The 121,896-nt window shown below is 41.9% G+C and overlaps 1 protein-coding gene and 1 pseudogene across 3 annotated transcripts; one reads left to right on the plus strand and one right to left on the minus strand.

The window, feature by feature from the left end:
- Positions 1-13,142: 13,142 nt before the first annotated feature.
- LOC100386401 (centrosomal P4.1-associated protein pseudogene) lies at positions 13,143-14,767 on the minus strand (annotated as a pseudogene).
- On the plus strand, positions 13,979-118,031 carry PARP4 (poly(ADP-ribose) polymerase family member 4). 3 transcript variants are annotated; one of them, XM_035302292.3, is made up of 35 exons: positions 13,979-14,342; positions 14,437-14,542; positions 28,951-29,083; positions 30,829-31,030; positions 32,605-32,671; positions 33,684-33,759; positions 34,828-34,941; positions 38,997-39,146; positions 39,965-40,102; positions 41,104-41,277; positions 45,078-45,238; positions 48,970-49,107; positions 50,805-50,900; positions 57,768-57,951; positions 58,180-58,336; positions 60,430-60,557; positions 66,500-66,631; positions 67,724-67,810; positions 76,917-77,081; positions 77,749-77,795; positions 77,933-78,011; positions 81,577-81,714; positions 82,867-83,062; positions 84,704-84,771; positions 85,667-85,854; positions 88,396-88,495; positions 90,691-90,861; positions 91,108-91,188; positions 94,100-94,180; positions 95,145-95,240; positions 95,862-95,984; positions 103,186-104,241; positions 106,612-106,711; positions 112,843-112,975; positions 117,639-118,031. In XM_035302292.3, the coding sequence occupies exons 3-35, from the start codon at positions 28,952-28,954 to the stop codon at positions 117,832-117,834; spliced, it is 5,154 nt and encodes a 1,717-aa protein (XP_035158183.1). In that variant the 5' UTR covers positions 13,979-14,342; positions 14,437-14,542; position 28,951; the 3' UTR covers positions 117,835-118,031. The 3 variants fall into 3 exon arrangements, with proteins under 3 accessions (XP_035158183.1, XP_035158182.1, XP_054112653.1); XM_035302291.3 differs by lacking the exons at positions 13,979-14,342; positions 14,437-14,542 and adding an exon at positions 20,653-20,724; XM_054256678.2 differs by lacking the exons at positions 13,979-14,342; positions 14,437-14,542; positions 76,917-77,081; positions 77,749-77,795; positions 77,933-78,011 and adding an exon at positions 20,653-20,724.
- Positions 118,032-121,896: the final 3,865 nt, after the last annotated feature.

Below are 121,896 nucleotides of genomic sequence, written 5' to 3' on the forward strand. Positions count from 1 at the left end.
ACCTGCTGACTTAGGTCTCAGATACCCTTTCTCCAAGTTTACATGGTATCTTCCAGATGCTCTAGGCTTTGTCAGAATAAAAATACCAGTAGAAAAATGAATGCCTCTGTGTTAATTGTTCCAGCAAACTCTGGCCGTAAGTGCGGTCATAAAGTAGATTAATTATCTACTGCCACAGAAAGAGTGAGCACCAAAGCCTCAATGGTTTATATAAATAAATGTGCTCCTCATGCAGCTGGGGTCACTGGGGGTCCACTGGTGGCTTTGCTGATCTTGGATGGTCTTGCTCACAGACCTGGAGGTTGGTTGGCTACCAGTTGAGGAGACTGGGATGACTTGACTCTGTCTCACGTGTCTTTCCTTCTCAGACAGGAAAGCCCAGGCACGTTTCCATGGTGAACATGTAACTGTAATGCACTGCCAGATGTGCACTGCAAGCCAATATCCCAAGACACCAGGTTACAGCAGAAAAAGAGGTTTAATCATAGGACCATCAAACAAAAAGATCTGAGGAAACCTCAGATCCATCCCTCCAAGGGATTTGGGGTGAGAATTTTTAAGGGTGTTGGAGTAGGCTGAAATGCAGAGATCATTGATTGGTGAAACAGCGCAGGGTGAAGTCCTCGGACAGAGGGATGAAAGAAGCTATATTCATACGCTGATTTTATTCCTCCCTGGGAATCTTCGAACTGGCGGGCTTCAGCTACTCCACTGGAATTCAGGACCTGAAAAACATCTTAAGTGATTCTTAACCAAAATTTATGATTCTAATGCCAGAGCTCCTGTCTATAGGAACAATGGGGATGCAAATGAATTCTTTTTTTTTTAATTTATTTTTTATTGCATTTTAGGTTTTGGGGTACATGTGCAGAACATGCAAGATAGTTGCATAGGTACACACATGGCAGTGTGTTTTGCTGCCTCCCTCCCCTTCACCCACATTTGGCATTTCTCCCCAGGCTATCCCTCCCCAGCTCCACCCCCACCCCGCTGTCCCTCCCCTATTCCCACCAATAGAACCCAGTGTGTAGTACTCCCTTCCCTGTGTCCATGTGTTCTCATTTTTCCTCAAACGCCTATGAGTGAGAATATGCGGTATTTCATTTTCTGTTCTTGTGTCAGTTTGCTGAGAATGATGTTCTCCAGATTCATCCATGTCCCTACAAATGACACAAACTCATTATTTTTGATTGCTGCATAATATTCCATGGTGTATATGTGCCACATTTTCCCAGTCCAGTCTATCATCGATGGGCATTTGGGTTGGTTCCAGTCCCTGCTCTGTTTTAAAAGAGATGATCTGCCTACTGTGGTAAACCTCCTCTGTAATGAGTCTACAAAGCACCTGTTTATAACAATGCTTGAAAAATCTTTTTAGTTGTCATAAAATAGGTATCAGATAAAACTCACCATCTTCAGCATGTTTCGGTGCACACGTCAGGGGCGTTAAGGACATCTGCAGTATAGTGCAACCATTGCCCTCCATCCAGCTCCAGGACACTTTTCATCTCACAAGATGGCAACTGTCTACATTCACAGTCACTCCCCACTGCCCCCCAGTGTCTGGAAGCCTCCATTCTACTTTCTGACTCTATGAATTTGAATGTTCAGATACTTAACCTCCCGCTGGCCTGACACAACCCACTGGCCTCCCCACCTACCATTAGCTTGTCCTTCTTCTCCACCTCGAGGCTGCTCTCTATGGCTTCTGCTCTCTTCCAGGCTTCCAGTCGGAATCTTTCCATCACTTATTTCTTCCAAGAGGTCTGTGGTCTCTCTCAGTAACATTTCTATCTGGCTTCTGAGACTCCTGTGTGTACTTGACCATTCAGTTTCCTTTCTTTTCAGTTCTTCCTGTAAATGTTTTAAAGCCTCTCAAAAAAAAAACTTTACTACAGAATAGCCAGCCAGAAAGGGAAGGCTTAGTCAATAGACATTTTATGACCACTGCAGTTTTCAGCTGGGGGAGGAGGGAATCTGAATCTCATCACAGACCATCAGCAAAACAAATTCCAGAAGTCAAGAGAACAGGAGACAGACAGCACACGGGAGCTGACAGCAGAAACCTGCCATGAGGCAGGAAAGACCTCACCTGAGTATTAACTGAAAGAGAAAGAAAGGGATCCCCAGGGGAGATCCAGAAAAGAAGAAATGTGACAAGAACTCATGAATGAATGTAAGAGTAGAGCTAAAGGATAAAAGTTTTCTGGCCGGGCGCGGTGGCTCACGCCTATAATCCCAGCACTTTGGGAGGCCAAGGCGGTGGATCACAAGGTCAAGAGATCGAGACATCCTGGTCAACATGGTGAAATCCCGTCTCTACTAAAAATACAAAAATTAGCTGGGCATGGTGGTGCGCGCCAGTAGTCCCAGCTACTCAGGAGGCTGAGGCAGGAGAATTGCTTGAACCCAGAAGGTGGAGGTTTCGGTGAGCCGAGATTGTGCCATTGCACTCCAGCCTGGGTAACAAGAGCGAAACTCCGTCTCAAAAAAAAAAAAAGAATAAAAGATTTCCAAAGTCCAAAATTACCCGCCCTGAAAACTACCTGAAATTCGTGACAAGAAATAAGTTTTGAGAAAATGGGCTGTTTAGATTGACTAAAATACAGGAAGAAACAGCTGGAAACCCGTTGTTGCAGAAAGCAGTGCTCTCAAAATGCCAAGGGCAGCACTAAAGGGCAAGGGAGCCGTGGACTTAAAGGGTCTCCACTACTGGTCAAGTTGGGACCACTTAAATATCAACATGGAATTTTTATACTTTAAATTAGAGTAACCTGAGTTTGTGAAAAGCCGTAACTCAATAATGATGAATGTAAATTCCAGGAGGGCAGAACTGGCTAACTCATCATCAATTCCTCAATGGTTACAAGTGTCTAGTCCATAAGGGGTTTTCAATAAATTTGATGAATGAATAAATACCCAAAATAAAAGTTAATACTTTTTTAACATAACCGTAACATAGAGGAAGGTTAAGTATGCCCTCTCCTTCATTTTTTGATGATTTAATAGAGTATTGATAAACACAGGTTTGTCTCCTAGTAAGTATATTTCTGTTTTTAAAGTATATTTTTGCACAGAAGTAGAAAGAAAGGTAAATACAGAGAACAATGTATAAGCCAAATAGTGTAAGGAAGAAAAGGAACTGCATCAAAATCAGCAAGAAATAATGAATACCCTGGGTCACACATGATAACCAAGTATAAACAGGGTCCAAAACTTCAATCAACACCAGAAGTCATATAAACGAACAAAGGCGAGAGTTCAAGAATGAATTCCTGAAGAGGGAGGGCAACTCACCAGCCCAGCCTGTCCCCACCCAACAGGCCCCTGGAGGGGCACAGCCCAGAGCTGCCAGCAGTGAGGATGTGCCCAGTCCTGCACGGTGCACTGTGGCAGCCACCAGCCAGCCACACGTGGCTACTAAGTCTTGAAAATGAAGCTAATGGGAATAAGAAACTGATTTTTCCATTTTACTCTAAATAATTTAAATGTAAATAGTATAAATAGCCACACAGGGCTAAGAGCTAGCAGCCTGGACTGCACAGCCTGAAAATCAGAGGACACATCGTGTGAGGGAAAGGCAACAGGTTGCAAGAAAAGAAAACCCACGTTATTCACCTAACAAAGTACAACAACAAAAAGAAGTGCATTTGCTGTGGCTTGAATTACCTTGGAAGAACTGGTCAGGATCAGAGCTATGAGAAAGAGGAGAAGAGAGGGGAAAAAAAAACAACAATAAATCTCATAACCTTTGGTGGTCTAAGGAGGTTGTTTATTTTTTCCCTTTGGATCTGGTGAGCTTTCCATACCAGCAAGGTTATCAAAATATCTCTAATCCTAGGAGATCCAGAAACAATAAAAATGAAATGACAAACACATCATGTATTTTAGAATAGGCTATGGTTGTAAATTTGGTGAAGTTTTCTAGTAGCAGAATTTGTTATAACTACAGTGTAATGTGTTTGGCTTGTTCACCAAAAAAAGCCATACCAAATTTGTAACTATAGTTCAGATTGTTTAAAATAAATTCAATTAAGGTTCATACCAATGTTTAATTTCTTACCTATCAAGTAAAGAACAAAAAGCACTCTAAGAATTGCTAGTAGAACTAAAAATAAATTAGCCAGGCATGGTGGTGGGTGCCTGTAATCCCAGCCACTCTGGAGGCTGAGGCAGGAGACTCGCTTAAACCTGGGAGGTGGAGGTTGCAGTGAACTGAGATCGAGCCCTTGCACAGTGATGGAGTGAGACTCTGTCTAAAAAAAAAAAAAAAACTGAAATTGATATGTATCAATGTACATATCTCTTAACTTCAAAATTTCACTTGTAGGAATCTGTCTCACAGATGGATATACTCCAGGAAACAAGCTACATGGGGACAGGGATTGATTTATTTTGTTCACTACCAGATTCCTAGCACATACCTGCTACACAGCAGCTACTCAGTAGCCACATGCTGAATTAATAAGTAGAAGATGATTGTGAGAGGTCATATATGCACGAAGTTATTCAGTGCAGCCCTTCTTGTATTCTCACAAATAGAAAAAGAACAGAAATACATAAGTGCTTAGGTAAGTATATTATGGCACATATTCTATACAATAATAAAACAAAGAATAAAGATGTTCTGTTAAGATACATAACGATTTTAGTAGACTTTCACTATTTAAAAAAAACACCATGGATATATATATTTATGTACTTGCTAAGAATTTCTCTGGAAAGATATGAGATTGATAATACCAGCTGCCCCAAAAGAGGTAAATTAGAATGCAAACAAATCAACTGTAAAAAGATACCCTGAGTGATCAGAAAATCGGAATATGGACTAAGTATTAGTTGGTATTAAGGAATCACTTTTTGTTATATGTGACAAAGGTATTATTATTATTATTACTATTATTATTATTATTATTTTGGACAGAGTCTCACTCTGTCACTGGAGCTGTCATGCAGAGGCATAATCTTGGCTCACTGGTTCTTTGCCTCCCAGGTTCAAGCATTTCTCCTACCTCAGCCTCCCAAGTAGCTAAAGGCATGCACCACCACACCCGGCTAATTTTTTTGTATTTTTAGTAGAGACGGGGATTTGCCATGCTGGCCAGGCCGGACTCAAACTCCTGACCTCAAGCAATCTGCCTGCCTCAGCTTCTCAACATGCTGGGATTACAGGCATAAGCCACTGTGCCCAGCTGATAATCTTATTTTTTAAAGGTGTCTTTCACAGAGAAACATACTAGACTACAGGTGAAATGAGATGTCTGGGATTTTACTTTTTAAATTCCAGATTAAAAAGGGAAAAAAGAGTAGAGGTGCCCGAGAGATGAAATTAGAAAGACAAAATGATCACTGGTGAAATATGAGAATTCATGCTATTATTCTTGCTACTTTCATGTACTTTTGAAATGTTCTATAACAATAAATTATTTTTTTTTAAAACTGAATGGGTGGCTAGGGCAAGAGTGAGGGAGAAATTTCACTACACATCCTTCTGTACCTTTTGAATGATGATATATTTATATTAACTTTTGAAATAAAAGATTAAATATTGTCAAAGTCTAACATATTAGATTTAATAAACTAAGCATTAACCAAAACATAATGGTAAGCTTCTTCCCACAAAAATAAAGAAAGAATTAAAGACCCTGAGCACCATGCTATTCAACAACTCAAGCTGGAGGTGTGCAGGTGAGATTGCTCAAGGATGGCTACCTGAGACAGGAAGAAAGCAAAGACTGGAACTCAAAACTGCTAGTAATTAAAATACAGACTGTGGAAGGTGAGTTTGCATTTTTTGCTAGAAGCAATGGATAGCCTTTTTTTTTTTTAAAGGAGTGAAGGAGAGGAAGAAAGAGGAAGAAAAAGAGGGAGAGAAAACAGGAATGTAGCTTTATTCTAAAAATGGGTATTAATAATAGCCGATCAATATTTTGTGTATTTAAGGTGGAGAATGTATATTTTGTGTATTTAAAGTGAAGAGCTCTATAAATATTTATTAAGTTTACTTGTTCTGGATCTGAGTTCAAGTCCTGGATATCCTTATTAATTTTCTGTCTCATTGAGTCTAAATCTCTTTATGGGTCTTATGTATCTGGGTGTTAGGATCATTAGCTCTTATTGTTGCATTGATCATTTTACCACTATATCTTTGTTGCTTTGAAATCTATTTTATCAGATGCAAGAATTGCAACTCCTGCTTTTTATTTATTTATTTATTTATTTATGTTCTCCATTTGGTTGGTAAATCTTTTTCCATCCCTTTGTTTTAAGTCTTTGTGTATCTTTGGATGTGAAATGGGTCTGGATGTAGCATACCACTAGGTTTTGGCTGTATCTTTTGATTGGGGGATTTAGTCGACTTAAATTTAGGGTTACTGCCATTTGATGTTAACTTGCTATTTTATCCATTCGTTGATGTAAATTCTTCTTTATGTTGATGGTCTTTACTTTTTGGTATATTTTTAGAAAGGCTAATACTGGTTGTTCCTTTCTATGTATAATGCTTCTTTCAGAAGCTCTTGTAAAGCAGGCCTGGTGATAATAAAATCTCTGAGTACTTGCTTGTTCATAAAAGATTTTATTTTTCCTTCAGTTGTGAAGCTTAGTTTGGCAGGATATGAAATTCTGGGCTGAAAGTTCTGTTCTTTAAGGATGTTGAATATTAGCCCCCACTCTCTTCTAGCTTGTAGGGTTTCTGCTGAGAGATCTGCTGTAAGTCTAATAGGCTTCCCTTTGTGGGTAACTTTACCTTTCTCTCTGGTTGCCCTTAGTATTTTCTCCTTTGTTTCAACCCTGGTGAATCTACCAATTATGTGCCTTGGAGTTGCTCTTCTTGAGGAATATCTTTGTGGTGTTCTCTGTATTACCTGGGGTTGAATACTGTCCTGCTTTGCTAGATTGGGAAAATTTTCCTGAATAATATCCTGAAGAGTATTTTCCAGCTTGGAATCATTCTCTTCGTCGTATTCAGGTACACCTATCAAATGTAAATTAGGTCTTTTCACATAGTCCCATATTTCTTGGAGACTTTGCTCATTCCTTTTTATCCTTTTTTCTCTATTCTTGTCTTCTTGTTTTATTTCATTAAGTAGGTCTTCGACCTCTGATATACTTTCTTCTGCTTGATCAATTCGGCTATTCAAACTTGTGCAAATTTTGCTAAGTTTTTGTGTTGTGTTTTTCAACTCCGTTAATTCATTTATATTCCTCTATATATTGTCTATTCTTATTAGCATTTTGTCAAACCTTTTTTCAAAGTTCTTAGTTTCTTTACATTGGGTTAGAACAAGTTCTTTTAACTCCCAGAAGTTTCTCATCATCCACCTTCTGAAGCCTACTTCTGTTAATGGCACACAGTCCTTTTCCATCTGGGCTTCTTCCGTTGCTGATGAGGAACTATAATCCCCTGTAGAGGGAGAGGGGTTCTGATTTTGGGTATTCTCAGCCTTTTTAGGCTGGTTTCTTCCCTTTGTTATAAATTTACCCATCTGTCATCTTTACGATTACCACCTTTCTAGTTGGGTTTCTGAGTGGATGCCCAGTTTATTGATTCCCAGTGCTGGAATCTGAGCAACCCACTGCGCCAGCCAAAACAGCAGTGATAAGACTGATAGTGCTCTTCTGCCCGGGAATCTCCTCCCGTTTACTCTGCAGGAAGAGCTGCCGTGCCATCGCGCTGGCGACCCGTGGGGCCCCTCCACTGGGAATCTGCTGGTCCGTGAGTGACAAAAATTCATCTGAAAGTGTGGTGTCCTCTCATTCTCTGCACTTTCACTGGGAGTTACAATCCCGAGCTGTTAGTGATCAGCCATCTTGGATCTCCTAATTCTTTGTTGATGGATAGCCATTTTCAGTTCCTCTTTTGATAAGTTTTAACTTTGAAGAAGTCCAATATATCCATTTTTTCTTTTATAGTTAGTTGTATATTTTCTTAGAAATCTTTGCATATGCCAATGTCATAAATAATTTCACCTTTTTTTTTTAGAAGGCTTATAGTTTTAGCAAGAACTGCATGAGTTCTTTTTTAACTGCTATATCCTTCTGATCATGTCCATTTCTAACTATGAAATGAACAGGACTGATAATCTGGCCTATCAGTTTCTGAGTTTTGGAATTAAACACCTGGTTATTTACAGCTGTAAGTTATGATAAATGATCAGAACTAACAGTATTTGGTGTGTGGCAGGTCAAAAAGATTAACACAACATTATGCTGGTGAATTTCCAACTCCTGGCTTGTTCATTCATCCATGACATTAGCATGGTCTTTTCTAGGAAGTCTTTACTAGTAAGAAAAGAACTGATACATATTTTACCCTTTAAAAGTCAGACTACAAAATATATTCCTGACACACTGTCTCAGACAGATTATTTGTTGAAAGAATCAATAATGGATTGATACATAGTTTTGCTTTGACATATGAAATAACTCTAATGAGATTCTTATAATATTGTCAACTTTACTAACTTACATGACTATAACATAAAGAACTAGCATTCCTGTATTTCTTCCCATTCCTTTTTATCTGGAGAAGCTCTTGCAGCTGTAGTATACTTCTCAAAAATTTTACATTCCTTTTGAAGCTTCCTCATTTCCTCCTTCTTAAACTCTTCTATTCAAGCTAATTCTTTTGCTTTCTGTTGTTCAAAGTCTGCAATTTCTTTCCTAAAATGACCAAACTATGTTTTCACCTAAGGAGACCATCTCAGTGCAGTGATGTGCAGAACCTGTTGACAGGCTGGTAACTGCCAGTCCTAGTGAATTCATCTTCAGTCCATAGGCCTGAAATAACAGCCAATCCACTCACCAAAGCATTCATCCAACAAGCCTTCACTGGGTGCCTATGATGAATCAGGCATTCTACATGGTAGTGAGGAAACCACAGTGAAAAAAACTGGCCGGGCACAGTGGCTGACACCTGTAAGTCCAGCATTTTGGGAGCCCAAGGTGGGCAGATCACGAGGTCAGGAGTTCAAGACCAGCCTGACCAATGTGGTAAAACCCCATCTCTACTTAAAAAAAAAAAAAAAAAATTAGCCAGGCATGGTGGTGCACACCTGTAATCCCAGCTACTCAGGAGGCTGAGGCAGGAGGATCGCTTGAACCCAGGAGGTAGAGATTGCAGTGAGCAGAGATTGTGTCACCACGCTCCAGCCTGGGTGACAGATTGAGACTTCTTCCAAAAAAAAAAAAAAACCTAGCTAGCTGGGCACAGTGGCTCAAGCCTGTAACACCAACATGGGGAGGCCAAGGCAAGCTTGAGCCCAGGAGCTCAAGATATTCCTACTGGCTAAATATTCAAAATGTCTACAGGGTACACACAATTCTACAGTCAAAGCAAAAACTGGGGGAGAATACTTGTGGCACATTAAACCACCTAGTTGGTGATACATTGTTACAGCAGCCCAGAGAAACCAATACAGTAACTAACAAAGTGCCATTTAATCCATAGCTTCACACTTTTTTTCAAATTTCAATTTATGACCTCTCCACTAAGAAAATTTTCCTTTTGACATATCATTGACTACATTGGGTCATTTTATTCAGTAAAAAAAAATCTTATGTGATAAGGATTTCACCTCCTTTTCAGTTATATTTGCTGGATTAAAAATGTTTCAGATTGCTTACAGACGGTCTTAAAGATAAAACTGAATTACTGCATCTGGATTACAGCAACATCACTCCAGTCTCTGCCTCTGAATGTGAGCCACAAGGCTAGAGGAATGAGGCAAGTTATACTTCTCTGTCATATTAAAAATGCATAGGAAGCTGGGCGCAGTGGCTCACGCCTGTAATCCCAGCACTTTGGGAGGCCGAGGTGGGTGGGTGGATCATGAGGTCGAGAAATCGAGACCATCTTGGCCATCATGGTGAAACCCCGTCTCCACTAAAAATACAAAAAAATGAGCTGGGCGTGGTGGCACGCACCTGTAGTCCCAGGTACTCGGGAGGCTGAGGCAGGAGAATTGCTTGAACCCGGGAGGCTGAGGCAGGAGAATTGCTTGAACCCGGGAGGCAGAGGTTGCAGTGAGCCAAGGTCACACCACTGCACTCCAGCCTGGCGCCTGGTGACTGAGTGAGACTCTGTCTCAAAAAAAAAAAAGCAGCATAGGAAAAATGACTGGAAGGAACTTCCCAAAATGACATAGCAGTCACTTTGGGGTAGTTAAGTTGTAAATATTTTTGCTTCTATACTTTTTTAAACTTCCAAACTTTCTGCAAAAAAAAAAAATATTACTTTTAAAATCAGAATTTTTGAAAAATAACATTATAATTTCTATTTTAAAGCACCTATGATCTCCAAGGTGGTCAGAGTTTACAATATAATGGAAAGGACTCTTTCAATGCTGGTTTTAAAAATCCATTAAATCAAGTGAAATAGTACACATCCATTAAATGGAATGAGATAGATGGGTATATGCATTAGAACAATCTTCAAAATTTATCATAAGCAAGGTACAGGACAGGATGCAAAAAGCATCTTTTCATTTGTATAGAAAGGTAATTATATACCCATGCACACATATGCCTTTATATGCATGGACTCTTTAGAATACACAAATGAAATGGTAATGCTGGTACTTCTAGGAAGGGGGACTTGGAACAGGTCTCAGGGAAAAAAAGAAACTTAGAAGCTTTGATGTTATCTCGCTTTATTAAAAAGTAATTAATTTTAAAGCCTTAGAAAAGTCAAATTTAAGTTTAAGTTTGAAAAATCTGAAAGGACAATTCATCTGAATCTCTTATACTAGTGACTATTACATTATATGGATCCACAAAATAAATCAAATTTTTACAAATCACCCAGCAATTTGACTTCTATTGAGCAATAAGGAAAGTTAGGATTTTAAGCATTCTGACAGCATTGATAAATGTTAAATTTCTCACATTCTGATACATATTTTATAAGGCTCTGACTCACCAGGTGGTTGGTCTTGACTTATGTTTAACTTGGGTTCACTTCCCAAGTGTGAATCTGACTTTGGTTTTGGTTTCAAGGCTGATTGCTACATCTTGGGATTGCAGCTCCCAGTGAAAGCACAGAGAACAAGAGGATGCCACACTTTCAGACAAATTTTTGTTGCTCACAGAGCAGAAGATTCCCAGTGGAGGAGCTCCACGGGTCACCAGCGCGACTCTTGTGGCCGGTGCAGTGGTTTTGCCGGCACCTCAGCGCGGCAGCTCTTGGTGCAGAGTAAACAGGACTGGTTCCCCTTCTGACTGACTTTTAGAGCTCCAGGAAGGCAGAGTCGCCTATTGCTGACTCAAGAAGGAAGCCAGACTGGAGATTCTGGGGCAGAAAAGCACCATCAGTCTTAACGTCACTGTTTTGGCCAGTGCAGTGGGTTGTTCATATTTTGGCCCTGGGAATTAACAACTTGGACGTCCACTCAGAGACCTAATTTGAAAGTTGGTAATTACAAAGACAACAGGTGGATAAATTTACAATGATGGGAATAAACCAGTGTAAAAAGGCTGAGAATACTCAAAATCAGAATGCCTCTCCCTCTAAAGAGGATGACAGTTCCTCATCAACAAGGGAACAAGGCTTGATGGAGAAAGAGTGCATCCCATTAACAGAATCAGGCTTCAGAAGATGGATAATAAGAAACTTCTGTGAGTTAAAAGAACATGTTGTAGCCCAATGTAAAGAACTTTGAAAAAAGGTTTGATGAAATCCTAATGAGAATAGACAATTTAGAGAGGAATATAAGTGAATTAATGGAACTGAAGAATACAATATGGGAATGCCAAGAAGTATGCACAGGTTTAAACACTCGAATTGATCAAGCAGAAGAAAGGATATCAGAGGTCGAAGACCAACTTAATGAAATAGAACGAGAAGACAAGATCAGAGAAAAAAGGATAAAAAGGAATGAGCAAAGTCTCCAAGAAATATGGGACTATGTGAAAAGACCTAATTTACGTTTGATAGGTGTACCTGAATGCGACAGAGAGAATGAATCCAAGCTAGATAATATTCTTCAGGATATTATTCAGGAAAATTTTCCCAACCTAGCAAAGCAGTACAATATTCAACCCCAGGTAATACAGAGAACACCACAAAGATATTCCTCAAGAAGAGCAACTCCAAGGCACATAATCGTTAGATTCACCAGGGTTGAAACGAAGGAGAAAATACTAAGGGCAGCCAGAGAAAAAGGTCAGGTTACCCACAGGCAAGCCTATCAGACTTACAGCAGATCTCTCAGCAGAAACCCTACAAGCCAGAAGAGAGTGGGGGCCAATATTCAACATCCTTAAAGAACAGAAATTTCAGCTCTGAATTTCATATCCAGCCAAACTAAGCTTCACAACTGAAGGAAAAATAAAATCTTTTATGAACAAGCAAGTACTCAGAGATTTTATTACCACCAGGCCTGCTTTACAAGAGCTTCTGAAAGAAGCATTACACATAGAAAGAAACAACCAGTATTAGCCTTTCTAAAAAATACCAAAAAATAAAGACCATCAACATAAAGAAGAATTTACATCAACAAATGGATAAAACAGCCAGTTAACATCAAATGGCAGTAATCCTAAATTTAAATTGACTAAATCCCCCAATCAAAAGATACAGCCAAAACCCAACGGTATGCTACATCCAGACCCATTTCACATGCAAGGATACATAAAGACTCAAAACAAAGGGATGGAGAAAGATTTACCAACCAAATGGAGAGCTAAAATAAATAAATAAATAAAAAGCAGGAGTTGCAATTATTGCATCTGATAAAATAGATTTTAAAGCAACAAAGATATAGTGGTAAAAGGATCAATGCAACAATAAGAGCTAACGATCCTAACACCCAGATGCATAGAGACTTAGACTCCATGAGACAGAAAATTAGTAAGGATATCCTGGACTCGAACTCAGATCCAGAAGAAGTAAACTTAATAAATATTTATAGAGCTCTCCACTTTAAATATACAAAATATACATTCTTGTCAATACCACATCACACCTACTCATAGGTTTAAGTGAAATATTGACTGGCCATTATTAATACCCATTTTTTAGAATAAAGTAACATTTCCATTCTCCCTCTTTTTCTTCCTCTTTCTTCCTCTCCTTCACTCCTTTTTTTTCTTTCCTTCTCTCAAAAAAAAAAATAAAAGAAAGGTGCTCTGAGAATGGGGACCCAGGGAGCCCTTTGATTCTGTCCCCTACCCTTTGATTCTGTCCCCTACCCTTCAAGGAAAATAAATTAAAGAAAAATAAAAATTAAAAAAAAAAGAATTTCATCATCAGCTCTGATGTAGGAGGAGGAGTTCTGCTCCTCCTAGATTTGCTCAAGTCTTCTCCCTTCTTGACTGGTGCAATCTTCCTTCTTACTGTTTTGTCCAGGATGCCTACTTCATTATTAAGGTAGCACGTCTGCGGAGTCCCGTAACTAGATTCATTCCCAAGAATAACATCCTGATTACACAAATTCTCCTCAAGTCAGTCCAAGTTCTTTCATCATCAAAGTCCATTTTACTCATAGTTAGCGATGAGGATCTTGAGGGCTCAGACACTTGATGTTTGCTGCTTTCTATGATAGACTCATCGCTACTGTAATCTTTATCAGACAAATCCAGATCAACATCTCTCCTTTTATCTTCTTGAGTCCCGGTGTCCCTAAAAGGCCCCTTACCATCACAGACTTGTGGGCTATCCTCTTTGCTGCTGAAGCCCCTTTCTCTATCCTCAGTCGATGGTTTTATGGTAACATCAAGCTGCTCCTCAGAGGCAGTGCTACTGTCACTGTTCATAACACCTTCATTGTCACCTGCAATCCATTCAGTTTGATTTTCAGAAGTGCTCTTTTGGAAGGCTTTCCTAATGATTTTACAAGGCTGTTCCCTCGATTCATCAGCTGAGGACAATGAACGGTTTTGTTTGGGTGTGACCTCACACTCACACTGCACACTCTCACGTGCAGCGTGGTCCAAATCCTCACTGCAGTTACACTGACCAACGGAACCTGCCAGATTTGTCTTCTGCGGCACAGCTTTGACAGGGGTGGAAGACATCCGGTGACCTTTGCGGATCTGTTGATCCCTTTCTAAGATTTTCGGTACAAATGAGGAATTACTAGAAAATGATATTTCACCAGCAGCTTGTTCTAAAAACAAAAAATCATCCAACTCCAAATATTCCTTTTCCTTTTCTCGTTCCCACGTCTTTAACGTTTTCTGAAGAGAAACGTCAAGAGAAGATTCCGAGTCTTTCACGGTCTCCCTGACAAGGCTCTTAGAAGCCAGGCAGCGGGCCGGCCCTGATGAAAGAGGATGTCTGTCTTTATCTGATGTCTTATTCCACCCTGTACAGCCGGTATCACAAGGTTTTGGACACTCAGGTACATTTTCTTTATTATTAGATGTAACATTTTTTTCAAATTTGATCTGGTCTCTAAACTGCTCATCACATTTCTTCCCTGTCTGTATTTTCAGTCCTGATGGAGACAGACTTTTCCTGTTATTACACTTCAGCACTTTTGGCTTCTGATTGATGGTGACAGATCCCCTCTTGGTTCTAGCTTTGTTGTCCTTTTTAAAGGTAAGGTTCTCTGCACACGGTTCTTTATTTATAAGAGCAGTTTTCCACTGAAGTTGCTGTCTATTCTTTTTTTTTTTTTTGAGATGGAGTCTCACTCTATCATCCATGCTGGAATGCAGTTGCGCATTCTCTGCTAACTGCAACCTCCGACGCCCTTGTTCGATTGATTCTCCTGCCTCAGCCTCCCAGAGGAACTGGGATTACAGGCACACGCCACCACGCCCAGCTAATTTTTGTATGTTTAGTAGAGACAGGGTTTCACCATGTTGGCCAGGCTGGTCTCGAACTCCTGATCTTGTGATCCACCTGCCTCAGCCTCCCAAAGTGCTGGTACTACAGGCGTGAGCCACCGCGCCTGGTCTGCTGTCTATCCATTTTAAATAGAGGCTGATCCTCAAAAGTGCTCTAATCAACCTATTTAAAAGATAAAATACTTTATCTTTGCCATATTTTAAAATTCTATAACTTATCTAATTATGCAATCATAATTGATAAGTGACCAAATGGGAGATCCCAATACTTAATTTTTCCCTTCTCCAAAAATAGGATTTAACTATTTGAGAGAAGACTGATTTTATTCAGATGTTTCTCTTAAGTGAAAAGCTTTGGCAATACAATGTCAAAGCAACTTTAACTGACGTTATCTCCTCAACCTCGTTTGTTGTCGACAATACCTAATAGGTTGTATCTTTAACCTTATATTTAAAAGCATAGTCAAACAAAAACAAAAAAAGTATAGCTCTTTCAAACAAGGAAAGTGTTCAATAACAAAGGCCAGCTATTGTATTAAATAGCATATTTCTCATTCCTTTCAACATGAACAATAGCTTTCTTCAATATTAGCCACTTCTGAGGAATCGTCATCTCTCCCTAAATCTGTTCTATCATTTTCTCCCAATATGATAAAATACCTTCTCCTAAGATAAAAATTAGGAAGAATTTTTCTCAAGAAAAACAGATTCATGTCTTAAAACATGAGAATTTTACAAGTTACTATGCTAAAAATTTTATTAGTTAAAAATAATGTATGTCAACAATTTTACGACACTCAAGGAATTCTTTAATACGTAAGAGAAACTACGAAACTCCAATTAAGACACTTGAGGCCGGTTGTGGTGGATCAAACCTATAATCCCAGCACTCTGGGAGGCCTAGGGAGGAGAATTGCTTGAGGCCAAGAATTCGAGACTAGCCTGGCCAACATGTCCAAACCCCATCTCTACAAAATACAAAAATTAGCCGGGCATGTTGGTGTATGACTGTAATCCCAGCTAGTTGGGAGTCTAAAAGACAAGAATCACTTGAACCTGGGAGGCAGAGGCTGCAGTAAGCTGAGATGGTTCCACGGCATTCCAACCTAGGAGACAGAGCAAGACCCTGTCTCAAAAATAAAATAAAATTAAATTAAATAAAGACACTTGACATTTCTTCAAAAGGTTAATGTTATGAGAAAGAAAAAAAAACTTGTGGGCTTTTCTAATAAAAAGACTAAAGAGTTGTAAGAATCAAACAACTCATAACTTGACTGGATATGCATGAATTTAATTGGATCCTTTAAAAACAAAGCACCTTTAAAAGACATTTTGGGACAATTTGGGGAATTCCAAAATGAACTTGAATATTAAGGAATTATTAATTTCCTTAGGTATAATAATAGCACTGTGGATATACAGATGAATGTCCTTATTTTTACTTGATACATACCGAAATATTTGGAATGAAGTAACAAGATACCTCCATATTATTTTCAGTGAAATGGTTCAGCAAATTATATATAGAGGTAAAAATAAGGATATACATGTAGATATATACACACATACATTTGTACTGACAAAGTAAATACAGCAAAATATTGACTACTGAATCTAGGTGTTGGGTATATCAGTAATCACTGCAGTGGTCTTTCAACTTTTCTGGATGTTTAAAATTTTCCAAAATAAAAGGCTAGAGAAGCATATTGTGTAAAAAAGAAGAAAAATGTATTTGAGCTTTCTACACCAAGGAATTAACTCTAAATTAGGAACAAGGCATTGTGGCTGGGTGCAATGGCTCAAATCTGTGATCTCAGCACTTTGGGAAGCCAAGGCAGGCAGATCACTTGAGGCCAAGAGTTTGAGACCAGCCAGGCCAACATGGTGAAACCCCATCTCTACTAAAATTACACAAAATTATCTGGGCATGGTGGTGCATACCTGTAATCCCAGCTACTCAGGAGGCTAAGACACGAAAATCACTTGAACCCTGGAGGCAGAGGTTGCAGTGAGCTGAGAGCATGCCACTGCACACCAGGCTGGGCCAAAGATTGAGATTCTGTCTCCAAAAAAAAGCCACAGGGGACAAACACACACATACATACACACACACACACACACACACACACACACAGAGAGAGAGAGAAAGGTCTTATCTTAGGACAACTTAGTAGAGAAATAGTTTATGTTTCTCTCTTATCTACGAGTTAAGTAGAAAAGAGAGAAACATAAGTCGCTCACCTGTAGGATGGTTACGGTTTTCTTCTTTTGAATCATTTTTTTTCCACAGGTGCTTCTTGATACTGTGCCTCAGAAAATAAATTAGAAGAAGCACTTTTTGAAGTTAAGACAAAATCTTCAATCTACAGAAGTTGCCTTGCTCATGGGATAAAATGTTGGAGGCATATGTTTCTTCCTGTGCTGGGTCTGGGTAGGAGTATGATGCTTCTTCTAATTTATTTTCTGAGGCACAGTATCAAGAAGCACCTGTGGATGGTTCTTCAAGAATTCTATAGGTTTTTATGATACATTTTTTTTAAATGGGATGACTCTATCACTCAGACTGGAGGGCAGTAGCACAATTACAACTCACTGTAGCCTCAACCTCCAGGTCGCAAGTGGTCCTCCCACCTCAGCCTCCTAGCTAGCTGAGCATGTACTCCACACCTGCCTAATTTTTGTATTTTTTGTAGAGATCGGGTTTCGCCATGTTGCCCAGCTTGGTCTTGAACTCCTGAACTCAAGCAATCCACTTGCCTCAGCCTCCCAAAGTGCTGAGATTATAGGCATGAGTCACTGCACCTGGCCTCTCCATCATTTCTGCAGGATAGTTTTGACAGATATAGAATTCATGGTTACCAGTTTGTTTGTTTTCTTTCAGCACTTTATATCACTCCACTGCCTTCTGGCTTCCATGGTAATAGATTGGCTGTTAATCTTATGGAAGGTCCTTTGTATGTAGTGATCATTCTGTCTAGCTGCTTTTAAGCCTCTCTGTCTTTGGCTTCTAACCATTTGATTATTAATGTAATGCTATTGGGGACTCTTTGAATTTATCATACTTAAAGTTCATGGAGCTTCTTGGAAGTGTTACATTATGTCATTTATCAAATTGGAGACTTTGGAGCACTGTTTCTTCAGATACTCTTCCTGCCCCTTTTACTCTCTTATTTCTTTCTGGGACTCCCATTGTGTGTATGCTGGTACACTTGATGGTAGCCACAAATCTTTTGGACTTTGATCTTTATTCTGTTACTTTATGCTCCTCAGACTTAATAATTTCAATTGTTTTATCTTCCTTCTTTTACCTGCTTAAATCTACTGTTGAGCATCACTTGTGAATTTTTCATTTAAGTTATTGTACTTTTGTTCTTTTTCTTTTCTTTTTTTAGAGACAAGGTGTTGCTCTGTCGCCCAGGCTGGAGTACAGGAGTGCAATCATAGCTCACTGCAGCTGTGAACTCCTGGGCTCAAGAGATCCTCCTGCCTTAGCCTCCTGAGTAGCTAGGACCACAGGCATGTACCACCAGTTAATTTTGTAATTTTTCTGTAGAGATGGGGTCTCGCTATGTTGCCAGGGCAAACTCTTGGCCTCAAGCAATCCTCCCGCCTTGGCCTCCCAAGGTGCTATGTTTACAGGCATGAGCCACCATGCCTCATCCTATTGTGCTTTTTAACTACACAATTTCCCTTTGGTTCTTTTTAGTGCCAAAGTTTCTGTTTGGTTCCTTTTATAATTTCTATCTCTTTATTAATATTCTTTGTTTTTTAAATAACTTCATTTTAGATTCAGAGGGTACACTGCAGGTTTGTTATCTAAGTATAATTCATGGTGCTGAGGTTTGGGGTATGATTGAGCCCCTCACCCAGGTACTGAGCACAGTACCCAATAGTTTTTCAATCCTTAGCCCCCTCTCTCCCTCCCTCCCCATCTAGTAGTCCCCAGTGTCTGTTGTTGCAATCTTTATGTCCATGAGTACTCAGTGTTTAGCTCCCACTTACAAATGACAACACGCAGTATTTGGTTTTTCTGTTCCTTCATTAACTCACTTAGGACAATGGCCTCCATTTGCATCCATATTGCTTTAAAGGACATGATTTCATTCTTTTTATAGCTTCATAGTATCCCATGGTGCATATGTACCACATTTTCTTTATCCAATCCATTGGTTTTTTGTGTTTTGTTTTTGAGACAGAGTTTTGCTGTTGTTACCTAGACTGGAGTACAATGGCACGATCTCGGCTCATTGCAACCTCCGCCTTCTGGGTTCAAGCAATTCTCCTGCCTCAGCCTCCCAAGTAGCTGGGACTACACGCACACACCACCATGCCCAGCTAATTTTTGTATTTTTAGTAGAGACGGGGTTTCACCTTGTTGACCAGGTTGGTCTCGATCTCTTGACCTCGTGATCCACTCACCTCAGCCTCCCAAAGTGCTGGGATTATAGGTGTGAGCCACCACTCCCAGCCTATCCAATCCATTGTTGATGGGCACCTAGGTTGATTCCGTGTTTTTATTGTGAATACTGCTGTCATGAACATACTAGTGCACGTGTATTTTTGGTAGAATGAGTTCTTTTCTTTTGGATGTGTGCCCAGTAATGGGATTCCTGGGTCGAATGGCAATTCTGTTTTCAGCTCTTTGAGAAGTCTCCAAACTGCTTTCCACAGTGGTTGAACTAATTTACATTCTCACCGACAGTGTATAAGCATTTCCTTTTCAATGCAGCCTTGCCAGCATCTGTTGTTTCTTGACTGTTTAATAATAACTGTTCTGACTGGTGTAAGATGGTATCTCACTGTAGTTTTGATTTGCACTTCTCTGATAATTAGCTTTTTTCGTGTTTGTTGAACATTTGTACATCTTTTATTGCATATTCTCTATTTGTTGAGACATTGTTCTCCTGGTTCTTTCAGTTCTTTTTCTATATTTTCTTTCACTTTCTGTCCATATTTAAGACAGTTTATGTAAAGTATTTGTCTAATAATTCCTATGTCTGTGCATCCTCGGGGACAGTTTCTGTTCATTACTTTTTTTCCTTTGAATTGGCCATTTTTTTCTTTTTTCTTTTTCTTTTTTTCATGCCTCATAATTTTTTGTTGAAGATTGGACATTTTGAGCATTTTAATGTGGTAACTCTGGGAATCAGTTTCTCTCCTCCCCAGAATCTCTTGTTGTTTCTTACACAACCCTATAGAGTAGGTTGCAATGATGAAACTGGGTAAATTACCTTGTCCACAATCCCCTTGGTAATAAATTGTGGAGTCAGGATTCAACGCCATACCATTTCCACTCTACTCTCTACTCTATCCTTTCTAGTCTCATTTCATTCGGTATCCTAAAAATCTGAATCTTCCCCATTGCTTTACTCCCATTTCAGTGAATCTCAGATCTGTATCTCCAGGCCCCGCCTATCTTGAATGACAGATGAATATACTTCCAGCTACTTACAAACACTATCACGAATTTCAAACTCGGGGAGGCTTAAAGTAAATTTATTACTCTCCTGTTTCCCCGAATTTTCCCGAAATTTTCTTCTTTCCCGTCCTTAGGAACCCTTCAATTTCTCAGTTAAAGGACAAGACCATCCACCCACCTCTCCGAAAGCCGAGCTTTTGTATTTATCCTCACTGGCGAAATCCCTCCTGAAATATTAAACTGAAACAAATTTCTGAACCCTCGGGCTGATCTTAGAAGAGAAACCCCCGCCAGAGGCCGGGTGCCCCTCCCCACCTGGCGGACCCGCTTTCAGGCGCGTTCTGGCGACCGTCCCCGCTAGGGACGCTGCACTCGCCGGGTGCGGGGGGGTGGTTCCGGCCGCAGTGGCACCCGCCCAGCCTCCCGGTCAGGGAGAGCCTAGAATCCGGAAGCACCGAGAGCTAGCAGCGCCGAATCGGGGAGCGCCGGAAGCTGGCTGGATCCTCTGGCAGGTGCGTGGGCCCCGCGGGGTGGGGGGCCACCAAGGGTCCCTGTAGTTCTGGCCAGGAAGTGGCCCACGCTCCCTGCGCGGCGCCTTCTCTGCCGGTGGCTGCGCCCTTGTGCTGCGCGGCGCCTTCTCCGCCCGTGGCTGCGCCCTCGTCCTGCCCGGCATCGGCGCTGTAGGCCTGACCCGGCTGTGGGGCGCGGGGTGGGCGCGGTGGTGCAGCCCGCGCCCTCGGGGACGGATGTCGCGGTGGTTCCGCCTTGCCCCGCGGTGCACCCAGGTGACGAGAAACTGGGTGGGGTGGGGGGTGCCCACCGGAGCCGGCACTCACACCTGCGTCTGCGGACCCCTTGCAGTGCTCGAGAAAATGAGCGATTAGCAGTAGAAATCCGTGTTCCTTGTTTCCAGAATGCCAAACGGCTTTCTTTCCTAAAGAAAAAAGGTGGTTTGGTGAATAATCACGATTATCTTACCTTGTGAGTCACTGGGAACACAGTGATAGAAACAAAGTTGAAAACCTCTAACTCAGTTAAATAATTCCTGCGGGGAGGGCCGAATGTTTCACCCGGGGATCGAGTTGATAGATCTCAGCTTCTAGAAAACCAAGGCGCCGCTAAATATTCAAGCCCAAGCACTTTCGATTCTGGACTGCTGAATGACAATAATTATATGACAATATCCAGGCATAGTGTTATGGTAAAGTGGAAACTCGGTCTCAGTATATGCATCATTTGACTTGATCATTTATTAAATAAATATTTATTAGGTCCTGTCTGTGTGTGTAGAGCTGCTTAATGCCATGTAGGAGTGGAATCAAAGTAGTACCTTTGTTGTTTAGGGGTTTAATAATCCCATTAGGAAGGTGCATTACAGATGCCATTTGAGTCCAAAACGCAAATAGTGTCAGAAGGCTTTCTGTAATCCTGGGCTTTAGTTGATGCATGAAATAGTTTTTAGTAAGCAAGCTTTTATTGAATGTTCCCTGTATATCAAAAGTAGTCTGCGGTGACTCATTTCGGAAGGCGGAAGCTCTACAAGACTGCCCAGAAAGGGACTCCTCGGGGTTTTCCGAGAGGAGGAAATGCTAGTGAAACAAAGACCTCTGAAGCAGGAAGCCATCTGATTCCACCTTGTCAATGGTTTATAGATAGAGCAGCCAGGAGTTTGTATGGAGGCGTGCTGAGGGTGTCAGGAACTGGGGCTGTGCCCTGCTATCTTTGGATGGAAGACACTCCGTGAATGTTGTTTTGGGAAGAAGCTGGAGTGACCGTGCAGATTTGCCTTAGAGGATAACCAGTCCCTAGCCCGGTGTCTGCCACAGCTCATGTGTAGGTAATTGGCGCTGATGAAAATGTGAACTAACTCTGTGTTTAGATAACATTCTGAAACAAGGAAGAACTGGTGGCACATGTTGGTTACGTAGCTGTTAACCCAGACCGGGCCTGGCATTTTAGAGAGCGTAGAGACGAATCTGGAAAGAGAGAAGTCAAGGCGTGACTTGAGATTTCACAAAACCCAAAGTGTGCCTTTCCATACCTCCCACGGAGCCGCAGGTGCTAAGAACAGCCCAGAGATTTACTCTAGGCCAGGCACCGCAGCTCAGGCCTGTAACCCCAGCACTCCGGGAGGCTGAGGCGGTAGGATCGCTTGAGCCCAGGACTTTGTGACCAGCCTGGGCAACATAGTAGACTCTGTCTGTACAAAAACTTAGCTGGGCATGATGGTGCAGGCCTGTGGTCCCAGCTACTAAGGAGGCTGAGGTGAGAGGATTGCCAGGAGTGAGATCGAGGTTGCAGTGAGCTGTAACAGTGACTGCACCACTGTACTCCAGCCTGGAAGACAGAGCCACACCATGTCTCAAATAAAATAAAATGTTTATGCTTTGATTTCATAACTATCTATATGTACTTAATGCCACTGAACTGTACACTTAAAATGGTTAAGATGGTAAATTTTACCTTCTGCACATTTTACCACAATTTTTTAAAGGCAAAAAAAATGTTTATACTCCTTGATTCTGTAATTCCACTTCTGACCATCTACTTTAAGAAAACAATGACAGAGATTTGGCCAAAAAATCTATGTACAAACATTCTATTCCAAGTGTATTTCTAATAGTGAACACTTTTAAATAATGAAGTATCTGATGACTTGGGGAAGGATGAAATCAATGCAAAGCTTATGTAACCACTAAAAATACCTTCAAAGCATATTTAGTGGCATGGGAAGCACATCATTAAAAGCTAAATAAGCTGTGAAGATTTAGTTCTATTTTTTAAAAAGTTAAATAAGAGCAACTGTCTATAGCATTAAATACAGAATATTAATTATTTAGAAAATAGAATGATACAAGAAAGAATAATACCAGAAAAAATTATTAAAATATCAACAGTTGGGGCTGGGTGTGGCAGCTCATGCCTGTAATCCCAGCACTTTGGGAGGCAAAGGTGGGTGGATAACGTGAGCTCAGAAGTTGGAGACCATCCTGGCCAACATGGTGAAACCCTGTCTCTATTAAAAGTACAAAAATTAGCTGGATGTGGTGGCATGTGCCTGTAGTCCCAGCTACTCAGAGGCTGAGGCATGAGATTGCTTGAACCTGGGAGGCAGAAGGTTGCGATGAGCTAAGGTTGTGCCACTACACTCCAGCCTGGGTGACAGAGCAAGACTGGCTCAAGAAACAAACAAAAATCAACATGTTTTTTAAAAACAACTTTATTGACCATAATATGTACAACTATTATGTATCAAAAAAATGCTATTTAAAAAATATATTGGGGTACAATTTACATACCATTAAATTTAATGAGTTTAATTATACAATTCAATAATTTATATATTTTTTATTGCACTTTAGGTTTTGGGGTACATGTGAAGAACATGCAGGATTGTTGCATAGGTACATACATGGCAATGTGGTTTGCTGCCTTTCTCCCCATGTTATACCTCCCCAACTCCTCCAACCTGCCACTGACCCTCCCCTAGTTTCCCCCGCAACAGACCTCAGTGTGTGATGCTCCCCTCTCTGTGTCCATGTGTTCTCATTGTTCAACACCTGCCTATGAGGGAGAACATACGTGAGATAGGGTCTCTATTGCCCAGGCTGGAGTATAGTGGCATGATCACAGCTCACTATAGCCTGTACCTCCCAGGCTAAAGTGATCCTCCCACATATGTCTCCTGAGGAGCAGGGACCACAGGTGCCACCACACCCAACTAATTTTTGTATTTTTTGTACAGATAGGGTTTCGCCATGTTGGCCAGGCTAGTCTCAAACTCCTGGGCTCAAGTGATCCACTCTGCTTGGTCTCCCAAAGTGTTAGGGTTGTAGGCATGAGCCACATTGTCTGGCCCAATTCAAAAATTTTTAGTAATTTACCAAGTTGTGTACCATCATTGCAGTCTAGTTTTGAACATTTCCATCATTTTAGGTGCTTTTTATTTTTTCTTCATAGTGATTAACTTTTAACACAAAAAAAATTGTTCAAACTTTGATATGGTAGCTCTAGTTAAATATTATTTTCTAAGATGGTTGTAGGAGATGCAAACAAGGATTTGCAATGTAAGGATGTTTATCATAGCTTTTTATGATACCAAAAATTCGAAATGATTTAATTTTCCAACAATAAATCATGTATAGTCCCTATCTGATAGCCTCTATTAAAAATGTTTTCCAAATAATATTTAATGACAAAATGCTAAAGATAAGATGCTGACTGATACTAGCAGGATAGGTATTATGTGTGTAGTGTGATTTCAATTGTGATTAAAAAAAATTGTCTGTGGCTGAGCATGGCGGCTCATACCCGTAATCCCAGCACTTTGGGAGGCCAAGGCATGCAGATCACTTGAGGTTGGGAGTTTGAGACCACCCTGGCCAACATGGTGAAACCTCATCTCTACTAAAAATACAGAAATTAATTGGGCATGATGGTGGGCACCTGTAATCCCAGCTACTTGGGAGGCTGAAGCAGGAGAATCACTTGAACCCAGGATGCAGAGATTGCAGTAAGCCAAGATCGTGCCACTGCACTCCAGCCTGGGTGACAACAGTGAAACTTTGTCTCAAAAACAAACAAAATATACATATACATATTATATATATACACAAACATATATATATATATATAGTCTGTTGTAATACACAGACCTAGAAAAAAGCCCAGAAGAAGAACATAAAACAAGATGCTAACATAGTCCCTAGGTTTTGAGATTGTTTTTTTTGCTGCTATACAGTTCTGTATTTTTCACATTTTCAGTTGTGACCATAAATCACTTTTCCAAGAAACACTTTTTAAATAGGTCAGAGGATTGACCACATCCAGGACATCTGAAAGAAATGGTCTTGAGCAGCCACTCCATGTCAGCCAGCCTTGGCCAGCATAGCTGGGGGTGCAGTATCACACAGAGACTGTCCTGAAAAGTGTTTTGTCTTGTCTTTAATTGTCACAGATTACAACTAGCATAGATTAACCTAAATAGTGTGGTGAAATCTTTTACAGTACCCCTCATTTCACCCTCCTATCTATGCACAGATGCTAATTAGTGAGTGTAAGAGGCAGTGAACAAATGAAACTTGTACATGCTAATGTTATGAAAGGCAGAATTGCATCCAGAGACTTCAGTTTAACCCAGCCTCAAACGAAAGACTAAAAAATCTGAATCCCTAATGTGTTCATTCATTGTGTCCTGGATGGGGGACACAGCATGGGGTGAGGAAGGGCTGGGGTCCCAGGGAGAGGGGCTATAATATATAACAGCATGTGTCAAGACTTGAAGGACTAAGCTGTGAGTTTCGTCCTCCTGAAGAAAAGCCCAGCGTGGCCAGGAGGAAATGGGACAGTCACTGGCCTTGAACCATGATAAGCAATTTGTATTTTATTTGAAATGTAATTTTTTTTTTTTTTTTGAGACGGAGTTTCGCTCTTGTTACCCAGACTAGAGTGCAATGGCGCGATCTCGATCTCGGCTCACGGAAACCTCTGCCTCCTGGGTTCAGGCGATTCTCCTGCCTCAGCCTCCTGAGTAGCTGGGATTACAGGCACGTGCCACCATGCCCAGCTAATTTTTTGTTTTTAGTAGAGATGGGGTTTCACCATGTTGACCAGGATGGTCTCGATCTCTTGACCTCGTGATCCACCTGCCTCGGCCTCCCAAAATGCTGGGATTACAGGCGTGAGCCACCGTGAAATGTAATTTTTAAAAAATCAAGATTCCTCCAGGTACAGTGTGGAGAAGAGATTGAACACGGGTGCAACAGGAGTGGGAGCCAGTCAGGATGAGAGAGCATGGGCCAGGGTGGCATCAGGAGGGACAAGTTCTATGGATGGGGCTGTATCAGGGACTGTGACGGAAGAGATACAGCTGACAGAAGGGGGTGGGTGTGCAGCGAGTCAAGAATAGCACCCAGTGGTTGTCTCCAGCCGACAGGGATGAAGAGGTCTGAGGACCTGGCGCCTCTGTGGTGCCAAGGAGACCCAGAGGTGAGGTGTCAGGGAGGCAGTGGCATTGTGTCCTCCATTGGAAGCCCAGGGAATGGGTACCGCCATCCAACACACACACAGCAAAGGTACTAGGTAGGGCAGGGCCTCCAGCCTGCAGGAGTGGGAAGTCCAAGGGCAGGCAAAGCAAAGGAGAAACGCGGAGCCCAATCGCGGTGCAGAGCGGTGAGCTTTCAGCGACTCCTCTTAGTCCCCGGACACGCGGGGCCCACGGCAGAGAGCCTGACCAGCCTGCCCAAACTAACACAGGACCCGGAACACGATCTGAAAACTTGCACAGGACCCGGAACGCGATCCCAGCACTTACACAGGACCCAGAACCGTGATCCGCAAACTAAACAGATCCTGCTGTCTCCAAACTAACACAGGACTCGGAATGCGATCCCCAAACTTACACAGGACCCAGAACTGCGATCCCAAACTGACATGGACCCGGAACCGCTATCGCCAAACTTACCGCGATCCCCAGACTAACATAGGACTTAGCACCAGTGTCGCCAAATGGCAGCTTACTTTGCAGGGAGCCTGTTAGACGTGACTCCTTGCTTTTTTTTTTTTTTTTTCAGACAGGGTCTAGCTTTGTAGCCCACCCTGGAGTGCAACTGAGTTATCTTCGCTCACTGCAACGTCCGCCTCCCGCGTTCAAGCAATTGTACTTCCTCAGCCTCCTGAGTAGCTGGGACTACAGGCGCCTACCATTACACCGGCAAATTTTTGTATTTTTAGTAGAGGCGGGGTTTCACCATCTTGGCCAGGATGGTCTCGATGTCTTGACCTCGTGATCCACCCGCCTTCGCCTCCGAAAGTGGTGGGATTACAGACATGAGCCTCGGCGCCCGGCTTGTTTTGGTTTCTGAGACAGAGTCTTGCTCTATGGCCAGGCTGGAGTGCAGTGGCTCAGGCTCAGCTCACTGCAACCTCCGCCTCCTGGGTTCAAGCGATTATCCTGCCTCAGCCACCCAAGTAGCTGGGATTATAGGCTCCCGCCACTGCACTCGGGTCAGTTTTGTATTTTTAGTAGAGACGGGTTTCACCATGTTGGCCAGAATGGTCTCCATCTCCTGGCCTCATGGATCCACCCACCTCAGCCTCCCAAAGTGCTGGGATTACAGGCATGAGCTACCGCGCCCGGCCTTTCTTTTCCTTTATTTTTTTTCTTTGAGACAGGGACTCACTCTGTTGCCCAGGCTGGAGTGAGGTGTCAGATCTCCCCTCACTGCAACTTCTGCCTTCCTGGTGTTAGGTTTCCAAGGGAAGGCAAGGGTTAAAGAAAGACACACACACACACACACACACACACACACACACACACAGAGAGAGAGAGAGAGAGAGAGAGAGAGAGAGAGAGAGTGCTGGACAGCAACTGTTCAGCATAAAACCAGCAAATGATGGACAGAAAGCCTACATTTACTGTCAAGCGCTCTCATTCTCTCTCTCCCTCCCTCTCTCTCTCTCTCTCTCTCTGAGGCTGGCCTGGTGTAATCCCAGCATTTTGAGAGGCTGAGGTAGGAGGATCACTTGAGATTTGGAGTTTGAGACCAGCCTGGCCAACATGGCGAAACCCCGTCTCTACTAAAAATACAAAAATGAGCCAGGCATGGTGGTGGGCGCCTGTAATCTCAGCTACTTGGGAGGCTGAGGTAGGAGAATCGCTTGAATCCAGGAAATGGAGGTTGCAGTGAGCTGAAATCACACCAGTGCATTCCAGCCTGGGCAACAGAGCGAGACTCTGTCTCAAAAAAAAAAAAGAAAGATAATTACTGGAAATTAAACCCAGTATTTCACCATGTATTATGTGAACACCAATATGTTTATTGTTAAATACATATTTCAGAGCAAAATATGCTAATTTTTCTTAGAAGTAATTCGTTTCTGTATGTGAGAATATATGGTACAGTAAAAGAATTAAATTAACCCAAACTGGGTGCGCTGGCTCACACCTGTAATCCCAGCACTTTGGGAGGCTGAGGTAGGCCAATTACTTGACATCAGAAGTTTGAGCGCAGCCTGGCCAACATGGTGAAACCTTGTCTCTACTAAAACTACAAAAATTAGCCACATGTGGTGGTGCGTGCCTGTAGTCCCAGCTACTTGGGAGGCTGAGGCAGGAGAATTGCTTGAACCAGGGAGGCAGAGGTTATAGTGAGCCGAGACTGTGCCTCGCCACTCCAGCCTGGATGACAAAGTGAGATTCCATCTCCAAAAAAAAAAAAAAGAATTAAATTAACCTAACTGCAGAATATATATGTATATCCACACACATACATAATCCATTTAAACGCAGTTGTATATTTTTATTTCCAGTTGTTCAGTTTTTCCCCAGAATGTCTTAACAGAAACCCACAAAATGAGTCTTTTCGAATGCATAGAATTATATATATATGGTTTCACTATCACATAATGTTAATTTTTAGTTTAGAAATAAATGCTTCCATGTTCTTGAGTCACACACTTGATCTGTAACTGAAATGTCACGTTTTTATTAAGATGTATATTATGAGCCTATACAAAGGGGTTTTTGGTGTTATATCAGCCATAAAAGCTAGAAATTATTCTTAAGCAACACACATATTGCAAGCTAGGATGTTATTCAACTTCATAATGTTCAATTTATAACATGATTACAATATCGTTCTTAAAATTTTCTCATGGTTTGCATGTATAATAATTCTAAATTCACTGTCAATTATGTTTACATAAGAGAGAGTCCTTAAAACCTTTTTTTCCTACAGGATGATGATGGGAATCTTTGCAAATTGTATCTTCTGTTTGAAAGTGAAGTACTTACCTCGGCAGCAGAAGAAAAAGCTACAAGCTGACATTAAGGAAAATGGTGGAAAGTTTTCCTTTTCATTAAATCCTCAGGTATTTCCAAATCTCATAAACTACAGTATGATAAAACATTGTGCATTTAGGGAAGAGGGGTCATGGTTAGCAGAGGAAGCGGAGATTAGCAGCAGGAGGCAGAGTGAGCTACTCCAAGTTCATCAGGAGAGACTGTGACATGGTCCGTTGGGAGAATGGTCCGAGAGGCAGAGGAGGCCCAGTCCAGCGCAGGACAGTCCCACATGTCCTATGAAGCAGGGTATTAGTAGAGCACAGCCAAATATAAAAATAGAATTTCAGCCCAGACAAATCTGTTCTTGAAGGGGAAAGTCATAGCGCACAGGATTTGCAAAAAGCACTCTGTCATCACTCACCAGCATGTCAACGCTGCAGTGATACACTGGTAAGCCAGGTTCCTGGAGGCAGAAAGAAAGACATGCAGTGCAGGCTCGTCTTTGCAGTGTAGCTCATGCTGTCTGTTTTGCTCATTTAAAGGCTGCAGGAAGCTACTTTCCGTCTCTTGAACTTGTAGGGCTGGCAGTTCAGATAACAGGATTTTATACCTGGATGAAATCTTGGAAATAATTCAGTCTAATCTCTTTTTTTTAAACTACCTCGTTGTAAGAACTGAAAAATAGAAATCCAAAGACTCTAGGTGCCAGGCTGGCCTGCCCCTTCTCTGGACTTCAGCCCTGGGGCTTGGCCATAATGAGCCTCATCTGTTCTGTGCAGTGTGTTCAACTCCAGCTGAATACCGGAAATGCAATGTCCCTGTTTCCTTCCAATTCAGGTAGAATTGTATATTCTTCCCTTACACAGCTTCCCATACTGAGCTGTCTCACCATCTCTGTGGACAGATGAGTAAATTGTGCCCGCTCCCCTTCTCAGTTTGTTTTCTGTGTGGAAAACTGCCAACATGGTTTTTTCTTTTTAGAAACTCACATACTGTTGAGTGCAACCTTGTGGAAGTCAGTGATATGCGTAAACATTTGAAATGTGCATACCAGCTCCTGTAAAGGAGGCAGCTCTAGATGTAATGATGAGGAACGATCGCCAAGATAAATTCAATGGAAAAGCCAGCACAGAAGAGGCTGAGTAGCACACTGCCATGTGTCTACGCATAGTGTAGCTCTAGCAGGATATGTGAGGAGCAAGTAACAACAAATGCCTCTGGGGAGAGGAGCTGGGGACAACAGTGGGGAAGAAATTAACATGTCATTATTATTTAATTTTCTAGATATTCTATGGTGTGAATTTACTATTTATTAAAAACTAAATAAAATTATAAGCTGGGCATGGTGGCTCATGCGTGTAGACCCAGTACTTTGGGAGGCTGAGGTGGGAAAATTACTTGAGGCCAGGAGTTCAAGACTGGCCTGATCAACATAGCGAGACCCCATCTCTACGAAAAAACAAGATTTTTTAAAATTACAAAATAAATGAATAACCTTTGAACCCCCGTTTCTACTACTAAGAAAATAATTGAACAAGTGCACAAAGATGTGTACATGAGGATAATCATCACAGCATTGTTTACAATAATGAAAATTTAGAAATAACCTCTAGGGTTAATTAATTATGATACATTCATATCCATACTCTGTTGATTTTTTAAATGTTTATGTTACTAGAAACTGTGTTATTTATAGAGGTTTTTAGAAGTTTGAGAAAAATTATTGCAAACTACCTTAAAACATGACTTTTTAAGAGTGAAAATTACAGATACAGATAACTTATTTAGATGTTTTTACTGATGTGTAATGTCTTGACTCTTTTTTTCTTAGTGCACACATGTAATCTTAGACAATGCTGATGTTCTAAGTCAGTACCAACTGAATTCTATCCAAAAGAACCATGTTCGTATTGCAAACCCAGATTTTATATGGGAATCTATCAGAGAAAAGAGACTCTTGGATGTAAAGAATTATGATCCTAACAAGCCCCTGGATGTCACACCACCTCCTGATCAGAAGGCGAGCAGTCCTGGTAGGTATTTCATAGCAAGCTCTTGATGTATCATAGGTGATATAGTACACACTTGGGTTTGTCAAAGATATTATAGACAGAGAATTGTCCAGAAATACACAAAAACAATTAGACTTCTTATTACTTCAGAAAATGAACAGAAAAATAAAAGACTACTTTAGCAATAGAAATAGATTTCTTGGTATCCAGCCTAGTAGCATCAGATTCAAACTGGTGGCCACAAAACATTGATCATCTCAGAAAACCTGATTGCGCTTCTAACTAGGAGGAAGGAAAAGCCTTTGTGTTAAACAATGATTACTACACCCTAATGACTGGAAATTCGATGACCAGCGTTTTGCTAAAGAAATTCCTTCCAAACAAAAGATTGTCTCCCCAAAAGAAACATATTTTCTTTATTTTATTTTTATTTATTTATTTTGAGATGGAGTTTTGCTCTTGTTACCCAGGCTGGAGTGCAATGGCGCCATCTTGGCTCACGGCAACCTCCGCCTCCTGGGTTCAGGCAATTCTTCCGCCTCAGCCCCCCGAGTAGCTGGGATTACAGGCACGTGCCACCATGCCCAGCTAATTTTTTGTATTTTTGGTAGTGACAGGGTTTCACCATGTTGACCAGGATGGTCTCGATCTCTTGACCTCGTGATCCACCTGCCTCGGCCTCCCAAAGTGCTGGGATTACAGGCTTGAGCCACCGCGCCCGGCCATATTTTCTTTATAAACCAAGATTTTATTTTGGAATCTGTCCAAGAAGAAAGGCTTTAGACATGAGAAATTCACTCTTCCTGAGTCACATCAAAAATCAAACAGTTCTGATAAATATCAGCTTACAGTTAGCACATGGTGTGTGTTAGATACATAATGACTTGGCAGGGCGGAGCCTCCTTAGACACTCGTCCAGAAATGCTGCTGCAGTCACCAGACTTTCTCAATGTCCCAGCAAATGATAGTCACAACAGAAATAGGCAAAATAGTAGATTCCTTTCACATTGAAAACATATTGTATAACAACCAGCATAATTTATTCAGATTCCAAATTACTACAAATATCCTGATGGTCTTTGGAATCTTGACAGTAATTAAAACAGGACAGAAGTCCTTGAATTAAGAGTTATTCCAAAAAAAAAAAAAAAGAGTTATTCCTATATATCACAATACTCTAGATAGTGTTACTGTTTCCCTGAATGAAAAATATGAAGAAAAGTACATGCAGAGCCCTTGAGTTTCCCTCCTCTAAGCTAGAGTATCTCCAGCTCCTTCACTCATGATGTGCCAACTCTCAGGAAAGTGCCAATTGAAAATTGTATGGCTATCAGTGAGTTTCAAATAATAACAGAGGAGAATTCTCCTGATATGCCTATAAAAATTGAATTTGAATAGGTTCTCACTGTCTTATAATGTTGTACCTTCCTCTTACAATGTTACACCCTCCTCTTTTCCCACTGGGTTGTCCTTTGATCCCCAAAATTATAACTAATTTAAGGATATATTTATGAATCTTAACAATTCCAGCACTTAGGTTAACTAATTATAAGCCTCTGAGCAGTAAACAAGTGTGCTGTTTGCTTTACTTCTAGAAGCAAAAACAGAAGATGTATGCCTGGACAGTGCTATGGAGGAGGAAGACACCGTGGAACTCAATGAGTAATTTACTTCTTTCTGATTCCTAGGACTCAACAGAGTTTGCGAAAGCTTGTGTAAACCTCAAGCACAGTATTAAAATTCTATTTGTAGACTTTTTTGTATTTTAATTTATTTTGCATATCTAACTCTTTAGTGATTTTTTTATTCGAGACTTTTTACTTCAACTGATATAGTGATCATTAATTTTTTCTTTTTTCTTTTTTAAGACAGGGTTTCACCATGTTGGTCAGGCTGGTCTTGAACTTCCAACCTCAGGTGATCTGCCTGCCTTGGCCTCCAAAGTGCTTGGATTACAGGCATGAGCCACCACGCCCAGCCTAGTGATCATTATTTTTATCTCCTCAGTATTATGAGTGATGATGAGATTTGGGTAGCCTCTCATCCTATTACTTTACTGAGCAATCTTTAGAGTTTGTTACTTTTGCCTGATATTTTGAAAAATGAAAATAACAACAGCCTTCCTCAAATGGAGTGTGTAAGTCTAAAGTTCTATATGGCTGCTTAAAGCATACCCAAAACATCAGGTTAATTAGGCATCACATTCAGTTTTGTTATATTTGTTAATAATCATGTTTAAGGAGAAGAAAATCCAAAATGAAAACCACAGATTATGAGAAGTCTGACTCCTTTATTTTAGAGAGAATGGACTGTGGTCCAGAGAGGAGTGACATAGCTTCTAAGAGTCAGACCCAAGCGAACACAAGTAGCCCATCCCCAGAGTGTGGCCCACTTCTTTCTGCCTCTGCCTGTGCCACATGGACACCATCTTCCAGTGCAGAAGCTATGGCATTGGGCATCTGAGCTGGAGAAGTATGCAGAGGAACCATCCAGCTCATTTCAAATGATCTTTTAACAATTTCTCCCTAAGGAGGCCTTAGGTACTAACCATGTATTTTGTAAGAAATCTATCATGTATTTTATAAGGATCTACAAGAAAAAAGTTACGAAATTCTATTTAGCCTAAAATCCATTTTAATGTTAAAATTTTAATTATACACTGTACAAATTTCAGGTTTTCTACAGAGAATGTTGAAATTTCCCATCTTCCTCAAGATTTTGAAGTTGCAAAATATAACACCCTGGAGAAAGTAAGAATCTGATTTCTAGTTAGCAAAAACAAAACAAAACCTGTTTGAATGTCTTCTGAGTGTTTTTTTATTTAATCATTTTCTCGTTTTGAAAAATTGTGCATATCTTGAATATCGTATATTCCTTAAAATATGAATTGATTTTAGTATTTATTTTTGTGGAGACAAAGTCTCACTATGTTGCTGGTCTTGAATTCCTGGGCTCAAGCCATCCTCCCTCTTTAGCCTATCGAAGTGCTAGGATTACAGGCATGAGCCACTGTGCCCAGACCCAGTTCTTACTAGTCAAGAAAATGCTTATGTTTAGAACTTAATGTCTAAATTTTTAGTATTTATATTATAAAAGTAATGCATGCTCATAGCAAAAAATTTTAAACAGTACAAAATATCAATATGGCATTAAAAATAAAAGTCCTCTTCCCTGTTATTAACAGTTTCTTGTTATTTGGAAAGGGAAAGTTTGATACTAAGTATGTATACTATGTTGCATTTCTATTCCCTTTGCATTAGAAAGAAAAACAATTTTTTTTTTTTTTTACCAAGTCATGCAAATGAAAATCAGCACTAGTGTCTGGTGTGGCGTCACACTCCTATGCTCCCAGCTACTTAGGAGGTTGAAGCAGGTGGATCTCTTGAGCCCAGGAGTTTGAGGCCACCCTGGGCAACATGGCAAGGCCTCTGTCTCTAAAATATATACAGATATAAATTGACCCTAGCCTTCAAAGTGATGTTTCATTTGTATTTTTAGATATGTTAATAATACATAATTTGAAAATAACATTTCCCTCCTTGATAAAGAAAACATGAAAAGTGGTATGGTATAAACATACACAGATCTATCTATGGTAAAAATACAGGAGGGAAACATACCAAGATCTTAATAGTGATTGTATTGCTGTCATAGGATTTTAGGTGATTTTAATTTTCTTCTTGATACCTTTCTGTATTTTCTAAATTATATCTCTAAATGAACATATATTATTTTATAATTATAATCAACATTTTCAAATGGCACATGTCAGTGATGTTTCGAGAGTGCAGCTTCTGAAAGTATATCCTCTTTTCCAGGTGGGAATGGAGGGAGGCTGGGAAGCCGTGGTGGTAGAGCTGCAGTGTTCACGGGACTCCAGGGACTGTCCTTTCCTGATATCCTCACACTTCCTCCTGGCTGATGGCATGCAGGTAATGCTGTTTAGATCGATTCCTATGTGTTTACTGACCTCTGTTCGTACCTCATTTCAATGAACCAGCCATCCTGCCAACCTTTTTCTTCTTACCTGGTGTCCTAGCTCAGGCTGCCATTAATAAATGCAACAGGCTGGGGAGCTTAAACAACAGACATTTATTTCTCACAGTGCTAGAGACTGGAAGTCCAAGGTCAAAATGTGGCAGGGTTTATTTCTTCTGAGGCGAGGCCTCTCTCTTTGGCTTACAGACGGCTGCCTTCTTGCTGTGTCCTCATATGGTCTTCCACCTGTGAGCATCTGTGTCCTCGTTTCTTGGAATGAGGATAGCAGTCATGTTGGATCAGGGCCTACCCCTGTGATCTCATTAATTAATCAGTTACCTCTTTAAAGGCTCTGTCTCCAAACACAGTCCCATTTTTGAGGTCCTGGGACTTAGGACTTCAGCATGTGCATTTTGTAGGGGTACAGTTCAGCCATAACACCTGGTAAATAATTTTGCAAAGGGGAAATGTGTTCCCCTTTGGAGTGTGGGAGGGGAGGACCTCACCCCTGAGTAGATCAGCACTAGAAGGGAATGTAAACGGGTGCAGGGTATATAGCATTTCTGCTCTTGTTCCAAATCATTTACGGGATATTTTCCTGACATTTACACCTCTGAAAGCATTCCACTTCATTAAGCATCTGCTATGTATCAAGCAATCTACTAGGGCTGGCACTCAGCATTTAAAAAAAGCTTCACATCTTGACTCTCAGAAATTACTGTCTAGAAAGAGCTAACACTCATTGCAATCCACAGTGACAGTTCCAGTTCTGAATATGTATATGAGGTATTGAGGGCTCAAGGTCACAGAGCCCTGGGAACAACAAGGGAGTCTTTGCAGAGGCCATGACCTTTGCCCTAGGTCAGTATCAGGTCAAGAGCACAGCTCCAATCTGAAACAATCATGAAACAAAAATAAATTCAGAATTAATGCCTGAAGTTTAAATAAAAGGTTGCAACACCTACCAAGAGCCTTTCTCAAATAGACATTCAGAGTTACAGATCTTCCCCCGGGCCCCCGGCCGGGACAGAGTCTTCCTTTATTGCCCAGGCTGGAGTGCAGTGGCGCGATCTTGGCTCACTGCAACCTACACCTCCCGGGTTCAAGCGATTCTGCTGCCTCAGCCTTCTGAGTAGCCGAGATTACAGGCACACACCACCACGCCTGGCTAATTTTTGTGTGTTAACCACATTAGCCAGGCTGGTTTCGAACTCCTGACCTCATGATCCACCTGCCTTGGCCTCCCAAAGTGCTGAGACTACAGGCGTGAGCCACCATGCCCAGCCTACAGATCTGTCTTGGGCCAGGAAGCAGTCACTTCTCAGTGGGAGTGGCCCTCACAAAGGTCCACACAGGCTCCAGGAGCTTTTCCCTTTGTACCCACACTGGGTGTCAGCTCAGCTACAAGAGAAGGAGACTCACATCAGGTGGATATGAGATCCACTTGACTTGGAAGCCCTACCCCAAAGAAGCCCATTGCTCTTGTAACATTGTTTTGGGTTCCAGATGCTCTCAAGGGACATACCCAATTATATGAGTCACTGCTCTCAGAGAAGCCCAAAGCTTGGGTTTCCCACCATGGAACCCTCAGTCTCAATACAGTTTGTCAATGAGAGGCCACAATTACATCAGCAATTTTGCCTGCTATTAAAGCTGGCATGCCATCTTTATCAGATTTGCGTGGAAGCAGAGTAAGAAAGCTAATCCATGGTCAGATATGTCCAAGAAGGAGAAGGGTTTTTGTTAACTTTGTGCCCTGAAATGTATCTGTACTTTGTGGCGGATTTCATTGTTTGGGTAAGGAGTAAGTAAAAATGAAGTGGGAAAAACATGACAGAAAGTGTTATTGTTTTCTTCCTTGAGAAAGGAAACTGTAGCACTGTACAGGCCAGGACATCACTCAGGGTGCCTTCTTCCCTTAGCAAGCCTGAGTCTGCATAGAGCATCCCTTGGGTGAGCCTGGTTTGCTGAGCAGAGAAGCCTTGATAGCAATGAGCCTCAGCCAGCTGTTCTGCTGAAGAGGATTTTCCAGCTTGTCCTTCGGCTAAATAAAACCATTTCGATGGAAATTTCGAAAATTATGTTAAACTCTACCTTCTTAAATGGAGTGACTTCAACAGGCACTTCTTTTTTCCAAGTTTCAGAGGCATCCCGCAGCTCCCCCTATCCCAGTGGGCGGCTTATCCTGAGTAGAGTGGCTTCCCAGAGGCCACACCCCCAAGCCAGGGGCTCAGCCAACACCTACAAGAACACCAGGGCTCCGAGTTGGGGCAAATTCTCCCAGATTCTCTGGGGTTAATGTTAGGATCACTGCCCACTACAGGAGCAGGAGTTTCCCAGAAGAGCAGAAAGTGCTGCCCCCATAGATAGTTTGGGATGAGGGAGGAGCTGGGGCCTTTCTTCAACACATGGGCGACCGAATAGCTTTCCGCTGTGATTTTATTTTCGCTGTGTGCCTGTCTCTAACAATTCTTCCTTTCTGAAGTATTTTTCTCATTTCCAAAAAGCTGGAGAGCCAGATTTCAAAGCTAATTAGAATGGTTTGTAAACAGTCTGTAGGCTTGGAAGGAAGCTTTGAGTGACTCTCCAGTGAAACAAATGATCTTTCCTGTCTGCTGTGCTTTCTCAAGCTTTTTCCCCTTTACCTCCACGTTGTAGGCTTTTTTTTTTTTTTTTTTTTGAGTCGGAGTTTCGCTCTTGTTACCCAGGCTGGAGTGCAATGGCGCAATCTCGGCTCACCGCAACCTCCGCCTCCTGGGTTCAGGCAATTCTGCCTCAGCCTCCTGAGTAGCTGGGATTACAGGCACGCGCCACCATGCCCAGCTAATTTTTTTGTATTTTTAGTAGAGACGGGGTCTCACCTTATTGACCAGGATGGTCTCGATTTCTTGACCTTGTAATCTTTTATTAAGAGTTTAGGCCAAGGGCCGGGCGCGGTGGCTTATGCCTATAATCCCAGCACTTTGGGAGGCCAAGGCGGGTGGATCACGACGTCGGGAGATCGAGACCATCCTGGTCAACATGGTGAAACCCCGTCTCTACTAAATATACAAAAAAATTAGCTGGGCATGGTGGTGCGTGCCTGTAATCCCAGCCACTCAGGAGGCTGAGGCAGGAGAACTGCCTGAGCCCAGGAGGCGGAGGTTGCAGTGAGCCGAGATTGCGCCATTGCACTCTAGCCTGGGTAACAAGAGCGAAACTCCGTCTCAAAAAAAAAAAAAAAAAAAAAGAGTTTAGGCCGAGCGTGATGGCTCACGCCTGTGATCCCAGCATTTTGGGAGGCCGAGTGGATCACAAGGTCAATAGACAGAGACCATCCCGGCCAACATGGTGAAACCCTGTCTCTACTAAAAATACAAACATTAGCTGGGTGTGGTGGCGCACGTCTGTAGTCCTAGCTACTCGGGAGGCTGAGGCAGAAGAATCACTCACTTGAACCTGGGAGGCGGAGTTGCAGTGAGCTAAGATGGTGCCATTGCACTCCAGCTTGGCAACAGAGTGAGACAACATCTCAAAAAAAAAAAAAAAAAAAGAGTTTAAAATTTTAGTAATTCTGTAATTCTGGCTGAGCATTGTGGCTTATGCCTGTAATCCCAGCACTTTGGGAGGCCAAGGCAGGCGGATTGCTTGAGGTCAGGAGTTATTCAAGCCAAAATGGTTGAAACCCCGTTTCTACTAAAAAATACAAAAAAAATTAGCCAGTCGTGGTGGCACATGTCTATAGTCCCAGCTATTGAGGAGGCTGAGGCAGGAGAATCACCTGAACCTGGGAGGTGGAGGTTGCAGTGAGCCAAGATCGTGCCACTGCACTGCAGTCTGGGCAACAAAGCAAGACCCGGTCTCAAAAAAAAATAAATAAATAAAGGAAAAGAAAAAGAATTTAAAATTTAAGTAATACTTTGAAAAAAACTAATTTATAAGCTTCATGTCAAGGAACTAATGCTTTATGTTCAATAAAGCTAGATATGTAAATAATTATTGTACTTTTCCTATATACCATAATTCACAGACTAGAAGACAGTTTGCTATAAAGAAAACCTCTGAAGACGCAAGTGAATACTATGAAAATTACATTGAAGAACTGAAGAAAGAAGGATTTCTACTAAGAGAACATTTCACACCTGAAGCAACCCGATTAGCATCTGAACAATTGCAAGCAGTAAGACTGAGTTATAGTTTTTTGTTTTTATTGATTGAATATTTTTAATAGAAATGTTTTCTCTATTACAAATAAAAAACTGGGCCAGGCCTGGTGGCTCACGCCTGTATCCCAGCACTTTGAGAGGTGAAGGTGGGTGGATCACTTGAGGCCAGGAGTTCGAGACCAGTCTTGGCAACATAGTGAGGCCCATTTCTTAGTTTTTTAGTTTTTATAGAAATGGGTCTCACTATGTTGCCAATGGTGGTGTGCCTGTAGTCTTAGCTACTCATGAGGCTAAGGCAGGAGGATCACTTGAATCCAGCAGTTTGAGGTTACAGTGAGCTATGATCATGCCACTGTACCCGAACCTGGGCAATAAAGGAAGACCCTGTCTCAAATAAATAAATAAATGTCAGGAGGGAAGAGGAGGAGTTCAGGAAAGGAAATGTGAACTCATAGAAAGGCATGGAAACTGAGTGGTGAATGCATTTTAGGATAAGCCATGAGATTTACTGCTTATTTCAACAGCAGTCCCTCCCAGATTTTGAGAGATCTCTTTACAACCTAGGCCATGAGTCAAGGGTCCTTAAACCTGATTGCGTGTATTGAATGCCACAGACAGACCTAGAGCTTACAGGGTGAAGAAAATAATAGAACAGGAAGAAAAGGGGGTAGAAGTGAATCAGAGAAGAGAGAATGAAGGAAGACAGAGGACCCAGCAGTTACCTGGCTGGCGATGACTCCTGGGTTGTAATCAGTCATTTCTCCTCACATCTCTGTTTGTTGGCCTTCACACATGTTGACTTTTTGGTGTTGTTTCTGTTTTATTGTTGCAGTTGCTTTTGGAGGAAGTCATGAATTCAAGCACTCTGAGCCAAGAGGTGAGCGATTTAATAGAGCTGATTTGGGCAGAGGCCCTGGGCCACCTGGAGCACACACTTCTCAAGCCAGTGAACACAATTAGCCTCAACGATGTAAGTCTGTGTCACTGAACCGATGTGAGAAACCTGCCTCGTGGTTGATTGGCTTCAGTAAGAACACTTGTGTTTGCATGCTGGTCTGAATGCTCTGAAATTCATTCCTGAATGTTCTTTCCTTGTACCCTGAAGAAAGGGACCACCAAGAGTACTAAGGAGAAAATAAGCATCTGAGAAAACTAGACATCCCTGTCTGTAAAATGTCAGCCTCAAGATCCGATCAAAGGCAGGCCTCTGGTGCTGGCCAATTAGGAGGACTGATCTTTTGTGCCAAGAAGTTTGCAGGAAGCTGGAGAGATATGGGTGGTCTTGGTCCCTAGTTAGATTTCCAGACCCCAGCCCACTTCCTAGTGACTCCACGGTCTCGCACCCTCTGACTGTCTCAGGAAAGGCAGGCATGCCTCCAGATCACCAGAAAATGTTCTTCCCTTCTTAAGTATAATTGCAACTGAAAGAGCAGGCAAACCAAGATATCCCCAGTGGTACAATTTAAGCAACTACATTGTTGTATTGAAATAAATAAGGATAATTTTCCTTTGTGGAATTAAGCTAATTTATCTCAAGGAGAAAATGGCTTCTTGGGGTAAAGCCCATGAAGTACTTGTGTAATTAGAAAATCTTTAGGAGATTTTTAGCCCTGGTCTAATTCTGACATCTTCCTAAATTTCTCATGTGAAAAGCAAGCCTCTCACAGTTGCATTAATGTTTCTCTCTCTGCGTATATGTATGTAGATATGTCAACATATATATAGAAATATAAGACTCTGGTTCTTTCGTCTAGTAAAACTGAGCCCAGGTTTGCAATAATCCTCATGGCATCATTGTCACAACTGAGATACGTCTCCAATAAAGATGGGCATTTGCTTTGTGATAGCTGTTCTGCAGAAAATGGATAGTTTTGACATGTCCAACAATTATTTTAGATATTTTTGTGCATGCTCCTTAATTTCTGTATCAAAATTTTGTTTTAATAAGCATTTATGATCTTCTGTTGAAAGGTAAGCAAGGCAGAGGGAGTTCTCCTTCTAGTGAAGGCAGCACTGAGAAATGGAGAGACAGCAGAGCAACTGCAAAAGATGATGACAGAGTTTTACAGACTGATACCTCACAAAGGCACAATGCCCAAAGAAGTGAACCTGGGACTATTGGCTAAGAAAGCAGACCTCTGCCAGGTAAACCTCTGAAACACAGAATTCAATTGATTATAAAGTATGTTGGGGGTGGGGGTCTTTAAAAATCTGATGAATAAGGTAACACTGAATCATGAAATTGTCTCCAGAGTTGTGCTAGAAAACAAATTGTTGTACAATTTTAGAAAGTCCAGAGTCCTTATGAAAGTTACTTAAACCATATTTTCAAGTGTGAATATGTTGGCATGGTGACATAAATGCAGAAATAGGTTTAGAATTGCTATCTTCTGAAATAATTTTTCAAACCCTGGAATGAGTTACGATCCTCTCTGCAGAAGAAATGGGAAACTGCCACTGACTTAAACAATGAGAACATTTATACCTCAGACAATAAGAAATCCAGCTGTGGGCTGCCTACTGGCCCAGGTCACCCCGAGACTCAGTGTGTCAGTGTTATCATCAGGGTCCCAGCCTCCTTCCATCCCTCTGTACTTCCTGTAGAGTGACAGCTCTGCTCTCAGCCCAGCTTCCTCATGATCCACAGACAACTGCAGTAGTTCATAGCATCACATCTGTAATAGCTCTTTCCCCTGGCTGACTCACATTTCTCTGGTCAGAATCAAGCCATGTGCACAAAGCAGTCACTGTCGAGGAGATTGGAGCCACTGTGGCTACTCAGAAATGGGCCATCTCTTCTGAGCTGCCAGGAGAGGAGCGGGCTCAGTGAGTAGAGGAAGGCATCCACAGAAGCCAGCCCTGCCCTGGACGAGGCTGAAGTCACTCTTTGGGTCTGCATTGCCTCATCTGTGCATGCAGGGATTGGGCCAAGATCAGAGATCCGTATCCTAGACTTCAGAGTTTATAGATGTGAAATTTTGCATGTTTGGGAAATGATCACTTTCAACAGATTCCTAGAGGAATCAGTAATCCAAAATAAGGAAGGAACTGGTCAATGAGAAGATATAAGACCCTTCCAAATTTAAAATTCTGTGATTTACCTAACATCAAACATAAAGAATATCAGTTGGCCAGGCGTGATGGCTCATGCCTATAATCCCAACACTTTGGGAGGCCAAAGCAGGTGGATCACCTGAGGTCAGGAGTTCAAGACCAGCCTAGCCAACATGACCAAATCCATCTCTACTAAAAATACAAAAATTAGCCGGGTGTGGTGGTCAGGAGACTGAGGCAGAAGAATCACTTTAGCCTGGAAGGCGGAGGTTACAGTGAGCCGAGATCGTGCCACTGCATTCCAGCCCGGGCAATAAGAGCAAAACTCCATCTAAAAAAAAAAAAAAAAGTAATCTCAGTCATCAGTGTTGCTAAGAGGGAATGTGTAGTGCCCATTCAGATATATTTTCTTTTAAATTTATATTTTGAATAGATAATACATCTCCATGATTAAAGAGGCAAAATTATGTTAAAAAGATATACTCAGAGAAATCCCTGTTCTACCCTGCTCACTCCACCCTATTCTCCTCTCCAACTCCACAGGTAGCTAATTTTATTCATTTCTTTTTGTCTTCAGAGTTCCTTTATACAAATACATGTATAAACATAAATTCTTTTTTTTTTCTGTTGCTTGGGCTGGAGTGCACTGGCATGATCTAGGCTCACTACAACCTCCACCTCCTGGGTTCAAGTGATTCTCCTGAGTCAGTCTCCTGAGTATCTGGGATTACAGGCGCCTGCCACTATGCCCAGCTAATTTATGTATTTTTAGTAGAGATGGGGGTTTCACCATGCTGGCCAGGCGGGTCTCGAACTCCTGACCTCAAGTGATCCACCTGCCTCTGCCTCTCAAAGTGCTGGGAGTACAGTCGTGAGCCACTGTGCCCGACCTTATAAACATAAATTCTTATTCCCATTTTTGTATAAAAAGACTATCTTTGCTGTTCTGCATCTTGCTTTTCTCCATGTATCCTAGATGCAGCTGCCCCTCATTCTCACATTCCACTGTGGGATGTGCTGCATTGCGGGATGTACCTGACTGCCGGGCCTTTGGATTCTTTTCAGATTTTGCTGCAACAAACAGTGCCCCAGTGAATAACCTTGTATGTTTGTTGTTTTGCACTTGTACAGGATTGTCTCTAGGAAAGGGTCCGAGAAGGGCTGGCTTCAAGGATAGATATTAGCTGATTCTCTCCTAAGCGCTGCACTCTTTTGCCCACCTACTCTCGAACAGGAGTTTCTATTTCCCAGAGCCTTACCAAGAGCATGTTTGTCAAACTCAGATGCTTTTACTAACCTTAGGGATGAGACGTAATCCCTCAGTGCTGCGAGGAGCCGAAGTTGTCTGGAACACCTTTCCAGACAACTATGGGCCATTTGTTTCTCCTTCTGCAAACTGTCTGTTTTCTGTCCTTTGTTCTTTTGGTTTCTACTGTTTTTCTTCATGATTTTTAAGGGTTCTTCCTGTGTTAGAGGGTAAGCCTCTGTGATATGAGTTGCAGATATTTTCCTGTTTGTCTTTTTACTTTGCTTACTTGAGTTTTTTTGTTATTAGTGGTGGTGGTGGTTAACTTGTTTTATTTCTACCTACTGAAGATTTTTGCTTTTATACAGAAAAATGCATTGATCTTTTATGGCTGGTGAGTTTGAGTTATAATTAGAAAGGGCCTCCCCATACTACGATCATAAAGATGAGCGACAAGAATTGCTTGAACCCAGGAGGTGGAGGTTACAGTGAGCCGGGATTGCGCCACTGCACTCCAGCCTGGGCGACAGAGAGAGACTCCATCTCAAAAAGTCATAATAACAATAAGATGTGAAAGCAGCAAGTCCAGAGACTAAACGTAACCCACATCGCTGGGGCTGCAGTTCCCTTCTCCAAGCTCCAGGATTTGGGAATAGACAAAGGAATACTTGGGTTTCCACTCAGGGAAGGAACCCATGCCTTATTCATCTGTCTTTCTAACCTAATCCAGTGTCTGGCATAGCAAACACACCTACTGAATTGTTGAAGCAATTGGATGTGAGGTCTCAGCGTTCTGAGATCCCATTTGTTCACTGTCTGCTCCTCACTGTGGGGTCTTGAACAATTGATTAACATTGCAGAGCCTCTGTCAATGAGGATAATAAAATCGACCTCCGTGTCCTAGAGAGGAATAAATGAATAATGTATATGAAAACCCTTTATTAACAATTATGTGCTGTGCTGATGTACTCTACAACCACTATCATGTATTGTGCTATCAGTAAGGCAATTATATTGACCTTTTTTCACTTTTTGTTTTTGAGACAGTCTCGCTTTATTGCGCAGGCTGGAGTTTAGTGGTGCGTTTTCGGCTCACTGAACCACGTGCTCCTGGGTTCAAATGATTCTCATGCCTCAGCCTCCCAAGTAGCTGGGATTACAGGCATATGCCACCATGCCTGGCTAATTTTTTATATTTTCAGTAGAGATGGGGTTTCGCCATCTTGGCCAGGCTGGTCTTGAATTCCTGTCCACAACTAATCCTCCTGCCTCAGCCTCCCAAAGTGCTAGGATTACAGGTATAAGCCATTGCACCCAGCTACTTTAATGCACCACTAATAGCAAATATTGATCAAAAGCTTTTGGGAAAGCTGAGTGCAGTGGTGGCTCATACCTGTGGTCCCAGCTACTCAGGAGGCTAAGGTAGGAGGATTGCTTGAACCCAGGAGGTTGAGGCTGCAATGAGCTGTGGTCATGCCACTACACTCCAGCATGGGTGAGATCAAGACCTGTCTCAGAAATGAATAAAGTAAAACAAGCTTTGGGGGGAAATGGACTTTTCCCATCGTTTTGAGAAAGTATTAATGTAATATGAATTTTGATATGTGGTGATTCTGATATATCTATATATTATTTCCACCGACAGCTAATAAGAGACATGGTTAATGTCTGTGAAACTAATTTGTCCAAACCCAACCCACCGTCCCTTGCCAAATACCGAGCTTTGAGATGTAAAATTGAGCATGTTGAAAAGAATACTGAAGAATTTCTCAGGGTTAGACAAGAGGTTTTGCAGAATAATCACAGGTAAGCATAAAGGAAGTATCTCAGTATCCGTTATGATATAATGCTCTTTGAGACTCTGTTAAAGAGCTGATCACAGTAATTACCTAGATAATTTCATCTTCAGCAACAAGCCACAGTAGCAGTGGTATGCTGACAAATTACTTTCTTCTGTGTTCATAATAGTGCCTGGGGCAGTATTCTGTGCTTGAAAGCACCCTCTATATTCCACTCTGACTTCAAGGTTACCTAATCTTGTTGCAGATTAAATTTAACATTTTTAATTCAAAAGGTGTTTCAGTTTGTATTTTGTAGGTTATTCAGAGAAAAAGCCCCTGAAACTAAGATTTAAACATGCAGAAATGTGTGTATGGCATCTTCCAATGTGGCCTCTCTGTGGCAGGAAAAACTGCACCTGAAAACCTGGAAAACACGTTCCTAAATACCAGCTACACTTGCGCCCTCACTGTGCATACCCGGGGTCCTGTGCTGATGTGCATTCTCCAGTAACACAAACATGATGGACCAGCTGTCCAGATGAGCCCTCACTGGATGTGAGCACTCCTGAGGGTCACCGCAGCTGTCTGTGCCCAGCTTCTCAGTTCAGAAACTCCAGTGCATGTTTGTTCTCAAGCATGGGACTGACTCTTGTTGACTTGGTGGTTCATTCCATTGCAGCAGTTCCTCTTCGTCAGCGTGGCACAGCCCTTCGAACGAAGGGTGGTGAGTTGTAGCTGCACATAGCAGCTTATAAGAGCCAGTTGTCAACGTTTAAGAGATTTGGCGAACTGGTTGTTAAACCATTGGTAACTTGAAATTGGACATAGGGAGGATTTGTACCATGGAAATCAGCAAATGCTGCAAATCAGAGCTGTGCAGGGGCATTGCTGCTGTTGTTGAGCTGGTTTTCCAGAGCCCCATTAAAACCACACCCAGCCACTCTTACCTTATGGCCTGACTCAGACCCAACTAAAACTATGTTCTGCTTTCCTTGATCATCCTCAGAATCCACTCCCAAAACCACTTCACACCCACTAAGATAGCTATGATTTATGTTTAATGGAAAATTATAAGCATTGGTGAGGATGTAGAGAGACTGAAAGCCTCACACATTGCCAGTGGGAGGGAAAAATGATGCAGCCTCTGTTTGATGATTCCTCAACAAATTAAACATATGATTATGATAAGAACCACCAATTCCACTCCTAGTTCTATACTCAAAGGACTTGAAAGCAAGTACTCAAATAGGTACTTATACATGAATATTCATAGCAACACTATTCAAAACAGCCAAAAAGTGGAAATAACCCAAATGTTCATCAACAGGGGAGTGGATAAACAAAACATGATAAATATATGTAATAGAATGCTATTCAGCCATGAAAAAGGAATGCAGTACTGACATATATTACAAATGGGTGGACCTCAAAAATATTGTGCTGGGTAAAAGAAGCCACATATTATATGATTCTATTTATATGAAATATCTAGAATAGGTAAATCCACAGAGACAGCAAATTGCCTGGCACCATGAGAGGGAAGTATAGGGACTGATAGCCAAAAGGTATGGGGTTTTCTTTTGGGCAAATAAAAATTTTGGAACTAGAGGTGATGATTACATGACATTTTCAATGTTCTGTACTAAATACCACTGAATTGTATACTTAATGGTTAATTTTATCTTTTTGGAATTTCACTTTAATTTTTAAAAAATCTGAGCCAGGTATGGTGGCTGACGCTTGTAATCCCAGCACTTTGGGAGGCCAAGGTGGGCAGATCACTTTAAGTCAGGAGTTGGAGACCAGCCTGGGCAACATGGTGAAACCCCATCTCTACTAAAAATACACAAATTAGCCAGGTGTGGTGGCACACATCTGTGGTCCCAGTTACTCCGGGGACTGAGGCACAAGAATAGCTTGGACCCAGGAGGTGCGGTTACAGTGAGCCAGGATCATGCCACTGCACTCCAGCCTGGGAAACAGAGCGAGACTCTGCCTCAAAAACATTCATTTCCACAGACCTTCTCCAGATTTTGTTTTTATATGTAATCAAATTGGTTTGACTTTTTGGTTTGACCTTTGATCCTCCCTTAGTGTATATTAGTGTATACACTAATTAAGAGTCCAGTGACAAGGAAGGTAGAATCGGGAGGGGAATAAGCTTTTCCAGAAAGACAGGAAGAGCCATATCAAGCCCCCGTGTGGCAGCTGCAGTTCAGCCCTCCAGGGCTACCTGAGCAAGCCCTTGGTGAGCCACCCCACCCCCCAAATACAAAAGCAGTCACACAGCTAAAGTGTGACTAAGGAAAGATCCTGCTGCTGTGAAAAGTTAGATTTTCTTCATTTCGTTTCACTAATCATGATTTCTTTATATTATTTTTTCTAGTTATAAAACACATATTCTTTGCTAAAAGCTTAGAAAATATCTAAAAATATGAAGGAAAAAATCACTCAAAATCTCACCACCCAGAGATAACCCAGAAATAATATGACCACTGTTAACATTTGGGTGTAGACCATAACCTAGCCCGAATCATCCCAGTGCTGCTCACCCTGCGGGGCGGGTGTTGCTGGTTAGCCAGCTGTGTAGAGGAAAAGTCCTGGTGTGGAATATTTGCTGAGCTCTGGGGAGCAAATACTCCCACCATAGCTAATGTGAAGGTACTGACTTGAGGCTGCTGGACGTGGGGTTGGGAAGATGTGCCCTTCCTCCCACCACAGCGCTGCCCTCCGCCATACCCCAGTCCCCCCTGCTATTGCCCATCTTAGCTACCCACTCAGAACTAGTGTGGGGTCTCTCTGCCCCTCATCCCCACAATCCCATGTTCTGTCAATTCTGCCTTCAAAGTGTCCTTCATCCGTTATCTCACTTTCATTCACTCTGCCGCCCTCTTTAGTCCAGGTCACCTTATCCCATCTACAGTGTCCTTCCAGATGTCCTCCACTCCTGCGGCATCCAACCCATAATAACCAGTGAGGTCTTAATACACAGTTTATGGTGCCACCAATAAATGTCACCTCCCAAGAGAGGCCTTTGTTGACAACACTCTCTTCAAACCTGACTGGTTTCTAAACACTTAAAATTACGTATTTGATAACTTTTTTTTGAAATGGAGTCTCACCCTGTCACCAGGCTGGAATGCAGTGGCACGATCTCAGCTCACTGCAGCCTCTGCCCCCGGGTTCAAGTGATTCTCCTGCCTCAGCCTCCCAAGTAGCTGGGACTACAGATATGCACCACCACACCCTGTTAATTTTTGTATTTTTAGTAGAGGCGGAGTTTCACCATGTTGGCCAGGCTGGTCTCGAACTCCTGACCTCTGGTGATCCACCTGCCGTGGCCTCCCAAAGTCCTGAGATTACAGGCCTGAGCCACTGTGAGAGGCTAGAAGTTGCATTCTTTTTTATTTTTATTATTTTTAAGAGACATGGTCTTGCTCTGTCACCCAGAGCAAGAACAATATATTCTATGTATTATATATTTGACAAAATTGGGATTATACTATGTATAAAGTTTTGTAATCAACTTTTAAAGTTTATATTTTACTGTACACTTTACCACATATCCTTGTTTTTTTGAAAAATTTGATTTTTTTAATAGCTGCATAATACTTCCAAGATACGCTGTGTTGTGGCTCATTGAATCCGTTTCCCAATAATGGACATTTGGACCCTTCTGGGCTTTCTTCTGCTATAATGATTCTTTGTTTTGTTTTCAATTATGTAATCTAAAGGCTTTTCTTCTAATTCTTACAGTAAGAGCCCAGTGGATTTCTTGCAGATATTTAGAGTTGGCAGAGTGAATGAAACCACAGAGTTTTTGAGCAGACTTGGCAATGTGAGGCCCTTGTTGCATGGTTCTCCTGTGCGAAACATCGTGGGAATCTTGTGTCGGTAAGAGTCGCCATCTTTATTTCTCAAAATTTTCAACCTCACAAATGTGAGATATTTTACTTTTTTTTCCCTACTCTTTTCTTTTTTTCGAGATGGAGTTTTGCTCTTGTTACCCAGGCTTGAGTGCAATGGCGCGATCTCCGCTCACCACAACCTCCACCTCCTGGATTCAGGCAATTCTCCTAACTCAGCCTCCTGAGTAGCTGGGATTACAGGCATGAGCCACCATGCCCAGCTAATTTTTTGTATTTTTAGTAGAGACCACCATGTTGACCAGGATGATCTTGATCTCTTGACCTCATGATCCACCCGCCTCGGCCTCCCAAAGTGCTGGGATTACAGGCTTGAGCCACCGCACCCGGCCCCTACTCTTTTCTTTATTACATGAGTCTTTTCAGTTAAAATCAACTAGTTTACTGCATTCTGGAAGAAAATTACACACTTTATAATTGTGTAATAATTTGTAATTGAGTGTGTAATTTAAATTATGTATTTATGGCTGGGTATGGTGGGTCACACCTGTAATCCTAGCACTCTGGGAGGCTGAGGCAAGAGGATCACTTGAGGTCAAGGGTTCAAGACCAGCCTGGAAAACCTAGCAAGACCCCATCTCTATTTTTAAAAATTATGTATTTATTATTTTAAATATAGTACATAGGTATGAATTGCTTCTTGAAGACTGTATCATATGAAGAAAAGTGATTCTATATTCATAACTCTTCCATGTGTATCTAATCTCGGGATAGCCCAGTATTTAAAGAGAAGAGTCCAGAAGTTAGAGTGTGCACCAGACAGCGTGACTTATTTATTTGAAACATAACTCTAAGATTCTGTTTGCTTTGAATTACTACTTAATATTCAGGCTGAAACTGAAGTCACAGGAGAATTTAGATTCTATAAGTTCTTAGAAGAAACTTAAGAAACATACAAGATCCACCCGGGGAAAAAAAGGAAAAACAAAAATCCATTAAACTGCTACTGAGGGACTCAAAAGACAACTTGCATTAATCAGAGGATGCCGGTTTTTCTTGGATTAATCTATAAATTTAGTGCTTTCCTGATAAAATTACCAACAAGATTTTTTTAAAGAAATGAAAAGCTGATTCTACAACACATATATTTTTTTTTAATTTTGCAATTACTGGAATAATTCTGGAAAAGAAGCCTAATGAGGGTGATACTAAAATTAAAAACACAGAAGATTTAGGATACGATACTAGTAGATCTTATCTCTGTGGAAGAAAGACAAGTCCTTCAATACTACATATAGAGATAAATGGGTGACCACAAGGAAAGAATGTAAAGTTCGACCCTTACCTCATTTCTCATATGTGTGCTCTACATGGAACAGATATTTAAATATTTAGATCAAACCATAAAAGTATGCTAAATGAAAAGTGGGAGAATCTTTTTAAAATAGTCCTTAAGTAGGGATGAGCTTTCTAAGTAGGACAAAAACCCAAAAGCCATTTTACTAAGTTCATTCAATCTCCTAATGCAAAATTCAAAGAATAGATATTTATCTAATAAAAGGCAGAAATCCCCCTTTACCTGTGTTCCCAGAAACAACCATGGCGTCACCCCGATTGGGGAGTTCTCTGGAAGCCAGAAGTTCAGGAGGAACCTGCCAAAGTTGGGAGCGAGGGAGGATGCTGTCAACATTGGACTTACACCTTATCCTGCCCTTGTCTTTTCAGAGGGTTGCTTTTGCCCAAAGTAGTGGAGGATCGTGGTGTGCAAAGAACAGATATCGGAAACCTTGGAAGTGGGATTTATTTCAGTGATTCGCTCAGGTATGTTTGATCCTTAATCACAGAATCGTTACTGAGTTTTCTTGCTGTGTGTTTTCTTCTGTCTTTTCTTGATGAGGGAGTTTCTCACCCAAAACACAGATTTCTCTGTTATAGATGCCTGGAATACTGTTTCATCTTCAACATCCTTGATAATGTTTAAATCTGCCTTTGGGCCAGACATGGTGGCTCACACTGTAATCCCAGCTCTTTCGGAGGCCAGGGCAGGAGGATTGCTTGAGCCCAGGAATTTAAGGCCAGCCTAGGCAACATAGCGAGACCCCACCTCTATAAGAAAAGATTTAAAAATTGGCTGTGCATGGTAGCACGAATAGAACCCATAGTTCTAGCTATTAGGGAGGCTAAGACGGGAGGGTAACTCAAGTCCAGGAGTTCAAGGCTGGAGTGAGTTATGATTATGCCACTGCAGTCCAGTGTGGGCAACACAGTGAGAAGAACTCCATGTACATCATCTGCCAACCTCATAATTGGTATTGTGACATCATTTTATGCAAGGAAACAGACTCAGGGAGGTCAGGCAACTTGCCTAAGATTGCAGAGCTAATTAAAAGATGGAGACTGAGTTCAAGCCCAAGGCAAAGGATAGTGAGCCAGGATATTTAAAGAGTTCCTACAAATCAATAAGAAAGAAACAAGCAACCCTATAAGCAGATGGGCAAAATGCATGAATGGAAACCTAATAGCAAAGAAAATGAGCTGGGGCCAGGCACAGAGGCTCATGCCTATAATCCTAGCACTTTGGGAGGCTAGGCGGGTAGACTGCTTGAGGTCAGGAGTTTGAGCAGCCCGGCCAATGTGGCGAAACCCCATCTCTACTAAAAATATAAAAATTACCTGGGCATAGTGGGGGAGATGTGTAGTCCTAGCTACTTGGGAGGCTGAAGTAGGAGAATCACTTGAACTCAGGAGACGGAGATTGCAGTGAGCTGGGATCACACCGCTGCACTCCAGCCTGGGTGATAGAGCAAGACCCTGTCTCAGAAAATGAGCTGAGTGTAGTGGCAGACACATGTAGTCCCAGCTACTCAGGAGTTTGAGGCAGAAAGATTGCTCAAGTCCAGGAGTTTGAGATTAGCCTGGGCAACACAGCAAGACCCCATTTCTGAAAAAAACATTTTTTAATTAGCCAGGCATGGTGGTACACACCTGAAGTCCAAGCTGCTCAGGAGGCTGAGGCAGGAGGATTGCTTGAGTCTAGCAGCCCAAAGCCGCAGTGAGCTGTGGTTGCACCACTATATCCAACTTGGGAGACAAAGCCAGACCCCATCTCTTTAAAAAAAAAAAAAAAAGAAAAGAAAAATGAAAAAAGAGAGAGAGATCACTGTAATAACAGAACACGAAATGGTGCAGACGTCCATTGACAGTGGAATGGATCCATAAATTTTGGTGGAGTTCTACATGAAGTCCTATCCTGAAGTTTAAAGAAATGGACTGTGGCTACACATTGAATGGACGAGCCTTAGGACCTTAGTGGAGCAGAAGTTGCTATACGAGGCATAGCGTGGAGATATTGAGGGTCTGGTTCCACACTAATGCAATTAAGCAAGTATTGCAATAAAGTGAGTCACGCACATTTTGGTTTCCCAATGAGTGTAAAAGGTTTACACTCTAGTCTATTAAGTGTGCAATAGCATTGTGTGTAAAAAATGTACATACCTTAATTTAAAAATAATACTTTATTACTAAAAATGCTAGTGATCATCTGAGCCTTCAGTGAGTCATTGTCTTTTTGCTGGTGGAAGGTCTTAGTGTTGATGGCTGCTGACTGATGAGGGTGGTGTTTGCTGGAAGTTGAGGTGGCTATGGCAATTTCTTAAAATAAGACAACAGTGAAGTTTGCCTCAGCAATTGACTCTTCCTTTCATGAAAGATTTGTCTGTAGTATGTGATGCTATTTGTTAGCATTTACCTGCAGTAGAACTTCCTTGAAAATTGGAGTCAATTATCGCAAACACTGCTGCTGCTTTGTCACTAAGTTTATATAATATTCAAAATCCTTTGTTGTCATTTCAACAACATTCACAACATCTTCAGCAGGAATAGATTTCATCTCAAGAAACCACTTTCTTCACTCATTCATAAGAAGCAACTCCTCATTTATTCAAGTTGGATCATCAGATTGAAGCAATTCAGTCTCCTCTTCAGGCTCCTCTTCTAACTCTAGTTCTCTTGCTGTTTCTGCCAAATGTACAGCGACCTCCTCCACTGAAATTTGAACCTCTCAAAGTCACCCAGGATAGTTAGAGTAAACTTCTTTCAAACTCCTGTCAATACTGATATGGTGACCTTCTCCCATAACTCATCAAATGGTCTTAAGGGCAAGGAGAATGGCAAATCCTTTCCAGAAGGTTTTCAATTTACTTTGTCCAGATCCATCAGAGGAATCACTGTCTATGGCAGCTATAGCCCTACAAAATGTATATATTTTTTAGAGTTGGGGGTCTTTCTCCATCCTTGCCCAGGTGAGAGTACAGTAAGATGCAACCATAGCTCCCTGTAACCTCAAACCCCTGGAATCAAGTGATCATCCCACTTCAGACTCCTGGGATTACAGGCATGCCTGGCCAAAATGTATTTCCTTTTTTTTTTTTTGAGATGGAGTTTTACTCTTGTTGCCCAGGCTGGAGTGCAATGGCACAATCTCAGCTCACTGCAACCTCTGCCTCCTGTGTCCAAGCAATTCTTCTGTCTCACCATCCCAAGTAGCTGGGATTACAAGCATATTATAAAGTAGCCACCATGCCTGGCTAATTTTTGTATTTTTAGTAGAGACAAAGTTTCATCATATTAGTCAGGCTAGTCTCAAACTCCTGACCTCAGATGATCCACCCAACTCAGCCTCCCAAAGTGCTAGGATTACAGGCATGAGCCACTGCACCTGGCCCAAAATGTATTTCTTTTTCTTTTTTTTTTTCTCTGAGACAGAGTCGTGCACTGTTGCCCAGGCTGTAGTGCAGTGGCATGATCTCAGCTCACTGCAGTCTCTGCCTCCTGTGTCCAAGCAATTCTCCTGCCTAAGCCTCCCGAGTAGCTGGTACTACAGGCATACACTACCACGCCCAGCTAATTTTTTTTTTTTTATTTTTAGTAGATACGGTGTTTCACCATGTTGGCCAGGATGATCTTGATCTCCTGACCTCGTGATCCACCCACCTTGGCCTCCCAAAGTTCTGGGATTACAGGCATGAGCCACCATACCTGGCCGTATTTCTTAAATAATGAAACTTGAAACCTGAAATTACTCCTTGATCCCTGGCTGCAGAATAAGTTGTGTTAGCAGGCATTAAAACAGCAAACTCCTTGTACCTCTCCATCAGAGCTCTTGGATGACTGGGCACTTTGTCAATGAGCAGTCATATTTTGAAAGGAAACTTTTTTGTTGAGCAGTAAATATCTACATTGGGCTTAAAATTCAGCAAACCATTCTGTAAAGAGATGTGCTGTCATCTAGGTTTTGTTGTTCCATTTATAGAGCACAGACAGAGTAGATTTTGCACAATTCTAAGGGCCCTGGGATTTTTTTGAATGGCAAGTGAACACTGGCTTCAGCTTATAGTCACCAGCTGCTTTAGTCCCTCACAAGAGTCAGCCTGTCATCTGAAGCTTTGAAGCCAGCCATTGACTCCTCTCTAGCTATGGAAGTCCTGGATGGCATCTTCTTCCTAGAAGGCTGTTTGGTCTACATGGAAAATCTGTTGTCTAGTGAAGCCACCTGCATCAATGCTCTTGGCTAGACCTTCTGGAAAACTTGCTGCAGCTTCTACATCAGCACCTGCTAATTCCCTTTGCATTTTTATGTCATGGAGACGACTTCTTTCCTTAAACCTCAGCCAACCTCTGCTGGCGTCAAGCCTTCCTTCTATGGTTTCCTTACCTCTCTGGGCCTTCATAGAATTGAACAGAGTTGGAGCCTTGCTCTGCATTAGACTTAAAAGAATATCGTGGCTAGTTTGATCTTCTATCCAGACCATTAAAATTTTCTTCATATCAGCAATAAGGCCGTTACGCTTATCATTCCTGTGTTCCACTGGAGTAGCACTTTCAATTTCCTTCAAGAATTGTTTCTTTACGTTCACCACTTGGATAACTGTTTGGCACAAGAGGCCTAACTTTCAACTTGTCTTGGTTTTCAACATGCCTTCCTCACTAAGCTTAATCATTTCTAGCTTTTGATTTAAAGTGAGAGACATGTGACCCTCTCTTTCACATGAACACTTAGAGGCCACTGTAGGGTTATTAGCTGGCCTAATTTCAGTATCATTGTATCTCAGGGAATAGGGAGGCCAGAGAAGAAGGAGAGAGCTGGGGAAACCACTGGTCAGTGAAGTAGTCAGAACACACAAAACATTTAACAAGCTCACCACTTTATCTGGGCACAGTTCATCGCACCCCAAAACAATTGCAGTCGTGACCTCACAGATCACTGACCACACATCGCCATTATAGCTGTAATAAAAATGAAAAGGTTTGAAACATTGTGAGAATTGCCAAAATGTGACATACAGACGCAAAGGAAGCACATTCTGTTTAAAGAAGAAAAAATGGCACCAGTAGACCTGGTCTACACAGGGTTGCCACAAACCATCAATTTGTTAAAAAAAGAAAAAAGAAAAGCAATATCTGCAAAGTACAATAAAACAAGGTATGCCTGTATGTGCAAGGCTCAAAAACAAGCAAAGTATACATTACATTATTGCCAGACATATATCTGTGCGTTAATACTATGAAAGAAAATAGGCCAGGCATTGTGGCTCAAGCCAATAATCCCAACCCTTTGGGAGGCCAAGGTGGAAAAATTTCTTGAGGCCAAGAGTTCAAGACCAGCCTGGGCAACATAGTGAGACCCCATGACTACAGAAATGTTTTTAAAATTATGCCAGGTACAGTGGTACACACCTGTAGTCCCAGCCTCAGGAGACTGAGGTGGGAGGATTGCTTGAGTCCACGAGGCTAAGGCTGTGGAGAGCTCTGATTGCACCGCTGCACTCCAGCCTGGGTGAAATAGTGCAAGAGCATGTCTCAAAAAAAAAAGAAGACTGATATTTACAAAAAGGGGACACAGTAAAACCTCTCCCACCTACCAGGGTCCCCTTTGTGGCTCTTCATGGAATAAAAATAATATACACAAAAATCAAGACAGTGATCAGATTACCTCTGGGTAGGAGAGGTGAGCTGTGGGGCAGCATGAAAGTTTTAGGGATGTTCCAGTTCTTAAGCTAAGCAGTAGCTATATGGATATTTATCTTATTATTCTTTAAATATGTGTATTATAAATGCTTTTCCCTATGCACAATACATCAAAGTAAAAATTTTTAGATGTGAATTGAGCCAAATAGCAGTGGATTAAAGAGTAAATGAGGCAGAAGAGACAGTCACTGACCTCCTCTGCCAGAGCGTGATAAGCTAGGAAGGAGTAGAGAGAGCTCCAGGGAGAAGGCCAGGATGGGGCTTAATGAGAAGGAAGAAGCGTGCATGTAAGTTGCAGGGAACGAGCTCTCCAAAGGGGAGAGGGTTATAGAAGGAATGGGGTTATAGAAGGAATATTTTTTTTTCCAGTGGGTGAAACGAAGAAGGGTCATCTGGCCACACTTTTGCATTTTGAACTTGATCTTTAAAAAACAGAGATGCATCTCCAAAGTGTTGTCCCCAAAGGTGTGTCCTAGCCTGTGCTCCTAGTAGCAAGAGTTGCCTTATTGGCCAGGCGCAGGCTCAAGCCTGTAATCCCAGCACTTTGGGAGGCCAAGGTGGGTGGATCACGAGGTCAACAGATCGAGACCTTCCTGGTCAACATGGTGAAACCCCGTCTCTACTAAAAATACAAAAAATTAGCTGGGCATGGTGGCGCATGCCTGTAATCCCAGCTACTCAGGAGGCTGAGGCAGGAGAATTGCCTGAACCCAGGAGGCGGAGGTTGCTGTGAGCCGAGATCACGCCATTGCACTCCAGCCTGGGTAACAAGAGCAAAACTCCGTCTCAAAAAAAAAAAAAAAAAAAGAGTTGCCTTATTAAAGCTGCTGATTCCCGAAGAAAGATAAAACATTTCTCATGTGGATATCATTTGAAGTGTTTGTTTTTCCATTCAGGAGGCTTTGTGAGAGCTCATCTTTCCCTTTGACCAGTTCTTACTCACTTGGTACTCACAGTCCCTACTCCTTTCTGAGCTTTAGTGCTCAGAAGTAAATCTACCTTTTCCTAATTAGTAAGGTGGTGACTTTTCCTTCTCTTTCATCATGCTGGTATTTATGATAGCAAAATGTGTATATGTTAGTAGCTAATGAAGACTGAGGAGAACAGTAGAATTCATTTCCCTCTGGGAACAGTGCTTTGAGCACTGCCTAGGAAAACATAAGGGCAATATACATGTTTGTCACATAGAAATGTGAAATAGGCCAGGCATGATTGCTCATGCCTGTAATCCCAGCACTTTGGGAGGCTGAGGAGGGAAGATCACTTGAACCCAGGAGTTTGAGACCAGCCTGAGAAACATAGTCAGATCCCATCTTTGCAAAAAATTTAAAAAGTTAGCCAGGTATGGTGGTACGAACCTGCAGTCCCAGCTACTCACGAGGTTGAGATGGGAGAATCACTTGAGCCCAGGAGTTCGAGACTGCAATGACTCTAGCCTGGGTAGCAGAGCAAGATTCTGTCTAAAAAAAAGAAAAAGAAATATTAGATAAATAAGTATATAATAAAGTTCTACGTTGAGTCTTTGGAGATATTTCAATAACAGGAAAGTTTAGAACAGTTTACCAGGAAAGTCTTTCAATAATATTTCCTGTTTATGCAATAAAATGTTATTGACAGGTCACTGTAAGCTATAAATATATGTTTATTTCCTTTCACATGCAGTACAAGTATCAAGTACTCACACCCGGGAGAGACAGATGGCACCAGACTCCTGCTCATTTGTGATGTAGCCCTCGGGAAGTGTATGGACTTACACAAGAAGGACTTTTCCTTAACTGAAGCACCACCAGGCTACGACAGTGTGCATGGAGTTTCACAAACAACCTCTGTCACCACAGACTTTGAGGTATTTTCATATCAAGGAACATGCAAAGAAGGTCTTGAATGCTCAAAGAAGAGCCTCAGATTTTTGTTCCTATTTTCATTAAATATGCTTAAGTTTAAATAATTGTTATATATTTACCACATCAATTCAACATATTCTAAACTAGCAAGCATGCTTTTACGAAAACATCTGCCAATACAGGCTTTTTGTTGCTCTTGTTAATCACCTACTGATTTCTGTTTTCTCTAGGATGATGAATTTGTTGTCTATAAAACCAATCAGGTTAAAATGAAATATATTATTAAATTTTCCATGCCTGGAGATCAAATAAAGGACTTTCATCCTGGTGATCATACTGAACTAGAGGAATACAGACCGGAGTTTTCAGATTTTTCAAAGGTTGAAGGTAGGACAATTTTCTTGAATGCTGTTTTATGTTATTATATGTATAGACCTCAAATGTTATATTTTTTCAATGGAATGTATATTTGCATTTGTTATATCTATGACATGATCCATAAGTGTTTTATTTTCTTTCAATCTCAAAATTGTTTTCCACAAATTTCTCTCAATGTTAACATCAGTCAAGCCCCCTGCCTAATATCAAAATAAAGCACTAATTTTAAAATATAAATATAAATTTTTTTTGAGACAGGGTCTCACTCTGTCCCCCAGGCTGGAGTACTGTGGTGTGATCAAAACTCACTGCAGCCTCAAACTCCTGGGTTTAAATGATCCTTCTGACTCAACCTCCCAAGTAGCTAGGACTACCATATGTGACTTTTTTTTTTAGAGACAAGGTCTCACTATGTTGCCCAGGCTGGTCTCAAATTCCTGGCCTTAAGTGATCCTCCTGCCTCGGCATCCCAAAGTGCTGGGATTACAGATGTGAGTCACCATGCCCAGCCTTATTTCCTTTTTTATCTTGCTTACATAAAAATCAGGATGTTTGAGAAAGGTTAAGCGGTCTCAGAATTCCATGTGACTTCATTAACACATTGCAGGTGAGCTTATCCTCTTCAGTGAAAGTCAAGGCTAAAACCTGTGGAACCTTGCTAAGATGTCATGGTGCAGAAAATATAATGGGGTGGGCAGAATAGACAGCAGACCCGCTGTCGAGTGAGGAAGCCTGGGGTTTGAGTGTCGCCCTGCCACCCTGCAGTCTTAAAACTGCATGACATTTTGCAATCCACCTTCTCTCCAACGGGAATGAGAGCAGTACCCGCATGACAGAACTGCTGTAAGGGTTGAAGGGGAAATTGAAGGCACTGAGTAAATTGTCAGGTGTGGTGCATGTGTTAGCAGCTGTAGTACGCACATACAAGAGGGTGTCCATTTTTCAGATTATCACAAGCCCAAACAATTACAGTATTAATTAGTAGGACTGTAAAAACACATTAACACTTTTGGCCGTGCTCAAATTCTTTTTTATCAGAAATGCGTGAGTTCATGTATGCTCAGAGGTGACTCCAATTTTTTCTCTGGGAATCATTAAATGAAATATCTGGTAAGACGATATGTATTTATATTTCCTAACCTTATCTGTATGTTTGTACCACTTAGAATAGGATGTGAACATTTTTCAATATGCTGTCGTAGGAGCTGACTCAGTCTTCCGTAGGTTGCTTCATGTCATGCCAGAATGCTTATGTAGTACCATAAATGATAGTGACTGAGCCTTTCTACATTACAAACCAGGGAACGCAGACACCTGGATTCAGGCTTCAGCCACATTCGAGACAGTCTGAAGACCTCTTTGTATTTGTGTGTATGTTTAAATGTATGTCAAGTAATGCTAAATTTTCAAGAGGACACGCCATAGTCTCTACATTAAAAACGCAGAAGGGCATATGCCTGTAGTCCCAGCTACTCGGGAGGCTGAGGCAGGAGGATTACTTGAGCACAGGAGTTCAAAACCAGCCTGGGCAACATAGTGAGACCCGCATCTCTACCAAAAAAAAAAGGAGAAAAGAAAAAAAATTAAGCAGATGTGTCTTTAAAAAAAAAAGCAGGCCATGTATGGTGGCTCACGCCTATAGTCCCAGCACTTTGGGAGATCAAGGCAGGTAGATCCCTGAGTCCAGGAGTTCAAGACCAGCCTGGGCAACATGGCTAAACCTCATCTCTACAAAAAACACCAAAAAATTAGCTGGGCATGGTGGTGTGTGCACCTGTAGTCCCAGCTGCTCCAGAGGCTGTGACAGGAGGATCATCTGAGCCAGAGAAGACGAGTCTACTATGAGCAGAGATTGTCCCACTGCACTCCCACCTGGGTGACAGAGTGAGATGTTGTCTAAAAAAAAAGGCAGAGGGCAACTCCCATTTTTCTCATGTGCATTCACTTGCTTTTCAGAATTAGCTATTGAAAATCATAAAATGCTATTTGTCTATTTTCCCTAAAATATAATGCCTGAAGGCATGGAGAGGAATAAAGATAAAAATCACAAAAAATAGAGAGGGATGGTTTTGAAAGCTAATGGAAACATTTTTAATGTTTAGATTATCAGTTACCAGATGCCAAAACTTCCAGCAGCAGCACCAAGGCTGGCCTCCAGGATGCCTCTGGGAACTTGGTTCCTCTGGAGGATGTCCACATCAAGGGCAGAATCATAGACATTGTAGCCCAGGTATGTTGTTCGTGGCTTTATGATACTTAAACTACATGGATGTAAACCATAAATGAGAATCTGATTGCAGTTAGGTGAACTGAAGGAAATAGATACATTTCTAAATTCATTTATTCAAGAGGTATTCACTGTGCACTCCACGCCAGGGACAATCTAGGCTCTAGGCATCCAGCAATGCACAGTACAAGATCTCTGCCCATGTGGAGCACATACCTTGTGGAAGAACAGGCAGTAAACATGATGAATGAGTGAAACACAGCACATGTTAGATGGGGGCAGGTGCTAAAGAGAAAGATGAAAGCAGGAGGGGATAGGAGCTGTGAAAGATGGGGCTTTGAACCTGTAAATAGAATGGCCCAGGAGGCCTCCCTGAGAAGGTGATGTCTGCATACAGACCTGAAGGAAGTGGGGGCTCACCTGTGTGGACATCGGGGGATGCTTATCCCAGGCAGCAGGAGCAGCACATGCCAAGGGCCTGAGGTAGGAGGCTGGTCTGGTCCAGGCAGGCCAAGGAGGCCACTGTGGCTGCAGTACAGTGGAAAGGGGAGAGTCCATGGGGACTGAGTCAGAGACATGAGGGGCTCTCACATCAGGACACAGGTCATGCTGTCCTTGACTCTGAGTGAAATGGAAGCTTCTTGATGTTTGGCAGAGGAACGACAGGAATAGACCTTTGTTTTAACGGGCTTACTCTGCCATATTGGGAACAGGAAGAGGACCAGTTGGAAGAAATGTTAGGTCAAGTTCCCTGGAAAACAGACTCTGGATGAAATTTGTCTTCAGGAAGCTTGTGGGACTGTGCCTATGGGAGTGGCACCTGTGACGGAGTGAGGGAGGCAGGATGTGGCAGAGGAGACAACAGAGTCCTCAGATGATCTTGGGGGAAGCTCTGGGCCAGAATGGTCCTTGAGAGAAAGTCTGAATAGGCAAGGGGGTTGGGCTTTATAGCCCCACTGGGGCCAGGCCTGGGATGTGCGCTGCTCCGGGGAGGGGTCAGAACCTTGGCTAAGGCTGTTTGTCTTTGGCTGAGGATGGTTCCTGGGGAGTGGCCCCATGGGTGACACTCCTAGCAGTCTCGGACCTGAAGGGGACACTGAGGGCCTAGTGTCACATCCCATAGACGAGATGATTGACAGAATTCAGTTAAGGGAGCTGGCAACGTGGAGAAGAATGTTTGCAGTGGAGCTGTAGGAAGTGATGGAATCTGCCAAGGCCTGAGCGCAGGGCTAATCAGATCAATGGGGATGGGACACGAGAGAAAGACAGTGGCCCAGATGACAGCAAGGTGTTTGCCCTAAACAACTAGAAGGATCATGTTTGCCCTTTCTAGAATGGGCAGAGTCACGGGAGGGCAGGTTGGGGGACCATCAGGAGTTTATCTTTGGCCAAATAGGTCTTGTTGACTACCTACGACCAGGGAGGAGACCCAGGCTGCACTTATAACTGGAGAGTCAGCAGCATTCAGATAGTGTTTAAAGTCAGCCCAGATTGAATACCCAGAGAATCAGTAGAGAGAACAGAGACCAACGTGGAGAGTTATGGGCGCAGGCTGAGTCAGACATGGAGCCCAAGAGGCAGTGGCTGTGGAGACACGAGGCCAGCTGACCAGGGAGGGGAGGAAAGGCTGCTGTGGGTCTCATGAATAACAACCCAGCCCTGACCTTTGGATTTAGCAGTGAGATCGTTGGTGACCTTTGCCTTTTGATGGTGTGGTGGGGGTGAAAGGCTGATCAAAGTGAGTTCAAGAGAGAATGGAAAGAAGAATTGGGAGACAGAGGAGAGAAGATGAGACAGCACCTGAAGAGAAGTGGGATTGAGTGTTTTTCCACTCCAGGAGCAGTGGCTCAAGCCTGTAATCCCAGCACTTTGGGAGGCCGAGGCGGGTGGATCACGAGGCCAAGAGATCGAGACCATTCTGGTCAACATATTGAAACCCTGTCTCTACTCAAAATACAAAAAATTAGCTGGGCATGGTGGCGCGTGCCTGTAATCCCAGCTACTCAGGAAGCTGAGGCAGGAGAATTGCCTGAACCCAGGAGGCGGAGGTTGCGGTGAGCCGAGATCCCGCCATTGCACTCCAGCCTGGGTGACAAGAGGGAAACTCCGTCTCAAAAAAAAAAAAAAAAAAAAAAGACACAAGAAACAGCAGCATGTGTGGGAGTCAGCACAAGAGGGAAACCTGGCGATGTGGGGGAGGGGAATTGCTGGAGACCTTTCCTTCTCTGCGCTCTTTTCTATGTTTTATTGCATAAATAGGAGATATTGTTGACTTTCCTGGTAAACAGTTCTGAATTTTACTTTTAGTGAAATAGCTCCAAAGCCTCCATTTAGAACTTTTTTATTCCCTTATTTATTTAACATTTCCATGTAACAAGCATATATATTGTCCTTATGTTGTGCCAGGCGGTGCTCTAAGCACTTTCTTCTCAGAGAAAGATGAATTCTACTGTTTTCCCAAATCTTTTTTAGCTACTAAAATATACACATTTTGCTACCTTATATACCAGGGTAGTGGCTGAGTGCAGTGGCTCGTGCCTGTAATCCCAGCACTTTGGGAGGGAGGCTGAGGCAGGAGGGTCACTTGAATTCAAGAGTTCCAGACCAGCCTGGGGAACATGAAGAAATCCACCTCTACAAAAACTGGTTGAGCGCGGAGGCATACATCTGTAGTCCCATCTACTTGGGAGGCTGAGATGGGAGGATGGCTTGAGCCCAGAGGCAGAGGTTACAGTGAGCTGAGATTGCACCACTGCACTCCAATCTGGATGATAGAGTGAGATGCTGCTTCAAGAAAAAAAAAAAAAAACCAGGGTGTTGAAAGAGAAGGAACAAACCCTACCTTATTAAATTATCTACAGTAAAGCTCAGAAAGAGTATTAAATACCAAATGAGTAAAAACTGGTCAAAGCGAAAGGCAAGCATCACAGGAGGGTTATCTAATGTGGGTGCTGGGGTCACAGCCAGGTGCTTGCAGCAGGCTCGTCATCCACAGTCACAGGATGGAAGGCAGCATCAGGGGTGCCAGGTGGCCAGATGCAGTAACCAAGGTGGAGCTTGGAAAGTTTTTGGTTTGAAAACTGAAATTGAATGGGTTTGCTAAGATTTGACCTCATCATTAGCTTCTAACACTGAAGATTGCATTGAACAACCATAAAGGCCTTTTAGGAGAATAAGGACATTTAAGTACAGTGCCATAATGTTCTGATCCCTGTAGAGGGAAATTAGTTCTTTTTTGTTGTTGTTGTTGTTGTTGTAGAAAGTGATTTTATTTAAAGAGAGAGAGAAACAGGAGAAGGACAGAGAAAGAAACTGCTAACTCACACTGAGTGACAGAATCCAGAAAGATGGAATCCAGGAGAGGAAAGCAGCTTCCACACTGAGTGGAAGGGAACAGAGAGAGATGGAGTTTAGGAGGGGAAGACAGGCTTCCATGAGAGTGTGGAAGGGGACCCCAGAGGGGAAATCCAAGGGAGAGAGAGAAAGATGGCTTCCATGAAAGGAGTGTTTGTGGAAGGGGACCCAAACATGGAGTCCCAGGAAATTAGTTCTATTTCAGTGATCACCTTTAACTAGGGAGATGGGGTGTCGGGTGAGAAAAGCAGTTTGGATATAGCTGACTTCCGCCCCTGGGCCCACTCTGACCCATGCACACATCTTCTAGGCAGCTCAGGTCAACATCACAGACTTTGAAAAGACCTAGATGTGAGTTCATGGGACATGTTCTAACTCTGCTAATCCCTTTGGCATCGCTTAGGAGCTGTAAACACAGTGGTTACCACTTCCAAAAGTCAGGCCCTCAGCCGAGTTTTCCACATGCAGTGTTTAATTCTCCCAGACTCCATGAGTCAAGTGCTGTAATTATGCCCCTTGTTTGTATGAGGATGCTGAGGCCCAGGGACAAACACTGTGATAAAGCCCAAATTCGAACTCAGATCATTCTGATTCCCACGTCAATGTTCTTAACCACTACACCATAGTGCAGCTTGATGGATTGTACAAAGCAAAGGTTCTGGGGTTTGAAAGGCTGACCTTTGAATTCTTGCTTATTCTTTCTAGTGCTATGAGCTTGGGAACGTTACTTAACTTCTTTGCCTTTTCCTCGTGTGTAAAATGGAAATAATAATATCTGCCCATCAGTGTTGTTCCTATTAGATCTAATAAATGCAGAGGACTTAGAGCATTGTTTTTATTTACACAACAAATCGTGACTAGGTTACAGGGAGAGGCGTGTGTCCTCCATGCCTTACTTGGGATTAGACAACTTATACCATTTGATATTTCAAACCGAAAGAGGCCTGTTCCCTGGGAAAGTTTGCCCAAAAATAACTCTCGATTTAGCAGTGAATTTCTCACTCAGTTTATGATGAAACAGCCAGACTATAGATGGAGCTTAAGTATCCAAGCAGAGGCTGAGTTGCAGACTTTTTATATGTGCATGGCTCCTACATTTTGACCCTTCTTAGAATAGTTTAATGATGTTAAGCTTAGTTACATAATGGTTTTATCTAATGGAAGAAAATTAAGATGTCAAAATTTGCTACACTATATTAGTTTCTGCTGTAAGGCCTGGTAAAAATTCTTTTATTATTATTCCCTAAAATTATTGACCTTTGTGAGTGCCCAGCCACAGTATGATGATATACAAAGAGAGTGCAGCTGACAGGCCTGATGTCTGGGGACTCCCACGCAAAAGCAGGCCTGCTAACTAGAACAGGCAGGACAGCTGCTGAGTAAGAAGAAATGTTAGTCTAAACCAAGTACAATTGGATAGTGATCTCGTTCCTCAGACTCAGGGCAAGGATATGTGCCTTTGAGGTTTGGTAAAACTGTGGAAATCCAAGAGAGGAAGAAAAGGGGTTCCATGCACATTCAAGAGGACAGTGTGTGATGTCCTCCCAGTCCGTGTTAGGTAGGCCCCAGTCCCAGTGGCTCCGCACCAGGCGCACTCTGGCCATCGCACGCAGCATCGCCCAGATCACTGAGAAACTCCAGAATGCACCTCTGTTTCATCTTGGGCAGCTGGCCAGAACGGAATTTCAGGAATTCCACTGGCAAGGGATTCTGTCTCCAGGAGGGTGCTGACCTGCTGATTTGGGGAGACTCCAATTGCTTATATTAATAAGGACTCCTTGAAAAATTGTGCCTGGCACCCTACACACCCTCAGGGCAGCCCAGCTTGCAGCAAATCCAGGTGTGGACAATATTTTCAAAGAAGTTAGATTCTATTTTCATTTTTGTCTCTTCCCTGGATTCTTGATAACAGATTATTAAATATTTTTGGCTTATTATTTTCACATGTTTAAAATCTTACTGTTTATTATGCATCTAAGGAGTTTATTCTTTATTTTCAAATATTTAAAGCTTCCTGCTTTTCCTGAGTGAGGGAGGGTGAAAAGAGTCTATTAGAAAGATGAATTAGATAATAGAAACAACAGAGAGGAGTGGAGAAGACTTGATTCTGGAAGAACTAAGGCCGGAAGAGATGAGGAGCTGGATGAGGGCTCTGTAGAGAGGGGAAAGCCACAGAGAGGTCCCCAGGAGGAAATGCCAAGACCTGAGAGCCGATAGGACAGAAGGACTGTTCTGAAATCGTTTCCAGCCCACATGGTGCTAAGGAGGCATCAAAGCCCACAACACGAAAGGGGCGATTTTCCAGCCATCTCAGCAAAAGCCATATTGCGCCCGCTAAGTCAGGGTTGGTAAGACTTTGGGTGACTTATATTCCAGTCAGACATGTATGAACCAAACTATGGTACTGGTGCATTTTATCACATGACACGGGCTCTCCATTGTAGAAGGGAAGCCAGGGTTGGGAATTTGAGGGACGTGATACAAATGCAAGGCATTTCAAATAAATATGCAAAATCATTTTCATTCATTGTTGTTCCTGCAGATGTTGTCCATGTGGTCTCATCACATGTATGGATTGTTTTCTTCTTCAGGTCATTGTTTTTCAGACATACACAAATAACAGTCATGTGCCCATTGAAGCAAAGTATATCTTTCCTTTGGATGACAAAGCTGCTGTGTGTGGCTTCGAAGCCTTCATCAATGGGAAGCACATAGTTGGAGAGGTAAGGGGAGAAGATGCATCATGCCCGCGCTCTGCTTTCAAAGTCAGCTTCCGTTTCCCAGAATCTTCGTTTTCTGAGTACCCATGGCTATGAAGTTGAGTAGCAGCCTTATCATAAAACGAGAATATTCTTTGAAGAACCAGTTCCTGCACAGTGAACCTCCCTGAAACATCCCTCCCTGGTGAATGGTTTCTACCCCTCTCCGTCCAATCTTCATTGTCGGTGTCTTGTACATTCTTAGCCTTGGCACTGTTAAGAGTGATTTCAATATGAAAAGATTAAGAGGGCCAGGTGCAGTGGCTCATGCCTGTAATCCCAGCAGTTTGTGAGGCTGAAGCAGGCCGATCACTTGAGGTCAGGAGTTCAAGACCAGCCTGGCCAACATGGTGAAACCCCATCTCTACTAAAAATACAAAAGTTAGCCAGGCATGGTGGCATATGCCTGTTAATCCCAGCTACTCAGGAGGCTGAGGCAGGAGAATCACTTGAATCCAGGTGGCATAGGTTGCAGTGAGCCAAGATCATGCCTCTATACTCCAGCCTGGGCAACAGAGTGAGACTTTTTCTCAGAAAAAAAGAAAAAAGTTTAAGAGAGGCACACTGGAAAATTGGTGAAGCCCTTGTTATATATTTTTGTAAAACCTGATCCCCGGAATCATGTTATAAATGAAATGAAAGCTATTGTAACTTTCTAAAAAACAAACAACAACAAAAAAAACAACAGCTGATTAATTCTTTGTTTATTGTAAGGACTAGCCCACAGTTGCAATTATAAACTACAATTTACTAAATTTAAAGTAATTATTTTTTTTTGTTCAACATAAACTCCCAACCAAAAAAAATGTTTCACTATTGATTTTGAAATATATTGGTCCCAACTTAAAGAGAATTCTCTTTAGTTGGCCTTTTCTGGTTCAAATTCTCATCAAATAGGTATATTTCGATGATCACTTTAAACAAGTTTCCATTCATTTTACTTAGACTCAGTTTTCAGTTTCTGCCTGGGTTTTAATAAACATTGATGTTGTTTTCTTTATTAAAGCCTGAAGTCACTCTTCATGTAAGGAATGATTGAAAAATCATCTTTTCCAGATTAAGGAGAAGGAAGAAGCTCAGCGAGAGTACCGAGAAGCCGTGAGCCGGGGTGATGGCGCTTACCTGATGAGCCAGGATGCCCCGGTATGGCTTGGTGTGCTTGCTGCATGCATACACAAAAGGGAAAGAGTCCGAACGAGACTTGAAATATGCAATTCATGCTACAGGCTGAGATAATTTACACTGTTATAGGCCCCAGAGTTTCACTTGCTGTGAGTTAGAGAAAGCCACGCCAGTGAGACCCATTTGATTTATCCAAACAAAGGAGGAAATGGCTTCAGTAGTTCCAGACAAACAGGAAGAGAGCTAGGCCCATCATTGGGAACTGAGTCTCCCAGAAGGAATGACCGACAAAAATATAACATTTGAGGTATATAACTTTCATCTTCTGAAAAGAGTGTGATATATTGTCCAGGCACGGTGGCTCACACCTGTAATCCCAGCACTTTGGGAGGCCGTGGCAGGAGGATCGTCTGAGGTCATGAGTTCAAGAAGAGCCTGGTCAACATGGTGAAATCCCATCTCTACTAAGAATACAAAGATTAGTCAGGTGTGGTGGCGGGCACCTATGATCCCAGCTACAGGGGAGGCTGTGGCAGGAGAATCGCTTGAACCCAGGAGGCAGACGTTTCAGTGAGCCAAGATTGTGCCGTTGCATTCCATCCTGGGCAACAAGAGCAAAATTCCATCTCAAAAAAAAAAAAAGTGTGATATATTTACAGTTTTCCTGGACGTAAGCTTACCTAGCAGATGGTCCAGTCATAAAGCAGGGAGGCATTTCTGCCAGGTCCTGTGCAAGCCCAGCTCCTGTGCTTTTAGGTGATTAGCTTTAGCGGCGATGTGACGTGGACAGTGTGGAAGAAGGAACAGCTGGCAGGTCCACTAGACTACTTTCCTTAAGTATCAGATGTTTTCACGAGGCCTCTGGCAGGTGCTAGATTGTGTGTAGTCAGAGTCTAACTCTACTGCAGGTATTTTAGTTGTTTTTGCAGATGGGACCGTATGTTTGAGTGTCACCTCTGAGGGTGACACATTGCCATGGTGTTTTGAAAATTTAATGTTTGCTGGGGCTATGTGCACATTAAAGATTAGTATAGATCTAAGGGGTAAATTATTGCTTTGACATCTAAGATATCCACTTTCAGGATGGGAATAAGCAATGAAGAGGTGATTATTGAACAGTTAACAATGCTAGCTTCATGTACGGCCAAACTATGTATAGAAGCCTGGGGTTCATTTGAGAGGCTGCCGCTTGATAGTATCACATTATCCTCATATGTAAGTTGGAGAATGTTTCCTCCTCAATACCTACAGATTTTCGTAGGAATATGGTCCATAAGAAAACAGTCTTCACAAAAGATATTACCTATGGGTAAAGTCTGATCAGAACTATTGCTAACCCAAGCTTTCAGGTCTCCCAGAATGTATTGACATCTTGTGACTATAATGTTCTCATATTAAAATATATGGTTTTCATGTGTTTTTATATAAATACCGTATATGCTAGGTGCAGTGGCTCATACCTGTAATCCCAGCAGTTTGGGAGGCCAAGGCAGGAGGATCACTTGAGCCCAGGAGTTTGAGGCTGCAGTGAGCTGTGATCATACCACTACACACCAACCTGGGCAACAGAGCAAGATTCTCTCTCTAAACAAACAAATCTTAGCGTAGGAATCCCTCCATCTAAGCTTTGCCTGCCTTCCCCCAGGAAAGATCCATGGTTTCATTTTCCCATGGCAACCTGAACATATTTATCTTATAACTCTTAATATGCTATTTGTAAATATAGATGCCTAGCTTGTAATCCCCAATATTTAAGTGTGGAAGTAACAGAAAGGGATGATTAATGGTAAAATAAAGAGAAAATGGTGGTGCCAAAACCAAGGATGAAGTCAGTGCCCAGCTGGGACGATTTATGTCCTCCCAATTGCCAGTTAAATGGCAGTGTTTCCAAAACCTCAATTTATGTGACCATTTGATGATTTTCTCCTTTTCAAAACATCTAGACTTACTTATTACCGTAAGCATATACTATTTAGATAGCATACTGTCAAGTTTTGCTGCTTTATCCAATTCGATAGTTTCTGCACTTTGTATTTTTTAGATCATTTTCATTTAATACAATTACTGATCTGGTGGGATTTATATTTACCATTTTGCTAGTTGTTTTCATTTGTACCATTTGTTCTTTGTTCCTTTCCCTCTCTTTTCCTGCCTTCTCTTGTATTTGTTTTCAAATGATTCCACTGTATCTCCATTATTGGCTTATTAATTCTCTCTCTCTTTCTCTCTCTCTCTTTTTTATTTTTTCTTGAGACAGAGTCTCACTCTGTCACCCAGGCTGGAGTGCAATGGCGTGATTTTGGCTCACTGCAACCTCTGCCTCCTGAGTTCAAGTGATTCTCCTGTCTCGGCCTCCCAAGTAGCTGGGATTACAGGCACGCGCCACCACACACAGCTAATTTTTGTATTTTTAGTAGAGATGGGGTTTCATCATGTTGGCCAGGCTGATCTCAAACTCCTGACCTCAAGTGATCTTCCTGCTTCTACCTCCCAAATTGCTGAGATTACAGGCGTAAGCCACCATGCCCAGCCAATTGTATCTCTCTTAAAATGTTTTTATTGTTGGCCAGGTGTGCTAGCTCATGCCTGTAATCTCAACATTTTAGGAGGCCAAGATAGATGGATCACTTGAGCCGGGAGTTCAAGACCAGCTTAAGCAACAAGGTGAAACCCCAGATCTACAAAAAATACAAAAATTAGCCGGATGTGGTGACATGTGCCTGTAGTCCCAGGTACTTTAGGAGCTGAGATAGGAGAATCACTTGAACCTGAGAGGTTGAGGCTGCAATGAATTATAATGGCACCACTGTACTCTAGCCTGGGCAACAAAGTGAGACCCTGTCTCAAAAAATTTAAAAAAAAAATTTTTTTTGATTGTTGCTCTAAAACCACATGTTAAATATGTGTTAAATATGGTAGCCACTGATTACATGTAGATATTTACATTTAAATATAAAATAAAATGTTTCATGTGTCCAGTGGCTATCTTATTACTTAGCGCATATATAGAACGTTTTTTATCATTGTAGAAAGTTACATCGGTCAGCACTGCTTTAGGGTTTACTGCTGTATACATTTTAACTTACTACATTCAGCCTACAACATTATACTACTTCATGTATAAGAACCTTACAATCAGTATACAACTAGTCTACTTTCATTTCTTTTTTCCCATATCCTTTGTGATATTGTTGTTGTGTATTTTGTTTCTTCACATATTATAAATCCTACAACGTGTCATTATATATTCAACTATCTTTTTTTAAAATTTTAAGTTCTGGGATGCATGTGAAAGATATGCAGGTTTGTTACATAGGTAAATATGTGCTGTGGTAGTTTGCTGTACCTATCAACCCACCTAGGTATTAAGTGCCACATGCATTAGCTATTTATCCTGATGCTCTCCCTCCCCTCTTCCATGTCTTTGCTATTGTGAATAGTACTGCAATGAACATACACATGCATATATCTTTGTAATAGAATGATTTATATTCCTTTGGCTATATACCCAGTAATGGGATTGGTGGGTCAAATGGTATTTCTGGCCAGGCATGGTGGTGCACACCTATAATCCCAGCACTTTGGAGGGCCAAGGCAGGTAGATCACCTGAGGTCAGGAGTTCGACCTCCAACCAACATGGTGGAATCCCATCTCTACTCAATACAAAAATTAGCCGGGTGGTGGTGCATCCTTGTAATCCCAGCTACTTGAGAGGCTGAGGCAGGAGGATCACTTGAACCCAGGAGGCAGAGGTTGCAGTGAGCTGAGATTGTGCCATTGCACTCCAGCCTGGGCAGCGAAACTCTGTCTAAAACAAACAAAAAGGTCTTTGAGGACCACACTGTCATTCATAATGGTTGAACTAATTCACATTCCCACCAACAGTGTAAAAGCATTCCTATTTCTCCACATTCATGCCAGCATGTTTCTTGATTTTTTTAATAATCACGTTTCTGACTGGCATGAGAGGGTATCTGATTGCGGTTTTGATTTGTGTTTCCCTAATGATCAGTGATGATGAGCTTTTTTTCCATATGTTTGTTGGTCACGTATATGTCTTCTTTTGAGAAGTGTCTGTTCATGTTCTTTGTCCACTTTTTAATGGGGTTGTTTGTTTTTTTCTATTAAGTTTGTTTAAGTTCCTTGTAGATTCTGGATATTAGACCTTTGTCAAATTGTTAGATTGCAAAAATTTTCTCCCATTCTGTAGGTTGTCTGGTCACTCTGATGATAGTTGTTTTTGCTGTGTACAAGCTCTTTCATTTAATTAGATCCCATTTGTCAATTTTTGCTTTTGTTGCAATTGCTTTTGATATTTTCATCATAAAATATTTGACTGTGCCTATGTCCTGAATGGTATTGCCTACATTTTCTTCTAGGGTTTTTATACTTTTTGGTTTTATATTTAAGCCTTTCCATCTCAAGTTAATTTTTATGTAAGTTTAAAGAAGGGGTCCAGTTTCAATTTTCTGTATATGGTTAGCCAGCACCTACAGGGAATCCTTTTCCCATTGCTTTTTTTTGCCAGGTTTGTGAAGATCAGACGGTTGTAGGTGTGCAGTCTTATTTCTGAGATTGCTATTTTGTTCCATTGGTCTATGTGTCTGTTTTTACCAGTACCATGCTGTTTTGGTTACAGTAGCCTTGTAGTATAGTTTGAAGTCTGGTAATATGATGCCTCCAGCTTTGTTCTTTTTGCTTAGGATTGTCTTGGCTATACAGGCTCTATTTCGGTTCCATATAAATTTTAAACTAGTTTTTTCTAATTCTGTGAAGACTGTCAGTGGTAGTTTAATGGGAATAGCATTGAAGTTATAAATTACTTTGGGCAGTATGGCCATTTTCACAATATTGATTCTTCCTATCCACAAGCGTGGAATGTTTTTCCATTTGTTTGTGTCCTTTCTGATTTCCTTGAGCAGTGGGTTGTAGTTCTCCTTGAAGAGGTCCTTCACTTCCCTTGTTAGCTGTATTCCTAGGTATTTTATTCCCTTTGTAGCAACTGCGAATGGGAGTGGATTCATGATTTGGCTCTCTGCTTGTCTGTTGTTGGTGTATAGGAATGCTTGTGAATTTTGCACATCGATTTTTGTATCCTGAGACTTGCTGAAGTTGCTTATCAACTTAAGAAGCCTTTGGGCTGAGACAATGGGGTTTTCCAGATACAGGGTGCTGAGAGGATGGGGTTTTCTAGACAGGATCTTATCATCTGCAAACAGAAACAGTTTGGCTTCCTCTCTTTCTATTTCAATAATCTTTATTTCTTTATCTTGCCTGACTGTCCTGGCCAGAACTTCCAATACTGTGTTGAATAGGAGTTATGAGAGAAGACATCCTTGTCTTGTGCTGGTTTTCAAGGGGAATACTTCCAGCTTTTGCCCATTCAGTATGATATTGGCTGTGGAGGTTTGTCATTAATGGCTCTTATTATTTTGAGGTGTGTTCCATCAATACCTCATTTACTGCAAGTTTTTAACATAAAGGGATGTTGAAGTGTATCAAAGGCCTTTTCTATGTCTGTTGAGGTAATCATGTGGTTTTTCTCCTTTAGTTTTATGTGATGATCAACCATCTTTTAAAGCAATTAAAAATAAAGAAAATGTCTTACATTTATTCTCAATTTTATCATTTCTGGTGCCTTTCATTTCTTTGTATAGATACAAAGAAATCTTCCTTCTGCTTGAGAAGTTTGATTGATTGATTGGTTGATTTTTACTGCAAGCATGCTAGCAAGGAGTATGTTCATTTTTTATCTAATAAAGTCTTTCACCTTCATTTTTTAAAGATTTTTTTGCTAAACATGGGATTCCAGGTGACAGTTTGTTTTCCTTTCAGCAGTTTAAACATGTTACTTCATTGTCTTCTTGCTTATATGGTTTCCGACCAGACGTCAGCTCTAATTTTTGTGTTGTTCTTCTGTATGTGAAAGTATGTTTTCTCTCAAGCTACCTTCAAGATTCTCTTTATCTTTAGTTTTCAGTAGTTTGACTATGATGTGTTTATGTTATTTTAAAAAATTATTGCTTATCTTGCTTAGAGTTCTCTTGAGTTTGGATTGTCTCACATTCATTTTGGGACAGTCTTGACCCTTATATATTGAAATATTTCTTCTCCCTCATTCTCTCTGTCTCTTTTCTCCTTCTGAGACTTCAATACATATATGTTAGACCGTTTGATATTGCACCACAGCTTTTGGAGCTCTATTTTTTCACCTTTATTTCTTGTTGCATTTTATTTTGGATAATTTCTATTGACCTAACTCGAAGTTCATTCATTCTTTTCTCAACTATTCTCAGTCTGCTGATCAGCTTGTCAAATTCTTCAGCTTTGATAATATGTCTGTTTCTAGCATTTCTGACATTTAAAAAATACAATTTAATTTCTTTAATGAAAGGCTCGGTCTATTCATGTATTAACTGTAGTCCTGTCTGTTTATTGCAGTGTCATGGTCATCTCTGAATCTGCCTGTTAATTGCTTTATCTTGACATTGAGTCATTTTTTTGCTTGCTTAAAAAAAAGGGTATATTTTGGAATTTGTGATTGAATGCTGGGCATTGTTTCTAAAAGAAGAGAGACTGAAATAAATGGCCTGTATGTCCAGAAATGGCAACTCCTGTTCTTTCAGGTTTGTGTAGGGGTTGAAGAGTTGAGTTTGAGTTTTGCTGTTGTTATCATTACTCTCCGTTGTTATTATTACTCTTGGTCTCAAATTCCTCCAGTGCTGGGCCGCCACTACCTTGTGCCTGTTGGGCCTGGATACGGAATAATTCTTACTGGGGTTCGTGCTTCACTCCCACCTTTCAGCAGGCGCTACACACCATCCCACAGAGGTGGGTACAGCAACTCTTCCCCTCCCCCAGCACTAGGCTGCTGTTGCTTGATATGCTGTACTAGGCTCCTGGTGCATCAGGGGCATTCTTCTGGTTCAGCCTCAGTCTTAGGCAGGGCCTGCAGTCCTGGACCTTAGGGTGGGAACTTCTTAGTATTTCTGTTCATTCTCCTTCTTTAGTGGCAGCCAAATTCTGCCTTGTGTCTGTTAAGAGTTATCTGGGGGACAGTTTCCTGCCTTTCCCCCCCTTGTAGCAACTCCTGCTTTGGCCTAGTACAGGGTCCTGGGCCTAGGAGGATGTCATCCCCTACCCCATAGGGAGGTAGCTGTTTCTCTCAGAAGCATGAAGCTTTACCTGGGCACGGGGGTAGTAAGGAAGGCTTCTGATCCCTGGTTTGCTTCTGCCCCTTCGCCTCAGCCCTGTAAGTGAGAGTTTGCTGCCCTTCCGCCTGCAGCTGGAGGTTTTTGCATGTGGGGGAAGGACCCAGGGAAGTGGTCCCACACCCCCCACACCTGCTCCACAGAGAGGTGCTCTACTTGGTCTCCTGCCCTGCCCAGCCTTTCCAGTGGGCCCAGTGGAAGGCTGGAGAGATGTGGGAAAATGCCTGCAAGAGAATGCAAACTCCCCTTGGGTCAGGAGCTCCCAGTTATCCTAAACCAGTAAGCTCACCCACTCTCAGCCAGGAGGAGTTCACACAGCTCCTGTGTCCCACCTGTGTCCTCTTTGGAATTCACTTCGCTTGGTTGATGAGTTCAAGACTAGTTATGATTTTGTATATTACATGGTGTGTTGTAACAGAAGTGACATCATCTGCATCCACCTATTCTATCCAGAAACAGAACTGCAATCCCACACTATTAAGTGGCAGTCTCTTAAATGAACCCCAGATTTTGGGCCAGGCGCAGTGGCTCATGCCTGTAATCCCAGCACTTTGGGAGACCGAGGCGGCCAGATCACAAGGTCAAGAGATTGAGACCATCCTGGCCAACATGGTGAAACCTCATCACTACTAAAAATACAAAAATTAGCTGGGCATGGTGGTACACACATGTAGTCCCAGCTACTTGGGAGGCTGAGGCAGGAGAATTGCTTGAAACTGGGAGACAGAGGTTGCAGTGAGCTGAGATTGTGCCACTGCACTCCAGCCTTGCGCCTGGTGACGGAGCAAGACTCTGTCTCAAGAAAAAAAAAAGAACCCCAGATTTTTATACATACATTTATTTTAAGTGCTAGCACTATTAACTATTTAATAATCACCTATTATTTATTGACATCCAGCAAATGGATAGCTTTGATGTCAAAAGTAATAATTTAACCTTTAAGCCTAAATTAGTCCTAATCTAAATATACAAAATTTTCATGATAGGGCAGTCAACTAGAATGGTGAACATAGTTGAGAATGTTGAGAGGATCTCTGTGAAGTTACCAGAAAAAAATATATCTAGCCTTTTTGTTCTGCCCTAGTTAGTCCTAAGGTTGTTGCCTTGTATAGTGATTATCAATATCCTGTTAAAAGAAAGCTAAAGACTTTTTATTAGAAAATAACATGATAGGCTGGGTATGGTACCTCACTCTTATAATCCCAGCACTTTGGGAGCACAAAGTGGAAGGGTCACTTGAGGCCTGGAGTTTGAGACCAGCCTGGGCAACATAGGGATACCCCATCTGTATTTAAAAATCAGCCAGGCATGGTGGTGCATGCCTGTAGTCCCAGATACTTAGGAGGATGGCTTAGACCTGGGGTTTCAAGGATACATTAAGCTATGACTGCACCACTGCCCTCCAGCCTGGATGACAGAGCAAGATCCTATCTCTAAACATTAAATAAATAAAAATAACATGATAAATTACCATAAGGTAAAATAATTAAGCAAGGGCCAAGCTTAGAAAAAACTGCCCTGGTTCTACAGCTGCTGGCAAAAGTGGTGTTGGGTGCCATGGTGGTCAGGGAGGGTCTTCAAGAAAGGGCTTTGTGGAGGCCGCCCATGCAGCAGAGCCCACTTGAGCGGGGATGTCACACACGTGAGCCCCCTGGGGCAGAGTCCATGAGTGTGTCTTTCCAGTTGAGCTGCCAAGGGGACCCCTCTCCATCTGGCTGCCACGGATATCACCCTGTTTCCACCACTGGTGAATGGCTCCGGGAGTCTCCGTTAGTCCCACCAGTGTGTCTTTTAGGTTTTATTACTGTTTTCTGAAGATGCAGTTGGCAGATTGTCATTTAAGTTGCTTAAGAAATATGTGGAGTTAGCTGGCATGCTTTCAAGTTGCAAGCTAAGTCGTATGTTTCTGTTTCAGGACGTTTTTACTGTAAGTGTTGGAAACTTACCGCCTAAGGCTAAGGTTCTCATAAAAATTACCTACATCACAGAACTCAGCGTCCTGGGCACTGTTGGTGTCTTTTTCATGCCCGCCACTGTAGCACCCTGGCAACAGGACAAGGCTTTAAATGAAAATCTTCAGGTTTGTATGCGTAAGATTTGAAGAAGCATTTTAGCAGCAGTGGAGAGAGAGTGGTGCAGGGCTGTGGAGGAGTTTATGCATGGGGGGGAAAGCATGTAAAAGGATATTTTAGGCATCAAGTCAATTTTACTGACATTTATGCATTTAGATACGTTACGTTTGTAAAATGAAAAGAACAAAAGATACAGATATGATTAATAAGCATAGTTTTATTCTGCTTAATCACTCAAAAAAGGTTATATCTGTAGTGCATGTTCATCATGAAGAACTAGATAAGCATAGAGAATACAAATAAGCCAAAATAAGAATATTAAAACCATCCTTAATCCCATCGCCCAGAGATCGCTACTGGTTAATGCTTTGGTATATCCCTCCAAACTTCCTACTTTGCAAAGCACATGTATAAAATGTGTGTGTGTCTCTCTGTGTGTCTGTGTGTGTATACACACAGAGACATATGTAGAGTTGAAAATCTCTGTCAAAATGGTCAGTTGTATTTTAGAAGTTCCTGTCATTCCATGAGCAAACTTTCTGTGTTTCACTACTTGAAAGTGAAACCAGCTGTCTTGCTGACAGTTGTGGCCTTGCCAAGATTACAAGCAGGTTAGAGTCTCATTGTGAAACTTAAAATATGCTTACTTATACAAGTGTATTTGTCTTTTAACAGGATACAGTAGAGAAGATATGTATAAAAGAAATAGGAACAAAGCAAAGGTTAGTACCTAAAATATAAAATCTATCAATTAATCATTCAATGGATATTAAATTTCCACTTAGAATTGTTTGAAATAATTTCAGGTAGAAATTTAAGATCGTATAGACTAAGATAACTTTCTCTTCATTTTTGGTAGCTTCTCTTTGACTATGTCTATTGAGATGCCATATGTGATTGAATTCATTTTCAGTGATACACATGAACTGAAACAAAAGGTTAGTGAATCTTTTATTTAAGAGCTCTTCCTTAACACTACTTTTATTTTATCAAAGCAATGAAGGCATATGGTTTAAAAGTGAAATAATGCTAACAACAGCTTCTAACAAGAAGCAGCAATCCTGCCCCTGACTCTCCCCAGCCCAGTTTCCAGAGGCAGTGAACCACTTAGAATATTTGAGCTGTTTCTCTGGTTTTGCCTCCAGTTTTCAAATATTAAATTTTTAATGCTTTTTTTTTATTCATCTGTTTCAGAAATTATCTTTTGACTTCCTGTTATGGAAGGTGGACGTGTAGCTCTTACCCCCTTCACTCACCCCATTTCCTACTTTTCTTCTCCCTTTCAGGTCCTGAGTAGCTAGGGCTACAGGCCTATGCCACCACACCTGGCTAACTTAAAAAAAAAGTTGCAGAGACAGGGTCTTACTGTGTTGCTCAGGCTTTTTTCAAACTCCTGGGCTCAAGCGATCCCCTTTGCCTCAGCTTCCCAAAGTGCTAGAATTATAGGCATGAGCCACCACACCCAGAAAATAGACTGAAGTCTATTTTCCTTTTTAAATTTCTGCGAGAATTTCCAACCTTCTTTTTATCTCTGGTATTCTGAAATTTCATAATAAAATTATATTCATTCATTGTATGTAACTGGTGGTCTTTAGTTCTAAGAAATTTTGTTGTATTAAAAATATTGTTCCTCTCTCTTGTACCTTTCTGCAGTGCCTTTCTCTCTTTTTTTCTTTTCTTTCTTTTTTTTTTTTTTTTTGAGACAGAGTCTCACTCTATCACACAGGCTGGAGTGCAGTGGTGCTATCTCAACCCACTGCAACCTCTGCCTCCCAGGTTCAAGTGATTCTAGTGCCTCAGCCTCCTGAGTAGCTGGGACTACAGGTGCCTGCCTCCACACCTGGTTAATTTTTGTATTTTTAATAGGGACAGGGTTTCCCCATGTTGCCCAGGCTGGTCTCAAACTCCTGACCTCAGGTGATTGCCCGCCTCAGCCTCCCAAAGTGCTGAGATCACAGGTGTGAGCCACCACACCCAGACAATAATTATGAAATTTCAGAATACCAGAGATAAAGATAAGGTCTGAAATTCCTGCAGAATTTTAAAAAGGAAAATAGGCTGGATGTGGTGGCTCACACCTGTAATTCTACCACTTTGGGAAGCCGAGGCAAAGAGGGTCACTTGAGCCCAGGAGTTCAAGAAAAGTCTGGGCAACATAGTGAGACCCCTGTCTCTACAAAATTAAAAAAAAAAAATTAGCCACATGTGGTAGCACAGGCCTGTAGCCCTAGCTACTGCCTCTGCAGTGCCTTTCAGTCAGGTGTCCCTGGAGGAAGCCCCTTGTTTTCTTATGTTTTTTTCCTATTGCCCATTTTTGTTGTCTTTTTGTTCCACTCTTGGGGCATTTTTTTTTCATTTTCAATTCCAGCTGTTACACTGAAATTGTAATTTTCGTTCTCGCATGTTTCGTTTGTCAGAGCTGTTTTCCGTTCTGTGAGTATTCCTTCTTTCATAGCATCTTGTGTGTTCCCTGGATATGCTATCCTCTCTCGTCTCTCTAAGAACATTCATAATACATTTTTTCTTCTGTTCCTCATGTTGTGTCTCCTCTCTTTGAGTTCCTTTTTTTCCCCTTCTGGATTTTTGCTGTTTTTTTGCCTCCATGTTTCCTCAAATGTCTGGGTACCTCTCTCTGGATCCATCATTATGACTGAAACACAAGAAAGTCGACTGGAAGCTCTAGGGTGTTTACGGAGTGTGACTGGGTCAGGTGACTGAGGGGCCCATGTTTTGGGATGCTGATCTCGCTACCCTTAAGGAAGCAGACTGTGCTCTGGTGCCCCGCATGCCTAGCCTTCCCTGGCCTGATTCTATTTGGCTGAATTTCTCCAAATAATGAACTCCACATTCCCTTAGTGAGAGAATAGGGTGTCAGTGGTGCTAGCTGCTTGGTCACTTGGGTTGGGGAGGGGCCAGGACCTGACAGCTTCATACACATCTGTTCACTAGGACCTGGTGGCCTTACTTCCCAGGACGAGGCAGGACGGACCAGCCCACAGGTCTCCATAAGAGCCTCTGCCACTCTGGCTGAGCTCCTTCCCATGCCTCCATCCATTCCCCTCCCATTTGTTGGCATCACCTATCTGGTGTTGTCTCTGTTCCTGTTCTCAGGGTCTGTGTAGGTCCACACCCTTTTTATTGGTTGCCTTCCTTTCATTATAGGGAGGCTTGGGCATTTTGCTGGGGAGTGGAGATAAGTATATGTTTCTAATCTGCCCCCTTCAAAGAGTCCTCTACATCCGTTACCTTTTGCCATATAAGCAAACAGTCCCTAAACTTTGTGATTTAAAACAAGTGTTTATTATTCTCAGAGTTCTGTGGATCGGCTGGGTGGTTCTGGGCTGGGCTGGGCTGGGCTGGGCTGGGCTGGGCTGGGCTGGGCTGGGCCAGGACTACCTAGGACAGCCTCACCCACCGCTGGCTGCCGGCATCGTTTCAGCAGGGCAAAAGCTGCGTCTCCCCTGCAGAGCTTGGCTCAGGTGGATTCTTATAATGGGGGAGGAGTCCTCAGTAGCAACAAGAGAGTGCCAGCCCCGTTGCATGGACACTTTTCACGCCTCTACTTGTATCTCATTGGCCACAGCAAGTCCTACGGCCAACTCCAGATTCAAGGGTGGAAATATAGCTGCTGCCTTGAGGCAGGAGGAACTTCAAAAGTCACACTGCAAAGGGGCACACAGACAGGCATGGAGAGACTTTGTGGTCATGTTACACTCTAGCACATTGCCTTTGCCTTTGTTGTTGTAAAGCTTATCATTTAGATTTTCAACAGCTTTTTTATATTCGTTAAAATATATACAACTAAGGTACAATTCTAAGATTTCTGTTGTATTTTCTATTTTATTCTTCTAGGTTTTAATTATCTGATGTGTGCTGTCTGCTATACCCAGATAAGTCTAACTGAATGGACAGATCTATAATCTTTGGATCCAGGGTTTGAGACTATCTCACACTTACCTAAATTTGTGTGAATCAACCTTAGGATTGCAGAAGGGTCTAATATGCTCATGGTCTTCTAAAACCTACATTTCATTATTTAGGGATTTTGTTTTGTTTTGTTTTTTTGAGATGGAGTTCTGCTCTTGTTACCCAGGCTAGAGTGCAGTGGCACGCTCTCGGTTCTCCGCAACCTCTACCTCCTGGGTTCAATTGATTCTCCTGCCTCAGCCTCCTTAGTAGCTGGGATTACAGGCACCCACCATGATACCTGGCTAATTTTTTGTATTTTTAGTAGAGATGAGGTTTCACCATGTTGGCCAGGCTGGCCTCAAACTCCTGACCTCAGGTGATCCACCCACCTTGGCCTCCCAAAGTGCTGGGATTATAGGTGTCAGCCACTGCACCCGGTCTACATTTCATCATTTTGGAATTTATCACTACTTTGTTGATTCTTAATAGAGTTATGTAAGCTATGCAAGGGTTTGCTCCATGACAGGTAAGTGTAGACTGCTAAGACGGTGTTTCTGCGTTACTGACCTTGTTGTCGTGGTGTTTGTTTTACAGCGCACAGACTGCAAAGCTGTCATTAGCACCATGGAAGGCAGCTCCTTAGACAGCAGTGGATTTTCTCTCCACATCGGTTTGTCTGATGCCTATCTCCCAAGAATGTGGGTTGAAAAACATCCAGAAAAAGAAAGCGAGGTATACTCCTTCTTACTTATACCTACTTATACCTTACTCCTACTTACTTATCCTTATTGGAGACACTATTGGAAAAACATTTCAGAATAAGTTGGTTAAACTTGGAAATTATTAATTGTCCTGAAAAAACTAGCATTACAAAATGAGCTCTCACACCCCAAGATTCTGCAACTTAAAGTACTTATGATATCAAGCGTGCCAAATTTCTGACATTTCAACCAAAACCCTTATGTGGATGACTTGCCTGTACAGATTGGCATTTTTACCTTAAGCTCCACCACAAAGAAGGTGTGCCGTCAGACATTACATTGGATATTCTGTATGCTTTTTATACTTTTAAAATACTGATTCTGGAAAAACGTGAACAATTATTTATGGTTGGTGATAAGACCATTTTGTGTGACTGTGACAAAGAGTCTCTTCTTAAGTTAAAATAAAAATGGAAGCTTACAGCTGGGTGCAGTGACTCACACCTGTAATCCCAGCACTTTGGGAGGCCAAGGCAGGTGGACTGCTTGAGCCCAGGAGTTTGAAACCAGCCTGGGAAACATAGTGAGACCTCGTCTCTACAAAAAAATTTAGAAAAAAAATTAGGCAGGTGTGGTCACATGCACCTGTGCTCCCCACTTCTTAGGAGGCTGAAACAGGACGATCACTTGAGTCCAGGAGGTTGAGGTTAGAGTGAGCTGTGATCGTGCCACTGCACACCAGCCTGGACAACAAAGAGAGACCCTGTCTCAAAAAAAAAAAAAAAAAAAGGAAACTTATTTGATAGTAGTTATTTTAAATATTGGTTAATTAATGGAACAAAAGGTATGTGTGTATATTTTAGTAATCACAGTGGCATGTATATTCCTCTTAGAATAGTGTGTGTGAGATACATATATGTTTTCTAATGTAGATGCTATATGCTTTTTTAGATATTAATTCTTGACCTCTCAGGAGTTTGTCTTCTCCATTGGAAACTCCCAGCTCTAACATTCTGCTTTTGACTGGAACTCCTAGTAGACCATCTTGTTGTAAATTAAATCTTACTCTTTTTGTTTTTATAGCATTAGTTACCTCACTAGAAAGTTTTGGAGTTTTCTAAGTAGACCTTTTCCAGTTGAAGTGATGAGATGCTCCAGGCCAGCACCTTCTTTCTCCTTTCAGGCTTGCATGCTTGTCTTTCAACCCGATCTCAATGTCGACCTCCCTGACCTGGCAGATGAGAGTGAAGTGATTATTTGTCTGGACTGCTCCAGGTCTATGGAGGGTGTGACATTCTTGCAAGCCAAGCAGATCGCCTTGCATGCACTGTCCTTGGTGGGTGAGAAGCAAAAAGTAAACATTATCCAGTTTGGCACAGGTGAGTGAGCTTCGGCCCTGGTCCTGCAGGTGCTTCCCCCATGTGTGAATCATACTCTGTAGAATGGATGACTATGGATACCCAGCCCCGCCTGTGCAGTGTGGAGCAGCCCAGTATAAAGCTGAGGAACAAGAGCTCTGGAGCTGGACCCTGAGGTCCAGATCCCAGCTGTACCACTCACAGGCTCGGTGTGTCACCTTGAGTGTGCTGCTTGAACTTCTGGTTCCTCCGTTTCCTCCTCTGCCATCTGAGGATAATTGTCCCTAACTCACAGTATTGCTGTGAGGAGGATTGAGCTAATATATGTAAAGGATTTTTAAACTGTGCCTGTTTCACAGTAAGGTGAGATATAAATGCTACTGTTGTCATTAGCAACTGAACCAAATGCAAAACCCTTGGTCTGTTGATAGGAGGTCCCAAGTCTAAAGACAAAACATTTGCCATCAGCACAGTCACAGGAAATCTAAAAGGAATGGTCTCAGGAAGCATCTGGCCAGCACTGCTAGAAGGGAGGTAGTGCCACCCTCCAGGTGGGGTCCAAGGACATGTCAGCCACCAGAGGCAGCACCTCAGAAAAGAGGGGTGCGTAGAGTGGAGTGAGGGGACAGTCCTGTCCTACTGATTCTCATCCTCTGTGCCATCCAGCCGAAGGCCCAGCCCCTTTTCCCAGAACTAAGGTCTGCTGCTGCTGGGGCAGAGGTTGGATAAGCATGAGGAGTGCAAAGGGCTTGAGCAGAGACTGTGGCCTTCCAGGGGCTGAGCTGCCCAGGCCATCACAATGCCCTGCACCTTTCTTTGCACAAGCGATCTGCATGTACACATGGAATTCGACTCAACATTCTGCATAGTAAAGCACCACAGTGTGGATGCTCTACACTGTATTATTTAGAAGAATAGTGTGGTGAATTTTTTTTTTTTTTTTTTGGAGACAGAGTCTTGCTTTGTTGCCCAGGCTGAAGTGCGGTAGCATGATATCAGCTCACTGCAACCTCTGCCTCCCCAGTAGCTGAGATTATAGGTGCCCGCCACCATGCCTGGCTAATTTTTGTATTTCTAGCAGAGATGGGGTTTCACCATGTTAACCAGACTGGTCTCAAACTCCTGACCTCGGGTGATCCTTGTACGTCAGCCTCCCAAAGTGCTGGAATTACAGGCGTGAGCCACCATGCCCGGGCTGGGGTGAAATTTTTGTATGTTAAAATTATCAGGCCGGGTGTGGTGGCTCACGCCTGTAAGTCCAGCCCTTTGGGAGGCCAAGACAGGCGGATCACCTGAGGTCAGGATTTCAAGACCAGCTTGACCAACATGGAGAAACCCCATTTCTACTAAAAATATAAAATTTGCCAGGCATGGTGGTGCATGCCTATAATTCCAGCTACTTGGGAGACTGAGGCAAGAGAATTGCTTGAACCCGGTAGGTGGAGGTTTGCGGTGAGCTGAGATCCTACCATTGCACTCCAGCCTGGGCAACAATGTCTCAAAAAAAAAAAATTATCAAACAGTTTTCTAAAAAGGAAGGTACACACATAAATATTAACATCCTTTATGACAGCTGTAGTGGTATGAAGTAACGTTATTGTTTGTTAGTGTCAAGCAAGTAAATATGTGGAGGCAGCACCTCATGCTGATCTTATTACACAGGTTCCAAGGAGTTATTTTCATATCCTAAGCATATCACAAGCAACACTGCAGCAACAGAGTTCATCATGGTGAGTGCAAGAAGCTTCCTGTATCTCTTGGGTCTTTTCCTACCATGCTTTGGGGGGACCTCCAGGGCTTAGGCCCCTCGAGCCACTATCAGATCACCTTTCTTGCTTCATTTTTGTATGGTGGTGGGCTCTTACTTCATTAATTTAAATGATATAAACTCATTAAGGAAGACTGGAAAAGAATAGAAAGAAAAAAATCACCCGTGTCCCACCACCCTAATACAACTAGCATTAACAGCTTTGAGAAGTTCTCTTCTGTCCCTTGTTTTTTTTCTCTTCAAATGCAGCCAGCTTCATCTAAAAGGCCTAGGGCTAAGAAAGAAGGAAATGCCAGGTGCAGTAGCTCATGCCTATAATCCCAGCAGTTTGGGAGGCCAAGACGGGTAGATCACCTGAGGTCAGGAGTTTAACACCAGCCTGGCCAACATGGTGAAACCTCGTCTCTACTATAAATACAAAAAATTAGCCAGTCGTGGTGGTGGACACCTGTAATCCCAGCTACTCGGGAGGCCGAGGTAGGAGAATCACTTGAACCCAGGAGGTGGACATTGCAGTGAGCCAAGATTGCACCACTGCACTCCAGCCTGGACAACAGAGCAAGACTCCATCTCAAATTTAAAAAAAATGAAATAAAATAATAATAATAATAAAATGGAGCAAGCTGAGACTGACCAGATGAGACTGACAAAGCGTGAGGTGATAATATTACAGTTATATTACAGTTACTGTGTGACATAAAACAAACTAAAAGGACGTAAGTTTAGTTGTTTCACAAATGTATAATTAGGGAAATAAAATATTTTCCATGTCACTATATCTCTACACTACCCTTAGATGTATCAGTGGTGACTGTATCCAACAAGGAGAACATAATCTTTCACTTCATTTCCTCCAGTCTGCCACACCTACCATGGGGAACACAGACTTCTGGAAAATTCTCCGATATCTTAGCTTACTGTACCCTGCTCGAGGATCCCGGAGCATCCTCCTAGTGTCTGATGGGCACCTCCAGGACGAGAGCCTGACGTTGCAGCTTGTGAAGAGGAGCCGCCCCCACACCAGATTGTTTGCCTGCGGTATCGGGTGAGTCTCAGAGAGCTACTCACACAGTCCAGACGCAGGTGGAAAAGGCAGCCTGCGAAGAGGCCTTCCTGTTGACTTGCCCAGGACTTTTGCAAGCTTGGAAGTTGAAACTAGAATACAGAAGCCTTACAGCACAGAGAGATGGGGCCCTGGGCTCCCAGCCAGACTGCCTGAGTCTCAGAACCTGGGTTGGCCACACATTAGCTATGACCTTGGGCAAGTTCTTAACCTCTCATAAAACCAAGACTACCTACATCTTGGGATTGCTGAGGATTAAATGAGCTCATGTATAGAAAGCACACAGAACAACTGACCCAATTAGCACAAATCAATGTTAGATGTTATTATTTAGCATAAGAATCCAAATCTCCAGCTTGTCCTGAGCAGCCTGGGCTCCTCACTGGCTGTGCTGGACTCGTGCTGAGGCACGTGGCCTCCAGGCAGACTCCACCCAGCTGCTTTGCTCCTTGGCATCTCTCTTCTGGTCATTACAAGCACTTGCATTTGCAAACCCTGTGGTGTGCACAGAACCTTTCCGTGGGAGGCTAACACCCATAGATTGTTGGAATTGCCCCCTCCCCAGTAAAAATTAGCTCTTTTGGATTGCACTTAGGTATGTGGCATATGTGTAAGGAAAACAGAGGGGCCACTTGGTGTCTGCATAGGCCCCCTGGACTCCTGCATGTGGCCACCACCTGAGCAAGTGGTCACCACCTGAGCAAGTGGTCACCAGGTATCTCTATTCTGAGGCAGTGTATGGAGCAGATCCTCAGCTTCTTCATGGGACAGAATGGGGGCCCCTGTGCTGTCCTTGCCCCTGAACCTTGACCTGGACTCACCCTGAGCTCCAGGAGCCAGCACCCGCAATGCCCCTCTGTGGCCCATAGTGCCCCCTGTGCCCCCCACCACCCCTAGCTGCTGTACCCAAGCTAGCCCGGCCTGCCTCGAGGGCTTTCTTCTGTCCTCCACAGTCGCAGCTCGTGGCTCTGTTCTCTGTAATCTAAGGCCTAGCCCAGCATCACAGGCCAATGAAGAAATATATCCAGCCTGAGCAACTCCACTAGGAGTTGTTCCTGATGGGACTTCACCTGCTGAGCTCGCAGCTGCACTCAGGGCAGCCCTTGCACTGTCTCCTGGTCTCAGCAGCCCCTCCCTGCCCCCTGCTCCCAGGTCAGGGCTCAGACACCACAGAGCAGAGGCACTGGCACCTATTCATGCCTTCCTCAATGAGGGTCTATCCTGAGGCAAACATCAGGCCCCTACTCTGGGGCTGGGAGGTGGGATTTTCCCATGTGCCAGGGAGGCAATCAAGGGAGTGTGATGAGGTCAGGTGCAGTGACTCACGCCTGTGGTCCTGGCACTCTGGGAGCCCAACGCAGGAGGATTGCTTCAGCCCAAGAGGTCAAGGCTGCAGTGAGCCGTGGCTGGGCCATGGCACTCCAGCCTGACTGACTGAGCAAGACCTGTCTTTAAACATTTTTTTTTTTTAATTAAAAAAATGTAAGGCATGCAATGGGGAGTCTGGGTTTGCAGTGGAAGAGCCTGCTCCCAGAGGAGACTGTGCTGGTTAGCACCACCCATGCCTGGAGGGGCTGGGATCCATTCTGCTTCTCTGTTGAGTTTTGGGGATCTAAGTGTTTCTGCCTCGTGTCTTCCATGCATGTGTTTGAAATTACAAAGTCTAGTAAAGTGAGCTTCCCAAGGGTAGAGATCATCCAGCCACCTCCCTGGCATGAGTCCTGGTCCTCTGAGAGCCACACAGAGCACAGGAAGATTCCAGCCTGCCTCGCTAACAGACGGAAGGTTTAACTACCAATAACCCACGTTAAGGATCTTCTAGTCAGTGTTATGATCATGACCAATTAATATGGAGGATAAAGACAAGTCCAGTCTTTATCAATAGGTTGAAAAACATCTTGGAAATTACTTTCATAAGCTCTTTTTCTGAAAAGTAATTGATCTTTTCTTTAGTATTTCAGGAGGCACACCTCTAAGCAAGGAGTCGATAGTTGTAGAATTATTGTAGAGAGAAGAGTAATAGGGCACTTGTCATTTAAATGTCAGAGACACTCTTTGCTATAGTGAGAGTTGCTTCTTTATGCCTTTTGCTGTGTCGATGTGTATCAGATTTTAAGAGGTAACCTTTATTCACTCTTTGCCAGCATTAGGCCTTTGGGATCAGATTCGGGTAATGTTGTTGTTTATTAAAATTAAGTTGATATCTTTCTCAGCATTCTGATACCTTGTAGGGTTGTTTTTAGAGTCATCTACTCCCTCCTTCAGTAAACTGAAAGTCAAGAATTTCAGCCTTTTTCTATTTGAAGGATAAATCAGTGCTCTGATATATGGGAGCTTAAAATAGCCAAACTTTCAGGTATTTCCTCCCGTTACCATCTTCTCTGTTTAACCTCAGCTACACAAGAGTACGTTCTTCCATGTAATGTCTCTCCTATTGAGCTGTGAGCTTTCTCAACACTGTTAACATGTACTTCAAAAATATTTCTCAAATGTCTTGAAAATTAAAATGTGAAATGTGATCAGTTCTACAGCAAATCGTCACATCTTAAGGATCTTGTCCCAGTGTGGTGCTGGAGTATTTGAATATTTTAATGCAAAATCCAAGCATAGTTGGAGAAAACAGGTATGTTTTTTTAAACATCTGGTTTTATACTTACGTGTGGAAATCTCACATCCTTCCAAGGCTAAGCAATAGGAACATCTGTGTTTCCTTGAATGAGATGGGAGCCACGAAGAGGCAAGAGCTGCCGCAGGTGTGAGCCCTGCCTCAGAACTGCACCAGCAGGAACACGGGAGTTCTTAATCAGGCCATTCTCCCAGCTCATAGTTTGATTTCTGCCTGAAAAATCATGGACTGAATTTTTTAAAGTGAATTATTAAATATGTTTTGCTGAAATTAATTTTCTTTACTATGATAAAATTTAGCATTTTAACCATTTTTAAGTGTACAATTTAGTGGTATTAGCTACATTCACAATGCTGTGCAACCATCACCATCTTCACTATTTCATCATCCCAAACAGAAAATATGTACCCATTAAACCGTAACTCTGCATTCCTTCCTGTGCCTAGCCCCTGCTAACCACGACTCTACTTTCCATCTCTATGACTTTGCCTATGCTGAGTATCTCATATAAGTTATCAGACGTTGTCCTCTTACATCTGGCTTATTTCACTTAGCATAATGTTTTTAACATCCAGGTATGTTGTGGCATGTGTCAGAATCTCCCTTCTTTTTAAAGCTAAATAATACTCCATTGTATGGATAGACCACATTTTGCATATCCATTCATCTGTTGGTAGACATTTAGGTTGTTTCTAGCCTTTGGCTTTTGTGAATAGTGCTGCTATGAGCATTGGTAAACAAGTGTCTGTTTCAGTCTGCTTTCAATTCTGGATATACACACAGCACGGGATTGCTGGATCATATGGTCGTTCTACGTTTAGTTTTTTGGGGACTCGCCATGCAGTCTTCCATAGCAGCTGTATCATTTTATATTCCCACCACCAGTGCACCAGGATTCCAGTTTTTCCACATCCTCATCAACACTCATCATTCCTTTTTTTTCCATATTGACTGAAATCAGTCAGCTTTTCTTTGGTTTGGTTTTGTTTTTGAGACTCGGTGTTGAGCAGTCACATAGGCAGGAGTGCAGTAGTGCAATCATAGCTCACCACAACCTCAACTTCCTGAACTCAAGTGATCCTCCCACCTCAGCCTCCAGAGTAGTTGGGACTACAGGCCTATGCCACCACTTTTTTTCTTGTTGTTTTTCGTTTATTTGTTGGTTGTTGGTTCTTGGTTTTTTTTTTTAAGACAGGGTATCACTTTGTCACCCACGCATACTTGGCTCACTGCAGCCCTGACATTCTGGTCTCAAGCCATCCTCCTGCCTCAGCCCCCCAAGTAGGTAGGACTGCAGGCCCACACCACCACACCAGGCTAATTTTTTTATTTTTTGTAGAGACAGGGTTTCGCCATGTTGCCCCGGCTGGTTTTAAATCCCAAGCTCAAGCAATCCACCTGCCTTGGCCTCCCAAAGTGCTGGGATTACAGGCATAAGCCACTCTGCCCAGCCACCACCTGTCTTTTAATAACAGCCATCCCAATGGATGTGAAATGGGATCATTATGGTTCTGATTTGCACTTCCCTATTGACTAGTGACATCAAGCATCTTTTCACGCACACTTTTCATGGCTTTTGTGTATCTTCTTTGGAGAAATATCTATTCAAGTACTGGAATCTACTCCTGCCAAAGTTGCATATTAGTAATTAGCAAATGGAATAATTTCAGGAAGCTTTGTAAATGTAAAGGATGTGATCATACTATGATTTAGAGTTCTAGCTGGGCGTGGTGGCTCACACCTGTAACCCCAGCACTTTGGGAAACTGAGGCAGGTGGATCACCTAAGGTCAGGAGTTCGAAACCAGCCTGGGCAACACAGTGAAACCCCATCTCTACTAAAAATACAAAAATTAGCCTGATGTGGTGGCACATGCCTGTAGTCCCAGCTACTTGGGAGGCTGAGGCAGGAAAATCAGTTGAACCTGGGAGGTGGAAGTTGGAGCCAAGACTGCACCACTGCACTTCAGCCTAGGCAACAGAGCAAGACTTCATCTCAAAATAAGATAAATAAATAAATAAATAAATTCTGTTTAAAATCTTTTCAGAAAAGTACCCTGTAACAGGAAGAAGAAAAAATACCAAAGAATTATAAAATTCCCAAAGGATAGAATGTATACTTTAGTTTAAATGTGAAGTAACTATTTTCTGGATGGAGCATTGAAAGAGAAATAATTCCTCTTTTATAAATAGATAGAAGACCAAATGACCAGGCTATGCTCTCCTAGTTGCCACTCTGTCTCAATCAAATGGCAGCAACTCAATCCAGATGCACCCGAGGCCCTGCAGGCCCCAGCCCAGGTGCCATCCTTGTTTTGCAATGATCGACTCCTTGTCTATGGATTCATTCCTCACTGCACACAGGTAAGAAGGTGCAGAGTTTGTTATTTTACGGGAAGACCAATACATTTTGCTGATTTTTTTTCTCTTTTCTTCGCCTTCTCTCCAGCAGATTTTCTTCTTCTGGGAACATAGCTGGTAGTTAGCCAGGGCTTTGGGGGGTGCTTCTAATCTTTATTGAAAGGGGAGAGAAAATCACCAAAAGAATTTCTGTTAAACCAAGGAACTGCAGAGTGGAAAGACTAGTGAAGAAATTTTTTCCCATTTCAGGCAACTCTGTGTGCATTAATTCAAGAGAAAGAATTTAGTACAATGGTGTCAACTACTGAGCTTCAGAAGACAACTGGAACTGTAAGATTCAAAACCTAAACTGCTGCCCCATTGTTTGAAAGATATTATTTTATATTTCCATATATAATGCTCTATTTCAGGCTTTTCCAACCCATGGCCCAGGGCAGCTTTGAATGCAGCCCAACACAAATTCGTAAACTTTCTTAAAACGTTATTAGATTTTTCTGCAATTTTTTTTTAGCTCATCAGCTATTGTGTTAGTGTATTTTTTTGTCACCTGAGACAATTCTTCTTTCATTGTGGCCCAGGGAAGCCAAAAGACTGGACACCCTTGCTGTCTGTACCTTGTTGTTTTCCTGTGCTGAAATTTCATTACACGATATAGAGATGGTGTATCTGTATAAATGAGTATACTTTCCTGCAGTTTCTAACTCAGCACTTCTTCTTCTGGGGTCATTGTGTCTAGGCATGTCGATATGAGCATCAGTAGGTGGCAATAACTGCAATTAAATGTGATATTTATGCATGGGGATTTTTCTAGAGAGGTTCTCAAAGATGTTCATAACTCAACAAAAGTTAAATGCCACTGGTCTATCGACACTATTTAGAAGTATTGGTTATAATAGTACTGAACTAAGAGTAGATCATATCATATATTGAGGGTATGGGTTTTTCCATTTTTTTATTAAAAGCAAATGAATTGTGAAAGAAAAAAACTCCTGTTTTTCCATAATCACACCATTTCTGGTTCTTAGATAAGTGTTTTTCCCAGCCAATTCTCTGCCATCAGTTGCATGTCCTACAATTTAATTCGATTCTGACACTAGCTGCCTGGGGTTGGCACAGACCTCACAGGGTAGGGGCTCAGTCCCACAAGACTGGTCCCAACTCTGGATATCAGTAGCAAGTAGTGGTTCCCCAGGTTATCTACACTTCTGATCAGCTCCAAGTCAGCGTTCCCACAACCCTTTTTCAGGTTCAGTAATTTGCTGTAACAGCTCACGAAACTCAGGAAACGTTTACTTAGTATTACTGACTTATTCCAAAGATTATAAAGGATATGAATGAACAGCCAGAAGAAGAGGTATATAGGGTGAGGTCCAGAATAGTCCCAAGCACAGGAGCTTCTGTCCAACATAGAGTTGGGGTACACCACCTTCCTGGCACATGAATGCCAACCCAGAAACCCCCAGACCCCTATAGGTGGGGTTTTTAATGCAGGTTTCATTACAAAGTCCGGGTTGATTAAATCATTGGCCGTTGGTGATTGACTCTGCCCTCTCTGGAGGCTGGGGAGTGGGGCTAAAAGTTCCATCCCTCTAACCATGCCCAGCAACTAGTTCTCATCCTAGGGACTTTCTAAAAGTTACCTCATTAACATAAACTCAGGTGCGGTTGAAGGATCTTGTTAGGAATAACAAATATACATATTTCTTATGTCCGTAGATAAGTTTAAACTTATGTTTGGTCTATAAAATAATCCAACAATTTTCATCTATAAAATAATCCAACAAGGGAAAAGACATGCACATTTTGTTTTATGTGGAGGAACCACATGAGACTCAAAGAAGGGCCAGATGAGTGAAGTTTTATACTGTACAGAAGTGGGTAGGGGCATGGGGCTCCTGTGGGGAGGTTGTGAGAGGGTGAGGGGAGGAAACACATGGTGAGCAAAGGCTTTCTTGTGATGCAGAGGATGTCTGGCAGGCAGCAGCACTCAGAGAAGAGAAGCACCTCTGGTAACTGTTTCTCTATCATCCCTTTAAAGTATCAGACTTTAGTCTCTTCTTCCTGGGAGTTCATCTTTCCTAGATCGGGATAAGGCAAATGAGGGGGTCTCAGAGAAAGCCTGTTTGCATCTGCTGTTCACTTCGCTGGCATAGGATTCCTCTGCAGATGCAGATATTCCCCACAAAAGGACTGCTTTTCAGACCTATTCCTGTGTCTGCTGTCCCTCTGAATAGCCATCTTAAAATATGCCAGAAAAAAATCTTTTGAGGGGGCCATTTTAGCTTTCTGCATATCACAATATCATAAATTATTACCAAGAAGTTTGCAATATTTGCACTGATACTGAATCCATTGTAGTTTAGCCTTGAAAGTTCCTAGCCTATATATGCTATTATGTAGTTGTTGTTTGTTTTATTCAGAGGAGTGTTAGTATAGCCAGATAAATTATTTCCCAGACATTGCTGGTTTTTTTCTCAAAAATGTATAGCTTACTTTTCAGCACTAAATCAATATCATTGAATTCTTAGTTGCCAGTGACTTACGTATAGAACTTAAGCTCTGTATTGCTTTAAAAAATTATATCTTTGTGGGTAATGATAAGGGGGAATAAATTAGAAGTGTATTTTTAAAAATTAGATCTAGAGGGAAAGAAGATAAAAATATTTCACCTGGGAAGAGGTCGTTTTCTATAAGTCTCAGAAAGTTGTACTTCCTCTGTGAGAAGCAGCCTTATCAATGACAGAATTACAAAAGTTAAAATTACTGAAAGTTCCATCTCTTAGTTGTTGGAGAGGAAGCACCTGGTGGTGCACACCGTGCAGTCCTCACCCTGCAGAGTATAGACCATGTTCATGGATGGGCATCCCAGCACCAAGGTGGCTCTTTCTATGGTAGAAAAAAAATTTTGAATTTTTTAAATAAATTGAATTGGCAAAATGGCCTTTTATAGAAAAAGCAAAACTCTAGGGACAGAAAATAGATAAGAAGCTGCCAGGGCTGGGGGAAACTGCATAGAGGTACACAGGAACTTTTCAGGGTAAAGTGAATGTTCTGTGTCTTCACTTCAACAGTGGTCACATAATTGTATACATCCATTAAGACTCATCAAATTGTACACTTAAAAGGAGTGCATTTTACTATATGCAGGTTATACCTCGATTTTTAAAATTATGTTCTTTGCAAGTCTTTTATTAGAAGCCATGAGAATCTTTTTTTTTTTTTTTTTGCTGCTTAAACACAGATGATCCACAGGCTGGCAGCCCGAGCTCTAATCAGAGATTATGAAGATGGCATTCTTCACGAAAATGAAACCAGTCATGAGGTTCGTTCTTTTCATTGTAAAAACTATTAGACATTATTCTTGAGCATTCTTACATTGATTTATCTGTGGAAATCGAAAGTGAGGTCAGCTGCATGGAAAAGGAAACTGTGGTGTCAGGGCATTCATCACTGTATCTGTGATACTGTGCCTGGGATGTGGGGTGTGCAGTAAACGTTTGTTGAATTAACAAAAGAGTGGATGTTAGTGGTTTCCGGAAAGTTCTGTGTTTTTTTGACTCATCAGAAGCCCGAGGAGAGCTCAATGAACACTCGTTGAGTGCCTATAGTAGACATCATCTCAGATCTTGTGTGTGGTAGTGTTAGTATTCCCATCTTACTAACTAGAGGCCTGGGTGCAAAAGGCTGAGTGACCTCCCAAAGCCCACCTGACTCCCCCCATGCTGTGCGGACCAGGGCTTCAGCAGAGGGGCCACTCAGCCAGGCCACCAGGACTGCCCAGCTGGTCTCTCAGGGATGAGATCTTCAACAGCTGCGAACATTAGTCCTCAATGCCACCCCCACAAGAAAGTGCCAGCGTAACAGCAGGCCCTGGAGACCCCACCGTCAGTTCTGGTGACAGATAGTCACCTGGTGGTCTCCCTATTCTCCTCAGATGCCCATGGATTGGCAGCCTCTGTGTGCTGTTTTATGGCCCTTTTATCCCGAACAAGTCATTCTGTCTTTCCAATTCCTCAGCTTTAAATTAGGAGCCACAGGCTGTGAAAAAATGAGGAAGTCCACTGCACATGAGAGCTCTCTGTGAACTACTGGGAGCTGAATAATGGAGAGTGACATTTTCTATGACTAAGTCAGTTGATCCCATTTTAAAGGGAACATTGAGTCACCCGTTTGAACGGGGCCTGCGATTCAATATTTAGTCTGAAATACGAATCTTAAAATGACTTGCTGACATAGCTAAATAGAAATAAATAAAACAGGATATGACTTGTTTTATTCTATCCTAGATGAAGAAACACACCTTGAAATCTCTGATCATTAAACTCAGTAAAGAAAACTCTCTCATAACACAGTTTACAAGCTTTGTGGCAGTTGAGAAAAGGGTATGTATCATTGTTAATTCGAGGTCATATTATTTTATGTATTTATATTTCCACATTAAGAAAGTCACCTTTGCTCTGATGGTTAATGACGACACCCATGCCCTGTGCCTGTGAAGCGTGAGTTGCAGACAGGCCAGCAGGCCCCATGAGTCCCAACCTCCCATTCACAAGGGGCTTCGGTGTTAGGACTTCCAGTGATCTTTCTAAATGAGTTGAGTATGTTATCATTTTTAATGTTATAATTATCGTTAATAATTACCTAATGTGCAGTTTTCAGATATACTAAAATTTTGTTCAGTTTTGGCATTTCTTGTCTTTTATTCATCCGAGACCCTCAAAATATAGAAAAGGCCTGGGTTCTCTGAGAGCCTCTTACCCCTTCACAAGTTTAAGGGGAAAATTCATGTAACATGCCCAGCATGGTGGCCAGCACCTGCGAACACTCCATGAAGAGGAAAGCCCCTCCACCTCCTGCTTCCCCTCCCACTTATGACCCAGGGCACACGCTGCAGTCCCACACACCAGCATACCCCAAACCAATACCCACAGGCTTTAGAATGTGTAACCATCATTTAATTGGATAACATCTGTTTGATTTAATCTATTTGTGATTCAATATAGGATGAGAAGGAGTCGCCTTTTTCTGATATTCCAAAAGTTTCTGAACTTATTGCCAAAGAAGATGTAGACTTCCTGCCCTACATGAGCTGGCAGGGGGAACCCCAAGAAACTGTCATGGACCAGGTAAATGCTGATGACCAAATAAGTTGATATTGTGCTTTTGTTTTTTCATGAAGATGAGGGGAGCCCTTTGCTAAAATAGCTCTCTTATTACCTGTATATGAAGAGATTGTTGTATCCCTGATGAGGGAAAATATTCACACATTTATAAAATGTTGAATTACATCATTTTGCATTACAGAAACTTCACAATGTGTGAATGGAGCCATGTAGTACAAAAAGAGAATACCTGTGGCTGTGCTTCTGTTATGGGCAAATAGATTGTCATCCAGGAAGCTGAAGTCATTTAGATAGTATGATAGATTTGTCATGAAATTATCAATAAAAGTCCTATCAATAATCTAAATTCACCACCAATATTTCCTAAAGTTATAGTGCTTTATACTGTGGTCCTTGTAACCAGAAACTCAATAGAAATTGAAAAACATGGCTTAAGCCAGGCGCAGTGGCTCACACCTGTAATCCAAGCACTACAGGAGTCTGAGGTGGGCGGAACACCTGAGGTCAGGAGTTCGAAACCAACCTGACCAACATGGAGAAACCCCATCTCTACTAAAAATACAAAATTAGGCAGGTGTGGTGGTGCATGCCTGCAATCCCAGCTCCTCAGGAGACTGAGGCAGGGGAATTGCTTAAACCTGGGAGGTGGAGGTTGCAGTGAGCCTTGATTTGGGGGAGAAAGAGAGAGAGAGAGAGAGAGAAGCAGGGAGGGAGGGAAGGAGGGAGGAAAGAAGGAAAGGGAAGATGAGGCTTAAATAAAAATTAGAAGACAAATTCAAGAGCAAAGGAACAAAGTAGTTCTGACAATACTCTTAGGTCTCTGGGTTAAAAAACTAAAATTTCCAAAATTTAAGAATTTAAAATCTGGTCGGGCACTGTGGTACATGCCTGTAATCCCAGCACTTTGGGAGGCTGAGGTGGGAAAATCACTTCAGCCCAGCAGTTTGAGACCAGCCTGGGCAACAAAGCGAGACCTCATCTCTACAAAAAGTTTTTTAAACCAGGTACAGTGGCTCACGCCTATAATCCCAGCACTTTGGGAGGCCGAGACAGCAGATGGCTTGAGCCGGAAGTTCAAAACCAGCCTGGGCAACATGGTGAAACCCTGTCCCTACAAAAACTACAAATATTAACTGGGTGTGGTGGAACATGCAATCCCAGCTACTCAGGAGGCTAAGGTGGGAGGATGCTTGAACCCAGGAGGCAGAGGTTGCAGTGAGCCAAAATGGCACTACTATACTCCAGCCTGGGCAACAGAGCAAGCATTTGATTATAAATAAGGAAATAATATATGAAAAATGTGCCACCTTGTTGCTAAAAGAAGTTAAAATGTAAACTGCCATGAGATTCCTTTTTATTTTTTAACTCTGTCAGGTTGGCAAAGATCACAAAAGGTAGTTAGTTGAAGTCAGTAAAATAGAGTGGTTAAGATCACAGGTGCTGTGGCCTAGTGCTCAAGTCTGAACCCCAGCCCACACATTACTCTGTGGGATTTGACCGTCCCAGTGCTCCAGTCCTAATGAATGCTCTAGTGGGAGAGCAATAAAATCGACCTTAGGTGGTTGTGAAACGTCCTAAGACCATTAGAACATGTCTAGCTCATGACAGACATTCAATAAATATTAGCTGTAGTTATTATTAGCCAAGTTGTCTGAAATGGACACTGTCTTCCAAACAGATGGGGCAGAAAGCTGACAAGTGGGCTGGGGTTTGGAGGGAGGCTTGCTTTTTTTTTTTGAGATGGAGTCTTGCTCTGTTGCCCAAGCTAGAGTGCAGTGGCACGACCTCAGCTCACTGCAACCTCCACCTCCTGGGTTCAAGCAATTCTCTGGCCTCATCTTCCAAGTAGCTGAGATTACAGGTGTGTGCCACCACATCCGGCTAATTTTTGTATTTTTAGTAGAGATGGGGTTTCACCATGTTGGGCAGGCTGGTCTCGAACTCCTGACCTCAAGTGATCCACCCATCTTGGCCTCCCAAAGTGCTGGGATTACAGGCGTGAGCCACTGCACCTGGCCTTGCTTTCTTACCCTTTTGTATATTTTGAATTTTGAACCATGGGCATGGATCACCCATTAAAAAAATAATACTTTAAGCAAACACAAAGAGTTTGGGGAGTCAGGAGTAGGAGGTGCATTCAGCCAGGCTCAGGCAGCCCTGCAGGCTCACCCACAGGCAGGGCAGATGCTGGCAACATTGTGAGCTCCCACACTGGTTCAGACTTTCAGGTCAGCCAGAGAACAGAGCTCAGGGCTGCTTGAAGGAAAGCGAGAGTCCCATCTGAGGGGCTGTGACCCATGGCCTCTCCGTGGCTGAACAAGGGGCCCTTGGAGTACATTGTTTTGGGGGGAAAAAAATCTCTGATATACAATTAAGAATCAACTGTTTGTCCTTGAAACAAGAGGGCCTTATTGTTAAAATGGGCCCTGGAAAATAAAAACTTATCTTACATGTATTTCAAAAATGCACACCCAGCAGAAGCTCTGCAGATGGAGAGTGGTCATGCTTGCACATCAGTGTGAATGAGCTTCATGCCACTGAACCCTAAAAGTGACTAAAATAGCAAATGTTGTTATATACATTTTTCCCACAATAAAAAATTAAATTAGCACCTGCCACATACATAAATACTTTCTTCACAGAAAAGGTCTGAAGGGAAATATGCCAGAGATCAGACACACATTCTGTATGATTTTTATTTTCTTCTTTGTGTCTGTCTACTTGTATTTTCTAATTTTCTCATATTTCTTATTATTTTTAGATTTTTTTTTAAGAGACAGGGTGTCACTCTGTGGCCCCCTGGAGTGTAGTGGCACCAACATGGTTTATCACATGGTGGTTTGCCACAGCCTCGACCTCCTGGGCTCTGAAGATCCTCCTGCCTCAGACTCCCAAGTGGCTAGGATTACAGGAGTGAGCCACTGTGCCTGGCCTGTTTATAGAAATTTTTGAAGTTATTTTCAAAATCAGTTCTAAATTAATTTGGGTTTTATACAGTGTGGTGACAAATTGTTTCATACTAAATTTGCAAATATTTTGGATCTGAATACTTCTAGATCCAAACATTATCAGATGAAAAATATTATCCATTAGCTTGATGACTTGAATGTTTATGTTAGCTGCAATAGTTTTTTTGAATGAATCATCTAATTTAGCAAAAATGTCAAGCCTCTGTCACTCTCCTTTGCTATGTGTTTTACTTACCAAAATGCGGCACCTGCGGCATTCCACCTGTAGTCATTCCACTGAATTCAGTAAACAGAAGCCAGCAATAGAGCCCGAGACATCTGGGTCTGTTTGGTCCTTTCCAACTCACTGAAGCTTGGGACATTTTCTTATTTGATACATCTTCATTGTGAAATGAGACCCTCCAGGGAGCACAACACCTTTTCTGCTGGGAAGCACTCAGGAAGGACAGTGCTCAGTGCTGGGTGCTCACGCCCTCCCGTAGCTACCCTTGGGCTAAAGCACAGTGTCTTCTGCACCAACCCCAAGTCCACTTCGTTCTCTCCTGCTCATGAAAGCACATTGAGAACAAGCGAGAGGCAGAGATTTTTTGTTTTTTCTTTTTTGAGACAAAGTCTTGCTCTGTTGCCAGGCGCCAGCTCGGCTCACTGCAGAGGCAGAGATTTTTTTTTTTTTTTTTTGAGACGGAGTTTCGCTCTTGTTACCCAGGCTGGAGTGCAATGGCATGATCTCAGCTCACCGCAACCTCTACTTCCTGGGTTCAGGCAATTCTGCCGCAGAGAGGCAGAGATTTTTAAAACATACCTCCTAATCCAAGTTTTTTAAGTAAATCATTTGAAAAATTCAATGCTATAACTCTTAGCAAGAAATTGAGGGCATTGAAGCTGAGGGTCCAGAGTCCACGCTATTCCTTAATCAGGGGTCCCCAACCCCCAGTCCATGGTCTGTTAGGAACCAGGCTGCACACCAGGAGGTGAGGGGAGGTGAGTGAGCATTACCGCCTGAGCTCCGCCTCCTGGTAGATCAGCAGTGGCGGTAGATTCTCACAGGAACCTGGACTCTATTGTTAAATGCACATGGAGGAATCTAGTGCTCTTTCTGAAAATCTAATGCCTGATTATCTGAGGTGGAATAGTTTCATCCCAAAACCATCTGCCCTACCCCTCTCCATGGAAAAAATATCTTCTATGAAACTGGTCTTTGCTGCCAAAATAATTGGGGGCCACTGCCTTAGATGATCAAGGTGTGGGTGTACAGGTAAGCAAAATAAGAGATTGTGAACTTGAAGGGAAACAGGAAGCAAGTGAGTGATTTTGGCAAACAGAAGAATCCTGCTAAGGCCCGGCATGGTGGCTCACACGTGTAATCCCCACACCTTGGGAGACCAAGGTGGGTGGATCACGCAAGGTTAGGAGTCCAAGGCCAGCCTGGCCAACATGGCAAAACCCTGTCTCTACCAAAAATACAAAATACTATCCAAGAAGAAATTTTAAAAAATAAACAAAAATAAATCATATTTCTCAGTATGATTCTTTTTTTTTTTTTTACTTTTATTTTGAGATGGAGTCTCACTCTGTCACCCAGGCTGAAGTGCAGTGACTGTTCACGGGCTCTGTCACAGAGCACTACAGTTTTGAACTCCTGGCCTCCAGTGAGCCTCTCACCTCAGCCTCCTGAGTAGCTGGGGTGCTCTACAATACCTGACTTATTCACATTTTTTATCTTTGCAAATCTTACAGGTGAAAAATGTATTGGTGACATTTAAGTTTTTGTTTCTTTATGAATGAAGAGGAGCATGTTTTATTTTCTTACAGCCCTATGTATCTCTTCCTGTGTATCATCCATTCATGTCTTTTCTGTTTTTTATTGAGAGTTTAGTAATTTTCTTATTTTTCTTGGAAAAATGTTTTATGTTAGGAAAATTAGCCCTTTGTGATATGAGTTGTGAAAATTTGTTTCCCAGTATTCCACGTGTTATTTTGTAGTTGCTTATTATGTTTTTGTCATGCAGATTTTTTAATGCAGCCAAATTTTTAGTCATTAGGTTTCTTCTTTTTGTTTAGTGTTGTTTTGCTTTTCGTCATGCTTAGAAATGCCTTTCTTAGAGATTACACTTTTAAAATTTTTCCCTTTATTTCTTGAAGTAGTGTTATGTTCTTATGTTTACGTTTAATTTTTCACCTGATTGAAATTTGGCATAGGATAAGAGATATGGAGCCAACTTTATTCTTTTCCAGATGGCTACTACTTTTTCTCCTATTAACTTGAAATGCCACCTTTTTAATCTAGTAATTCTCATGTTTTAGGAGCTATTGCTGGACTTATCTACTCTGTTCGATTGATTCATCTACTAAAATTATTGTAATTTTATAAGAGACTTTAGTATCTGATAGGTCTAGTTCATCACTATTGGTCTTTTTCAGTTTGCTTCTCTAATTTTTAGAAATTTAACCAGATAGAGGGACAGTGGGGGTAGGGAGTTGGAGAGGTATAACACAGGAAGTAAGGCCAGATATAGGTGATGGGGATGTAGGCAGCAAACCACATTGCCATGTAGGTACCTATGCAACAATCCTGCATGTTCTTGATGTGTACCCCAGAACCTAAGAGCAATAAAAAATATATATGTATATTAATTAAACCAGATAAGCATTGTTTTTAAATATTATTTTTAAGTGTATCTTTTCATATCTTCTATGATATTAATTATTCAGGTGTTTACTTGAAATTTGACTGAGCTGGGAAAGGACTACTCCTTTTAAAATAGTTGTTATTCACAGGTAAAATTACAGGCTAATTATCTCAAAGATATCAAGGACTCATCATCCATGCAAAATTGGATTTGATTTACATTGCAACTTCTAAAGGAACACTCTTTACATTTAAATTGGGACAATAACAGTAATATAGCATCCCTCAAAATTTGTTTTACATAGATATTGTTTATATTCTGGTATAATTATATGTTCATTTAACTACTTTAAAGCTTTTGGATGGAAAGAGTGTCTCATGCCTATAATCCTAGCACTTTGAGAGGCCGAGCTGAGAGGATGACTTGAGCCCAGGAGTTCAAAACCAGTCTGTCAACATAGTGAGACCACATCTCTACAAATGAAAAATTTTAAAATTAGCTGGAGCCGGGCACAATGGCTCACATCTGTAATCCTAGCTCTTTGGGAGGCTGAGGCAGGCGGATCACCTGAGGTCAGGAGTTCGAGACCAGCCTGACCAATATGGTGAAACCCCATCTTTAAAAAAAAATTAAAAATAAAAATAAAAATTAGGCATGGTGGAACATGCCGGTAGTCCCAGCTACTGAGGAGGCTGAGGTGAGGGGATCTCTTGAGCCCAGGAGTTTGAGTCTATAGTAAGTTGTGATTGTGCCATTGCACTCCAGCCTCAGGCAACAGAGCAATACCCTGTCTCAAAAAAATAAAGAAATAAAAATAAAGCTTTTGAGAATGTTTTTCCATTTTTTCATTTTCTTAATATTGCCATAAAACAGTATAAAAGACGAAATAATTTACTTCTAATGACTTTCTTATTTCAGGCCTAACACACATGATGACACTGCTCATTGTGAACCTTGGGCAAGTCACTTCTGCACTCCTCAGTTTCCTCGTGTAAAACGAGGGGTGTTCAAAATTCCACAGTTCTAAGAACTAAGAGAGAAGGTCTTTCAATATATTGATAGCTGATATTCTCTCCAGGTCTCAGCTTTCGCATCTAGAAAAGAGAGCCTTGTACTGAAATGATTTTGAATGTCTCAGTGGTGTTATTTTCTTTCCTTTTTTTTTTTGAGACAGAGTATTGCTCTCTCGCCCAGGCTGGAGAGCAGTAGTGCAAATCTGCACTTTAGCTGCCTCAGCCTCCCAGGCTTAAGCACTCCTGCCTCAGCCTCCCAAGTGGCTGGGACTGCAGGCGTAAGCCACTATACCTGGCTAATTTTTTCTTTTTTTAGAGATGGAATCTTGCTATGTCGCCCAAGCTGGTCTCAAACTCCTAGCCTCAAGCGATCCTTCCTCCTCAGCCTCCCAAAGTGCTGGGATTACAGGTGTGAGCCACCGCACCCAGCACTGGTGTTATTTTCAACATCTCAGTTCACATTGATGAGCCCTTATTCTGAATGAGCAATTGCCTGATGGGTGGGAAGTCAAGTGCCAGGAAGAATGTTTGCTTGATTGTTCTTTTTATTTTGTGTTTTCCCCTTACATTAATAATTCTTTCTTCTGGGCAGCCTCTTTTAGCATCCTCTGAGTGGCAAGAATTATTTTCATTCAAACGAAAAAAATGTTCGTCTAAAAGAAAAATGAAATTATCTAAGTCACAAGTTTCTGAAGATTTTGAAGAGGATGGCTTAGTTCTACTACAGGGTTTCACATCAAATGTGGAACATGGACATGAGGAAAAGCTATTAGATTTAAGTTGGACACAGTCATTTAAACCAGCAGCAACTGAGCCACTATTTAAGAAAGTCAGTTCCCCGGAAACATCTACTTCCAGCCTTTTTGGTTTTTCTGCTCCAGCCTCTGGTTCCTCTTTTTTCCAGGCTGCCCATTCTCACAGTCCTGCTTCCATGCCTCTCGCCTCATTTCCTCAGTTACCTAGTTTGGGTTTTGCTGCTCCTCCCAGACAGTTTGATGTATCTGAGTTCAGAAAAGTCCCTGTGCCTTGCAGTGGTGCTGACTGGATCTCGCAGTCCCTGTCTTGTCCCATAGAGCCTCCTCAGAACCCACCTTTTGAACCCCTCTGTGGCTTTGCTTATAGAAGGAGCTCATTGCTCTCCACACAGTCTGTTCCACCGGAACCTCCTGGGGGCTTTATGACCAGGCCTCCTGCTGGCACCTTCCCTGAGCTGGATTCTCCCCAGGTTCATTCCTCTCTTCCCACAGACCCTGATCCCATCAAAGGTTTTGGGTCTTATCAGCCCTCTGTTTCCTCTCCTTTTCATTTGCAACCTTCCCCAGCCTCTTTAAGTACCAACAATGGTCTGCCAGTAGTTTTACCTCAGGCTCTTTGCCCTCTGTCCTTAGCAGATCTCTCTGTTCAAGATAAATCAGTGGGCAGTCTCGAAGGAAGTCAATGGCTTGCCTTTGATATTCAAAGTTCTGAAACAGAAAGTGTTGAGCTATCAGAAGTACCTAGCAATTGTGGCTATTTACAAATGTATAGTGGCTCAATAGTTGACAGTACCCCGTGTTTGCTGGAAGTAATACAGGAGGATGACATAGTGTGCACACAATGCTGGCTGAATGCTGTGCCTTGGACAGAACTCTTCAATCTACAGACAGAGGTATGTGTCTTATTTCTCCTTAGATCTGTGGTTTGCTGGCTTCATAGTTTAGAACAGTGCTACTCAAAGCAGCTGGTCAAGGAACTGTCTCTTGTCAGTCTGTACTGAAGTAAGGGGCTTGTGCACTGGGGTGTAAATAATGCTGCTTCCTTCATTGATGAACTCTTGCTACAAAACAAAACAGACAGCTGAACAAAACAGTGTGCTTGATGCTGGCTGGTGTTTCCTCACCAACATTAGACCAAAACCTCATGCTGGTGAATGCTACTATTCCTCTCATGAAAATGAACATCCCTGAACAGATGATGGGGTGAGATCTTAATTTCCTAGATTCTAGAACTAATGGATTATAACCCATATAAATTTCCCCTTGTGAAGTAGAGCATAAGCACTTGTACATATACTCTAAATCTTTTCACATAAGATCGTGGGAATATGGATATTACTCAACATGTATATTGTGTTAGAGCTTATCATTCCATTTGTTAAGCTAATAAACACCCTGTAAATTTGGCCCCTGCGCTGGGACTAAGACCAGTCTTTCATCTGCAATTACTTGTTTTGATGTAAAATAGTTTAGTGAAATGGAAAAGCCTTGATATAATATAAAACTAAGTGTATGTCCCAGCCCACTTCATGATTTGGGGCAAGTCAGATAACCTGTGTGAGCCTCAGTTTCCTCATCCATACAGTGGGGATAATAATAATGTCTACTTCAGAGAATGAGTTTGAGGTTTAAACAGGATAATCACAGCTGCCCAGCTGCCCTACTTAAGACAGTGCACGTGAAAGCCTGCCAGAAGCATACTGCAGATGAGCAGGAGTATGGATCCCATGGCCACTCCTGGCTCTGTTGCTTGTTAGCTGTGTGACTTTAGACAAATTGCTTAACCTTTCTGTGCTTCCGTGTTCTCATCTGCAATGTGGAGGTGATAATAGTGCTCCTCAGGAAGTGGCTAAACATATAAAAGAACAGCACCTGGTACCAGTTCTCTGTAGGTTGGTACATATTATCGCTGCTGTCATTTGTCAAGTTATTGCCATAGATCCTCCAGCCTGTGCGCCTGCCTTCGGCCGCACCCTGCTTTCTGCTCTGTATGTTAGTTTCCCTAAGGCCTGGATTCTGTCTTTTTTGAGGGTAATATCCCCAAGCTCAGGCTCAGCACACTCTCCTATGCATGGGATGGGGCAGGCAGATGATGTGGTGGGTGGGGGTGGGGGTGGGGGTTAAAGGAAGGTACTTTTAAAGTACATGTTTAATATAACAATTTTATACTTGAAAAAAACTGTCATTGTCATATTTCAGACTATATCAGGGTACGTTGTTATGGTAAACAAAACGAATCATGCTGAAGATCTACTGTATAATACAGGGCCTATGATTGACAATCCAATATGGTATACTTAGACATTTGCTAAGAGGTCTATCTTATATTAAGTAGTCTTTCCACACAATGGAATAAAACAAAACAAAAGGGGAAGAGGAAAAGTTCTGGAAGTGGTGACTAAGTTTATGGCATTGATAAGTGATGGTTTCAGGGGTGTACACTTAGCTGTACATCAAGTTGTATACATTACATACAGTGACATTTTGTATGGCGATCTTATTTCAACAAAGTGGGTTTTTTTAGAGGGAATCATGCTATTTAACAGTGTGAGATACTAATTCAATGCTCATTGCTAATTGTTAATGCGGTAGAGTGACTATAGTTAACAATACATAGTATACATCAAAATAGCTAGAAGAAAACATATGAAATGTTGCCAACACAAAGAAATGATAAATGTTCGAGGTGATGGAGATCCTAAATAGCCTGACCCAATTATTTCACATTCTATGCATATATCAAAATATCATATCATGTGTACCCCAAAATACGTGCAAGTATTATGTATCCATAAAACATGAAATGAAGCATTGCTAGGAGAAAAAAAGTACCATTTTTAAAAACCTCTGCACATGAGCCTCTTTCCACAATTTTTATAAATGCCATCAGATACATAGTCATAACATTTATGAAGTTTCAAACAATACTATGTCACTAGTGTATGGAGAACTTGATACAGTAATAAAAATTTTAGAAATGCCTTAATTAACTGAAGTTAAATAAATGGACACTTATTTTATTTATCACATAACTTCTTTTATTATTTACTTTGTTAAAATTTTATTTTAGATGCAGGCGTACACAGGGGTGCAGGTTTATTATATGGCCATAGTGTGTGGTGCTGAGGTTTGGGCTTCTAATTATCTTTTTGCCCAAGTAGTGAATGTAGGTTTTTCAACCTTTGTCCCTCTTGCTACCCCACTACATAACTTCTTATGTGATACAGTGTCAGTAACTTAAATTTGTTTTCTTAATTTTGTAGGATGGCTTCTGGAAACTTACACCAGAACTGGGATTTATATTAAATCTTAATACAAATGCTTTGTACAGCTTTCTTCAACAAAAAGGCATTCAATCTCTAGGTAAGTCACTATCATTTGATTTATGAAGTCATTGTTTTCATTCATTCATAAGCATGCTCCTGTTATAAACTTTTTTGTAAACTAGTGTATTAATGTAATAATTATGAAAGTTATATTTGAATGGAATTATATTTAACCATCAAAGGAAATGGGAGATGAGTTTCTAGTCATATTTTTACCACTAATTAGGGTATTGTCTCTTCAAATTTATTAGCATAAATAGCACCAACTGCTATAAAAAAATATCAGTAGCTTAACATCATCAAAGATTACTTTCTTGTCCATATCCCAGTCAAATATTGGTCAGGAAGAAAGTTCCACTTATGCAGTCTTTTAGAGACCTGACTCCTTCCATATTGTGGCTCCACCATCTTCAATATGTGTCTTTAAAATTATCCTGGTAAGAGAGAAGAATGAAGATTACCCTGGCATCATCCCCCTGCTAGACAAGAGGAAGAACACTAGTCATATAGCCCCATCCATGTACGAAGGCATGTACTGTTAAGCTGTGTGTCCAGGAGGAAAAAGCAGCTCTGATGAGCTCCTAGCCAGCCTCTGCCAGAGGCAGTTGTTCAACCTCTGGATCTGTTGCCTCTCATGACAACAAAGGGGATAGGTGAGGAAGTCCTGAGCATCCTTGACCCAGCAAGTGGTTTGAAGGTCAAATGTAGCCTCAGGACAGGAGTTGTTTGTTTGTTTATTGTTTGTTTTTAGACAAGGTCTGGCTCCATTGCCCAGGCTGGAATGCAGTGGCACTATCTTGGCTCACTGCAGCCTTCACCTCCCAGGCTCAAGGGATCTTCCCACCTAAGCTTCCTGAGTAGCTGGGACTACAGGCACCCACCACCATGCCCTACTGATTTTTGTATTTTTTGATAGAGGTGGGCTTTCACCATATTGTCCAGTGTGATCTTGAACTTGTGAGCTCAAAGCGATCTGCCTACCTCGGCCTCCCAGAGTGTTGGGATTACTGACATGAGCCACCATGCCCAGCCTGGAGATTTTTTTAAAATACACATTATTAAGCAACTAGCCAATATTCATGGACAGATAAAACAGTTGTGTCTCACTGTCCCACCATCATCTCTAAAATGTCAGAGTTTTCATATTCCAGGCTGGGTGGGTGGGCAAATCCATAGCCTGTTTGACCTGCACTAAGCCAGAAAGGGGTGATGACAATTTACATGAGGAGTGAGTGCTTGTTCCTGGAATAATAGAAGAACCTGTATTTGACTAACTCTCCTGCCAATAACAGTTATTAACTTTGAATAAAATATTTAAAACCATTCTTTGAAGGTCAGGAGAATAATCAAAAACAGGCAGAAACTAGAGTAAACATAATCTTTGAAAGAAGGAAAGCAAACTAAGTGAGCTCCACATGTATCCAGCTTGTCACCTAAAGGCATTTCTCAGCTCTTGAGACACAATGGGAGGTCAGAACTAAAACAGAAAGTCTTAACAGAATGAGGACACAGGGTTGGAGTTTGAGGCTGCCAAAGTGGCTGAAAATTAAGGATTAAAATCCTGTAAAGGGGGGAACCACAAAACAGGAAGCTCTCCAATCTGCATCCAAATACCCCTCAGATCCGTGGCTCTCTCTAACCTACATGCACATATACAGGGTGTAACTTCAAGGAATCCAGAAAAAAAGCAACAGCTGGGAAGCTACAGAGCTAAGCAGAGACTTCAGCTGCTGCCTACTACTAGCCAGACAGAGTTTAGAGTTCAAATTGCACCAAATTAGAGAGACTTTATAAATATCCTTCCATGGGAACCATAAAAAGGTCATAAGGATCATATCTCATGATCAAGGACTATACCCCAGGACAAAGGGATAAGCTAAAATAGACCCCTCCTAATAAAGCCTAAAACAAAGCCTACACAGGATCCACCAGAACAAAACTGAACACTCTTTAGAGTAAGATAGCATAACTGATAGTCTCTACAAGGTATCATTTTAATGTTCAGTATAGAATGAAAATTTAATAACATATGAAGAAGCAGGACAATATGACTTGTGATCAAGGGGAAAGTGGGCTATAAATGCTGACCCACAGATGACCCAGATGTTAGAATTAGCAGACACAGACTTTAAAACTACTATTAAAAATATAGTGAGCAATTGACATACCAGAAAAGGATGGAATGGGTGAACAAATGACAGGTTCTCAGCAAATAGCTGGAAACTATAAAGAAGAACCAAATGAAAATCCTAGAACTGGAAAATATAATATGTGCAATGAAAAGGTCATTGAATGAGCTTAACAACAGAATGGACACAACAGGAAAAGAAATCATTTAATTCAATTTACAGTGTACTCAATAAACTTATCTAAACTGAAATATAGAAAGAAAAAAACAGAATGAAAAAAGAACAGAGGAGCCAAGACTGTGGAATGATATCAAAAGGCTTCACATTTGTGTTACTGGGGTTTCAGAAGTAAAAGGGTAGACAGAAATATATTTGAACACTTTTGTAAAATTGATCAAAGACGGCATCTTCTAGATCCAAGAAACTCAGTAGAACTCCAAGTACAGAGATATAAAAACAAGTCAGAGAAAAAAATCTGATAAGTAGATAAGATTTTGGCCTATCTAAATGTGGTCATTTTTATACTTATCTGAAAGAAGTCAGATAAGTCAAATGAGATTCATGGATGTACCTTTTCCATGGGCTTTTCCTGTGTTCTCGGTATTTCTCCATATTATCCGTGTTATTTTTCTGTAAGTGTGTGCTTTTCTGCCTTTCTTTCTCTACATAGAGTCTCTGATTTTTTCTCTGACTTGTTTTTATATCTCTGTACCCAACTTTGTCTTTTATCCTTTTCTTTGTTTCTCTTTTTTCATCCCTTCTCATTCTGAATTTGTTTTTTAAATGACGCTGATACACATTAGGTATTTTATCCGTTTATGATTTATTATATTATTCTTGGAGTCCTATGTTGCTTATTATTAATAGTGCTTAAAAATTAGTCTAACATTTTGTAAATAATACCCAAAAAAAAGCCACAAAAGAATCCAGTAAATTAAACTGCTTTTGTCTCCACTGATTTTCTTTAGTGGGACAGTGGATTGGGTTTTTTCATTTTGTTTTTAAAAATTTATTCGATTCCTTTTTCTCCTATTAAGAACATTATACTATTTAATAAAAGCCCTCTTATGAGCAGTTTTAGCTACCTCAATGATTTAAAATTAATGGTGTATATGCAGATATGTGCATACTGTGCCAGGTCCTTTTGTCTTTACTCAAAAAAAAAGTAATTGTATATTCTTAATTATAAGACAAAGATTTGGGGTATTTTTTCTTCCCTAAAACCATTTTTGGCTGGGTGCTGTGGTTCATGCTATAATCTCAACACTTTGGGAGTCCAAAGTAGGAGGATCATGTGAGCCCAGGACTTGGAGGCTATGGTGAGCTCTGATCACACCCACCACTGCACTCCAGTGTGACAGAGTGAGCGCCTATTTGCCAAAAAAAAAAATGAAGCCTGAATATTTTAAACAAAAATGAGTTAATTCTGAGTTTAACACATGTAAACATTCATTTTTCAATTTTGACATTTCGTAATATAGTAAAATACCTTGATTTGGATACCTGTAGGTACTAATCACTAGAAATAATTTGATACACTGGTGTAACTGGTCATATTTGTTGTTTATCTGTGGAATATTTAGGTGTACTCTTCTTTTTTTTTTTGAAAGAGAAAGAAAAAGAGGAAAAAAAGAGGGAAAAAGTGAAAAAGAGGGAAAAAGAAATATTACTTCATTCCTAAAATAGGTATCAATAATGGCCAATCAATATTTTGTGTGTTTAAAGTGGATAATGTATATTTTGTGTGTTTAAAATGGAGAGCTCTATTGAGTTTATTGTTCTGGATCTGAGTTCAAGTCCTGGATGTCGTTATCAATTTTCTGTCTCGTTGAATCTAAATCTCATTGTGGGTCTTATGTATCTGGGTGTTAAGATCTCTTATTATTACATAATCCTTTTACCCTTGTATCCTTGTAGCTTTAAAATCTATTTTATTAATTATGAGAATTGCAACTCCTGCTTTTTATTTATTTATTTTTGCTCTCCATTTGGTTGGTAAGTTTTTTGCCAACCCTTTATTTTGAGTCTTTGTATATCTTTAGATATACCGTTAGATTTTGTCTGTATCTTTTGATTGGGGGATTTAGTCGATTTAAATTTAGAGTTACTGCCATTTGATATTAACTGGCTATTTTATCCTTTCGTTGATGTAAATTCTTCTTTATGTTAATGCTGTTTACTTTTTGGTGTATTTTTAGAAAGGCTCATACTGGTTGTTTCTTTCTATATATAACGCTTCTTTTAGAAGTTCTTGTAAAGCAGGCCTGGTGGTAATAAAATCTCTGAGTACTTGCTTGTTCCTAAAAGATTTTATTTTTCCTTCAATTGTAAAGCTTAAATTGGCAGGATATGAAATTCTGGGCTGAAAGTTCTGTTCTTTAAGGATGTTGAATATTGGCCCCCACTCTCTTCTAGCTTGTAGGGTTTCCGCTGAGAGATCTGCTGTAAGCCTGATAGGCTTCCCTTTATGGGTAACCTGATCTTTCCCTCTAAGTGCCCTTAATATTTTCTCCTTCGTTTCGATCCTGGTGAATCTAACGATTATGTGCCTTGGGGTTGGTCTTCTTGAGGAATATCTTTGTGGTGTTCTCTGTATTGCCTGGGGTTGAATAGTGTCCTGCTTTGCTAGATTGGGAAAATTTTCCTGGATAATGTCCTGAAAAGTATTTTCCAGTTTGAATTCATTCTTTCCATCACATTCAGGTACACCAATCAAACGTATATTAGGTCTTTTCACATAGTCCCATATTTCTTGGAGACTCTGCTCATTCCTTTTTATCCTTTTTTCTCTATTCTTGTCTTGTCGTTTTATTTCATTAAGTTGGTGTTCGACCTCTGATATCCTTTCTTCTGCTTGATCCATTCGGCTATTTAAGCTTATACATATATTTCACTAAGTTCTCGTGTTGTATTTTTCAACTCCATAAGTTCATTTGTATTCCTCTCTATATTGTCTATTCTTTTCATCATTTCATCGAACCTTTTTTCAAAGTTCTTAGTTTCTTTACATTGGGTTAGAACAAGTTCCTTTAACTCCCAGAAGTTTCTATCATCCACCTTTTAAAGCCTACTTCAGATAATGGAACACAGTCCTTTTCCATCAGGACTTGTTCTGTTGCTAATGAGTCCTTTTCTATCAGGGCTTGTTCCGTTGCTGTTGAGTCCTTTTCCATCAGGGCTTGTTCCGTTGCTGATGGGTTCTGATTTTGAGTATACTCGGCCTTCTTAGGCTGTTTTTTTCGCTTCATTGTAGATGAACCGCCTTTCTAATTAGGTTTCTGAGTCGATGTCCGATTTATTGATTCCCAGTGCTGGGATCCGAGCAACCCACTGTGGCGGCCTAAATAGCAGTGATAAGACTGATGGTGCTCTTCTGCCCGGGAATTTCTGGTCTGGCTTCCCTCTTGAGTCCGCAACAAGCGACTCTGACTTCCCGGAACTCCAAACTCCGGTCAGTAGGGGAAGCGGTCCCATTTGCTCTGCATGAAGAGCTGCTGCACCTAGGCGCCAGCAAAACCGCTGCGGCGGCCACGAGAGTCGCGCTGGCGACCCTTGGGGCTCCTCCACTGGGAATCGGCTGATCTGTAAGTGACGAAAATTCGTCTAAAAGTGTGGCGTCGTCTCGTTCTCTGAGCTTTCACTGGGAGCTACAATCCCGAGCTGTTAGTGATCAGCCATCTTGGATCTGAATCTAGGTGTACTCTTCTAAGCTAATTGTAACAGGAGCCTAAACACTAGATTTTCTTCATTGTACTTCATGGATCTCTGATTATTGAAGATGGCAAGCGAGGGGCACGCTGGATACAGTTCCGTTTCCTGACAGCCATCAGGATAATATGATGGGCACATGTTACAACCATCCTCATTTTTTATTTAAATAGCAGGCTAATTAAGGACCTGGAAGAGTATTAGAAAGTTTCACGATCTGCTTATGTACTGTGATTTAACCGTATTATAATTCTTTAATGGGAATTTTATAAACAGGCACAGTTTGAGATGCAGAGTTTCCAACGGACCTAATGGAGTTTTTTCCCTTTAGGTGTAAAAGGAAAAGAACATCTCCTGGACCTAATTGCCACAATGCTGGTACTACAGTTTATTCGCACCAGGTTGGAAAAAGAGGGAATAGTGTTCAAATCACTGATGAAACTGGATGACGCTTCTGTTTTCAGGTGGCTTTAACTATAGTATTATGCAACTTATTTATATTTTCAACCATTTATTTAATAAACCTTACAAACAGCTATAGGGAATTAGCTTACATGTGTAGAGTACTTTATAAGTATGTAGGAAGAGAATTTGTTTGCAGGTGACAGCTTGCCCACAGTCTCCTGTGGTGGGCGGGGCTGATGTGGTATTTGCACCTTGGGCTGGACAGGAAATGGGCTTAGAGATTTTCAGTGCAGCTCTGCTGGAGCCTGGCACTTCTGGCTCCTGATGTGGTACTCTTCACTGCAGTGTGCTGATCCTGGGGGCCTCCAGAAGACCCACAATATAACTGTTGGGTCCAGCCGTGTTCCCAACAATGGCAGGACCTCGGACAAGAATACAAATGGAAACCCACATACTATAGGTCTAAGTATACAAAAGTTATAAATCAAACTAGTGACCTATTAGATTAAAAGTGTTCTAATTTCCTACCTTGGCAAATGCAACTTCCTAACCACCTGGAAAGCCAGGTTCAAATTCAGCCCTTGGCTGACCCCTAGCACCCTAAGAGGCCTTGCATGCACACATGAATACCACATCCTACCCATCAAAATGCCATCCAGACCCCATGCCAAGTGCCCCCTCACCCCAGCCACCTTGCAGCACGAGTGAGATAGCAGCATAGTTCAAACTCAGGATGACAGACCCAGGGAAGACCCTGGAAGTGGACTCAGGGCCATGTGATCAGGGATACTGGAGGTACAGGTTCTGAAAAGGAGGATATGGGCTCTGGGGTGGGCACATTATCTTGTCCCTACAGACCCCCCACCCTATGGCAACAGGGGCATGACCAGAGTAGGATCCCTCTGACATATATACGTATATAAGTATATACATACACATATGCACACATATACACATACACACATAGACATACACGTGCAATTGGCTTATGTTCTTTTAAAGGCAAGATAAGGGGAAAACTAATCAAACTAATAAAAATATTATTGTGTGGGGTCTTTGGTAGAGGGGACAAGGATGGAAGCTAGGGTTCTCCTAGTGTACTTTGTTTTGCAGTTTTGACTTTGAAGCTATGTAAATATTTTACATAATAATGGATAAGATTTATTTATTTATAAGACAAAGTCTGACTCTATCACCCAGGCTGGAGTGCAGTGGTGCAATCTCAGCTCACTGCAACCTCCATCTCCTGGGCTGAAGCCATCCTCCCACCTCAGCCTCCTGACTAGCTGGGACTACAGGCATGCACCACTGTGCCCTGCTAATTTTTATATTTTTTGTAAAGACAGGGCTTCACCATGTTGCCCAGGTTGGTCTCAAACTCCTGAGCTCAAGCAGTCCTCCCACCTCAGCCTCCCAGAGTGCTGGGATTACAGGCATGAGCCACCATGCCCAGCCTGGGAATTAATTTAAGGTGACTTTAAAGCATAGTACATAGGCCAGGTGTGGTGGCCCATGCCTGTAATCCCAGCACTTTGGGAGGCCAAGGCGGGTAGATCACAAGCCTTGAGACCAGCCTGAGCAACATGGTGAAACCTTGTCTCTACTAAAAATACAAAAATTAGCTATGTGTGATGGAGCACACCTGTAACCCCAGCTACTCAGGAGGCTGAGGCAGGAGAATCGTTTGAACCCAGGAGGCAGAGATTGCAGTGAGCTGAGATCGCACCACTGCACTCCAGCCCGGGCAACACAGTGAGTCTCCGTCTCGAAGAAAAAAACAACATAGTACATAATTTGACTATACTTCCTTAGTGGGATAGTGCCTAAGGACTAAAAAATATTACAAAGAAATCTCACTGGGAGTAGCCATGGTGTTAATAATATTTTTGATTTGTTATTTTGGGAGGTAGATATCAATATTGTTAGAAACTAATATGTATAAAATCAAAGAAGTTAAATTAAACCCCTTGAATTCTAAATTTGAATTAGATCAGAGAATAGAGAAACATGTTACATGACATCATGGAAATGCAGTCAGCAAAGCCTGGAATGTGGGGAAATAAATGGCAAGAGAAAAAAATGGTTGAGGAGTGGAACCTGTAAATTTTTAGAGGCATACCAACCAAAAGCAATGGTAGACCTTGTTTAGATGCTGATTTGACCAAAACCCACTGCATTTTAAAAAATGAGACAGGGAAAATTCAACACTACCTGGGGATATTTTATTATATTAAAGAAATACTGATAACTATTTTTTAAGTGTCATGATTAAGAAAAAGTTCTCAAACACAAAACAGGTGTTCAGGAAGTTCTGGGCTAGGCTCATTGGCTCATACCTATAATCCAAGTACTTTGGGAGGCTGAGATGGGAGGATCACTTGAGCCCAGCAAGATCAAGTCCAGGAGTTTAAGACCAGCCTAGGTAACCAACAAGACCCTCATCTCTATGGAAACCTTTTTTTAATTACCCAGGCATTGCTGGGCACTGTGGCTCACACCTGTAATCCCAGCATTTTGGGATGCCAAGGCTGGAGGATTGCTTGTATCCAGGCATTTAAGACCAGCCTGGACAACATATCAAGACCTAAAAATTAAAAATTAGCTGAGTGTGATAGTGTGTGACTACTCGGGAACTGAGGTGGAGGGATTACTTGAGCCCAGGAGGTCAAGGCTGCAACGAGTTGGGATTGTGCCACTGCACTCCACTGAGACTCTGTAAAAAACAAAATCATAATTTCCTATATGTAATTTATACTTGGATTTTTTCAAAAGCAATACCTTCTCATTTTTTGGCCAAAAGAACACCTTGAGAAAAATTAGAATTTATTCTTTTTTTCTATTTTGAGGGTTTTCTTTTTCTTTTTAATTTATTTTTGTTTAGAAATCGGGTCTCATTCTGTTGCCCAGGCTGGAGTGCAGTGGCGTGTTCTCAGCTCAGTGCAACCTCCCCCTCCTAGGTTCAAGCAATTCTCATGCCTTAGCCCCCCAAGTAGCTGGGATTACAGGTGTGCACCACCATGCCCAGCTAATTTTTATATTTTTGGTAGAGATGAGGTTTCACCATGTTGGCCAGGCTGGTCTCAAACTCCTGACCTCAAGTGATCTGCCCACATTGGCCTCTCAAAGTTCTGGGATTACAAGAGTGAGCCACTGCACTGGCCTGTTTTTGGTATTTTATTTTAAAATAAACCAATGCCACTTGCCAAGAGAATTAATTAAATGAATATCAAAGACAAAAACACTTTGAACAGCTAGGAGATGGGACTAAAAAATTAGTATTTGACTTAATAGACATATCCAAAGAGGTACTTATTCTATTTAGATCATTTCTAATTATTAATATTACAGCTGTTAGAACAAGTATGAACTTTGAACCTGCTTTTGAACTGTAATATCACAACGTATGAAAGCAGGATTTTCAAAACTGATCAAGTATACTCCAGCATATTGCTGTTACTACATTACTGCTATTGTGCTAGCAAAATAGTTTGTTGGTACTTCAATACATAAGACAAAATGATTTTAGGCCAGATGCGGGGGCTTACTCCTGTAATCACTTCGGGAGGCTGAGACGAGTGGATCATGAGGTCAGGAGACTGAGACCAGCCTGGCCAACATGGTGAAACCCCATCACTACTTAAAATACAAAAATTAGCTGGGCATGGTTGCATGCGCCTGTAGTCCCAGCGACTCAGGAGACTGAGGCAGGAGAACTGCCTGAACTAGGGAATCTGAGGTTGCAGTGAGCTGAGATCACACCACTGCACTTCAGCCTGGTGACAGAGTGAGACTCTGTCTCAAAAAAGAAAAAAAGATTTTAAATATTTTTTATTTTTTGTTAATTGCATATTTGAAACTTTTTTCTATATTTTCTATTTCAAGATGTACATAACATTGATGCAGAGGCACATTACATGGGAGTGTAGGCACAAGATTTTCTTACTAGTAGAATGGTGAACCAAAAAGTATAGAAGCCACTGGACTAAAGGAGGCCAGGAATTTCAAAATATTAAGTTTCCCCCCATAGAATTTTCTTAAGATCTTTGGTGTATGTTGTCACTTGTTCACTAACAAGTTCTAGCAGATGACAGAACAAATGAGAAAGTAGCTAATTAATATTAATGAACAATCTCAGAATTTTTCTGAGTGTTGAATACACTTGAATATTCAGCAGTCTCAAATATTCGACACTAGTGGACACAGACTTGATTGACTTTATACGCTTATTCTACCAAGTTGTTCCTGGTTTACATGACACAACTGAATATACACCAGTTTCATGGGGGACTCTCAGATATTCTGAAGGTACCTAATCAAGCTGGTACAGTGGGAAGGAGAGAGAAACAGATGCCTCATTTATAAAATAGTACTTGAGTTTGTGCATGAAGAAAGGATAGGATTTCAATTGAGAACAATGGAAAGGGGACAGCCATAAACAGCTGTAAAGAGGCTGGAACTTGAGCTGTCCTGCAGGCAGCAGGAATGCCTGGAGGCATATGGAAGCCAGGAAGTGATGGGCATAGGACGCTTGACAATGCAGTACATAAGTTCAAGGTCACGTGAGTAGAAGAACTTCTGTAAGATATCAAGGAGAACTGCTTTTATTAAATCTCTTAATTTTTGGCAGAATCATTTTGTCTGATATAATGTGATGGGTTTAAATGTAGTATTTCACATGTAATTATATTCTGATATCAGAAACATTTATTTGTTTTAATCTAGGAATATTCCCTGGGCTTTTGAGGCAATAGAGAAAGCAAGTGAATGGGTAAGAAGAACTGAAGGACAGTACCCATCAATCTGCCCACGGCTTGAACTGGGGAAAGACTGGGACTCTGCCACCAAGCAGCTACTGGGACTCCAGCCCATAAACACTGTGTCCCCTCTTCATAGAGTCCTTCATTACAGTCAAGGCTAAATCAAATGAAACTGAATCTTAAACTTTTTACATGCTTCTATGTAGAAAATAATCAAATGTTAATAGATACTTACAATGAAACTTCATTACGGTTTTATTTAGTGTAGCAATTAATCTCTTTAAAAATAAAGTAAGTGGAAGCAGAATTACTTTAATCAACTAACAAGCAATAATAAAATGAAACTTACAATATTACAGCTTTCTGTGTTTCAGTGGTTTTTGTTTTATTTATTTATTTTTGAGATGGAGTTTTGCTTTTGTTATCCAAACAGGAGTCTAATGGCATGATCTTAGCTCACTGCAACCTCCACCTCCCAGGTTCAAGCGATTCTTCTGCCTCAGCCTCCCGAGTAGCTGGGCTTAAAGGTGCCTGCCACCACACTCAGCTAATTTTTTGTATTTTTAGTAGAGACAGGTTTCACCACATTGCCCACGCTACTGTCTAACTCCTGACCTCAGGTGATCCACCCACCTCAGTCTCCCAAAGTGCTGGGATTACAGGCACGAGCCACTGCACCCAGCCTATTGTTGTTTTAGAGACGGTCTCAATCAGTCTCCCAGCCTGGAGTACCGTGGAGCAATTATAGCTCACTGCAGCCTCAAACTTGTGGGCTCAAGCAATGTTCCTGCCTCAGCCTCCCAAGTAATTGGGACTACAGGCGTGTGTGTACCACCACACCCAGCTAATTTTTTGGGTATATTTTTTGTAGAGATAGAATATTGCTATGCTACCCAGGCTGATCTTGAACTCCTGGCCTCAAGCAATCCTCCTACCACAGCCTCTGAATGTGTTGGGAGTATGGGCATGAGCCTCTGCACCCAGCCAGTGTTTCAGTGCTTTAATGTGATAAAAGATGCTTCTGGATGGTCCTGGGAGCCTGTGTCCATCTCACATTCAGGAATCCAGTGGAAAGCTGGCTCAGCTGGACTGAGCAAGCTGAGAAGCAACATGGTCAGTGGGTGGAGCAAGATGGCCATTTAGGAACAGCTCAGGATTTCAGCTCCCAGTGAAAGGGCAGAGGATGAGTGGATGCTGCATTTCCAGATTGATCTTTATTGCCCACAGATGAGGAGATTTCCAGGTGGAGGAGCCCCACAGGTCACCAGCGCAACTGTTTTGGCCAGCACAGCTGTTTTGCCGGTGCCCCGACACGGCAGTTCTCCATACAAAACACACTGGTCTGGTCACCCGTTTAAGCTGGCAATTGGAGCTCTGGGAAGGCAGTTTCGCCCATTCATCTGATTAAACGGGACTCAAACAAGGATCCAGGCCAGGAGATTCCCAGGCAAAAAAGCACCACGAATCTCAGTGCCCTTGTTTCAGCCAGCACAGTGGGTCACCACACAGGAAATCACACAGATCCCAGTGCCTTTTCAGCAGGCGACTGGAAAACTTGGGAGAGAGTCAGCCATTCAACTTAAAAAGGCTCTGAGGCAGGGAGCCAGGTGATCAGGCTTGGCAGGTCCCACCCCAACAAAAACAAAAACAAAAAACAGCAATTGGAAATGCTCAGGGTTGAGAGTTTCACAGCAAGCACAGCTGAACCTGCAACGGTGCAGCTCTGTGGGGGAGGGGCGTCCGCCATTACCAAGGCACTCAACCACTACGGAGGTAGTCCACCATTGCTGAGGCAGTCTGCCGTTGCCAACGCAACCCGCCATAACAGAGAGAGTCCGCCATTACAGAGGTGGGCCACCATTGCCGAGGCAGTTCTAACCACACCCATATGAACAGGACTGCAGGGAAGTTCACATGGCAGCAAGGCGGAGCCCACAGCAGCTCAGCAAAGCCTCTGCAGGCAGACAGTGACTAGGCTGCCTCCTTGCTGGGCAGGGCAACACTGAAAAAAAAAGGCAGCAGTGCAATGGAAACTCATAAATAAAGCCCTAACTCCCTGGGACAGAGCACCTGGGAAAAATAAAAGGGGTTTATGAGTTCTGCTGCAGCAGACTTATACGAACCTGCCTAGCAGCTCTGAATGAAAAATGGAGCTCACAGCTCAGCATTTGAGCTCCTATAAAGGACAGACTGTCTCCTCAAGCAGCTGCCTGACCCCCATATATCCAAAGAGTAACCTCACAAAGGACTGATCACACTGACATTTGGCAGGCATCATTCGGGGACAAAGATAGCAGAAGAAGAAACTGGTAGCAACCCTTACTGTTCTGCAGCTGCTGCAGGTGATCCCCAGGCAAGCAGAGCCTGGAGTGGACTTAAGCAGTCCTACAGTAGAGGAGCCAGACTGTAAGAAGGAAAACTAAGGAAGAGAAATAACTTCATCATTAACAATCTGGACATCCACTCAGACACCCAGTCTGAAAATCAGCAACTACACAGAAGACAGGTGGATAAAACCACAAAGATGGAAAGAAACCAGTGCAAAAAGGAGAAAAACACCCAAAACTAGAACACCTCTCCTCCTACAAGGGATCACAACTCCTCACCAGCAAGGGAACAAAGCTGGATGGAGAATGAGTGTGATGAAATGACAGAATCAGACTTTAGAAGGTGGGTAATGAGAAACTTCTGTGAACTAAAAGAACATGTTGTAAGTCAATGCAAAGAAACTAAGAACCTTGAAAAAAGATTTGACGACGATATAACAAGAATGGACAACTTAGAGAGGAATATAAGTGAGTTGATGGAGCTGAAAAACACAACACGAGAACTTCGTGAAGCATGCACAAGTTTCAACAGCTGAATTGACCAAAGCAGCAGAAAAAATATCAGAAGTCAAAGATCAACTCAATGAAATAACATGAGAAGGCAAGATTAGAGAAAAAAGCACATAAAAAAATGAACAAAGTCTCCAAGAAATATGGGACTATGTGAAAAGACCTAATCTACGTTTGATAGGTGTACCTGAATGTGACAAAGAAAATGAATCCAGCTGGGAAATACTCTTCAGGATATTATCCAGGAAAACTTCCCCAACCTAGCAAGGCAGGCAAATATTCAAGTCCAGGAAATACAGAGAATACCACAAAGATATTTCGCAAGAAGAGCAACCCCAATGCACATAATCATCAGATTCACCAGGGTTGAAATGAAGGAGAAAATGCTAAGGGCAGCCAGAGAGAAAGGTCAGGTCACCCACAGAGGGAAGCCTATCAGACTCACAGCAGATCTCTCAGCAGAAACCCTACAACCCAGAAGAGAGTGGGGGCCAATATTCAACATCCTTAAAGAAAAGAACTTTCAACCGAGAATTTCATATCCAGCCAAACTGAGCTTCATAAGTGAAAAAAAAATAAAATCCTTTGTGAACAAGCAAGTACTCAGAGATTTTGTCACCACCAGGCCTGTTTTACAAGAGCTCCTGAAAGAGGTGCTACACATATAAAGAAACAACCAGTACCAGCCACTCCAAAAACATACCAAATGCTAAAGAGCATTAACAAAATGAAGAATCTGCATCAACTAATGGGCAAAACAGCCAGCTAGCATCAAAATGGCAGTATCAAATTCACACATAATAATATTAACCCTAAATGTAAATGGGAAAAATGCACCAATCAAAAGACACAGACTGGCAAATTGGATAAAAAGCCAAAACCCATCAGTGTGCTGCATCCAGGAAACCCATCTCACATGCAAGGATACACAAAGGCTCAAAATAAAGGGATGGAGGAAGATTTACCAAGCAAATGGAGAGCAAAAAAAAAAGCAGGAGTTGCAATTCTCATCTCTGATAAAATAGACTTTAAGGCAACAAAGATAAACAGAGACAAAGAAGGACATTACATAATGGTAAAAGGATCAACAACAAGAAGAGCTAACGATCCTAAATATATATGGACCCAATATAGGAGCACCCAGATACATAAGGCAAGTTCTTCATGACTTACAAAGAGACTAGACTCCCACATAATAACAGTGGGAGACTTTAACACCCCACTGTAAATATTAGACAGATCAACCAGACAGAAAATTAACAAGAATATCCAGGACTTGAACTCAGACCTGGAACAAGCAAACCTGATAGACATTTACAGAGCTCTTCACCCCAAATCCACAGAATATGCATTCTTCTCAGCACCACATCACAACTACTCTAAAAT

The sequence above is a fragment of the Callithrix jacchus genome, chromosome 5 (assembly GCF_049354715.1).
Source record: "Callithrix jacchus isolate 240 chromosome 5, calJac240_pri, whole genome shotgun sequence".
NCBI lineage: Eukaryota > Metazoa > Chordata > Mammalia > Primates > Cebidae > Callithrix > Callithrix jacchus.

Excerpts from the sequence above, each read along its gene's own strand:
- PARP4 (XM_035302292.3), top strand. The coding sequence starts at position 28,952 with ATGATGATGGGAATCTTTGCAAATTGTATCTTCTGTTTGAAAGTGAAG. Across the intron at positions 90,862-91,107 it reads TCATTCCTCACTGCACACAG|GCAACTCTGTGTGCATTAAT; the intron begins GTAAGAAGGTGC and ends TTCCCATTTCAG. Across the intron at positions 106,712-112,842 it reads AAAAGGCATTCAATCTCTAG|GTGTAAAAGGAAAAGAACAT; the intron begins GTAAGTCACTAT and ends TTTTCCCTTTAG.